The sequence below is a fragment of the Erithacus rubecula genome, assembly GCF_903797595.1.
Source record: "Erithacus rubecula genome assembly, chromosome: 3".
NCBI classification, from domain to species: domain Eukaryota; kingdom Metazoa; phylum Chordata; class Aves; order Passeriformes; family Muscicapidae; genus Erithacus; species Erithacus rubecula.
In genome coordinates this window covers 123,536,182-123,680,360 of record NC_136689.1, presented here as the reverse complement: position 1 = coordinate 123,680,360, position 144,179 = coordinate 123,536,182, and the positions used below count along the sequence as shown (strand labels likewise).

General features: G+C 38.4%; 3 protein-coding genes and 1 long non-coding RNA gene across 6 annotated transcripts; 2 read left to right on the top strand and 2 right to left on the bottom strand.

The window, feature by feature from the left end:
• Positions 1-35,757: 35,757 nt before the first annotated feature.
• Positions 35,758-79,893, bottom strand: LOC306799834. The gene is made up of 4 exons (XR_013773696.1): positions 79,762-79,893; positions 50,507-50,609; positions 37,726-37,797; positions 35,758-36,004 (listed from the first exon to the last, which is right to left on the bottom strand). It is a non-coding gene; the product is annotated as an uncharacterized lncRNA (long non-coding RNA).
• Positions 79,645-110,339, top strand: CALB1 (calbindin 1). 2 transcript variants are annotated; one of them, XM_079301364.1, is made up of 11 exons: positions 79,645-79,825; positions 80,114-80,190; positions 84,675-84,749; positions 89,379-89,462; positions 89,551-89,607; positions 92,552-92,629; positions 94,859-94,914; positions 95,017-95,056; positions 95,143-95,196; positions 95,329-95,400; positions 109,199-110,339. In XM_079301364.1, the coding sequence occupies exons 1-11, from the start codon at positions 79,744-79,746 to the stop codon at positions 109,232-109,234; spliced, it is 711 nt and encodes a 236-aa protein (XP_079157490.1). In that variant the 5' UTR covers positions 79,645-79,743; the 3' UTR covers positions 109,235-110,339. The 2 variants fall into 2 exon arrangements, with proteins under 2 accessions (XP_079157490.1, XP_079157489.1); XM_079301363.1 differs by lacking the exon at positions 109,199-110,339 and adding an exon at positions 95,822-97,819.
• DECR1 (2,4-dienoyl-CoA reductase 1) lies at positions 101,777-117,758 on the bottom strand. The gene is made up of 10 exons (XM_079301362.1): positions 117,629-117,758; positions 114,291-114,493; positions 113,329-113,386; positions 113,075-113,161; positions 110,532-110,679; positions 107,402-107,501; positions 106,114-106,186; positions 104,047-104,193; positions 103,684-103,746; positions 101,777-103,593 (listed from the first exon to the last, which is right to left on the bottom strand). Exons 1-10 carry the CDS (start codon positions 117,692-117,694, stop codon positions 103,534-103,536), a joined length of 1,005 nt encoding a protein of 334 aa, XP_079157488.1. The 5' UTR covers positions 117,695-117,758; the 3' UTR covers positions 101,777-103,533.
• Positions 117,759-119,072: 1,314 nt separating this feature from the next.
• On the top strand, positions 119,073-137,682 carry NBN (nibrin). Of its 2 annotated transcripts, none has more exons than XM_079302974.1 (16): positions 119,073-119,260; positions 120,707-120,840; positions 122,435-122,580; positions 123,465-123,624; positions 124,041-124,144; positions 125,970-126,087; positions 126,338-126,528; positions 127,577-127,677; positions 129,131-129,266; positions 129,675-129,938; positions 130,181-130,640; positions 131,669-131,740; positions 132,939-133,094; positions 134,059-134,172; positions 135,150-135,199; positions 137,391-137,682. In XM_079302974.1, exons 1-16 carry the CDS (start codon positions 119,230-119,232, stop codon positions 137,419-137,421), a joined length of 2,268 nt encoding a protein of 755 aa, XP_079159100.1. In that variant the 5' UTR covers positions 119,073-119,229; the 3' UTR covers positions 137,422-137,682. The 2 variants fall into 2 exon arrangements, with proteins under 2 accessions (XP_079159100.1, XP_079159099.1); XM_079302973.1 differs by having other exon boundaries at positions 119,128-119,260; positions 131,669-131,758; positions 137,391-137,591.
• Positions 137,683-144,179: the final 6,497 nt, after the last annotated feature.

Sequence of the window (144,179 nt, the reverse complement as noted above, 5' to 3'; positions counted from 1 at the left end):
AGAGAGCAATAGACCAAAGAAGAGAGTACAGTCAAACTGTGGCCAGCTGAATAGACTCTGTCTGAATGGCAATTTACAGACATCTTAGCACTGACTTCAAATGTGCTTCAGAAAGTACTTTTCATAAGGAGGAGATGCAATTAAATTAAATTCCTCTTCAACAATAGTTTACAGCTACCTATTATAAGCTTGTGAAAAGTGTCAGTGGAGACACTGAACACATCTCTTGCCAATTTAAGCTTCTCCTAAAAATTAAAATTTTTGTACATTTGCACAGTATTATTCTGTTTCTGTCTAGCAGCACTTTCTATTCTATTCTAGAGGAGCTGTGTTCTATTATTCACGGGTAATTTTAATTACTGTATCTGTAATTTCAGCCACATCCTAATTTACCACATTGATTATCCATTAAGATCCTGTGAACTGTAAACTGTTATTTCCATCTCTTCCTCAGCAATCATGGCAGTTATTCACTCAGTCTTCCCACTGCAGAGTTTTCTATTCAGAGAAGAAGTTGGTTGATTATTTATTTTTGTAGTAATAGTGTCCAAAACAGTTAATATTCAATTGACTGCATATTTTCCTCACTAGAACAGTGACGGTTTTAAGCCGCACAATGTAAGACTGAAAGTCTGTACAGAGAGAAAGAAACTCAGTGTCTGTGCTCATCCTCCTGCTTGCAAAAACATGCTGGTTTTGATTGCACAGAAAGCCACACTCAGAGTCATGTTCCTTTCACAGCCATTTAAAATCTGGGAAGAGTGGTCTGTGTCAGTCCTCAGCAACCACAGTCACTCCTAAGGAAACGGTAGAAAAGCTGTCAAGTCTGGTAGTTAAAACAGCTTGTTATTGATGGCAGGGTGAGAAGACCATGCCTGTGAGAGACATGAGCTGCTGTGGGTTTATTCTGCATTCCTACCTGCCCAAAGCTTGCTGCTCTCATCTCCTGCTCCCAGCCCACACTCTTGAAGGAAGCAGATGATCCCAAGCAGGAGGGATATGAGGCTGTTGCAGAACCCCACAGGTTAAACAGGCTCCCCAAAAGCAGGGCAGCATGGATTTTAGTCACTTGCTTAGGAACAGACCACTCCTGACTGCCCATTTTGCCAAAGACTTGGTTCTAGGAGATATTTCCTCCCCTCACACCCAAGCTCTTAAAAAATCTGACTCCCTCTTTCCCTGCAGAATGCACACACATCTTCCAAGACTCTATTGCACCCTCTTCATTCATCCTTGGGAAATGGACTTGTCTTTCTCATACCTTCTGTTTTCTACCTTTCCTTTTCAGGAAAAAAAGTTGCAGTCGCCAAAATTACAGTTTCCTCACCTATTCCTCTAACCCTGTAATCCTAATATCCTGCTTCAATTTTCTCTTATAGCAGAGTATGTTCTCCACTTCTAAGACTCCTTTGTTACCTTTTCCTTAAGCTCAGCATTACTTTCTGTATTGGTCTTTCCCAGCTCTGGGTTTGTTTCAAACAACCCTAATTGTGAGAACATCTTTCCATATACTATCCACCTGGTTTCATTCTTCCATGTGTTCATCCTCAGGATCTTCCCACAGCTCACTGCATCCTCAGTGTCTTTAGACTGGATAAATCAGTATGAGGACCCAGTCTAGTTCTGGCACAGATTTTTTTATCTCACTTAGGTGAGTCATGTATTTGCAGGGTTTTCACTCATCATTTGAAATATGAGGAAAATGTCTTGTTGTTGATGTTTTTTTGTTTGGTTTGGTTTGGTTTTTTTGCTTTCCCTTGCCATCTATTTGTTATAATAGAGTCAGCCCAACAATTTCAGAGCCAGGGCAAGGACTTGTGATGAGCTTATGGAACTAATGGCAGATTTTATTCAAAATGCCCACATGAGTGCAGAGGGTAGTGTTTCTCCCTGTTCCTACCTTTGCTTAGAGGCAGGTGCAGAACTGCATTTGAAGCAAAGGCCAGCCTGTATCCCCATGTAGATGTGACCTGAGCCATGCACATGAGCTGAAACATACCCGTGGGCTGACCCTGCATTAGAACAGGGGCTGGCTGTGCCTCTGTTCCCCTATTCTCCCCCTTAGCCCACCAACAGGTTTCTGTGAAGGATCCTGCCAAGTTGAGTCCTGGTACTCCTCTGACACAGAAAATGAAAGTTATCTATGTTTTTCTATTGGGACAAGTAATTAAAAATTTCTATAGTAGGTGCACTAATAAGTGAGTCAGTTTTGTCTGTCTAATAATCCTGCTTTTCCCTTTCCTTTTGAATGGATTTAGGAAGTTTTAGTCAATTTCTTATCCTATATTCTTCTAGGGACATCAAAACATAATGGCATTATTTCTACTTTCTAAAATAGAAATAATGTCATATAGCTGTAGAGATCTGACAAAAATAAAGCAAAGGAAATTATTGTGAAGCACAGGAAGGCCAACTAAAACTTTTTCAATTTACCTGCTGTGAAAAGATTATCTTCCTGGTATTATTTTTGGAGCTACAGAACCAGGTATTAAGATTTTTTAATTGCCAAAAACTTACTACCCTTTAGTATTTATTATGACTGAATGACTATGTCAGGCATTTACCAACTGCATTTGGGACACAAACAAGTATTGGAGGTTTGGATAGTGAAGCTGATTTCAAATGTTTGCAGAGGTACCATCTGTGGCTATCAAAATCCTCTGCAATACCATATGTGAGACCAATTCAGATACACTATAAAACCACCCTGGGAGAAAGGGCATAAATTGTTGGAAGCAAACATTTTTCTCAAGATAATGAAAGGCAACATGGCACTGAATGGAAAGTATAAACATTTGATTTCTCTAGGAAAATGAAGGAGGAGCTATTCTTTTCTGGACTGGGTGATCACCAGTGTCTCCAGCTTTCTGTGTATCAACAGGAAGCCATTTATTATGAAAAGTCCAAGGTCTGTAATGCCAACCCCCATCACGCAATTACTTATCAGATGGTTTTTTATCAGATTATCAGACGGGTTTCTGTGTGTCCCCATGATGCATTTCACACCCATGGAGGTCCTCCACAAGCATCCCAAAAACTAGAGCATGAGAGTGCCAAGGAGCTTGACTGACTGACATGAGAGAAGTGACCCAGGCATCCTCTTCACCTTGCTGCAAGAAATACCTGGATTGGGAAACAATTATTTCCTGTAGATGATCAGGTCTTTTTGTTGTTCAGCTGTGAATACAGGTTTTTAGTAAATAGCCAATATGATCATTCTTCTTCCAACTTGATTAGATGAAGTTTAAAGCTATTGTCATCCTGACACTGTTCACTCCTTCCTTCTTTATTAAGAAAGGACTGATGTCCCACTGTTATTTAAGAAGCCACAGAGGCACCCACTGGGCTGGTAGCCCTTGGCACACTGGGCTATTTGGAGACTCTCTGTAGGGCTCTGCCAGTAAAATGTTTCCATTTTAGATTACTATATATAGTCTGCTAAACTGTGCAGAAATGTCAGATGCCAGCATGTGCACATGCCTCCTGATACAGACTCATATGTAAGATATTGAAAAAGTCCTTTAGTTAAAATGTCAACACGTCTGATGTGGAGGAATATAAGGGATTTACTTTTTCCTTTTCTTTCAGTAAAAATTGAAAAAAGATTTGGAAAAAGTAGAAATTAGTATTGTGGGACAGTATCAATGAAAAACACATTTTGTAAGCATTTATAAAAGGTTTGAACCAAGGGGCAATTTAGATTGGAAAAGGAAAAAATTGAATAAAAATTTCAAAATTGCGAGCTTTTTTTTCAGAAAACTGATTGTTTTGCAACATCTAAATAATCTATGACGTCTTCAGACAATGGGGTGTCTGAAGGTAATGAACTTGTGAACACACATAAATCAAAAGGCAGTCTCTCATTCCAAAACAAGTTTGATAAAGACAAAGCTTTTGTTTCCTTGCTTTACATTGGGAACTGTTTAGAGCTCTTCAACAAGAATATGGTGTGGGGTAAGCAATGACCATGAAGTAGCAGGCATTTTGCCCTGAAAATAGCACCCTAGCATAAAATGAAGATTCATTCTTTGTGGGAGGTGTGAAATTCGTGAGTGGGAAGGCTGAGCAAGGGCTGCTAAGGTGATTGCCCCAAAGCCACGCCTGAAGCTACAAGGGAGTCTGGAGCTTTTGTGTTTATTTGAAGGGAGTGACAGCATCTTTTAGCAGTGGGAAGAAGGGTGTGCTTGGGGCTAATCCTGATGTCATTGCCAGGAAAGATGACCATCCTCCCCTGCAGCAGGAACAGATACCCACCCAGCTTCCTTATCCCAGATAATACTCAAAAGATTTTTGGGATGAAAAGGATTTCCTCCTTGGACCTTTCCTTTGTGGAAAAGTTGTAGTGTTTCTCAGGATAAGAGGGAGTGCACATAACAGGAAACCCTGCAGAATTTTTTTAGCCCCAGACACTGTGAAAAATAACAATCCAGTTCAATAAGCTTTTTATCTTTTTGAGTGATAACTTATTCTCACTGATTATATATAAATCCTTACAGGACTTTATTTAATATATTCTCTGGATTTTTTTATCATAACATTATGTATTGCTTGTCATCAGAATAATTTAAATGAAAGCAATGGTAGGTCTTAAAAATATGATTCTAGAGTACAACAAAGGTACTCCTTGCCCTGATGCACTGCTTACTCACACTTGCATAGAAAGCTTAGCTAGAAATTAAGTAATGCAAGTGCTTATTAACTGGGGTGCTGACCAGCAGTGCAAAAGCCTCAACCTTTCCAGGTCACCAACATCCTCAGTTTAGGGGACTGTCACTATAAATTCCTCAATTGTGTCAGGTCCACTGAGTGAGTGAGGAGATGAGATTTTGCTATATTAACTACTTTGGACAAGGACTTACATTACAGCTACACTTTGCCTAAATTTGGCACAACTGAAGAAACTCTGAAAGGCTAGGGAGAAAGAACTTTCTCTTTCACACGAGAGTCCTGGAAGTCTCTAGGCACCTCTGAATTCATCCAGACTCATCTCAGTACTTCCCACATGTTTTAAAAACTCCTTGGAAGCTTGAAGATCTATGAAATTTTCTTCTTCAGTGAAAGTCAAAGGTTGTTCAGAGAGATGATTATATTTAGTCCAGTAAAAATTATTTAAGCATACTTAAAATTTTCTGGTACAGTTATTTAAAAATTCACAAGAGCAAGCTCAATACATCCTTTACCAGGCTTCCAAATGGCTAGACTACTTAGCCAGAAGAAACCAAGTTTTTGTTTTCACTCTTTGAGGCAACTGAATTCAAAAGGTGTACATGATCACAGCCACTGCAGGAAGAGGCACCTTCTGTAACTCCCTTGAAGCTGAACCATGACATTGCTGGGAAACTCTGAGAAACAAAGTGTGGCTGTATCACCTAGGGAGGAAGTATTTATCCAGGTAGATTCAGTCCAAAGATCTTCTCCTCCTGGGTTTTTCCTGTGTATATTGTACTAGATAATCACTGGATTCAATGACAATAGCAGAATATGAAACATTTTGCATCATTATCTGACACTGTTTTTCTGAAATTTCATTGTCTTTTTCAGCAGTTTCCACTGCAAGGTAGGCCACATGAAATGAAATTACATATTTTAAGAGGGGTTAATATTTCTTTCCATCACGTTACATTGGTTTCTATCCTCTTCTTCTAGTGTATTTGACTTTTCAGTCCCTGTCCCAACATCTCAAAGGGAGCCCATAGGGATATGCATGATTCTTGATAGCCCTGGTCAGGATATACAAGAAAACTTTACAATCTGATGTGAAAATGGGAGAACTTAGTGATTTTTTCATGTACAAGTAAATCTTATACTAAATTGTGTGATGCTTAATTCAAAAGATGAATACCCAAGGCTTCTAGTTTGGGGGAAGGCAGAACTAATGGTCACTTTCATATTTGGAAATTAAAAAAAAAAAGGGGGAAGATTTCAAAATGAAAACCACTGGTCTCTGTGAACATGTTCATGAAGATTAAGAATCATACCTGGAAGCAAACAATAAAGATATAACAATATTTCCAGTTCAGGTGTAGACATTCATGGAGATTAAATTGTGATTCTAGTGAAATCCCCATTCTAGTTCCCCTTACTAAATGAAGTTCTGAGAAGCTAATTCTGTCTGTGTGGTGTATTGTGAAGACATGACCCCTAATTAAGCAGCTGCAGTAATAAGACACACTGAGTTACACAAGTGGTCAGATGTGGTCTTTTAACAGACGCCATAGGAGGTAGAAGGCTGAAAAGAAGGTCAGCCATGAGCATCCCAGTCCAATTAGCAGGATGAGAACTGAAATGTTATTATTAATCATATTGTCATCTTAAGACTGAAAACAAATAATTGAGCAAGGCTCACTCATGGTGCTTATCTAATCTGAGCAGCACTGTCCCAAGACGTGCCAAGAGCTTCTCAGCATTTTCTATTCAAACATGAGGATGACTCAGACACCAAAACACCACAAATAAGAATAGGGGATCTACTGGGGATCATAAGAGAGTTAGGCCAATGTCCAATATTAAAAAACCTGACTGATACCTGAAGTGTATCAATGAAATGTAAGGGACACTTTTCTAACAGTATATACACTGAGAAAAGATTTATGGGAACATTAAAAGTTAAAGATATATTGATGTAATTCTAGCCAAAAGGTTGAGAGAAGTCAAAAGGCTTTTACTAACAGCTTTTGTAAGCATCATAGAGGCTTAAAAATAAACAAGAAGACGGCAATCTGGATGCTGGTATTTAAAGACAGCAGTTTGATAAATTGTCAAGCATTAAAGGCTTGGCCAAACCAGATATTGATAAAAGGAAGTAATCACTGGAATAAATATTAAAAGAAAATTATCTGAATGTGTAGTGGATGATATTAGAAACAATAAACATCATAATCAGATATTGAACAGCTGGTGGCCTAAGTCTGTTACAAAATTGAAGGCTATGCAAAGATAGGAGAGGAAGTAGGCAGATTTTAATTACCCATTTGATATAGAATCCAATGAATACCTGAAAATACATCAAAAACCAATTGGATAAAACAATTGCTAAATAATCTGAAGGATGAATAATGTTATGATAAATACCAACTGACTAGCAGGGGAAACATGCTTTGTTTAAGACTGCTATCAACAACTTGACCCCTTCTTTTGAGAAGAGCTTGTGATGAAAAGCCTCTATTTCAGCATTACTCCAAAATCAGATGACATGGACTAAAGGCAATTCTGTGCCACATGAAAGTAATCTGAAATGTAAGTTGCAATGTGAATGGATTAGTGTTCAGTGCAGATTGATGAGAGCAAGTCTGTGCTCATTCATGAAGAGCAAAGGTGTTCATTCACTGAGTCAGACAGCACATCATTCACTGACACAGCAGTCTGCACTGACTAAGATCCAGATTATGCATAACAGAGAAGTGATGGTTAAGAAGATCAGCAGAGGCAGAGAATAATGGAAATAGCAGACCAGGTGACTGGCAAAATTATTACACTGGAAGCAAGTCAAAGGTGCATGAAATGGATTAAGAACTGTCTCAGAGACCCATAAAAATGCTGCTGTGAACAGAATTTAGGTATGCTGCACAATGTGAACACTTCTGCTTAAAGGTATATGCAGTCTATAACAAAGTTCCTAAGGGAACAAGCCTGAAGGTGTCCTTAAAAATTTAATGTCTGGTTGGGGTTCCTTCACTGTGGCTTTAGAGAGAAATGTCCCCACAGGACTCCCTGCTTTGGTTGCCCCCATTTTACTGCTTCATGTTTTTATGATCTTATACAAACTTAGCTGCTCTGTCCTTTGACATAATTTCTAGGTCCAATGTTTTAATGTACGTCACTTGAAAACTTAATGTATGTCTCTGGCATGTCTTTCATGATGCCATGATGTCTTGTCCTAGCTAACAATGCTGCCAGTAACCTCTGATTTTCTTTTCCCCATCTTTTTTCTTATTTTCTTTAGGATCCCTACAGACACTGCCACACACCTTCCTGGAGTTTCACGTGTACCACTAAGAAATTGCCATAGCTTCACTCTCCTGTTTAGTGTGTACCCAGAGCTCTTTGTCCATTGCTCTCAGTCTCTTAGTTCAATAACTTCTTCTCTCTAGCTGCACTGGCAGAGGCAACCCCAGGCTGCTAACAGCTGCTCCCCTTGACCATCATCCCAGTCTGATGCCTTGACCAAAATCTTCTTCTGCAGAAGAACACTGTTGTGGCTCTGCAGCTCCATTTACTGATCCTCATACATCAGCAATAACTTTACAAAAAGTCATAGTGTGGTCTTGTCAGGTCTTCCTCCCATGGTATCCATTAACAGAGCAGATCAACTTCATTTTCCTCCTCATCTCTGCTGTAAGTTCTTCTTTGAGTTGATTATTTCAAAGAAAACAAAATGCAGCAAGAGCAAAGATTTCTGCTGTTTTTTCTGTCAAATACTCAAACTATTCCCAAATACTTCCCTGTATCTACCAGTCATGTAAAAATTACCCATTGTGTAATTTTTAAATTGCAGTCTCTTTTGGGGATGTGTATTTGTGCAGCACTTCTCACATGGAGTTCTCCCCACTGAACTTGCTTCTAAATTCCACGAGGAAAAACCCACTCAGTGGGAACTGAACCATCAGGACAACAGATACCAGTCTGCATTTCTGGAGCAACCACACACACCACAATACAAAATAGGATGAAATTTGTCAGTCTGTCAGTCTAGGGTTTTGTTCTACCTTCTTCACCATAAAAATAAAAAGTGCACATTGCCAAAAGCCCCTGAAGACATACACTGTATGGCAACCATGAGTGAGATGCAGGACAGACTAAATATGTCCTAAATATGAATATGTCCTAAAATATGAATTGAACATGTTCCTTTTTACTGTGTGAGAAATAATTCTGATGGCTGCTGTCAAAGTTGCACATTTATCATAAGACTTAATTTTTTCCTTTCAATAATTGACCACCAGGGTGCTCTCTAATTAAATTTCCCCTTCCTACAACTTTATGTAAAAGGTATCCATTAACCATTTTCTCAGGAGTGTTCCCACTGGATCAGGTTTGCATTTGCTCTGCATTTTCATCTTTAGCAGAAAACAAATACAAGTGCTTCAAAACCAGGATAGAACTCTTTATCATTTGTGTATCTGAAGTTTACAGTCCAATTTTGAAAGGGATAATTGTAAATCTAAAGAGGTAATACTCATTGATGCTACTAGAATGTACCTTCCCTGGCACTCAATTTTAAAAGGTTGCCCTAGTGCATGTCTATTTTAAACACAGACATGCAAATAAATCATCCCTTTTTTCCCCTAATACCTGAACAACAAAAGCTGATTTTCTGACATGCAAACCTACAGCAGCTGTCTGATCTTTTAATCTGTTACATATGCTTCGTCTGGTGCTCTCCCTGTAGGAGAACACAAAACTGCTGTAGACATCATAGTACTTCTTGATCTGCAAATTCAAGACCTGTGCCCTTTGATACTCCCAAAGTGCACAGGGGCTCTTAGTCAAAGCTGCTTAGCAAGTAAGGGATTTAGAAAATATACCATGCACACTTCTCTGGCCACTGAGCTGTAGGATTTTGGAAGCAGCTCGCTCTTTCTCTGCTTATCATTTTAATCAATTAAAAGGGTTGTCCACCCTGTGCTAATCTCCCTTCAACTAGATCAAAAGACTCCAGCTGATTATTGTTGCAGATTAACAGGATATCAGACAAATGTTAATTTAGATGTTACAAAGTCAGTGACAGTAATCACTGAACATCTCTAAGGTCAGCTGAGCAGAGATGAATATGATTAAGAAAGGAAAAGGAAGAAAATTTGAAGTATGGCTATTTTTGTCTTCTCTAAATCCCAGACATACTCGAAAGACTGTTACTGTAGCTCTGCTCAAGGAACAAAGATGGGAAAGAAGTCTTTGCATTCTATTTGTTCAGACCCTGACAACACAAAAATTACAATCCAAACACTATTTTCTTCTCTTTTCCTATCACATACAATCTAGGAGTCAAAAAATACCTCTGATACTAGTAGGTGAAAAGTTAGTTTACAGGATAGAGCAGCAACAAGTCTAGGTGGTCTTTTAGACTCCATGATAACCTAGTTAGAGAAGATCTTATTTGTATAAATTTAGAATCTTTATTTTAGGGAAAAAAGCACCCAGCATTGTTCCACAGAGAGTGGCAATAAAAGACCAGCCTGTCATGCCAAACCTCATAGTAGCTTGAGGTGCTCAGATGTTCCTCTGAGCAATGGTAGATCATGGGTACAAAGGAAAACTTGAATCCAAATCTGATTTTGATGATATTTTATGAGCAATTATGTCAAATTGCCCTTCACCCTGTTTCCATTCCTACCTGCCCAGCTTTAGCTCTGCCTGATCATGGTATTGGTGGACATCACTTAAACATGAGCTCCACATGTGAGTCTTGACTTTACCAACAGTAAAGAAGACTGTGGAGATGGTTTCACTTTTGTGCAATGTTAGTGACACGACCAACACTGACTGGTGTCCACTTGTGTCAACTCTACATTACTGAGACCATGAATGAAAATGGAAAGTGTTTAAAAAAGAGTTACAAAGTTATTTCCCATGTGGCACCCATGCCTGAGAGAGAGATGGAGAGACTTACAGTGTTTCTTCAGGACAAAATTAATTACTTGCTTTCTGTCTGCAGATATCTATCTGGGGAATAGATCTTTGATTGTAAACAGGTCTTCAGTTCAGAAGAATAAGGCACAGTGAGATTCAGTGATGAAAAGAAAAACATAAATGAAGTCTAGAAAGAAAGTCTTTATTTTTATACCTATGATGACAACTAACAGATGGTGTGCTCTCTATCACTGAAAGGCTTAATTTAGGGTCAATATATTTCTAAAAGTTATGCCATAGTTCATTCAATAACTCATAATTAATTTGTGCACTGTTATCTTTGGCACGTATTAAGCATAGTATCAGGGTTTTTTTCACAGCAAAAATACATCTTTGCTTTAAATCTTTTATTCAAATGTAAGATCTAGAGGGTGTATGGCTGCTAGACACCTTCTACCATAATGTACTCATGTTTGCACTGGGACTTTCTAGCCCATGACCTGTGTACAATATATAAATACTGTCTGTTTTTGATAACTAAATATAATCATATTTGTCTCCTGCTGTGTGGATGTTATACAGCTCAAAGCAGAATTCTTCTAGGACAGTGTTTCATTGCTTCCAAAGCACTAAAGCAATGTAGGCTGCACAGGTACCCTTGTTCTGCTCATTGTTCACAAGAACCATGGCAGAAAGTAGTTCAGAGGACTTTATTACCAGATACACTAATATATAAATTATCTTGAGAATACTTTGAGTGATTACTTCTTTTTTACACCTCTTTTTGTAATATCCAAGGCATGTACTTTTTGTTAAATTTAGCATTTTAGCAGTACTTTTGCACATCATCAGAATATGCAAGATAGAATAATCCTCAGCCAAAGAGACCCAAAGAGACCAGGTTTTTGCATCCAACACTGGAGTGGAGTTTACATTTCAGTATTCAAAGCATCAAAGTAGGTATGGATGAGGAAACCTGAGTCCTTAGGTCACATCTTGCCTAACTTATGTCAGGCTTTGTACATATATGCTATAGTATATATGCTACATATATGCTATAGTATATACATATATATACATATATATTCTATAGTATATACACATCATTCTAGGAAGTTTATGCATAGTATGATTATTACTGATAATTTTCATCTCAATATATTCCCTATATATTTTAAATGTGTCCTTCCTGCAACTTAATGAAGTGTCTTTGAGATCTTTGTGTTATGAGACAGGAATTAAAGAATTTTCTACTGTTCTTCCTAAGGTATTCATCACACACAAAGTTGTAACATTAGGGTGTAATGTTTGATATAGGAAAAATCTCTTTGCAATTCTACTATGATCAGGTTCTTTCAATAAATTTCACATCAGTATAAAAAAAGACAATAAATGCATATACCAGCAGACATGTTTTTATCTCTATTTATCTAATGAGCTCTGGAAATTCTTTTTTCTGTACCGGCTTGCAGTGGAGACATTCCCAACAAGTACACAGTCCTGAAACAAGCAATTTGGGTAGTGGGCATGGCATTAGCTTACTGTTTGATGAGGTTTTTTGTTCCTTTAATGATGGATTTTGAGTATCAGGGTCATCTGTCTTTCTTGAAACAAGTTCTAGTTTTCCATGTGGTGACTTCAGTTTGCACAGAACCAGGGCACATATATTTGTGCCATTTCAAGGCATATCTTTGTTAACATATAGAATGTTTTTCTTGGAGGTGTGTGCACATTTGAGTGCAGATGCCTCAGTGAAGTGCCTGACAGAAATATTTGGGTCTTTTTGGGAGCAGGGATTGCAGCAGTAGATGTGGTCCTGTTCTCCTCAGATCCTGACAAACCTGTCTCAATTGCTGGGGCAGGGAGACTCTTCCCTGGCCCTGATGTGCCACAATGGCACTGTCGTGCTGAAAATGACACCAAACTCTTGCTGATCAGGCTGGAAATGAAGATACCATAGAGCAATATGAGACAGCTCTGCTGGCAGGAGGTTGTGAGGGCCAGTAGTGCCCATGCAGTGCAGCTCCTGCTCATCCTCCTCTGGGGCCACACACACTTCCCTGCCTGCTCTGTTTTCTCTGAATTTACAGCCCATGGGGATTAAGGAGGGTGATCTGGAGAGTTCAGTGCATGTCCAGGCTTATCTCTACATGGTGCCAAGATGTGCCTGGGGGAAAATAAGGCAGGATGAAATCTTTCTGAGTCCTCCAGGTTAAGAATAGCTTCAAATGCAGGATATAAAAGGCCTGGGTGGCTTCTAGGATTTTTTGTCTGAAGTTGTCAATGTCGGCTCTAATCCCATTTTTGCTATTGTGCTAAGGCCTTTAATACTTTAATTATCCAGCTATGATTTCCTCTTTCACAATCCCTGGGAGAGACTGACCTAAACTGAGAAGACTAACACTGTGGTGAGAGAGAGCAGCTTTAAGGCTTGCTAAGCTATATCAAAGCTTCACAGCATTTAAGTCTGTATTAAAACCAAATATCTTACCAAGTGAGCTGTCAAGCCCATTAAGAATGATTCAATTTCATTTTTCATTTATAGCACAACAGATTCTCCAAACTGAAATGCACACTGCTCCCACACATCTAGCTGCTAATAATGCTAATTTTTCTGCGTAAGTCAAAATTTGAAAAATTAAAAAAACAAGCTAACTAAACATCTGATTTAAATTAAGTCATAAGGTGCTATTTGAAATCTATTCTTGAGAGATACTGATCTAAGCTTTGTGTAAACCCACAAACATCTATTAATCAACACCTGTTGATAACCATACATCATCAAGTGAAACACTTACTGCCCTTCCTCTTTATTCCTTCCAAAAGAAACAGGTCAGACTACAGTCACAGCCTGCTCTGTGCATTGAGGTCATTATTCCTATTAAAATCCTGACAAATTTTCTTGGTTCAAATGATGAGCTGGAGCAGGCTTGGCACTGCCTCACTTCTGAGACTACATATCCATATATCCCTGGAGATAGGTCCCTTGTAGCAGCACACTTGAAAATGTTTTTCATTTTTCCTCTTCCTCGTTTTATCTCCTCCCTACAGGGTCTGACTCCTTCAGCAAGCCCATCAAGTGACTTGCAATGTAGCCAGGAGAAATACCACCAAAATTTTTAACAGACTCAGAAATTTCCCTTCTTTTGCGTTGCTGTTTTGCTGTAATTCCCTGTTGAATTTGTGTAACCCCTAGCAGAGGAGGGAGAGTCTCTCCACATGCATTTAGGAGGTGTAGGCACCTGGCAATGAGGATTGTGTTAAATTAAGGTTAAAGATATTCATGTTGCTGCAATTCAACAGAAGCTTCAAAAAGACACAGTAGTCATGTAACCCAGCATGAGGTCCTTTGACTCAGGTGAGGGGCTGCAAATCCTTCTTTTGATTGCTCCGGGGAAAGTGTTTTTAGTCTGAAACCAAACAGAAAAATAATTCCAAAAGCAACTTCTGTCAGAAGCCAAGATCCACAAACCATCTGCCTCTGAATTCAAACAGCCTTCTTATGCTTTTCAATGATTTTTCTCTATACCTTTTATTACCTAAGTCAGCACTTAGGTAGAAACAGCACACTACCTATAAATGTATACTACACTGGTCAGCATTTACTGTTATTTGAAAAGTATAACAGAATTACAGTTAACACGTACTGTTAACATTACAGTGAATCATTCAATACACTTTCATATTGAGAAGAGTCTCCAAAACACACAAGCAGTAGCTACAAATACTACTTACATGTGGTGGGATTTCCAATTCTGCTAAGTGATGCAAGAATTCAGGCTGGGGAGCAGGAGAGGACCTAGGGGCATAGAATAATGCAGGCAGGGACAGCTGTGATAATCTCAGTGAACTTCTGTATCACAGGCCCAGATTTCCACACACTAATGCCAAGGCAGTACTGCCTCCCAGCCAGCAAGGATTTGGAGGGAGAAAAGGTGGCAAGGTGCAGTAGGAGTGTGCTTCTCACAGCAGGAGCAGCACACTGTCCACAATCTGTGCCTGGCATGCAAGGGCCCTGCACAGGGTAGCACTAATACAGCTCACTGTTTTATCTCAGAATCTCAGTTTTTCCATTCCAGACTCCTCTATATCCTCTGTAGCTCTTCATAGCAGTACAAAGCAGGGATTTGCAAAAGTTGCCAGTCTTCTTTTCACCTGTGACATCCCAGACAATCCTCACACCCACATGAAGCTGGAAATGGTTCTGGGGCAGTGTATCATGAACTCCAAACAGTGAAGTGAAGGGGCATCTCTGGCTGCTTCTGTCTGCTGCAAGAACCAATCAAGATTTTTAGCAGTATGTACCTAACCCATCCTTAGACTGCTCAGTAACGGGCTGAATTTTAGCATGTTTAATATTCTGGGAAGAGTAATCTGGAATTGTTATGGCATAGGAAGGATTTGTGTTTCCTCAAGGCTGAGGTCATATGTGGCAATCATGACAAACTGGCAGGAACTTCTGCCCAGCACAGGCCAGAGACCTTGCTGAGTGCAGAGCAAAGAGGGTGGGCACCCACGTTCCTCTGCAAACCCCAGGGTGATGTTTGCCCCAGTAGCTTCCTGGGGAGTCACAGCATCTATGAAAGACTTCCTATCCAAGTGTGATGCATCTGAACATGTTCATGAAGCCAAGACCTACCTACATCAGCCAGCTGTTCCAGTGCTTAAACTGCCTTCCTTAAAAACATGCCCCCTAGATTCTGCTCTGAATTCTTCAATCTGTCAAGTCTGTATTTTGTTCTGCTTTCTTATTTCAGTTTGTTTCCTGGCTCTGACATAGGCTTTTCTAAATAATCTTGGTTCACTCACTCAATCTCATTTTACATTAGTTCATGTTGCAAAGGGGAGTTTACATTTCTCTTCTCTAACCTCTCTTTCATGTCAAGATCAAAGGCTCCCTAGGGCACTGATCTTTTCTGCATCTTGACACACATTCTCAAGTGAAAGAACCATTATTTCAGCTGCAGTTTCTATAGTTGTGCTATACTAGACCCTAACAAAAGTCTCTTTTTGCATTAAACATGTCAGCATCTTTGCAGCTTTCTGTTATTTATGTTGCAAATTAAGAAACAGAGTAGATAGCTGCATGAAGTCCTGATTATTGCAACAACTCTCCTTCTCCCAGCACACACCACAGCATTCACCCATCTGCCTTAAAGAAGCTTCACATCGTGAAAAATTAATATTTTACCATTGTACTCCACATCATGTCTGTGCAGGTGGTTGGATCTGGGTCTTGCAGAAGAGCATCCTTTCCAGGAGAGGCAATGGAACAACTTAAATGGCTGCAATCTCCCAATTAATCTCATCTGGGTGTTGGCTTCCTGCTTGCTGCTGTGATCTAAAGATTAGAAAGTCCATCATTTCACCTCAAAAGGTAGCAGGATCCTATCCCAAATACTGACCTCATTTTTGAGGAAGTCAGGTATAAAGAGACAGTAAGAGTATCTCTGTTGACTGCCTGTGACCTTTGCTATTACTTAGCTCCTGAATATCCCTACTAGATCTCTTATTTCATTGCTTTTCTACCTCTATGGCCAGTAACACAAACTTCGACCAAAATCCCCTTGGGCTTTGTTGATCTCTCAGATGTGTTAATTAAAGCACAGTTTTATTATAGGATTAAAAAGAATAAAAGCAGATTGCTAGTAACAAACGACAGCATCATTAATTATGCCAACTAAAGTACTACAGAGATCTTTACAGGGCTTCACGGAGGTGAGGCTGAGTGGTATTTTATGTCATTTTAGGCCATCCTAGAGAGCTGGCAAACCAGACCAGGGACAGGAGCCAGGGAGTGTTTCGCCCTGCAGCCGCTGCAGGTGCGGTCGCCTCAGCGGGGAGTGCAGCAGGCTCTGTCCCGGTGGTTTGCCCCTAGATGGCACTGCTTGGCAGCCAGCATCCAGCTCCCATCCCAAACCCTGCCACTCCCCGCAAGGCTGGGGGAGAACAAGGCAACGACATGGAGGAATTACATTTCTGCCACTCTTGGCTGAAGTGGGAAATATTCCCCTGTCTGATACTTGCAAGTAAAAGAGGAAATAAGGTTTCAATCAATGCGCTATAAAGCATCTGGACAGTGTCCTTTTTTTGTGCATGAAGCAGATATTTGTTCTGACAGGGCTTCCTGCTGTTAAAATTAATATTCTAGAGGCATAAAGATGGGAAGGTGCATTGTCATAAACTTCTGATGTATTTGATTCTCCTGCAATCATAGGGAACAAGAATTGATGTAACACATTTTTCCAAGTTACCCACCTTTCTCTTATTAACATGGTAGAGCTTGCTGTTTCCTTTTATATGCTTAAATTATTTATCAATATTATAGACCATTTTACACAGGATCAGAAATTCCTTGTGAAATCTGATAGCATAGTGATATCTCAATATTTAAGGTGTTTGGATTTGATTTTAACAGGATGGATTTCTTGAAAGACGATTGCAGTTCAAGCCCACATGAGTAGGTGAACAAGTTTTGCAGTCTAGCAATAATTCTAAACAATTCTCTATTTGGTAATTTCTGTAAGTACTTCAGGTTTATTTTTTTACTTGTGCGTTTATAGTGAAAATGTGGCAAAAGAGGAAAACAGCTTTTTTTAAGGACTAACATCAGCTATTACCCAGCTACCAGTAATGCTTGCTATAATCCTTTCCCAACCTATGCCCAAGTTTCCTTTCTAGCCCACAGAATACTTTTGTGAAAGCACATGTAGGCGCATGTAATTGCATCCTTTGCATCTTGCAGAAGATGGTCAATCATTCTTCTTCATGGTTAAAAATACTAGCAGGAGGTCAATCATACTTACTCTCTTAAAAATAATAATAACAAACACTGTGATTTTTCTCAGAAAATGCATCAGTCTGGACTGACTGGCTGTTTTAGAGGTAATGCTGAGTCAACTTGCTCTGCCAGCAATTTACCCTTCTCTATTACCTCAGCCTGCCACAGTCCACTCTAAAATACTGAGCTCAGGTCAATAATCCAGTTAGAGGAATGGTCTTTGGGGGTTTTCAAGGACTTCTAATGTCATTTTGTTTCTACCAAAAGGGTAGTAGATTGCATGCAGATTGTGGGCTAGACTTCCACCCTGTACCAGCTCTTGCCACACAATTTTTGATCACTGGACACAGGCAAAAGGGCACCCAGGCAGCCTCCTGAGCCCAGTCAATGAAACACTAAGAGTCCACAGAGGCCCATGTGTCTACACCAACCAATGTAATTATTAATGAATGAAATAAAATAGATTGTTCAAAGTGTCCTATCATCAAATTCTGAAAATCCAAATCTGCATTTAAACCATTTGGGCAGCACTTTCTGACTAATTCAGTTCAGACAGCTCAGACATAACATGATAGGAAAGAGCTTGGAAGAGGTTGTGTTGATACTCATAAATGCACAGATTCTCACATCTTCCAAAATGCTCTATTCCTTGTCTATCAGCCTACTTGGTAATCTTTCACAATTGGCAATCTTTTCCAGCCTTCATTATAGAAGACAAATATAGACTTGTAACACTTGGATATGGGCTGGAGTTCTTCCATAATCTTCTTTGGCAGTGAAAAGATTATAAGGCTTAGTAAATAAAGCAGCAGTCATTCACCTGCCAGACAGATTTCTGTCTTAGTTTAACCTTGATTTATGTGATGACTTTGGTTTTAGTATGCATTTAAGCAGATATGAATTTGTGTAACCTGAAACTGTTGTACTACATCCTGTATAAAGGGTTCTGGAGCCTGAAAATCCAGGCCAAGATTTAAAACAACACACACTCCTAAAGAAATAGATCTTCACATGTAGGACAGGATTCACACAGGCATTCAGACACAGCTGCAAAAGAAGCTATGCTATTTGTGCATATCAAACATAAATTATAAGTAACCAGGAAGTGTTTTTAAGCTCTGAGCACCACTTTGTCAGAAATTCCTTGCCCAATGTCGCACTGAGATTCTTGAGTACCTCCATGCCATGCCTCAGGGATGGCATCCCCTGCTCAGTTCTGCAGGCTCAGCCATCCCAGCCTTAGGATCACATAACCTCTCACTTACAGGGGTGTAAACACCTGTGGATTTGTTTATCAATCTTAGTCTGAGTGTCTTCTACTGAATCTGGATTGAATGATGAAGCTTTGAGGTCATGATGTTTGCCAACAGGGCTATTCATTTGCTGAATTTCTCTTGAGTCTGTGAACTGGAAGACAGGAGCCTGATGGCTGCTGTCAAGTGGGTTTCTAACCTAAGGAATGATCATCACTCAGCAAGCATTGTACCAGTGTACTCACCTTTTTTATTTTTTGGTTGACTACATTCAGTATTAAAAGGGGTTAAAAAGAGTGGACTAATTCTGATATTTCCAATTAAAGGTATTAAAATGTGCCAGAGATTGCAATTCTCACACCTGGCAATGAGTGTAGTGTGTTACAGTAACTCTTCAGGTGCTCTATTTTGATTTGGCCAAGGAATACCCCCACAGAAGAACAGAACTGCTGTTCTCCCACAGCATTGTATGAGAACAGCAACAGCACTGTGACTGTGGGGCAAGGAACTGCTTTTCTGGGACAAGGGCAGAGCTACTGTTCTCATGCTAAACACCTGTGGAGTAACCTGCTCATGTGAGAAACTTGTCAGCATTGCTTGGGGAACACAAAGAAGCCTCCCAGCCATGGCAGGGCACCCACCCTGCCTGGTGCTTCTGGAGATGGACCTCACATTCAGAAATAATGGGCTCATTTTGTCTTCAGCACAACAATTTCAACCAGTGCCACTGCATCCCTGAAGGAGAATTAACCTGAATATTATTTTGGTCAGGCTCTCCAATTTTACTTTCAAAATTAAATCTACTTGCTGAATAAGACAGAATGTGAAGTTGTTTAGTGCTGCTCAAAATCAGAGAGCTTTTTTCTTGTATGTGAGTGAATTTGGTGGACCTTTGACAGCATAATTTTGTAAGTTATGTACTTAATATTTTGGTAGCTTCAGGACATGATATATAAATTTCTGGCAATGTATATTTCACCAATTTGAATATTTTTAGAGTTTGTGTTTAATAAAACCTTGTTAGCCACAGGCCTACTGTTTGAGAGAAAAAAAAAAAATATATTTTTGAAGTCCTTTCCCTGTTCCACAGGCATCTCCAGACCTCCAAAAGTAATCCAAAGTATATCCAGCAGTGAAATGCAATAGGTCAGTAAGTGAGCACTCAGATGTACTCCATCTTACAGGGCTGAGGTGGTGCCACCCCACCAGCTGTTCTGTGCCAAGCTCCTCCTGCTGGGAGCCCACCTGCACAGCTTGCTGCCAACTGTGACACTTTCTCCCCCACAGCTGCTGCAAAATCTAATCCAAGTGTGTCTGAGGCCTCTGCAAGCAGCTTGACCTCTGGTCTGAAGCCTTAAATAAAGCTGGAATACTTCCTTTTAGGAGGAGAAAGGGAATAGAGAAGAAAATATAGTTCAGTGGAGTTTTTAAGAGATTATGATAATGCAGCAAAAAGGAACTTCCAAAGTAAGATGCTATTAAGAGGCATTGATAAGATGTCACTCATGGGTAACTTTGTGTCTAGTTATCCATCAGACTTGCAGAAGGTCCAGAATAAAGAATCTGACAGAACTATTCTTTAATGGCTGATATTTAATAGCTCATTTCTATCTGGCATCTGCAGAATGCTTATGGGGATAATAGCTATTTAATATAACTGCTGACAGTAGTCAAAAATAACATAAAGACAGGCAAAGAACCAGAGGCAGAGAAAAAAATTCACTAGTTTTGGGTTGTGTTTTAAAGGCCACAAAATTGCAGAAATATCTTTATGTTCTCTCTTAGGACTGGTCCGGGACTAATGCCAAATCCAAAGGATGCTTCAGAAAGTGCTGGTTGGCCCAGACCAAAGGCATGCTGACAGACAGGGCAAACATCAGTGGCCTCAGGGCACTTCTACTGCTGGTTAATTCATTAATATAGCTACAGTCTTTGTGCCAGTTCCCTTCTCTCATCAAAACAACATAAGGGAAGACCTGATGCTGGGTTTACCATAATACGATTAAAGAAAGCTCCTCTCAGAGACACTGCAACAGAAAAAGCTTCTGTATGAGCTTCTGCTTGCCTGAAATGACTACCTTGATTTCCAGCTCTCTTCTAATATTAGGAAACTTTTATTTGTCATGAGGCAGCAATTTCTGCCAGGAACACAGTCAGAGAGGCAGCCCTGCTTCAACTTCTCTTACAGCTTCATTTTGCTCCTCTATGGGGGGCACTAAATTGCATCAACTTTCTATGAGACCCATGATGGGAGAAATGTCCTTACATCTTCTATAGATTTCTTGGTCTCCAAAGTCTCCTTCCACATCTCCACCACCTTCTTCTCCCTACATTTACATCCCTATCTATCACAGAAAAATCTTGCTAATTTACTTACAGGCACAGAGACTACACAAATGAACACCAGCATCAGGCATAAATGAAAAAATATTATCCTCCATCACAGAAAGGTCCAGGACCAACTTCTCATTGGAACACTCAGGAAGCCGTCACAATGGGGTTTTTTATTTGTTTGTTTTTTGTTGTGTGTTTGTTTGTTTGTTTGAACTTCTCAATAAATTAATCCAGAATCTTTCATATCTTCCAGATCATCCTGAATCATCCAAGTCTTCAAATTCAAAACTTTTAGTCCCAGAAATTTGAAGTCTACAAAAATAATGTTCCTGTTTTTAAAACTAATACCTTGTGAGCTCAAGAACACTAAAACAATAAATGCATTTTCTTTTATAAGTTGTTTGAACCTTCACTGTTTAGCTTTAAAATAATGGAAATTCTTATTTAAGACTTGCAAGGTCTCTGGTAAATCAACCTCTATCAAACAGTCAAAAGTAAAGGAAGTTTATCACTATTTCTCTGAAAAGTTTTGTGACAAATCTTTGTTGTTAATGTCTCACAGTTCAAGCTGCATGAGCATCTGGGAACTACCTCTTTCAATTTCTTTTGAGTGGTCAGGGGAATGCTCAGGGCTTGGGTACATGTGGAAGAGTCACAGCTCAAACCATTTATCCCTCAAGAAACTGCTGTGAGTCTGTCTTCAAGTCTTGGAGCCTGTCAGATGCCTGATACAGTCAGCACAGAGTCTGACCCCAGCCTTCGATGTGCTTGTCAGTGAGTATTTTCAGGTATTAATTCTTAAGACCTGTGGGATTAGAAGGATAGTTTTCACATTTTCTCTAAGGAATATATAAGGGGATGGTGTTAGCAATATCCAGGGTTTCATTTGAAACTACTTTGCTTGTAAAGAGGCATTATCCTTTTGACAGTGGTACAGCTCAATGCAGAATTTTTTGCCTTCAATAAAATATTATCTGCCTATAAGCTCAACATAATTTTGTATGCATCATACATGTCAGAATTGAAGTCTCTTTTGTACAACATGTTTGTACACATATACATGTACACATGCCTGTAAATACTCACATAGCAGATCTGTTCAATAAACGTGCAAGAGTACAGACTAATGCTTTATAAAATTCCATTCATCTCCCTGAGATGAATTCCCTCTGAAAGAGGGACTTTTTTTTCTAAATATCTAAAATACTTTTCAATGCTCTCATGGCAAGAGTTGGAGAATCAGTAATTTACTGGTGACAGTTTTATAAGTCTATTTGTTCATGGCTATTTATACACTTCTGGTGAAAAGAGCTATAGGGAGCTAAGCAACCAAAAGTTACACCACTGTGCTACACTGTGGTCTTTCAGACTGCCAGGCTCAAATTCTAGTTGACATCACAAAAATAGTGCCAGCAAGGATTGCATAACCTTGTAATCTGCAGCCACAATACCTGCCTGAGCTGGCACCTGTGCAGTGGAGCTTTACCTGCTCCAGACATAATCCGGAAGCACACGCTAGGTGGGGGATTTGCAGTGCCAGGTCACTGAGGGATCTCTTGCTTTTCCTGCCCTGGAAAGTCATCAGCTTAATCAGCAACTCCACCTGCTCTTGTCATGACTGGTCCCAAAGGAAGATGTGTGGCAGTGGTGTGCAGCAATTGCAGCAAGTTGGTTGGTGCCAAAATGCTCCCCCAGAAAAACACCGAATCTTCTTTCTCAGCTGGTTTGTGAATCCCAAGTAACTATAGATTAATATGAACTTAGGTAAAATCTCATGTTTGTGGTGAAAGGCAGAGGGGACATAGTTCTCCAAAGTGGCAGGGGAAACAGGTCCTCACTGCACCTGGCAGTGTCAGAGATGTCCCAGCACTGCCCATGGCACAGCAGAAGGGTGCAAGGTTTGATTCCCTCCCATCGTTTTCACCACACAACAGGTGCCCTGGGTGGGAGGCATGACACTCTGGAACCAGAGAGTGCTGCTCTTACTTGTCCTTTATACAACTGCTCTACACAGTGCAGGAACACATTCTGAAGGATAAGGGCACCAAATCAGTACCCTCTATCAAAGGAGGTTTTGCACCTCGCAGGGAAATAGATGGCTCTCAGCCATTTCTTCAGCAGGAAGGAAGCATGAACATTGGGCAGTCACTGAAAGCAGGCTAGAGCTGGTATGGTTTTATTCCTGGATGTTTCTGAAAGACCAGGTGTTTTCTTGTTGTAGTTGTGTTAAAAGTAAACATGCTACTTTATAAAACAAAAGAAAATAATTTTTAATAGTTAAAAAAGAGCAGAAGACAATGTTCTTTGTGAAAGCATTTGGCATGACTGTACTGGTTACATTTGCAAAGCCAGTGTATTTATAGAAACCTAAGACAAAATAGAAAGTTAAGCCCAGGACAGATTCCTTGATCTGAACTTTGAAACTGAGGTCAGAAAATTGCAGTGTCAGTCATGGGGGATGTCTGAGCAGGTGACAAACAGCTGCTCTCACATAGATCCCTTCTTCAGAGGTGAGCTACTCTCAGTCCTCAAGATCTCACAGACTGCTGAGCTCTCTCATCATCTTTTAATTGAAAATGTGATAAGCTACTCCCTCTCTTTAGGAAGCACTTAAGAGATCACCTGGGTAAAGCATCTCTCTCTGGGGATCACTGAGCACTGTATGAGGCTTTCCTTGAGTGAGAGCCACACTCAGTGGTATGGCCCCTCTTCCTGCAAACAGCAAATGCCTGCAAACAAGGATAAAGGAATGAATGACCTGTGGCTTGGCAGAAGTTGACTACTCAATCACAGGATAAAAACCGAGGCCAGCGTAATGAGGCGAATAAAAATAAATCTTGGCAATAACTTCCATGTTGCAGTCTGTGCCTGAGACTTTCAGATCTATCAAGAGTTTTAATCATCATACAGAATGTTGACACTTATGAATCTGAAAAAAATTGTCCATGGCTGAGAAAAGAAGTAAACTGATTATGGTCCAGGATTGATTTTAGGCTGGGGATGTTTATGAATATATATAGAGTGGATATTCAAAAGGCCTGACAAAATTATTTTTCTTTTAAAATCCAGTGATTTTAGCAGAAGTAGTTTTACAAAGCTAACAGATATAAGTCTTGATAAGTCTTCTACAGAAACATTTTCTGAGAAAGAAAGGAAGGTTTAGTGGCAGGTGTTTCTCACTAAATGTAATATTTAAATGAGTAGGCATTAGAGCAGCAGCTATTTAAATACAATGGACTGAATATAGTCAAAATAGTGATGCACTATTAATCAAATGCTGCTATATTTCTAGAAGGAATATTCTGCACAAGTGCATGTGACCACTTGTGTGTATACATATTCTTAAATAGCTTTTCACTGGACACCTGGAATAACAGCACGTGAAGTCACCTGATGCCCAATCAGTGCTAGACCCACTGATTATCCTGCTCTCAGAAACATTGTGTAGATTTTTACCATTTTTCATTACAGAAACCCTTTTCTGAGATGTGTCCTCTACAGTTTGATTCTCTGCATACATCTTAGAACATAAGAATAGATGAGCTGGGTCTACCTGTGTTCTAAGAACTGGTTATTTACTGAGTACAAGAAGAAGACAAGCAATATTTATTTCTTTAGTTACCTTCTCTGCTCACAGACAGCGGCAGATGAGAGTCTTCCTGAGCAAGAACATGGCACCTGCATCTTTGGAGCTTTACTGGACTTTTTTTTTTCCTATTTTCATGTAATCTGTTGCCAGATTTACTTTTGTATCTGAGACATTGTAATTTTTTGCAGTTTCTACTAATATCCCCAGTTCAAAAGTACAACTTCCTAGTCCATGATTTCTATGTTTCCCTCGTGAGTTCTTATTAAAAAACAGCCTTGTATGCACTATCTTCCTTTCCTTTTTTTTGGCACCGAGTTTACCTGAGGTGCAGTTGACAAAACTTGACATGCTTGTTTTGATGTTGTTGCAGACTAACTATATTGAGTGTGCTCTGGTTTAAGCTCATCTTGCTTGAAAGGCATGCCATACCTCTGATCATTCTTGCTCATCTGTGACTGTATCTTAGAGGGGAGATAAACAAAACCCAGAATGCAATCAAGTTTGTTTGATATCATAATGACTTTCAAAAGCTAGATCTCTATGTATTGCCTGATAGTACTTAACCTTGTGCTTTCATTTTAAATTATATGGAGTACTGAGATGACATTTTCATAAAACAACCCACAATAAATCTAAGATCCATCTTTTGACTGAGTAATAGTTAATGTCAGATATTTTCTGTAAGTGCACTTCTTTGCAGCTCTCAGCAATTGTTCAGTTCAATACAATCTGCAGTTCATTGTGATCAGTTTTATTTTAAACCACTCTAAATAATTTTGTAAAGTCAGAAAACATACATATACTTATGTCTTGAGATCAATTTATGTACCTCTTTTTCTGGCTCATGTATGAAAGAATACCCATCAATAGAAGTCCCAACACAGAACTTTTGAAACCCATCATTTCTTCCTGTCCTCTTTCCTATTATCTATGTAGTTATTACTTTTGCAGATGGCTTTCCTTTTACCCCATATCAACCTACTTTCTCTAAAAACTATTTTTGAGAGGTATATAATAAAAAGCCTTTATGAAATCCAAGCCTGGTAAACAAACCACCTTAATATTGATGAGTAACAGTTTAATGAGTTCTCCAGGTACTGAAACAGTCTTGAGACCAATTATATCTTCCTGCCAAAACTATGTTAATTCTGATCTATTAAATCATATTAATAAAATATACTTTTAGTATTGTTATTTTTTACAGTTTCTACTAATCTCCCCAGTTCAAAAGTAGTCCATAATTTCTAAGGTTCCTCAGGAGTTCTTATTAAAAACTAGCCTTGTATGCACTATCTTACTCTCTTCTTGTACCGAGGCCAATTTAAGTGATAGGTTATCCACCACAACTGAAAGCATGAACATTCCAAATCTGAATTATCTAAGACCCACTGGGCAAATTCTATCAGCTCTGGCAGTGCTCTATCAATTTTGCTGACTATTCTGACTGAGATGGTTCCCTTACTCTTTCACCTGTAAGGAAGGGCTGTGGGAGTACAATCAGACTCAAGCTTTGACAAATTGACTGCTGATGGAAATATTGCACTTAGCTTTTCTGCTGCTTCTTTATCTTCCTTGAGCAATCCTCTTACATGTCAGCTATCTTTTGGTACCTGCAAGTTTTCTAAAAGATATGTCATTTCTGATACAGCTGGAAAAGTTTTGTTACTGGCATTCAAACACTCATATAGCAAATGGAACAATTGGATGTTTGTTGCATTTGTTCTGTCCTGTCTTGAAGTATTTTTATATTCAGCATGACAGAGTATGTGATTCTTCTAGTTTGGAGATTGTTTCCATATTCCTTACACCCAGAAATGTCTTTTCTCTACTATACAACCTTTTACACTTTGTTTGGGTAGAAGTATATATGTGAGCTTCTAATCCAATGTTTTTATGTAATCTCCCTGCCACCTATAATCTTTTGTTCTCTTACCAGGACTTTTTCATTTCCTTTGATGAAACTATACCATCTTCATGCAGTTCCCAATTTTGAAGCTAAGTGATACCAGAGTGTGGGGATAGGAATTTTTTTCCTGTCTTTTGGGAGCTTTCTTCAGTTCCACATGGCTTCTGGGTATAAGTATATTGAAGTCAGCATTACAAGATAGTTGTTTAATAATGTTTCAGACTAGGATGTGTGAGATGATCCCATGAGGACTACATCAAATCATGCTTCTCTGTTTATGAGTTTTCTAACCAGCTACTCCAAGAGTTAGTAACTTAAAAAAACCTATCATATCCAAAAATGTAGCTTCAGTACAATGTCCCACGAGGCACAATGGTGCAAAACGAAGTGGGGAGGAATGAGACCTGTCTTCATTATGTTTTCTGCCTTTTTTGGATTATCTAATAACTCCCTCAGCAGTTACAATCCAGATTGTCTCTGCCCTGAGTGATTATATGGCATTTTCATACTGTTGGTCTCAAGTTGCATTTGCTGGGGATCCTTTTCAATTGCCATGAATACACTGATGAAGAATGCTATGCATTGATCAAAGTCACTCATTTCCTTCCATAACCTCCTTAATGCATAACATCCCACCCCTGCTTGAACAAACCATTTTTAAATTCCTATTCTCATGTAATTCATACACTTTTAATTCAATTTTCCAAGATTACCTTTCTTCTATTGGGTTTCTGAAGTGCCTATGTAATAATAACCAAATATCCTTGCTATCTCTCTGAGTGGGTATATTGACCTGCTTTGTACTTAGGTTTGTTTATGCACTTTAAAAAGCTTAGGTCTGTTCAGTGGCCCACAGTGCTGGTTGGAGCTGGGATATGCCAGCACCAGGTCTTTGATAGTTTCTCCGTGAAGACAGTCCAGTGTCAGTGATGCTCCCCATTGCATATGCAGAAATGCCTGCTCAAGTATACAGATAATAGCTTTCCTTCTAATGAAAAGAAGTACACTTGTGTACTCAGCATATACCCATTTCCAAATGCTTACTGTCCTGTGAGACAAAGGACAGCCTACTCCCTCAGCTTCTGATCTGTGCCATTTTTCACATCTGCACCACTGTGTCTTCTAAAACAGTGTTTCAAGAAAATCAAATTTAGTCAAAACATTCAGGGGAGAAGGTGGAAGTACTGTGCCCCAACAAAACCAAACAACCAAACACAAAACACAGCTTTTGAGTTCAAGGGAGAAATTCTTCTCAATGGATTAGATACAGAATTATTGGCATAAGGGATATTAATATTGTCTTGATGGGGGTGAGATGGAAGGACAAGCAAAGGTGGGAGAAGAAATAATATAGAACTAATAAACAGTTGTAGCTATTTGAAGTGTAGAAATGTCACCCCAACATGCTGAAGGATGTGAAACTGCAGGTCTGAGAAGCAGCATGAACAATAACACCAGGGCTACTAAAAGAACAAAAGATTTCAAAAACTTTATTTTTAGAAAGGAAGAAGCCACTAAGGAAGCCACTAAAATATTTACTTCTGTCTTCTATTTTTTTTATTAGTTTCATCCACCAGAAAGCATGGCATGAGAAACACAACTTTCACATTGGAAGGTACTCAACTACCCCATGAAAACAGGATTGACCAAAGCACATAGGAAAGATTGTTTCACAGTGATCATGTGAAAGACACTGGCTGTTTGGTGGAGGGAAGAGCTTCCAGTAGGAGGCATAAAACAGAAGGATCATGAAAATACATGAAAGGTGAAGTCTCTGCTTCCTTGTAGATGGGAAGGAAATATGAGAAGGGTTCTATGCAGATGTGAAATTAAAGAGTGAATTTCAACGTATATGACAAGTCAGATGTGAACCTGATGTTGAATGAGAAGACTTTAGCAGAGATATCTCAGAAGGAAAATAATTTAGTCTGAATGGATACAAGGTGGTGTTTGGAAGGAAGCTGTGCTCAGCTGCCTGCTAGAAAAAAGTGTTCATGATGATGCACACATTTTGGCACTGGGCAAATTTTGGGCAATTTTGGGCAGTGGCTGCGACCATGGGTATGGGCATACTGAAGAAGGAGGAGAAAAAGAAGCACCTGTGTTTTCTGATGGAATACAGCCAAGAAAGGAAGAAGCTTACATCCTGATGAGTGGAGGTCAGAAGTCAGCCAAGGGAAATACAAAGGTAATGCATTGGTTTATCCTGTAAAGGATGCAAAACCTAAAAAACAGCCCAAAACTGCACCTGCAATGGATGCTATTATTTACGAGATATATAAATCTCTGTTACGTATCTCACAAAAGAAGACAAGGTATTTTTTTCCTCATTGGTAATTATATTCCAACCTGTCTTTTTTGGTTCTACATAGTACTATTTCGGTGAATATTGTATATGTAGCAAAAACCTAAAAATATGCAGTGTCTTCTTGCACATTACCAACACACTACTTTTGAGTGTATAAAACAAAGGTATTGCTTGGAAGTGTCTTAAGTAATGCATGATAATTTTTAGGTATATATTTATCTGAAGAAAAGTTAGTTTTCAAGGCAGGAAATGATTGTTTTTTAAACATCTGCTTAAAAATGCCAACATTTTCTAAATGTTGTTTCTAAAGGGTTTATAAAGATGATGAGACCTATAGGTCTAACACAGATATGCTTTCTAATATGCCTAAATTGTTGATTTTCTACAGATTTTATCCCAGAATTTAAGTAGTTTTAAGATCACAACATTCACTGGAGGGTACTGACCACTCCAGAATCCCACCACTATGACAGGATGTATCTTCCAGGAGAATCTGTGTGCCAATGTACAAAAGGGGGACTGATCCTGACAGAAAGGAACAAATGAAGGAAGGGCATTGCATCTAGACAAAGCAAGACCAGAAAAGCAAAACCCCAAACAACAGCAACCAAGAACATTAACAAATCCACTGAAAATCGATGACTAGCTGCTGCATTATGAAAGCTGAAGTTAGAGAAGCAATTGACTTGTCTCATATTCCAGCAAAAAGATTATCTGACCTATCAGCACTGAGAAAAGAAAACACAATAAAAACCCTCTCATCTTACTCATTTCCACTGGGAGCCATCTAGTTAGGGGTGACAAATAGCTAGTAGAGTTTGTGTAACATCATTGTTAGGAATTAGAAGTAGGAAAGTGCCTGCTAATGCCATAATTTTATTTTATGATATAAAGATGGAGGCTGGAAGGAAGAATGTTCTTGTCAAAAAACCCCAGCTCATATAATGCTTGCCATGGAGTCGTTGTCTGCTCTTAAGGCAGAGGGAGCCTGATACATTCCTCTACACAATTCCTGCTGCCATGCAACCATTTTCAGAAGAAGAGCTGATATTGTAAGATTTTAGCTAGCAAAGGCAGTAAAGTTTGATATAATAAAAGTCTAGTTGTAATTTTCCACTGTACTCATACCTAGTACTCACTGAATTTGAGTGTGCGTGTTCTCTTTCACCAAATAGTTTCAGTTTCTCCAGTCTGAAATCTATGTAAGGGAAAGATTTATTTCTGGATCACTATTTTGTTTGGTCTTTTTTTTACAAGCACATAATGTATGCAAATAAGAATAGAAAAACTTTGAATGTTACATCAAATAGTCTGGATATAATAAGTAAATATCACCAACATTCTGTTTTGACTTTAGAATTCAGAATGAATTATTATTTTATTAAAAAAGTACTTCTGTCTGCAAACCAGGCTCATGTGAGGTATGTCCTTAGTGAACCATGGTGGCATACATCATCAATGACAGCAGAGGAGATATGTAAGGGAAAGTTAAGTCCAGCAAGCACAATATAAAATCTTTTCCAGTGAAGGACATAATCACTGTTAGGTGAGGAGAAGAGCCATAACCTCCCTGTGAGCAAGGACTGCAGGGAAGTCTCTGGGAAGTGGGATCAGTGCCTTCCTCTACTGCAGCTACTGAAGGGTACCCTTTGACAAGTTACTTACCTTCTCTTATCTCTGCCTTCCACCACTAAAAAATAAAGATAGCAATATTTCCATACTTCAGAGAAATGTTTTCAAGTTTAGAACAGTAAAAAGCTCAGATATCCTGGTCCCTTTACAACAGGCATAAGATAGATGCTACAGCAAACAATATTTCCAATCCCGTGAGTTACGATCATTATGCCAACAATAAAACACTGACCTCTTCAACAGCAGGAGAGGCAGCACTATCGGGAAATCTCTCATTTTCCTGCTGTAACAACAACATAAATCTCTCAGATCCGAGTATGTTCAGGCTGGGTTGGAAATTGAAACGTTTCATAGCAGCTTGTAAGGTGAAACACAGGAGGTTCTCTTCAGGCATCAAGAAGCATTTGTTTGCAGTCAGGGTAACTGAGCATTGGCACAGCTGTTCAGAGAGCCTGTGGAGTCTCCATCCTCAGAGTTATTTAAAAAAAAACTTTGATGGCCCTGCTTGAGCAGGAGTGTTGGGCCAGATGACTCCTGATGCCCCTGCCAATCTCATCCACTTTGGAATTCTGTGAGATTCTGTAGCAGATGCCAGATTCAGCAAAGATAGCAGCAGATTTCCAGCACTCTTCAGTTAATGCACTTAACTAATGGAAAACTGCATGTAGTTTTCCTTCAGGCAAAAACAATTTCGGGAGATACGGTGTGGTATTGGCAGGAGAATCCTAGGAGCTCTGATAGCAGAAGTGGGATTTTAAAAGGTTGTTCTACATTTACTAAGAGGCATGTTAACTTAACTGGGATATACAGATTTAGGAGATTTTATGACTCTTCTGCAATCACTGTACTCTAAAAGCAGGTGAACATTTCATACCCTTAGGAACTGTACTACTGGTCTCATTATCATTGCAAAGCTAATCACCTTTCCCATCTATCTGAGAGAAATCTTTTCTAGGAAAATATATAATATTTTCTGTAATCTAAATTATTTAGAATACTGAGAAAAGGCTCAGATTTATTTCTCTTGAAAACTTTCTGTTATCACTGAAAGTTTCAGAATGCGTTGCCTTTTAAATGTAAATAATTGAAGAGTTATATGCCCATATGAAAAGAAATAGAGAGCTCTTTCTGCTCCTACATGTTACACTTCAATATAAATGTGGCCTCTTTGAAAGTATAGAATAAAATTATGCAAAGTCTAAATTTAATCTTTGCTTAGGGATTGTCAATAATATGATATTGACACTTAACAGTAAGCTAGGCATTAGTATAGGAAAATTAAAATCTTGCTACTCTTGAGCAAATCCCAAAGGAAAAAAAATGAAAAATGCTGACAATAAAACATCCACCTGACTAATGATTCTAAATAGAGATTAATTAAAAAAAAAAATAGAGGAACAAAAAAGAAGTCCATGATTTACCAGCAGAAGGACTATTCCTTCCTTGTGTGAGAAGTCAAAAAAGGATACAGTCCTTTCTGGGAAGGCACTCATCAGCTTGTACTAGAATTTGGGGTAACTTTACAATATTTGTTTGAGGAAATATAATGCCCATGTGGGGAGGGGATTTTTACTTATATTTTTAGTACTTTCCATTGTATGATATGCTCATGAGGACACATTACTTTTTTTTTTTTTTTTATTTTAATTTTTTGCAAAAGCCTATTGGTGGTGCAGCATGTGTATTATGCCACAACAGTGTGTCAATCCAGAGCTGAGGCTGCCAGATTGTTCATACTCTATTGCTCATACATTAGTATTTGTTCTCTCCCTGGCTTTCTTTTGGAGAGAGTTAAGTATGGGGGCAGCTCAGGCAAGTCCATCTCACTCCAGAGCACACGGGATATATAATGGGAGCCATAGCAAGGTGCAAATCCCAGCTACTTATTTTAAAGACCTATGAAATGTCTGCATTGAACAGGCTGTTTGGAACCCTTATGTTGTGAAACAATGCACAGATGACCCTGGAGAATTTGGGAAGCAATGGCAGGACACACAGTGCACCATGACTCTGCCACATCTGCTAGTGCATGATGAGCAAATGTGTCCTGTGCACTACATCCCAGGAGAGAGGAATGGGGGCCCACATGCAGGAAATGTTTCCAAATATACCTCATGAAGATGTGCTGAGCAGCTTAAAAGAGATGATTTTTTTTAATTTTCAGGTGTGTAGTAATGGATTTCTTCAGGTTGTGTGGAAGGTGTTTTGTGTCCTGCAATATAAGAAAAACTGTGGCACTGCGTCTTGGCATGGATAACCTCATCAAAAGAACTCTCTGAGGACGGGTCTGATATGAGAGATCAGGTTCACCAAAATTGTCTCTTGGCTTAGGATACTGAATCCTATTGAAAGTCAATGCACTTGAGCTCTTAAATTGATTATGTACTACTGCCCTGCTCTGCAGAGAACAGATTGCTCAATACAATCTTCTGATGCTAGTTCTGCTTACTAACATGCATTGCAACCTCACATCAAAATTAAAGAATCTATTTTTATTGTTAAAAGACATTTGAAAATAATCAGTGCCAGATAAGATGCAAGGACTACCTGGACTGTAAATGGACAGCAATATCCTAGTTTGACTTTGTGTTATTTTCATCTTAACATTTGTAGAGAACAGGTTGCTCTTACATTTGGTGACTGTCCAGGGGCAAGGCTTTCTATAAATATAACACACCTAATTCATAACCATGCAGCTAATATGTACTTGTTATCTAGGGGATTGAATTTATGCACCTAACTCTTTGTAACACTAATTGCTCTGTTGTAGGTTGCAAGGTAAATCTTCTGTGCATAGGGGAGAAAAAAGCTTTCTCACTATCTGCAAATCAGTGGAACACAAGACTAAATTCATGCAGAGATAAACTCTTTCTTGATCATATAGGGCTAAAATATAACTTCAAGGCTCAGTTTGAAGAGAGGGTAATGCAGTACAATATGCCCCAGAGGAAGCATTGTCAGACATTCTGCTTCTTGAAAATGCTTGGAAACATTTCAATGCCTGAGAGTTTCACTATACAAGAGTATACCTGCATATCAAGGGTAGACAGCCCATGTTTTAGTACCTAGCATCTTTGTTTGGTGACCTGGAAAACATGATTGAAGAGAGCCTATCTCCCCTCAGGCAGTATCTTGGAGACTATCACCCATGGGATGATAGAGACACAACATGAGACACAACAGGAGTGGTGAGTATCTTAATTTAACTTAAATTTCTTTGGTCAAAGGTTGACTTTTGCAAGACCCCTCAGAAACAGACAGAAAGCAGCCTCTCCCATTGTATCCTTCCCATGTTCTCTTGTCCCCCTCTGCATCCCCCTGCAAGGATCAGGAAGATTTCAGCTTACAGGGATTCTTATGTGTTCATTGACTTCTTAAAGAGCAGTGAAAAAACAAGTGGTCCATCACACAGCAAAATCAGAATAATGGAGGTGACAGAAATTAGAACATAACCCACATTTTACTTGGACCCTTTTGGGACCCTTAGTCACCTTTGTTTCTTTCTCATCATATCCACACACAGAGTTTTCCAGAGAGAGCAAAATGAAAATTAAATAAGAAAAGGCAAATTCTTTCTTCCTCCCTTTCTTTTTAATTCCATACTATTCTACAGTGACTCAGAACTAAAGCCAAAATCCAAATTTTTGGTTTTGATTTTAGCATACAAAGATTATAGATATTCTTGACCAATACAGTTTTTTTGCAGGAAGTTAGAGAAGATTTTGAGATGTTTCAACATCCACTGCTCCGTGTAAGGAGTTACTGCAAGTCAATTAAAAGAATCAATTAAAAATAGCTTTCCCTTGATAAAGGAGATATTTCTCTCATTAGGACACATTGCTACGTTCTATAACCTTATAGGGAAACAGCATTATCAGCTAAACTGCCCCGGTTTACTTTCTTTTGTCTAATTCTGTAACACCCACGTGCCTTACAGGGGAACCAGTTATGGTGGATGTAGTGGAGTGCTTTACCAGTATTTGCCCTGGGACCTGATGTAGATGAAAAATACAAAAAATGTATCCAAATTCAAGGGAAATGAGAAAATTATCTTTTTAGGAAAAAAAAAAAAGAAAAGGCATCTGCAGTTTTATGACAAAAATTAAAACAGTTTAATTGTGCAGAAGGAGGAAGAGAGACCTTGCAAAGCAGCAGATATGGGGAGCTACTTGTATAAAACAATATAATTACATGGGAACTTGGACAGCTACAGCTCTTGAGAGTGCTCCTTGAGCTGTATCCCTAGAGAGGTGACCTGAAGGCTTCTCAGAACAGGAGCCCTGCATTGAGAACATCTCCAAGATGCACAGATGAAATGGGGATATAGGCACACAGGCCCACAAGAACTCTTGCACTATCAGATCCACTTATCTGCTCCTGCAGGACTACCAGGTGGTACCACTCTGTCCATCAGTTTATAAAATCCATCTTATAGCTAGACCAGCTGCTGGATCCTGCTACTGGGTGTGGGATTTCTGTCCAGGAGTGCTGCACAGAGCTATGGCCAGGTGTGGTACCTGCTGCTCTGCAGAGGTTTTCCCCTGTGCCCTTGTACAACTGCTGAGGACTCTCTCCCATTGGGCTGTGGACAGAGAAGATGCCCCTGAGCACAGAGTTATAGTTTGGGCTCAGTTATCAGGTTACCTGAAGCTATAATGTATTTTTGTAACAGTAAAATCTGCTAGTGAACTGCTTTAATTTCCAGTAAAAATGCAGGTAGTTAGGAGTGGGAGGTTCAGATATTTCCTTCTAAAACTAAAATCAAATATTTATTTCATATCATTTTAGTTTAGCAGGTAATGTAGAAGCTCTCTTCACAGTAGCTTTGCTGCTGCTTCTGCAGCAGAGAAAGAATTTTGAAAGCTGCAAATTGCAGGAAGACATGCAACACTCGTAGGCTTTCTGATAGAGCTTTGACTGCTGTGGGGGCTTTATGTCTTTTTCTTACAATCTCAGAGCAAGCAATGACATTGAAATGATCCCACATGAGAAGCCCAGAGCTCAGGGAAACTGCTTTTGATGCCATGCTGCAATCACCTGTACCTGCTCCATCTGCAGTGCCTCAGTGGGCAATACTTTTCATTTCAGTGGTTTCTCAGCCAAACCCATCCTCCCTCTTAACTGCTGCATGGCACACAGAGTGATCACTGCTCATGGCAGATTGTAGGAAATGCAGAACTGAGATTTAAGTTTGCTCTGCATAGAGCATCTCAACCCTGTGCCAAAAAAAACCCCAAGACCATTCTGGTAACACTTAACACCGAGTTTATTATTGCTCAGCCTACCCAGGCAGAGCCTGCATGTGGACAGATTCTCCAAGATGGGAATGCAGAAGGAGCACTGACATTCTCTGCTGCAGCTCCTCCCAAGGTGTCCCCGTGCACTACACACACTGGGGTTACCTCTGGGAAAGGCTGTGGGGAAATATGATCATTAACCAATGAAGGGCCTGGACTAGGAGCAGACCATGGAATCCTAAATTCTGTTAGAACATTGCCATAGTCCCAGGAATTCCTGACAAAGTATCTGCACACATTCATGCCCATGGTTGGCAGAGATTTTAGATGTGTAATATAAACAAGATGCCTATTTGACCCACACGATTTTCTGTCTTGGTCTGCATGCGTGGAGACTTTGGTACAGGGCACAAGAAAAAGCAGTTATATTTCTGCCCATCAAATGACCAAGAGCAAGCAATTTCCTTTCCTCTTGTTACAGAATATTGCCATGGTTTCATGGAAGAAAATAAATATATATTTCATCTTCTGAAAAATATAATGATTTTACATTTCCCCAGTTCCTCCTTACACAGTTCTTGTCAGACAGAGGAGTACACTTATTTATTTCTCGTCTGTGTTTACAAAGTCTTGCAAATAGTCATATAAGATTTTTGACACCTAGAATTATGATTCCAGGGCCAGGATGTTCTTTGCTGCTCCAGCAGCACACAGCACCTGTAAAATCACCTTCATTACCCTGCTCTTGGGGATTTCTCTTATGTGAATCCACAGCTTGTAAATTGTTCTGGACTGTAAAGCATACAGATCCCCAAAGACCCAGTTCTAGCAGTCTCACTCAGAAGGTGTGCCATATCACTTAATTATGCTTCTCATCTATTCCAGTGCTGAATATTGGAGCAGCTTTGTATCAGAATTTAGGATTTGGAGAATATCTGCAACTAACTGAATTCTCCTTCCAGCAGCAGCAACAGATGTCTGTGTGTCAGTTCATACAGTAGTTCACCAAGAAGCTTGTAACAAATTATTTCCAGGGCAATTATTTCTGGTCAGCAGTTTGCAAACAAATTTTCAGACACAATTAAAATGTTTTATTTCCCCACAGGCATGGGGATAATAAACAAAGGGATTCCTGTACTCAATATGTCTCTCCTTTGGAAATTCTTCATCTGGTCTGAGATACCTTCTTTCAATTTTAGTATAGGCTTTTGTTTTTTGAATGTTTTAAAGAACCATTTAGTTCATGCATTCTTTAAGTTAGATGAAATTTACTATCTGAAAGGTAGGGATTATGCCAGATAGAAAATCCTTGAGTAAATAAATTCTTGCAAAGAATGGAAGTTCAGATGCTGTTTTTGTAAATAATGGAGCAAGATCCAATTTTTTGAGGTTATTTGAACTGTGAGTGAGTTCAAGGAAATTAAGACCCCTGATGCTAAGAGCCATTTAAATAGAGGCCTTTTGAAGAAATAGCTACAGTGTCTGTTGCTTGTTTCCCACAATGTTCTGGTAACAGCATATTCACTAAATGTCTTTAAATTTTAAAGACTAAGTTATTAAAATGAATAAAAACTCTACAGAATCCCAGGTGTCCACCTAAGATTCCCTGCAGCAGAAAAACACCCAAACAGAGCTGATTTTTTCATATCTTTGATGTGAGAGAAGTCATAATGAGCTCAACAGTATTAGTTTCTAAGGAGACACATGCAGAAATTAGCTCCATTTTGCTTAATAAACTGTTAAAAAAACCCTGGTTTTGATGTTAGACTTAGTCAGACAAGATTTTAAATCTTTTCTTTCATCTGCTCTCTGGGATATTCTTATTTGAACAAAATAAAACCCATCTCTCTAAATTAATGAAACTTTTCATTTTAGGATCTTAGTTTGTAAAGTGTCTATTAGATCCAGTCAACATCTGTTGAATTAAAACAGCTATTCAATTGCAATTAAAATTTTTCTAGCAGTTTTTCATTTTGGTCTATGTTATAGTCTGGTGCTGACAAGTAGATAAAGTGACTAAGATAAATTCATGCTCCTTTCATATAAAGTCTCATTTTCTGGAGCTTGTTAAAATTTTGGGTTTGAGGAGTTAATTAACAACATTTTCACAGTGAACCTTACCTTTTTAAAACAAATCTTTGTGGGTTTTGGAGTAAGTTTACCATGTAGAATCAAAATCTTTGGAAATCTAAAGAAAGAAAGAAATCAAGTGGCATTTAAGCAGCTTAAATAGTTATTTCTCCAAACCTAACAAGTGAGGGAGATACTTCATCACTCAGACATGCTTTCAAATATGGAAAACATTTCCACAGTGAAGACAATTTCCTGCACAGCAGAATTCCACTGTCCTGCAGGACCTGCAGGGCTGCAAGGTCAGGGGGGTGGTGGATTTCCTGGTGGGGGACAGGGTTGCCCATTGTTCCCATTCCCAATGGCAAGGAATGGCACACTGTTAACAGATATACTTTTAGCCCAGTCCTTTAGCCACACTGAGGGAATTGAAGAAGAGCTGACAGTGAGATGACACTGTTGGCACACTCTGCATCCTTCCAGAAATTTCTGCAGCATTTTTAATTACCATGAGTTCAAGCAAATAAGGCAGCAATTGTAAGGGCTAGCTGTACCTTGGTTAGAGTGACTGGATATAGAGTTGAAAATGCTCATTTCCCTAGTCTGTTCCATTGTTAATGCCTGTTTAGTCATCAGGATATGTTGATTATTTGTTAAAATATTAAATATTCATTTCTGGGGGTTCATTTAGGACATATCCACACCTACATATCTTTCCATAGATGCATGCTAACTATGTGCTTACTACTGAGCTAAGCCTTGAGGAGCTGCAGAGGAACTTATGTTCTGGTTGCAGCAGTAACTTCTGCATGGAGCTGCCCAGAGAAGTTTGTCCTAAATCTCTGGGGATGTCAATCACACCAGACAGCCTATAGTAGAGCTGTGACACTGCAAAGTGACTTTACAGACACTAAACCACATCTGGCATCACAGCTGGTAACTTGCTGTTAGGGCCTGATGCTTTACTCAGCATTCACCCCTTTCTAAATCTGGAGGGCATATTAAAAGCAGATATCTTTAATGCATCAGCCAAAGTTTCAAAGAGCAGATATCACTAATGCTCATTCAATTCCTTCTGAAATTTGTCATTCCAAGTCTAATGCCACTGTCATTACTTTTATTTTTTTTCATAAATAAATAAATAAATAAACAACCTTTAGACCCATGGAATAACAAGTGATATCTTTTCTTTTAATGACTACATTTTTCCAAGTCAGTGGAAGAAAAATTTGCTGTGTTCTAGTCTCTCTGGCTCATTAATTCCAGAAATCTGATAATGGTTTTAATGTAAGAGAAAAATGTTAGGTTTTAAATGTGGACAAAATAAAACATGCACAGGAATAAATTAACCTGTTACATCCCCCAAATGATTACTTGAGCTGACCTGGAATTTGCATTGACAAGTGCCTTACAAACAAGTGAACAATCTCTTGGTTGAAAGGTGATACTCCTTAAGTGCAATGAAAGTTGAGACCCGCCAAACTTTTTATCTTCAGAATTTACTCTGAAGAAACTTCAATCCCAAGGAGAGGGGATTAAGGAGAGCCATGGAAGGTTACAGGAAGTTTCTCAGAAAAGAAGAACAAAACTACTCTGGCCATTATATACGGAGCTTGACAGTTTGAATTGCAGAAGTCAAGAGCCAATGAGCACAAACTGAAACACAAGAGGCTCCTTCTGAGCATCAGAAAACACTTTTTCACTGGAAAAGTGACTGAGCACTGGCACAGGTTTCCCAGAGAGACTGTTCAGACTTCACCCGGGAAAATATTCTGAGGTTGTATGTACATGGCTCAGGGCAAGTGGCTTTAGGTGGTCATTAGGGTTCTATGTGGTTTGAGCAGGGGTTTGAACCAGATGACCTCCACGGGTCCCTTCCAACCTCAACCATTCTGTGGTTCTGAGAGATCAGAACAACTAGAAATGAGCTAATGTAATGATTACTAGGTAACTCTACCTAACAGGTATGCATTTGCAATGCACATGAGGAGCTGGTCCTACTGACCTTCAAGTATAACCTCAGCCAGAAAATAATTATAGGTCAGCAGAAGAACCTCAAAATTGCAAAGTTACAAGTTCTGAAGAGAAAGGAGAATTTAAGATAAACTTAAACAACTGGAAACAGATTTGTTAAATCCTCAGGAAAAACCCTGGAAGGTCATTAGACAATTAAGGTTTTTATCCAAACACAGTTCTTACTAAGGACTTCAGAAGCAAATTTATTTCCACTGTTCAAACTTGGTAAAACCTTCAGCTCTGCATGGAGAGCACAGCTGTCCAAAACCAGTTCTGTTATAACCTGTCATAATGAGCAAGAAAAAGAAGCCATGAATGAAAATATGCATTTGAGAGAAGAGTAATTCTCTGAAAGTCTGAGCAAGGCTCAACCAAATCAGGCAATCTGTTAACCTACTCTTCATCCTTGGCAAGGTCTAAGCATACTTCACAGGGCAATGTGTTCCTGCAGGATATATGGGCAGCAGCAGAACATTTTCCACTCCTAGGGAAAGGAAAAAAGCTGCTGCATTTATGTGTTTTCTCCAGGATAGTGCTGAGAACTTCAGAAAACATTTTGCCATAAATATTCCAGAAGAAAAAAAGAAGGAAGTTGAAGGGGTGTTTTTTGTTGGCTTTTTTTTCCCAGGTGGAAGTATACTAAATACTTCATCAGACTGAAGGCACAGTTTGGCAGTGGGAGGAGGAAGTATTCTGCAAATCTAGTCTGAAAAAGAGTTCATGTTTGGAGAGGTCTGTGTAGTGGAGGCTAGCTGAGGAGCTGGACTTCCAGAGGCACCAGAGAACCAGCTGAAATCACATGCTGGGTTTGTAAGAGCCTAAGGAACAGGGAGGAAGACAGCAGCTTCTGAGCTTGCCAGCTGGAGTCTTAGGCAGATAGGTAGGGTACACATCTGTGTTTCTGAATGCTTATCTTCATCACATACTTTGTCCTGAAAGATTTCCAGTTGCTCCAAAATGTACCAGGGAATGAGCAATCTCTGAGACATCCTGGTCCACAGGATTGCAGTGAGCATCTCTGTGCCTCTCTTTCCTTAAAGGCAGCAAGCAGATCTAGCTTTAAAGACTGGATGCACCCCTTCCTCCTGTGCAATTGGATCCTTAGCCTATCTGAGGCACCCATCACTGCAATGTAATCCCTTGTGATATGTAAACCCTTACATGGTGAAACAGGACTCATTATTGGAGTATCCTAGTCCACCAGGCACATTCTCTGCATTCATAGGGGTGGGAATTCCAGGTTCACCCTCAGAAAAAACACCCTGCTCTGAAGCAGGACACTGATGTGATGACAAAGCACACGGTAACTGTGGAAAGGCAACATGATGCCATGACATGTGATGCCTCTATCCTCTATCTGCAAGAACAGGAATACCATCACTTGCAGACATATCAGATTTTTCATCAGTTAGAAGAGCAAGGTCTGAAACATACTGCTAGTTCTATGTCCATACAGACCAGCTTTTGGAACTGAGACGTGCACATCCTTGATATGGGCTAAATCAAGTTTGCTGCTGGTCTAGCAACCAGACAGTACCTCTCTCTGCTCCTTTCAGAAATGTATCACCCACTTTTGGGGAATCTGAATTTAAAAGAAACAAGCCTATGCTGCCCATCATGCAACTGCCCCACACAGGCTGGGTTTGAAGGAACAGCACTTCTGGAGATAACACCTGTCATGATTCAGAGGTCAGTGTGTGTGCTAGTGGATGATTCAGAGGTCAGTGTGTGCTAGTGACCATCCCCAATCATCAGTATACCCCTTTCATCTTGATTAGGTGTGCAGATGCTCCTTAATCCACAGACAATCAAATTCCTCTGACTCCCCATACAACAATGAATATTGCAGCACCTCAGGGAAACCCTGCTGGCTGCAGAAGTTACATAAAACTTGCTAAAACACTGACTAAGAAACCTGTCCTCCTTTCTCTTACCAATCAAGTGGTGATGTCTTCCACTCATTAAAAGTGATCCATGGGTAACTGCTTCCTCTACCTTTTCTGGATATTTGGCTTATAATCCTTGAACTTCTTAGTGTGGGCATGGGCAGAGAGAGCTACATGGACAGGAGATGGCAGTCTGTATCCTAAACAAAGATTCTGCCCTTTCTCTATCTTGGCATTGGTTCAGAAACCAATGCTTGGTTTGGACTTAGCATAGCAGGAAGCCACAAATAAAAAGGACGAGGCACAGTTTCTTTGGTATCCACTCAAACTTTGTAGAAGAGGAAAAGCTAGACCTCAAATCATGTCCAGGATGGTCTCCAAGAATCCCAGGAGTGTTGGAGGCTTCAGGGGATAGATAGAGCAGAGCTACCTTCAAATCTGACTCTTTCTAGTTACCTAAAATGGAAGGCTAAACCAACCTGCATCAGACACAACCTGTGCAGGGTCACATACCCATCCTAGCTGGGAAGTTTAACTGAGGCTCTGCCTGGAGTGCTTTCTGTCTTACTGTGACTCTGGTCAAGAATAGCAATGTATTGTAATAGTACTTTTCACCTGTCTTCAGAAATATTCAACATCCACTTATGGGATGTGCTGACCAAGATTACTAGAAGTGGTTACTGAAACTCTGCATGTGTTTTTGAGGAATTATTCTAGAGTGACTGAAGAAACTTTATTTCCTCAGAAAAAGAGGAACAACAAAAGTTTGAAGTTTTATTTTGTTTAGTACATGGAAACTATAATTACAAAACTAAACTTTAAAATTGTTGAAGACTCTCCATAAAGGCAAACAAAAGAACAAAGAACAAACAAATTTCTGTTTGACAATGTAAATTATCTTAAGCATTTCGGTCAATAGAAAAAGGGAAGAAGCCCTTTCATCCAGGTTGCTGAAAGAAGCTAACTCATAAAAACAGAGATTTCCTCCTACTACTGGATTATTTTCTGCTAAAAGAAGCATACAGGAAAGGATAGGATGACAAAAACCTGCTTTATCACTTTACAAAAAACAAAAACCAAGCAACAAACCATTTGCCATGCTTTGGAAAGTGGGATGGGTGAGCAGTTAGCAAAGGACAAAGGGAACTTCTGACTTACATCCCAGTCAGCATGTAGCAGACCTTCCTAGAGGCTTCTCTTCTCAGTTTACTATGGCAAAGGAATGAGTTGTTCAGCAGCTTCTAAATACCCTGGCAAAGCATGCAAGTGTAGTGACCAAAGGTGGAGAGAACTGTGAGATATTTATGAGACAGTTGTGTATGAATCTCTATTTTACTAGCACATGATATCCCAAATTAGATATCCTAGAGATAGCCAAGCACTAAATTAGAAAGGGGATCAATTTTGTACAATACACCTTGTCCGAGTTGTATGCCAGTAGGCAGTCTCTGGAAAGATGCCTTCTTTCTTACAGAGAATTGGTATGAGATATACTCTTTTAAAAATTGCTTCAGCTTTTCAGAAAATGGTGGTGTTATCAAGCAACATTCTGAAGAATCAAAAATGTTGTCTTTCACATGGGATATAGTCCAAAGGTGGAACTCTGACACAGGTTGTTGGGGAGAACAGAATAGCAGTGTATTTGGCAAGACAAGAGATTGCTGGATAATTTATATACTGTAATATAGGTGCAGCTTTCTATTCCAGAGATCTCTAAACAGCCTTTTTATTTCTTTTTCTTTTTTTATTTTTTCTTTTTTCAACACAATGAAGCAATTATGATACGGAAAGAGAGTAAATTAAGGAGCAGTATCCAGGAAGATATGCAAAGAGAAGCAACAGCCAATCATGTCTGGTTTCCACATACAGTCATACAAGATTTGTATTACTGGATGGTGCTGAAGACACAGCTGTCTGCACAGTCTTTTCATTCATTCTTCACTTTGTATATTTTTATTGTGACAAATATTATGATTATCTGGATACTTGTGTGAATATAATATACACTTATCTTGATTGTTTCATAAGTGTTCAGCCACCAATGGCTCAGCTCACTTCCAACCAGAGGTAAGAGCAAGGAGGAGCACATCAGAGACATCACTGCTTAGGCAATGTTGATAGCCAGATGTGAAGACCACATTTCCACTATTAAAGGCCTCTATCTACAAAGTAAGCAAGCTTGCCCTTCATTTGAATCTCTTGAGATTTACATGGCTGCATAAAGTTTAGAATAGGTGGGAGGGCATTTTAAGTACTTACTACCAGAGTCACGAGGTTTCCTAACAAAATTCCACGATTAAGCTTATCAAAGTTCCACAGCTACCTAGTTAGCCTTTGATACGACTTGACTCAAGAAATGAGAAGATTCTTCAAACCATTCAAGGCCTTCATTTACCCCCAGGAGGAAAAAAAAAAAGCCCCAAAGAAGGTGAAATTGCATACAGGCCAGTCAGCAGGTTTGGTATTTGTGTTTGTACTTTCTTAATTGAAGCTAACAGCTCTGCCTGCAAGAAGTCAGCTGACAGAGATCCAGTTCTGCACAATTTACAGTTTGTGGACGTACAGATTAGAGCTGACTGCAGAGTATGCACAAGCATTATTTCTGTGAAGCCATTTGCCTGACAGCTGCCTTCTCAAGAGGAACAAGATACAAGCTCGTTCCGGTTTACAATTGATGGAGGAAACAAGAAATCCTTTCTGGTGTTTGGGTGGAAGCCAGGCATGAATGAATGAAAATGTAGATGTACATTTTTCTTACACTGACAAAGGATGTATGCCTCTTTCTCTGCTTTAGTGAAGGGAACAGCCTGTTCGTCAGCTCTTTCAAAATCAAAACAGATTTTTGAAGGAAGCTCACCATTCATTGATTCAAGAAGTGCACTAGAATCCTATCAGCTGTACAAGACTTGAGGAATCTTCCCTCAAAAATCTCCTGAAAATTTAAGAAAAGGACTTGGGAAACATATGAACCATTCCCCTAATGAATGATTGTTTGAATTACAGTGAAATAAAAGTTAGTGAGCAAATAAATAAAGCCATTCCCACCATTCCAAAACTCCCATTTTGCTAATTATGAATGTTTCAACTTCTGTACTAAATTTAGGAGCTCTACATGAAATCTTGGCTCTATTGAAATTAATGGGAGTTTCTGTCATTTCGAGGAGGTTCTAAATTTAGCTAAATGAATTTTCTCCTCAGTAGTTCAGTGCCTTCTCATGGTTTTGCTGACACTAGCCAGTTCTACATGTCCTTGCACTAAACACTAACAGCCAGTGGTTTGTTTGTTTTTTTCACAATAAATGCTTGTTTCAGACAGTATTTAATTATGGGTCCCCACACTCTATTTTGTTTCCGTATATCTGAGGGAGGCCTTCACAGTTTGACAGCTCTAAATGTGTTCCTAAAAAACTGACTGAATATATTCAGTGTTGAATACATAAAGATCTCAGGCATAAAAGAATTTAGAGCCTTACAAGGCAGTGATCTGTAAATTATAAAACTGTTCAGTTTTGACTGTTCTACAGTAAGATAATCTGTCTACTGCTAGTCTGAGTATTCTTTCAAAGTTTCCTACTCAATTTTCATGTATATTAGACCCCTCTATTCTTGTGAAATGGGAGATCTTCAGAGATGGAAGAAGTGTGGTAACTGGCTTATTTTGCATTTCCTTCTGAATTAGGCTTGATGAAAATTGTAAGTTATGTCACAAGCTGCTATGTGTAAAAAAATCCTTCCCCGATCCTTAGAATTTCCACCGGTGAAGTTGGGGCTAAAATGGGTAACAGAAAGCAAAGACCTGGGGATGTCCCCAAGTAACCTGCACAAAAATAGCCAAGTAAGAGACAGAAGTAATGACCAAACTGTAATATTTAATTATTCAAAGGTAAAGAACCAGACATGGTGGGGACAACCTCAAGTGAATTGTGTTCATCTTTATAATACAGAATTTTTCTAACAGGAAAAAATGATTCACAATGTCAACACATTAATACCAGGACAGAAAGCATTGATGAAGCACATGTCCATAACAATTTATGAGAAAAGGAAAATGGAAGAGGGATTTCCTGGGTTCTTTTTTTTTTAAACTGTAAAGAATCATGAAGTTTCTCTGGATCCTACAAAGAATAATTGTGCAGAATATCTCAAATCATCTCTAAATGAGGTAGTAAAAGACTTTAAGACCTTTAGGAGGCAAATCAATTAGAGCCACAAAAGCATCTGTAATGCTGCTGGGATTCAATCTCGTACCTTTTTAATCTGGCTTCAGATCTAGGATTTCCATTCTTACCCTGCCTGTCTCTGAAACAGCTGTGAGCCTTTCCAATAGTATTATCTCTCTCCAAAACACTGCAGGTAGAAAAGGTAATATCAACTTCTTTCCTTTACAGAGAGTATATTAAGGATGAGGCACTTAGGAACCAGAATTTAGTGATATTTCTGAATTTGCGTGTTAATGGTTGCCCCAGGAAAACTTGGAAAATGAGTTGAAATTTTGCAGATCTGTCTTCCTGGGCAGCCAGAAGACGCCACTGGACTCCAGCACCCCAACAGGTCCCATACTCCTGTGCACTCAGGCAGGCTTCAAGGCAGCTCCCAGTGTGAGTGTGTGGCAGGCAGATCCCTGCTCTGGGTACCGTGGACAGAGCCACTGGCTTCAGTGGGACTTGTCTGGGCAGGAGCTTTTGAATTCATTGCCTGTGAGAATCACATAGATCTGCAATATGTCTCAAATTCTGGTATTGTCTGCAGGTTTCTTGTCCAAATACAAGGTGGAGGAGCACAGAGCCTGGTGGTGATCAGACCTGGGTTTTGGCAGCATTATCCTAACTGGCATTTGGAGAGGAGTGAGTAATAATATAATCTGTACGTCTTTTACAGATGGGCAGCAAAGGTGAAGGTGGTGCCTACAGTAGTTGATATGACAAGATTGGTAAATACAAAACACAGAGGCAAAGTTAAGGAGTTAGAATTAATCTAAGATTGATGCTTATTGATCCAAGCCTGCTGCTGTCCAGGACTGTAATCCCTGGACCTCCTGCACATTTCATTAAGAGATTCGGTTGTCAAAACACATTGGTCTGACCTGAGTGTCTCACTGTCCTCTCTTGAAAGATTTCATAAGAGTCAGGCTCTGTCAGCTTGAAAAATTAAATTAATTGTTCCTCCTCCATAACTTGAAGCTGTCTAAATGAGTAAGCTGAATAAAGCCCAGTTTTCTAGCTAGCAAATTTACCCAAAAAAGATTTTATCTGTCTTTGTAGTCAAATTTCATCCTTCTCCTTGCCGACTCACTCATCACACAAGGAGAAAATCTTGAGATCCTACTTTATCCAAAATATCTTTATCACATCATAGCAGGGCAAACCTGAGGGCTACAGTGAAGGCTAAAGGCATTCAAGTACTAGGAGTCTCAAGAGAAGCTGTGAGAACCCAAGGAGACATTCATATTTTTATACATTGAGTCTATTGCAAATTCAGTTTATTGACATATCAACTGATGCAGTACACAATAGGGATTTTCCTGCTGCAAGTTTTATTTAGAACTGGCAGATTCCAGCAAAGCCGAATTTTGGTTTAATTCTGTTCATAAGGATGTAACATTGAAAATTCATTGAGATGCTCAGTTGAGCTCTGTGTTCAGTAATAGTTTCATTTCACAGTGGAGTTTGGTGGTAGCAACACCAAACCTCACCCAGATAAGAACTTTTAAAGATATGATGTGTGGGTTTGCATTCAAACCTTAGGGCATGGCCTATCACTCATTAGAAAATACTGGATATGGTTCAAAAACTCACTGTGGTGGATGTGTTAGACCAGATAATACAGAGCTAGCTGAACTTTTTAGGTGAACAATTTATTCACTCAAATGCACAGAGCTTTTATGGCTTAAATTAATAAAGAAATTTTTTTATAAATCATATATACTTAAAAAACCTGAATTTAGAAAGGACATTTAGAAAGGCCTGTTTGTCAATGAACCCTCCCAATACAGACTCAGTATGTCATTCTGAAGCCAACTTAAAGCTCAGAAACTAATTAAAAATTAACTTTTTCTAAAGTTAAAGATTTAAAAGTTTATTTCAATATGTCAGAAAATATAAAATGGACACTGAATATCTCACTTAAACCACTCTACTGAAATTTTATTCTTTGTTGTAAACATAAAAAATCCATCTGAAATTATAGCTGTTTACAAAATTGAAATCTATTTCTAAGCCTAGTCTAGAAAAGTTATGAAAACTCCTGGTGGGAAACAGCTTCACCAGAACAGACAGAGCTTTAACTGCTGGAGTATGCTATAAAATACCCCACAAGATCCTGCAACACAGGGGCAGCCACAAGGGCAGGCACTGAAGAGGCACACAACCACAAACACCCTGAAAGAAACTTTTAAACTTGTGTTTGGCCTTTCCTGTATATTTTATCCTTGATTTTATATTTCATTACATTTAGTCCTGTTGTGGGCTTAGGCAGGGATTGTCGTGAACATCACTGAAAAGAATGAGTTGTAAGAACCTCTGCCCCAAAATGTGCTGAGAAATATTCATAATCTTGTAAGGCTGGAGTATAACCAGATCTACATTCTTTCTCACTGAAGCTTTAAGTGGAGCTGGGAAACAAGGTTTCAGCCAAGCACTGAGGTGTGGTTGTTTATAGCATGTCAGTGGTAAATACAGAACCCCAAACCAAACTTACTGCATAAAAACAAACATCCATGACATGAAAAACAGTTGTTAAGGACTTGTATTAAGTGGGGATTGAAAAATCAGCTGGAGCTTTATGCAAAGAAAAAGGATTATTCTGCATATCCTGTTGAATTTCTTTAACAGGATCAAAGTTGGAGACACTTTTCCATAAATTGCACAGACTTTGGTTAAAGTGTTGTGAATGTTCAATATACATCTTGATCAGCCCCAAGCTCTGCAGGTTGAAATAAAGCAAAAGACAGAGAACAAAAGCAGTGAACAGAAAAATCACTATTTCTATTGTGCCTGTTTATTGTTTGGAGCAAGCATTTGAAACATTAATCTTACTCCTTTTAGCTACAAATGACTCACTTTTTGCCAGAGAACAGCAGTTTTGAGCCATTTTAAACAGTTGATGTCATCTTTATCTTGATAAATCAGGAAGCATGAAAAGAGACAAAAATCAAGCTCTCCAGAGAGTGACATTAGGCAAAGAATGACACCCACTAATCTGTCATACTCCACAGTCATACACAAATGTGGGCAATAAGAGTGTTTGTGAATAGGGTGAAAAAAGATGGATTTTAGGATGCTTTAAGGGAAATGCTTTCATTCCTGACTTCTATTAATGTCACATATATTGAGATTGCAAAGACAAAACAACAGACTTGGACCCTGGGAAAACGTGATTAACAGTGAATTGGATTAATAAATTCCTAGGAAAAGAGACCTTTTCTCTATGCAATTTAGGCTGACCCAACATTCAGTGTAATCTCACTTAGATGTAGCTTCCTGGCCTGGCAGATTTATTCAGAATCCACAGTTGGCCATCTTTATGGAGATGGCCAAAAGGCTGAAGCTGTTAACTTAAACTTACACTGAAGGACAAGGTGACTTTCAGCAAACACACACTACACTGAGGTGGATGCAGGGCACTACTTGTCCTCTGGCAAGAGACACATGAAGCCAAGCACAGCAGCAGCAAGGACCTGAACCATCATATCTCAATGGCTGGCAAGAGGGAGGCTGCATTTCAGGGTATCATAGACGATGTGACATGCAGCTTGGTAGCTTGGTGACAGTCTGGGCTGTCAGACACAACACAGTTTCCTTGTTTTGACCATCCTGATCACTGCCATGACTGCCTAGGAAGCCCCATGACTGCATAGGGAGCCCTATTGCTGCATGGCCATGGTAAGCTCACCAATTCATGCTAAACATTTATATTACATAGCTGTAGAGGGCAGCCTGAATCCAGCTCCCATTTCTCTTCATGGCTTAGAGAAACCAGGTCTGGCAGTGTGAAATATCAGGCGTGCTGCCCTTGAAGACAAGACACAGCATAAACACCTAAATCTTCAGTACATCTGAGCATAGACCCTAATTTTCCTCGTCTGGAAAGCCCTGAGCTAACCACAGATCTAATAAATAAGCAGATCACTGTTGCTAAGATAATCTGGTCTTTAGCTCTTTCTGACCTAGGTCTTTCTATTGAAGCTGTCAACAAAAGAAGTAATTAAAATATCAGACATTTTTGTGCTGAGAAATTCTCTGTCAGGAAGGAAATAAGGAGCATTTAACACAGCTCTATGGACAACAACTAGAAGATAGAAAGGTGTGATTGCAGCCAATCTGCATCAGACTTGATTCACTTACTTTAAAAGAAAAGCATTCGATGTCCTAATTACAAGACTCAGACTGCATGGCAACCAGGTCCATTTTACACAAGCATGTTTGTTTGGAGCCTTGCAAAAGTGCAAAGAAGGGTGAAAGATTTGAAGGTCAAGATAAAAGTAGAGGTCAGTCACAAAAAAATACAAGATGGACATTGGATAAAATAAACAAAATTAAAATATACAATATCTAACCATAATAATTTTAATTTCTCTATAATTGAATAAACCTTATTTATTGATCAAAAGTGAAAAAATTTCTTTAAAATTGAAGAAAAATTAAAGGAAAGGAAAAGGCTTTTCTTCCTAAATGAGAAAAAGAGGAAATCCTGATTATGTCCTGTTCTCTTATCTTCCAGGAAAATACTGGATTTATCATAATGTATGATATCTGCTCTTGTTAATAAGAAGGTTTCATGCTGGGCATACCAGCATGTCAGGTCAACAAGGGCAGGAGGCAATTTGATTTGCAAACTCTCCCTCTACTAAACTAGGACTTAAAGCAAGTGGGCTTTGTTCTCCAGGTTCAAGAGCAGAGCCTTTGTCTCCTATAAGCTTCAGCTTACCTTAAATCTTAGTTCAACTCTGCAGCAATTTTGTGAGATCCCACATGGACCTGGAAAACTATACATGTAATCTCAGGATTCAGGCTGGAACACTTGAAGTAATCTAAATGTGAATGACAGAGGAAATAATTTGCTTCAATCATCACCCAAAAGTTTTCACCGTACCCTAGACAAATTTCTTCATCCGTTTTGGCAAGTAAGTAGGTTAGAAAGTAAGACCCACAGATTTAGTATCTGAAAAAGTTCCCTGAAGAAGTTTGCATTATTTTAATAAAGAACAGGAGCTCAAGAAAATTGCCCCCTTTGCATTCCTGCTTTGGGGATAAAAATACTAGAAAGCACACACGGAGATCAGAATCAAAGATTCTCATAATAAAAAAGAAAAAAAAAAAAAAAGATTAGCAAAAAGAAGAAGAACTGGACTATTTTACTAGGAAAAGAAACAATATAGCTTTGGCCACTGACCAAAATGCCACCTTCTGTTGAACTACCTTGCATATGTAATGCTTCTCCTCTGCTCTTTTCATATCCCACAACTCTGATGATGGTGCTAACCTAAACTTTGGATATCATGCTATGCCTGCAGTCTCTGAAACTACTCTTTTAATACTGCAGCTGTTTTTTACCCCTGAAAAGAGATATCAGGGCGGGGAGAGAAAATGCAAACACATCAGTTTCCTGTACACAAACCTTGAAAACTTTTTTAGCAGTGCAGCATGAAACTTTGTGTTAGAAGGTGAGATGGAAATCAGTCTTAGCTGTGAAGATTAAAAGCAATCAGGGAGTTATCTCTTCCAACAGCTGTTGGACTCCTAAAATCTTACATCAAGAAGGGGCATAAATATCTTGGTACTCAGCTTCCCTATCTCATTGTGCTGATTTACTTTCAGGATGCAACAATTATTTTACACTGGGTGAATGTGTGCAGATTGTGGAAGTATTTCACTCACAAATCCCTTAATAAGACATTGCATTCCCCAGCATATTGCCTTACCCTGCATCCCGTCCTGATTGCACGTGCTTCAGCCTGACAACAAAGCTGAAACCAAAAAAGGGAGCTTAACTTGTATTTTTCTCATTGATATTGTGCTTAAAAGAGTCATCCCTTTTAGTGTGAAACTTCTGCTGAAAAGACTACTAATGAGTGGGTAAGAAACAGAGATCCAGTTATTGGTTGAATGCATAAATTCACATTCTCTGTTCTAGACACATTTTATTTGTTGATTCATTTTCTAATTTGTTATTCCAAAGTGGTCTCAGTCACCTTATGATTTTTTTCTTAATAAGAATTTAGGGAGTCGTATCATTTGCACTCTGTGTATGATTCTATATAAGATTCTAAACATTCTAAGCAAGGGTCTACCTGTGTTCCTTAATGCCTTGCACATGTTGTGCTGCCCAGGATCAAGGTCTACCTGTGCTAACACCAGTGTGGAAAACTCCTGATGAGGAGGGCAGCCTCCCATGCACTCCTGGGTCCCTGTGGGTCACGCAGATGACACAGCTGATGAGCTAATCACAAGCCAGTTTACTTGCTGTTTCAGCAAATCCAGATGTCCCTACACTTTCAACTCCTTTCTGGCCTCCTACTCACCCTCTCTAGTATCACCTTCCATCTTTTGCCTCAAGGAATTCTTCCAACTTTCTCTTATGTCTGGGATCATAGTGCCCATTTCTCATCTATACATACCCTCTGGACAGCTTAGTTTTAACACTCACACAGTGCTCCACAAAACTGTTCCCAGTGACAAACTCAGCACTTCAGCCTCTCTTCTCAAAACCAAACCACTAGTTCTTCAGAAGCAGGAATACAATTTATTACACCGGGAGAAGAGCACATCTTATTTAAAGTTTCATCACTCATCTTCTAATAGAGACTGAAAGATGCATAGCTCTACAGACATCTATGTTTACACTAAAGTTATGCCATTTCTTTATCACTAAACAGACTGTGACCATGGTGTTAAACAGCCTCCAGGAAAAACTACGTATGGGTAATAATCACCAGCTTGCACAGGCCCTCAGATTTCATGGATATTGTATGGAAAAGTGGCAGGTAGCCTGGGCTGCAATGAGGACAGTTTAAACAGTCCAGCATGGTACATAATAAGATTTTACTGTCCAGTGACATTTCCTGACACCATTCGACAGCACAGACACTGCAGGGAGCTCTGTTAGCTGCTGGCCAGTGGAGGAACCATTCTTTAGAAGTCCATGGATAGCACGTGTGGATTCAGAGTGTCTCTGTCCCAGCTGTAAACTGGGAATTCTTCTTTTCATGGGGAAACTCTTTCTTTACTATCTTTTTCCTTCAACAGACTTTGTATGGAGAGACAATCTAGATTTAAACATCTAGACTTTAAAATCATTCAACCGTATATGTCCATCAGAACAAGAGGAATAATTGTCTTGCCCTTGCATCCCTGCTGCTGAGGAATCCTTCTCCATGGTCTAAAAAGGTATTAATGAATACATGAATGAAGAAAAATGATGGTACTTGCAAGGAAGCCAGCTGCACGTTTACTCAGTGAAGGTGTGTGCTTCCCTACTATTGTTTCCATAGAATTGGGCCAAATTAGATTCACACAATTAATATGAAAAGGTTGTGCATTTAAGATCACGAATTCTCTACCTTGCAAGTACTTGATGAAAAGTCCCATGCACTGCTCCCTCCCACCACATGCTTGTGGGGGTCTCATGCATGTAAAAATCTGTTTCTATTAACCTGCCACATGTGACATCCCACAGGCAGGCAGCAGAACATTCTGCAGAGCTAAAGATGCAAGACACTTAATCCTCTAATAGACTTTTCAAACCTTTGAGGAAATTTAACACTCATAGGGAAATGGTAGAGACGACCAGCATCTTGCACGTAACCTTTGAATATTAATATCAGAGTCAGCTCCTTTATAGGCAGATCCACCAGTTCCACCAACTCTGGTGCAAAAAGACCCCTCTCTGAGCTAAGAGGCTTGGAGCTCTGGGCTCCAGCTGAGACTGTCAGATTTGGGGCCAGCTATGGTCATGGAATTTGGAAGGTCACTCTCCATCCACACGGAAGGGAACATCTCACTATAGTTAAAATGCAACCACTATCTTGTGGCAGTTCTAAGTACTGCTAACCAGAACAGACTGTGAACCAGCTAATAAGGGACAAAGGGTTAGTTATATACCTGTTTATATGTTTAAAGGGGAAGAAAAACTTTGGTAGATTCTGCTTATCTGATCTCCACCCGCCTTCCTTGAATTTTTTACATGGTGTTTGAAACAGGAATTTGCTGTCAGTCTTCATTAGAAGGCTGCACCAGCTAGTACATGGAAGGCATATGATTTTCTATAGTAGCACACTTTCTCCTACTCCCTCTCTACAGCCAGACTGCTAATGAACTTACTGCTTATTCAGTTACAGAGCTCCTCATGAAAAGCTGGGAGGTGTTTATGGCTCCAAAGGCTCATAAATGAGAATGGTAAAATTATTCCTGCTGACTGCGCAGCAGGGCCCTGAGAATACAGCTAGCTCTAATAATACTGTCCAGACAGCTCATGCTTTCAAGTTAAAGAGCAAACTACCTAATTGAAGTAATGCATATGTCCAAGATAAAATATAATATTCCTTAAAAAGGAGTTTCCAGTAACTTTTGTCCTCAGCGAGAAGCAATTTACATGCACTCATAATTCTACTGTATTGCTTTTTTTGTTAAGCAGATTGCTGCTGTTTTAACAGCTCTTGTTCTGCTTGATTATGACATCTCTACTATCCCAATTCTACTTTTTGGAAAGGATGTGGAAACATCTTGAGCTCATTAAATGACTAACTTTTCTGAAATGGGATGCCTAATGAATCAAGATTCAGACATGAATTTCTGAATGTCACTTCCCTGACTGAGGGTTTTGCAGATCCATGGAATTAACTGTAGTTTTGCTTTAAAATTTAAGAGATCGGTTTTCATGTTGAGCAGTGTTATGGACCTAGACTGTTCATGTTTTCCTAATGGAAGACAAATACAGCAGTAGAGCACAAATGAAAACTATTCCCACTGTACCCTTGTAGACACTCAAGACCATTAATTAAAAAACATGCAGAAATGATTAATGTTCCACACCACTGCAGCTGCTGCAATGTGAAAAACATTACCATATTTTTCAAACCTTTCTGGAGCTAAACAAGATCAATTACGAGGCAGCAAAATGTATTTAGAGCTCTGAAGCACCTTACACTTGTAACACCTCAAGGTTGGTACTAAACAGGATTCAATAGGCTGCCTGGAAGTTTTTGAATCATAGATTCATAGAATATTTTGAGTTGGACAGGGCTGGCTAACCTGGCCTTGAATATTTCTAGTGACTGGGCATCTGCAACATGTCTGGGTAGCCTCTTTCAGTGGCTCACCACCCTCATTGCAAAAAAATTCTTTTTCCAGTTTAAGTAGACCCTCTTTTAGATTAAATCCATTACCCCTTGTAGTATGGGTCTTAGGTTCTACTAAAAAGTTTACCCCCATTTTTCTTAGGTGCCCTTTAAATATTTAGCAGCCACAATACGGTTTTCCTAGAGCCTTCCCTTCTCCAAGCTGAACAGTCCCAACTTTCTTACAGGAAAGGTGCTTCACACTTTGATCAGGGTCCTCCTCTGGTTCCACTCCATCAGGTCTGTCTTTCCTTGTGCTGAGGACTCCCAAGCTGGACACAGTAATCCAAGTGGGCACAAGGGCAGAGTAGAGAATCATCTCCCTTAACCTACAGCCCATCCTTATTTTGTTGCAGCCCAGGACATGACTGGCTTTCTGGGCTGTGAGTGCACATTGCTGACTCATGCCCAGATTTTCCTCCACCAGTATCCCCAAGTCCTTCTCCACAGGCCTTCTTGCCTTCATCTCCCAGTCTGTATTATATCAGAGGTTGCCCTGACCCAGGTGCACCAACTGGCCTTGTTAAACCTCATGAGTTTCTGACACGGTGTGACTTGGGTTTGCCAATTTTAATATATTTAGTTTCCTTTAGAGATAAGCTTAAGGAGCAGAGGCAAGGCAGACTTAAAACTTAAAAGCGTATAAGAAGAAATGTATTAATAGCACAAAAAGAATTCAGAATAAGATTCCTAGATTGTTTCCTCCTCCCCCTCCCTTCATTCCACATTTTTTAACAACAACATACAGTAAACACTTCAGTCACTTATCTACTTAAATAATCATTTCAGTTCACTCTAGAGAGAAAAGTCCCTTTCTTGATTTAGGCTTAGGGGGTGTTTTCACTTTCACAGTCTACATCCGCCCAGACCTACAAATCTATGAATTTCCTCCCATTTTCACAGTCCTTCCAGAGCCGTGTTATGGGTTATGATGCACACATGGGGTACTACTTTTAAAGGCAGGCTGCTGAAAAACAAAATTCTCTTCATCTCCTTCTCTATCAAATGTCTCTGTTCATATTCCAGTCCCAAAACAGAGAGCTCCATTTCACCAAGGCAAAAAGTCTTCTTCTCAAGCATCCAAACCTCCCCAAGTATATTTCGTAGTTTAAAGGAATTTTAGTGTAGTCACAGTCCCCTTGTAGCCCCACAAAAAAAGGTTTTCAGCTACTCATCAGTTGCATCTTTTCAATCTCTTTCCATCAGGAACTTTATCTTCATTCCGCTGCCTTCTGTAGATTCCATGTTTTATTTCTTCTCATTCTGGGGAGCTCAGGAGATTGAGAATCTTATCCAGGCATTAAAACAGTTAAAATTGCATCCAGATCGTGAAGAAGCCACGCGGGCAGCTGGAGGCCTCTTCTCTCAGAACGGGGAGGAGGAAGGGAGAGACTTTGGTGGCTCCCTCATGCCCCCCTCAGCCACACCACGTGGAGAGGGGAGTCAAGCTGAGCTGAGCTGAGCCGAGCTGAGCTGAGCTGAGCCGAGCTGAGCCGAGCCGAGCCGAGCCGAGCCGAGCTGAGCTGAGCTGAGCCGAGCCGAGCTGAGCCGAGCTGAGCCTAGCCGAGCCGAGCTGAGCCGAGCTGAGCCGAGCCGAGCCGAGCCGAGCTGAGCCGAGCTGAGCCTAGCCGAGCCGAGCTGAGCTGAGCTGAGCTGAGCTGAGCCGAGCCGAGCCGAGCTGAGCCGAGCTGAGCCAAGCTGAGCTGAGCTGAGCTGAGATGAGCCGAGCTGAACCAAGCTGAACCGAGCTGAGCTGAGCGAGCCGAGCTGAGCCAAGCTGAGCCGAGCCAAGCCAAGCCGAGCTGAGCTGAGCTGAGCCAAGCTGAGCCGAACAGAGCCAGGTGCCACCAGGGCTAGGGCAGGACCAGGGTCCAGGACCATGCAGCCGAGCCCAAGCCCAGGGACAGAGCCAGGGCCTGGGGCCCCGGCCAGAGGCCACTTCACCTCCGGAAAGCCTGGAAGCCAAAAGAGGGCGGCCCACCCCCCACCAATGTGATTTATGAAAATGAAACAACTCTCTCATGACCACCTGGGATGCCAACCACCAGATCAACCTCTGACTGGTCCCTGCATCCCACAGGGGAAGCTCCCAGAGGGGGGACAGCCCTTCCACACCCCACCCTTCCACATGCAACCAGCACAGTTTCCCATGAGCTCTCTTCTCTAGCTTGTCCAAATCCCTCTGCATGGTGTTCTGTCTTTCTGGTGTGTTGACTGCAGCACTCAGCTTGGTCTCTGCAAGACAGGGTTCACCCTTATAGGAGAACTGAATGCAAACCAGAGCAAGATGATTGCTTTTGTGAATATATCTTGATAGATTTTTTTTAAGTACCAGAGCAGGTTTTGCTGAGATATTTTAGATGCTTGGTGTCTTCTGCAAACTTGCCAAGGGTGCACATGATCCCACAGTTCCAGTGTTCCCAGTAAAGACCCCTGAGGGATGTCCCTTCTCACCAGTGTCCATCTGACCATTGAGACATTGACCACTATCAGCTAGTGACCATCTAACCAGTTCCTAATCCAACAAACAGTGCAATTTCCAAATCCATCTTTCTCCAATTTAAATGAAAAGGATATTGTGGGGACCACATCAAATGCCTTACAAAAGTCCAGATAGGACTGAGGTGATCCTCTAAATCCAGCAAATAGCAATGCAAAAATAACACATACCTCAAAAAGATTTCCCGGACACTGAGTCTTTCCCTTCTTTATTTCAGGCAGGGTGCCACATGAATTCTTTACTGCCCTACTGAGACCTTCACCTGCTCTATTGCACCACAGTCAGCTGTTCAGGTACCATCTCATAGAGCCACCATTTCTCCCGTGCAATACAGTAAGTACTAAGCTAAAGTTCGTAGGGATAGGAAGATATTTTCCCAGCAGCTACAAAATTACAAAGGCATTGTGTTGCTTTTGCTACTCAAAGAATTCACCAGGCTAACAAAGAAATCTAGTGCATTAATTTCTCCTCAAAATAAAAGTAGCAAACTGCAGGAAGAAATAAGTGTATTAATGAGCAGCAGAAAAAATCCAAGGGAGACGGTAGCACTGTTGAAGAAGAGGATTACATTTCCACCTGAATAAGATGGTGAATTCAGTGGGTGCCTGCTTGTTGGAGAACAGCAGAGGACCTCTGTTCTGGATCTGTTGGGATCACCTGGGGTAACCTTGGCCAGTGAGGAGCTAAAAGAGCTCTTCCACCTGACTTCTGCAAAGTGCCCTATAGCTGGTGTGCAGTCAAAATACGTGGGCTCCAAACAGTGCCACTAGACAATGAAAAATTTGCTCTCTATTCAAATTTGTTTGAGGATCTGCTCAGTCAGATGTGTCAAAAGTCTTCTGAGGTTTTTGATAATTAACATTATGCATAGAAAAACACCTGGAAATGTCTGCAGACACGCAGTCCAAGTGGGGTCTTTCACAGAGTTCCCAGCAAGCCAGGGTCTGCTTAGGGCTGGGGCTTGAGGGGCTGCCCACAGGTGTGGCAGGGCAGGGCTGGGCTGCCCTCAACCATCCCCGAGCCCCAACCAGGGAGCAGGGCAGCTGGGGAGCCCCAGACATCAGGCACCTCCCGGGGCAAGGGCACAGGCTTATATGTCTTCCAGCAACATTTAGGAGGCCACCACAAGATCAAAGGGGTTTGTGGGCTCTGCCTTCACTTCCTTTTTCCTCTATTCCTTTCCTTTCATTTCAGGCCAATCCCAGACTGCTGCTCTGCAGGCTGGCAAATCACTCTGAGGAAATACTGCAGGAAACCCTTCAGATGAGAGAAGGTGGGATGGAAAGCATAACTCAGTGGATTCTACTATCAACTCTTGCTTTTGTAGCCTCTTCATGCAGCTGAATTGCCACAGAGCAGCTGCTCACAGCTGGATTGCAAAAGCTCCCTGAGGACCCGAGACAGGCAGAGAGACCTTCACGGAGCTGCTCTCTGCACAGCTAAGCTGAGGAGGGGGTGGGGTTGATATCTAAAGTGGAATGATAAGAGATACTCATTGGTGAAGAGGAAGGATGCTAAAAGGCTTATTTACAACATCATTTCCTCTTGACTTGCAGATGCTTTCAATATTTATGCATGTGTGATATGCTTCTCTATTTCCCTACAATTATGTCCATTTTCTGCACCCTAATAAACAGATTTCCTACAATTAGAGAGAACTAGCAGGAGGATGATCTGGCAGCACAGGGTACTGCTCTGTGATTTGGGACTAAACCTTGCTCAGTCACTTGTGAAGAGCAGTCCTAGATATACCGAACCTGACCTTTTTTGCTGCTATTAGTTACCTGGCAGAGTTTACAATTGCCCTGGTATGTTTGCCCTGACAAAGTTTGGTTCTAGATACCCCTGTGAGCTCTGGTAATCGAGTATCAAGACACTAATTAATTCTACTCTGAAACTGCCCCAATCTTTTTCCTCTGCTCTTAGACCAGCAGCAGTAAAACTAAGATTTGTTACAGAGATAATAGGAATTTTAGCAAGCTATCTTACTGAATCCTTTCAGGAAAGATAAAGTAGCAGAGCACGACTGAATGGCCCAATTAACCTCAGCATAATATCTTCAATTGGCAATACAAAAAAGCAAATGCTAGAAGTTCCTCATCTAATATCATTCAATCCTCTGTCATGATTACTTATATTTTAGAAATGACCAGAGCTGCGATGAAGTTTACACACCAATTTATGGAGGGTTTTTTTTCTGTCAAAATACTGGTGGCAGAAAAAAATGCAATTTAAAACTAGCCCTTGGTCTAGGAGAAATTCAACTTTTAGATATAAATAGCAGCAACACCTGCCTAACCTAAATGCTCATTTTACTTTAAACTAGTTTAATTTAAGCAATAGAAGTTACACTTACTTTTAATGGGCAGCAGCTGTTCATTAAATTTATAATGACATTTGGGTACCCTGGTGATAGACATTCAGAAATATCATATACATAGAGACAGAAATTCATTAGTAGCACTACCGAGATGGCTTGGAAGGGAAATTAACTGGAAAAGAGACACTTGTTTCACCTCCATCTGCAGTTTGAAAACCTAGACTGTTATCTAAGGCATATAAATGCGTCACAGAGTAGCATTAGCCAAAGCACACCCTATAAAAATCTGAAGAATTTTTGCTGTGAAGACACACACTTAGGGTATTTCTAAAAAATTATCCCAGTACTACTACCACTGAAGTATTCACTTTCATTTATATACAGAGATATACAAATCTAATATAGAGATTTATGTATTACCACCAAGGCAGTGGTGAGTGCATTAGAGTTTTGGCGTGTGATGGTATTTGCCTGTCAGGAAACTGCTCATTCCTAATGGACTCTGGCTCTGTCCTGATGCCAGGTGGATTATTTTTGACACTTTCAGTAGGAAAAAAGGTTGACCCACACATTATGAACTAACACAGTAATTACAGAACTCTAGTAATCAAACAGCTTTAGTCTTCTATGAATGCTGTCTCTTTGTCCATTGATTACACCTTTAAATCTATCTTGGGTCTCTTCATGTCAACTCCATATCTCCTCACTGAAAGTAGTACTGCTACCATCAACCTGTACCATCTTACCTATACATATAAGGTGCATGCTTTACAGCCCAGAAAACTCAGCAGGAAATCAGTACTAAAAATATTATTCCTACTTTCATTAATAAGGCACCCAAGGTTAAATAAAGCTGTATGTAGGGACTCCATGGCATTTCAAATAGTCTGCAGCGAGACCTTTGCAACCTTTTTTACTTCAGTGGGATTGCCAAATGTTATCCTTTGCATTTCATTAAGCAAGCCTGTTGATTATACAGAGGAATGGACTAGAACATGACTGGATTAGAAGAAAACTTGTAAAGTGACACAGAAGATCGAAAGCACCTTTATTAGTTTGGTTCTGCAAGAATTGATGATACAAACTCCATCTCTGTTATTTAATCAGTAGAAACATATTCATAGAGGGAAAGAGTCTGAGAACCAACATCCACACAGCACCTCTCACAGGGTTTTGTTTTGCACTTTTCTCCAGAGCAGCTCTAGTCCAGTCCCACAGACCTGTTTGTGGTTGCAATGCATTAGCTACATTACCAGAGAACATTTTCCCCTTTAGTTTCATGCAAAAGAAATCCAGTTCATGTTTCAAAAACTGTTCTGTGACAGGAACCAAAGCATGGTAATCATGAGCAGAGATATTTGTTTCAAAAAACTCTTCTGATCCAAAATAGTACTTTAAAGTAAATTAAAAGCATATAAAACAGGAGGTTTTACATATATAGGAGACAGGTCATACTGGAGCTGCTCTGAGGACTGCTGTGATAATTCAGAAGCATTATACCCTCACATAGTTCTCTATGTGCATTGTTCATTTTTTTTCTGTTAAGTAAGTTCTCCAGTGGCAGGAAACTCATTAGCAAATTCTTTGCTGCAAGTAATGCATATGTAAGTTGAAGAAAAGCACATTATCAGAAGAACGTTTTGATTAATTTGCTGTTCATTACAGCCTCTGTGGCTGTAGAGTAAGTTCTCTTTTGAACACAACTATAACAGTTTTACACAGCTGCTTCTTTTTTTTGAGAATCTAGTGTTCTGAGAACATTTAATCACTTCTAAGAAATGTGTGGTATTTGTTTATTTCAGGTCCCCATTTAAACTCTGAAGCACACAGTTGCAGAATGACTGGCAATCTGAGGTCCCAGAGGGCTTCTTCCAAGAAAGCTACAATTGCAGAGCCATAAAAAGTCTTCCTGGTGTTAAAAGGTGACCAGGTTTGTGTGTCCTGTCAACCATGAATCAGAGATAGAGAATATATATCAGCTTTAAACAGAAAAATTACAGTAATTACTTTTTCCAGCAGGTCAACTTGGACGCTTACTATGATGTACCTTAATCTGGATCATTCTTGCTTTACTTTCAATGTCATTGCAAATCAAAAACTTTGACCCTATTTCCTTAAATGATATGCACCTTTTCATGACCTTTGTCAGAATACTTAGCTTGTGTGACTGCTAAACTGGATATATCTTACTTTTTATCATATTAGCAATTAGTGTTTGTGTGAGGAAAAAATAAAAATTGAGTAGGTTTTTTTTTTCCCTGGGAAAAAAATAGTTTAAATTACAACTTTATTTCTGTACTGCATCTGTGCACTTCTCCATTTTAAGGGGTATTGTGATGATGAAGACATCATCAGTGTTTTGACAACATCTACTAGCTACAGGTGCTATATCACTCCCAGTAAAAATAGCTGCCCTAGTAACAGCAATGTGCCAAGATGGTATTTGGTAGTTATATTTGGCCAACATAACCTGCTACTAGATAGGGTGCTCTTCACTGCAGTGATAGTGTGGTAATAGAAAGGCCTCTTTCATTCACTTATTGTTTCTAGGGGTAAAACAAAACAGTCCTCACACACTGTGTATATTTCTAGGTTTCTAAAGATCCTTATGATACTTGGGATGAGAACACTGCTACAAATATAGGTAGGCATACTCTCATTTTCTCCACAGTTTTTCATCTGCCTAATTTCCTCAGTGGGTTTGCCTAGAATATTACTTTTCCAGCACTTGGTTTCAACTAAGCCTGGTCTGCTCAAAAACCTGTTCACAAGTTTCACTCAGCCACTGAGAAAAGATTGGCTGGAGTGACTTACCAGTTAATAATTGATTAAAAGAAAATGGCTCTTCCTCCCAGACATCTTCTCACTTTACCAGCTTGTAACATCAGATGAGTGGGAGTTGCAATGGTCTGCTCTCACTGCTTCCATTCCTGTTCCTGCTGGAGCAAAGAGGGCAGAGTACTGACCAACAGAGGCATCAGAAACACAGCATGGCATTAACAACTCTTGATCATTAAGGAGAACAAAGGGCCATATTTCAGGCTAACAGCACAACATCTGCCAAAAATCTGCACAGAGCAGTTATAAACACAAATGGGTACTTTGTGAGTACACTTCAACCAAATAACTTGAGTGAGCAGGTAGTTTTCCAAATTCCTTCCTAGCCTTAATCCCAAGGCAGAATGCTGTGCACAAATCAAGTAGTTTAATAGCATTACCCTATGGAAATGTGTCCCCAGAGTCCAATGTTCCCTCTTCTTTCTCTAGTACCCCCAAAATGACTCCTGTAAAAGCCAGAACTTGTTGCAGGAATAAAAAGAGCTTGAGGAATTTTGTTCTTACATTTTCACCATATGAGGGAAGAAATTCGAAAGCATGATGCTCAAAGAAAGTCAATAGGAACTTCATGGACCTCTGTGGAACATTCTTTCCTGCCCTGATGTTAAACTGAGTTAAATATTTGTTTCATTTCTTTCTCTATAGACAGAGAAGATTTGAACACCTTCAGTTTTGAACTATTGTTAGGAATATTAACAAAGGGCTAGATAAACAAGGGATCTTAAGACAGCTGTTCTCTAGCCCTCTGATGTATGGCCCTGGGAGGGAGCCTGCTTGGCTTACACAGGCTGGAAATAGAGCAGAATTTCTAGACAGGCAAAACTGACAAACCAGAGGAAGCCACCTAAGTCAGCAAAGCAGAAAAACCACAAAGAGTTGTCTTAAAATCCTCCCTTTTTGCAACTGTTAGCTCAAAATCTTCCCTCCCCCAAGAAAGCAGTGAGGTGCTGAGGGAGAGGTGGCCTTTCAGGAATAGCCATGCCAGGCAATCTTCTCCTGACTGTAGTGTTACATTGGGTGCTGGTTAATGCTGAACTGGTGCCACAATGCCTGTGAATCTTGCTGGTTTATTTTCTAAACTGATCATGGCACAGCCCTTTCATTCAAACCTTTGATGGGGATCTGCTTCCCCTGTTGGAGTCTACAGCTGTCTGAGATGCAGAGATCTGCATGTGGCTCCTGCTTTTGTTCTAACAGGGTTGAACTCTGGGCATGTGAGGACCCTGTCCATGTGTCTATCCCCACGAGTCTTTGTTGCCTGCAAAAAAGGCATCTCCTCCTTGCCATAAAAACCATTCATTTTTGCATGGAAGAAGGGGAGCAAACATTTTATCTATCTAGTGGTTGAAGAAGTTTATATGAGAAATAAGACACCTAAGAGTAACTATGGGGCTTATATCAAGTAATTTTCAATAAAAGATTACCACAGAAAATCTGAGGAGTTTGTTTTTATAACTATTCAGGAACTAAAATAGGTTGCATAAAATGTTTCACCTTTATTATTTACTGCAAATAATCCCATTTTGCCTCAACAAGGCCATGCTAGGGCAGCACTTCACACTGGCTGCAATAGCTTACCCAGCTTCTGTGCTCCCAGTTGGAGCCACAGGAATGGTTCAGATTTCTCTGCATGGCACTGAACTGTGTGGTATTGAACTGTCCATTACTTCTGCATAGAGGGAACTTGCTCAGAAAAGTTTTGTTTCCCACTTGGGCCATCTCACTGACTCTATTAGAGTCCTGCCAGCTGACATCCCCTGTCCTTGCAATGCTTCAGCAGAAGTGGGACCTAACTTCAGAGTATTTTTCTTCTGAGCAAATGTTACGGGAATAATCATGAACCTTTTTGACTCTGCAGCCTGCAGTTAGGAAAGTAAGTTCATTACCTTAAATACATATAATAATTTCCAGAAGAATGTAGTGAATTCTTCCAGAAGTCTCAAGAATTATTAGGGACTGTACAGTTTTGGAAATAAACCTTTCAAATAAGGCCTTTTATGGCCTTCCATATTACAGAGCTAGCTTAGAATGTCATGGAAAAGCAAGAGGGACTTTAACAAAACACCTTTGTCAGCCCTTCCAGTTTTCCCACTACATTTCTTTAATCCATTCAGAAGAGACTGACCTTTTTTCTTTTGTATTGATCTTCTATTCTTACCATATTGCACAACTGAAAATCTGACATCCTTAGCTTCTCAGGTATTCATTTTCACCATACTGCTCTAAGAAAGAAAATTCATGAATGGGAAATTGAAGCACTAGAGATCCAAAGAGCTCCCAGAGCCATTCAGGGAGTCGATTCAGGGAGCACTGAGTCCAGACCTCCTAAGTCTAACAGCCGGACCTCAGCTATTCAATCATCCTTCCTTTCAATTGCACCATTTACCTGTCCAGAGATCACTTTCACATGATAAGTCTTTTTAATTTAAAAAATACTTATATTTTCAGTGCATGTTCATAACAAGAAAACCAGAATATTTTTACTGAATTATGTTAATTCTCTATCATTTATTGATGAATACCATACCTGTCTCTCCATATTCAATAAAACAGGTATGTATTAATTTAAATTAATGCAAATAAGGACCATTGATTCCTCTGACCCCTTTAATTCATTAGCCAGGCTGATTAGTTTTTTAGATAAAGTTGAAGGGAAAAATTATACCCAAGGTGAATTTTGAAACAACTGTGTCAAACTGAAACTGATCCTGGAGTGATCCTTATCTGCAAACTACAGGATATTTGTTCCACTGAACGTCAGAAGGATAAAATCTGTCTAAAGTCTCATGTTAGCAGTGGACAGTCACTAAAGAGCCCTGCATCTGAGAACAGGCTTTACTTTATTGACCATAAAAGTAAACAGTGTGTCTTATCATGCTCCTTCTTATGCAGCAAAATACTCCGAGATGGCAAATTTCTAAGTTTTCCATACCGTAAGTATACAACTTTTAATGGGCTAGCACTTTATTGTAAGACAGTCCTCAGCACAGACCTTGTAAAACCCAGCCATTGCACCAGTAAATGTTCTGGCCGTGTATTCTGACCTTTGCCTCCAGACTCGGGAGCTGGGAGCTGGGGGAAGGCAGGGACGAAGATTCCTACAAACCAAGTGGAAATTTCCAAAGTGCTCAGTCTGGTAGGGGCCGCCCAGGCCCCAAGGGCATTATTTACAGCCCCTAAATGCTGGCTGTATGATGTGATAATGGAGCATTTTAAAGCATTTCTCCTCAGAATACTCCTTGTACAGTGTAAAGAACACTTAAGACTGGGGCAGCCACAGAACTGAGCTTTTCAAACAAACCTGAAAAGTTTGTCAGGGATTGTTGTAATACAAGGCAAGCCAGGCAGTGATTTCAGAAAAAAAGGAAACTTCCACACCGCAATCTTCAGCTATGAACTTGAGCAAAGTGTTCAGTAGGGTCTGGGAGCTGGGATTGCACCCTGCTACTTTGCTTTTAAGGATTTGAACTCATGGTGCATTACAGTTTTCAGGGAAGGAAAGCTCTCACTTTTAGGTTATCACATATTCTTGTGGGCAAGGAAAAAAATCCCACTTGCTATTTTTCGTGTTGGAGCCTCTCATTTTACATAGGATGATTAAATATTAATTGGCCAGAATATAAGCATTACTCTCTAGATGTTCCTTTGGGCAAAGGGATGTCCCTGTTTCTATCCTGCCTTCTGTTAGTGCCTGCACAGAGACAGGAAAGCAGGTGGCTCTCCTCTTTTAGCTCTTTTAGGAGAGTGCTGGGAAGGCACTCCTTCTCTTTGGACAAAGGAACATGCAGCTACACAATTCAGTGTCCAACAACGGCAAGGACAGGATGGGAGAGAACCCCAGCCTGAGGTACCCTACCATGTGCTGACTGACAGGCAGAAAGGAGAAGGCAAAACTGCTCTTTACAGCTTAGGAGATGCAGGAAGAGAAAGAGGAGAGGTACAAATCCTGGAACAAGATAGATACCTCACCAGGTCCACAACAATTGGAATTCACTGAAATCCAGAGCAACTGTAGTTCTGGGAATGATTCTCCTCTCCTGAGCTCAACATACCTCTCATCAAACGAAGAGGGATTTGAGGGAAACAGAAATAAAGAAAGTGACATCTAGCTGCACTAGCAGGTGTCACGAAGCCTGGGACAAGCAGCACCAGGGCTTAAGGCCTGGCATGCTGCAGAAGATATGACAACCTCTGAAGAGAGACTTGAGGCAGAGGACCCTGTGCCCCAGCTTGATGGTTGCCTTCTAGTCATCCACTGGCACATCAGTAAAAGTACAGCTTGCATTCCTTGGTTATTTAGCTCCGAATCTTGCAGGAAAATGGGAAAATATTCCTTGAAAAATGTACCTGTGCTCTTTATATGCTTATTTTCAAATGCGAGTCATAGACTCAAATGCCTTCTAGATTTTTAGGTTATGCAGAAGAAATTAAAGACAAGAGATTGCAGTGGATAAAAAGAATTTGTAACATCTATGTCACACATAGCCATCACCATGCAAGCCCTGGTAGCAGGGTTATGAGCAAGCAGAACCAGCATGGAAGGAGTTCTGTGTCCTTCATCAGATGCAGGTCACTAGCAAGAAGTTCACTTACACAGTACAAATTTAATTCAAATCTGTATTAAACCAGCTGGAATTTTTATGTTTGTAATGAACTCTATGTCATTTATCTTAGAAGACTGATTAATCCTTTTTTGCATTTCATATTACCCAAATGAACTAGATATGAAATAGTGTCTTGGATGGTTTTAAGAGGTACCTTTAGAAACATAGGGACAAATCTGCAAACCACTGACTTCAATACAAATGCATTTCAGGCTTCACTCCAATTCCTCTGGAGAAAACAGGATTCATTTCTTTGGGGTCAGACTCTTGCTCTGCAGGCAACATTTGTACTAGTGCCTTGTGAAACAAAGTATTTCTAAGCTTTGCCTACATACAAATGAAGAAAAGTGTGATGCATCAATTTTGGAGGCATATTTACCACAGGTGCAAAAATCTTGAATACTGACCCTACAGTCTTGAAGCTGTAAAACATCAAGAAAATATAAATAACAGCAACTAATATAGAAGTGATTCCCACTTATTTCTTTTTTCTGGATTCCCTTCCCTTATTAGATTAATATCTCTATTCTGCAGAAATTAGTTTTCCCTTCCAGAACCACTTTTTTAAGCACAGGTGGGAACAAGAAATTGCCCAACTCATTTACAAGCAGGTTAGTCACTAATCCAACAGCAAATGTGGAGTATCATGTAGAAAAAAAAATTAGGTTTCAATTCATTAACACAAATATATAGCTACAGAGACCTGTGGTGCTGCTCATCACTTGAATAAGGAGGTACTTAAGTGGCTTTTATGCCCTCTGACCTGGGTGTTCACTCTCTTCCATGTCCTGCCCTGGTCATTACAGATGGTGAAGGATTTGTCTAATTACTGAGACTAATTTACTCACCTACCAAGCCACCTTGGTCCACAGAGGTGCCATGGCAGTTGTCAAACTAATTTTTCTTGGTACCAAGGGTCTTCCCAAGCTGGGGATCATCTGGAGACCAGTTAATCTGATATTAAGGCTGCTTTGTGTGGAGGATACAAAGCTGATCTGGGGAGGTGTTTGGACAAGAGTATCTGGGACTCCTTCCAGTAGTGTGAGATTTCTTGGGCATGGTGACCTGGTAACAAGGTGCCTTACTGAGCCAAGACTGCAGGAGCTGATAAAACAAGCATACTTCCTGCTAAAGCTTAAAGGACCTCTCTCCTTACCTTCTCCTAAGCATAACCCTGAGGGGGAAAAAAAATTTAAAATGAGCAGCTAATTTCCTCGTTTTCTAACATCACAGAAACTGACACATATTCAAGTTTGTTGTCTTTTTTCTCCTGCAAACTAACAAAATAAAAAAGTCTCCAGAACATTCTAAATTCTACACAAAAGCACAAACGTTTGCTTAGAAAAGAATTCAGGTCCAAAGGGAGGTAGGAAAAAAAAACAAAAAAAAACCCAAAAAACCCCCATAAAAAACCAACCAAAAAAACCAAACCAGTAATGCTGATAATGGAGACTGAAGCCAAGGTACATCTTTCAGACTAGGACTCCCTGACAACTAACAGCATTTGCATGAGCAGTGATTGAAGTCATATTTTTATTAACACCACATACTTAAAGGCATTAGAAAGACTTCAATATCACTAAGGAGACCTACTAAAACAATTGCACCAAACTCCCTTTTATGGTTCCAGATACTTTTATTTGCCAATGCTAAATACTTACCAGTGATCACTCTATAGCTGCTTTGCCTCTGCTTTAAAGAAAGTGACTGTATAAAAACCATATATGCTACTAAGAGAAGGAATGAGAAATTTTACCTGGTAAGGACAACACCTAACAAAAATAGAAACCTATATTTAGGTTCTGTTACTTCATGCCTGGTTAGTCTGGAGAGCATGTCCGGGAGAGCAACTGGTGTTAACCAGTCTGAGAGTGTGATGCCTGCAGCAACACAAACTTGTTAATCTTAAGTTTAAAATAGATCTTCACAAGCAATTCAAGTTAACTATATCTGATCCAACTAGTTTTATCTCAGACTAGTCACTTAATCTCCTCTCTTTTGGTGTTGGGAAAATTTGATTTAATGTCATGATCGTTATAAAGCCTGCACTGAAGATACAGGAAATTTGTGAACTTTTCAAACTTATAGCTTCAGCTCAGTGGAGTTAAATGAAACATCAGACATCTAAATATGAAGACCATTTAGCACAGTTATGCATGTTTCAGTGCCCTTGCAGTTGTAATCATAAATTAGCTATGGTCCTAATTAAAAAAAAAATTTATTCCACTTAGGAAATTCACTTTCTTCCATCTTGAACTACTGTACACACCATAAAAGGTCCTAAAACTGATAAGGATTTTCTTCATGAAAAAGCCTTCAGGAAATGATGGTGAGTATCTGCTGCTTCTAGTGCCTTAATAGATCTGTGTGCATTTGAGTTTTGGAAAGTCATACAGTGTGTTCACAGGTGCCTAGATATAGACTTTGGAGACAGATAGAAATCTCTAAACTTGCCAAACTTTCCTTCTCCTAGGAAAAAGATCCACTTGTAAAACCCAGGCTGCAGAGTGTTATACATTCACTTGTTTTCTAGCATTTTTAAACAACTCTGGTTCCAAGAACAGAAAATCACATTGGGCATCCACTTAGCTCAGTGCAAAGATCCTGCTTGAACTTGGGCTGCTCCATGGAGCTCACCTCTGGTGGGATTTCCTGGGCCATGTCTTCAACATGCAAATTCCAGATACTTTCTGGTTGCCAAGAGTTTAGGAGCACTCTGTTGCTGTTTGCTTGTGCTTTACTGTCTTTTATCAATATAGAGAGACAGGAGATCATGAACTGCAATTCCCCAAAAAGAAATGACCCTGAAGAAAGCTTCCGCCAACTCTGTTGCATAAAGAATGCAGCCTGCCCACTGTGAAATCAAAGCCTCCTCCCACTTTCTTGAATTGTATCTGCTTTGTACATTAGTTTTAAGAACAAATGACCTTGAAGCTGTGTGTGTAGCAAAAGGAAAGAATATGAGTCCTGTGTAAGAAACTGGAGAAGTATTATGGCTTTTATATCAACAAGCCAGACGTGCATTGTGAGCTAATAAAAGTCCTGCCCTGGCATCCAGGGAAGATGCAGCTTGCAGTATTTACAAATACATCTTCAGGCTACTTGAAACATTAATTATAAAGATTAAAGATTAATCCTGCTCTAGGAACTTGGCTTGTCAATGGAAAATGTATGGTGAAAGAGATTGTTCTAAGACTTTAGAAACAGTGATGAAAAGGGTAACTGAAGTTAGCAAACTTTTCTCAAAGATATGAGCTTCAGAATCTGAAGAGCAGCCATGTGAAACACTCCTAATTCCTCCACTTACCTGTACACTAGAGAATATCACAGAGAACAGGAAAAGTGCCACCCCATAAGGCATGTAGGATATTCATGAAATAAAGGGAACCACAAAGTTTGGCAAATCAGAATGGCATGGGAATCAGAATAATCCTGCTCTAAAGTATATGAGGTACCCAGAGTGCAAGATTTTTTGGTCAATCAAGCATATGCTCCATTACGTAAACACAGGACTTGAATGGACTCACCACCAGAACAAATATTTACTTTCTGGTGTGTCTGTCCTTTAGTCATTGAAGTGACTTCAAGAGAAGCAACTGGAGCTGTCTGCATCAGAACATCATCTTCGAACATATGGCTGGATAGAGTCACCATATAGGTGGAGGGAGAAGAATAATCCTTTCTTGGGTCTTCCTTCAGGTCTAACTCAGGCTCTGTCAGGCTGCAGCAATGCTGTTGTTAAAGCTCACAAATTCCATTATTTCTCAGTTGGTTTATTCATTTTTTTGGGAGGCTTTCTGGGATATTTTTCTCTGTCCATTCTGGACATAGATTCATATGTTTCAGGCTGTTCCACACTCATTTATCTGTCACTTTTGCCTTTTCCATGCCTATCCATGGCACAGAGGCTAGAAGCACTTCCTTACCTTCCTCCAGACTGTGGAAAGAGTAGGGACGTGGTGAGAAGGCAGAGGGGCAGACATTTCAAAGTAGTCATTCTGAAACTGAATGACTGATACAGCCAGTGAGACATTGCTGAAAAGTTTTGGGTAACCTCTAGCTATTATTCTAATTCCCAGTAAATCTGGGATAGGTTCACTGCAGACAAAATGGCATCTGAGAGCCAGCCCAAGCACTGGGATATGTAGGATTCTCATGCTTCATTTGAAGAGCCCTATTATAGCTAATGGTGGAACACAGAGAAAACCTGTGTAAAAATCCTGCTGGTGGGACTGTGGAAGACAAGAGGCTTTCTGGAAGTGTCTCTATGATTCTCACACAAACTAACATGGGACTAGAAACCTAGACCTGAGGTCAGTCTTGTGTTGCAATTGGTGAGACAAAGACAAAATCACCTGAGCAGGTAAGTTTGTGCCCTGAATGTACAGAGACCAATTGAAGTATGAATGACACATTTTTCCTGTATGATTGAATGCAAAATGTCTTTGTTTTTCTTAGTTCAGAGCTATTTAAACATAGGATGAACTTTTCCTGATTTACATTGCTTCCACTTGGTCAAATTGGCAACCCTGCTGGTGGCAACAGCTAGTCCTTAGTTGAGAGGAAAAAGCAAGTTCCCCAAAATCTTTCCATGGAAGACACTAAATGCGTTCACTGGTGAGAAATTATGCAGCAGGTTGGTCTGCACAGCCCTTACACTTCTGCTGGCTCCCACAGCAGCAGTGCTGCACGAGGCACAGTGGGAATGGCCACGCAATCCAGGTCGATCTCAATCAAAAAGTAACAAAGAACTCAGTGAGTTTGGAAAGAGGACTGTGAGGCTAAAGTTGTAAACTGATAACAGGTTGGACACACTGCACTGTTGTGTTGTGAAAGCCTAACGTTAAGCTTCTGTTTGCTTTAACTTGCTAACATTTTCCATTCTCTGGCTGTTGTAAATGTCATTTCTTTCCACAATCATGAGGTGAGGCCCTGATCTTTTCTCAGAAAAGATTTCAGCTTTTATATCAAACCTACTAATCATAATTTTGCTGCAGACTTTGGACAATTTTGATAAGTGGTTATGTTATGAATTGTTGGAAGGAATGCTTCTCATCTTGAACTTCAATGCAGGCATGTAGAATGGATCGAATTTTGAAATAAAACAAAATAAATACTTTTTAATGTATCATTTACAAGGTTCCAAGAAGCTGCTGTGATTATCAGATGCTGCAATCATTTCCAGGAGCTACTTAGAAGAAGCTGTCAATTTCTTCTGAAGTAATTTGCCTAAGAGATTTAAAAAGAGATGCCTTAGTAAATTTCTCTTTTCTAATTTTGACCTCATCTACAAAGTAAATTATTTAAATTTCTAAAGAACTTCTTTTTTTAATAGACCAGGGAGATTGAAAACAGTCTTCTAAAGTCTGCTTGCAAGTGAAATACTCTATATTCTAGATAAAATCACACATATTTTAATCTGTGGATAAGAAAGAAGATAAAATGGTGGAAATATGAAGCATAGAAAAAAGTTAAATTAGAACAATGCAAAAATCTATGCTAAAAGAGCTCATATAATCTGGGAGATAAACAGCATATAGAAGAGTTATTCTCATTTTTATATGAAGGACTACCAGGCACTGATCTTCAGTGAGAGCTGTGCATAAGAATGGACTTTAAAGCTGAATTATAGTTTTGTATTTGCATGGGAAAAAACAGTTACATGCCTGCTTCTGTAGACTTCTAGTAACAGTAATAATTGATCACACATATTTTTGTCCATACCAAAAACTCACAATGCTGTGCAGCAGCATGCAGTGACTGAAATTTTTATTACAATGGCACTTACGTCATTTTTGCTGAGCTAGTTTTGAGTTCAGCACAGTTGGAAGATGAACCTGTTCACCTTATAATATTGTTTGCTTTATTTATTGTTTTTTCCATATTACCCTTTGAGACTCTCACCGTGTAATTTTATGGCTTTCAAGTTGTGTGGGTTGACCTATAGCTGTAATAAAAGAATTTGGAATGAGATAACACAAGTTTTTCCATTACTTACAAAAGGTTGAAGCTACTTATTAAACAACTTCATATTCTGTAACTTTGCTAGAATGAATACTTTTTCAAGCAACTGTTCTATTGTGGTAGATGCTTGTAGCACACAGATTGTATGAGATAGGCCTGTGCTGTGAAGCCAAACAAGAAAAGACTATGGTTTATGTTTTTAATTCTTTATGAAGAAATTTCCTAGTTACATTTCCTAGTTACAAATTAACAGTATGTGATCATCCTACATAGCTACACTGGGACGCAGGTTGTGTTTCCCATGATTCATGCTCAAAGAGCATTGAGTTCAGTTCAGATGATACAAAGAAAACAGAGAGGAAGATTTATCTCTCATTCTGTCCCCTGGGAATTGACCCACCAAACCACTCAACATGGATCCCATCACATCTAGTGTTTCCCTAAGGTCCATGCCTTCTGCCACACAATCAGCTTTTCCTCCAAGCAGAACAGTGCCCTGTGGATGTGCCTGGACTGCAGGGCAGGTGTGCCCCAGGGTGCTCCCCACAGCCCTGCTCCCCCACTCACCAGGACAGCAGGACCTGTGGGAGTGCTATTTTTCCTTTCAGCTGTCAGCTCAAGTTTCTTTGCAAAAAAAAGAAGTCAGTGTTCAGGAAGTGAGGACTCTGGGAACAGGGACCACTGACACACACCCAGCTTTCCTCCCACTGCAGAGCTAATGCTTGGGCAAAGCATGTATACTGCCTTGTAAACTAGCCAGTCTGAATTCTCCAGGACGTAAAGTGAAAATGTCCTAAATGCTCAAGAGGAGCTCTAAAATCCTCCAAAGAGGCAAGCAAACCTTCTATATTAGGATCCTAAATTTCCAGTTGTCTTCCAGTAAAATGTCTCACAGGGCAGATATCTGAAAACTTTAGTAACTACCACCACTATTAGTAGCACTAACATCCTGGGTAAGTACTTGCTAGACAATTAAACTCTGCTGAATTTGTTTGGAATTGCATGCAAATGTACATAATCCAAACAGTGGGATGAGAGAAAAATCCAAACAAAAAGAAAATAAAAATCCAGTCTGTCATATAGCAGCATAAACCACAAAAAATCTCACTGAAACTCACTGAAAATCAAAGATGGACACTGGATCAGGCTCTCACAGATAGCACTGGGCAGCTCATCCCCAGTCAGACTGTGCCATGGAGAAAACTCAAGTCTGAAGGTCTCCTTGTGGCAGGAGGAGCTTTGGCTGTAGCAATAACTGCACAACACTTCACAGGCAGCCAGGGTAAAAGTATTATGGGATTGTGGCCGGTGGGCAAGAGGAGCTGTTTTTCCTGGCATGAGTGAGGTCATCCCAAGCTGCTTTCTACTGGTATGAGTTAGGTCATCCCTTAAATGTCATAGTTAGTCAGGTACTTAGCAGCAAAATACAAGACAATACAAAGTTAGGCATAGCTTGGGAAAACTGAGGCTAAGTACATGAATGCTGCACGATTTCACTTGTTTTCTGCTTGGCTATAGTTAGTCTATAGTAAGGAACAGATCATCAAACAGATCCCATCTACATCAGGTGCTATTTCTGGTGGCACTGATTCACTGACAAGCCAGTACAACCTTTCATGCATGAACGTGGTACTGTATTTCTTCAAGCAGAAAAGCTGTTTCCCCATGTCTGGAGCCACAGGTTATCATGCTCCCAGCTCTTGGGAATGGCTGGGTTGGAGTTAGGTCAGTACCACCTGTGAGGTCTATGCTGGACATTCGTTTCGTTTTTGAAGCTGCAAAGTAAGAATTAAATGTTCTGATGTCTCTGAGGATTTTACAGGGTAGGAAGACATGACAAAGCATGGTTGCATAGACTATAGGCCTTCTAACAAAACTGTTGCTGAGCATTGCCTTGTCATATGTTTCTTCTTGGAAAGCTAGAGATGAGACTGTAAAGATATAAAGTGGATTAGAAAGGGATGAGCTAGGCCCTAGCTTCATCTATCAGAAGGTTAAGTCTTGGATTATGCTGCAATCTGAACTCACAAGTGACTCATCAATTTGCAGTTTCTATTAAAATATATTTTAAGTCCTCAAAATTACTTAGGACAATTCTGTCTTGTGTATGAAAAATATATTTCTGTCTCTATATAATACTGTCTGCAAAAACCAGCAAAGGCTCGTGTATTCCACTTTTTACATAATATATTTCCTGTGCCAGTAGTGGTTTACCATAATGACTATATAATCCAAGGGCAGCTTAACATAGAAAGTGCATTTCAATGCTGCATTTTCTTTTTCATTTTTAAAGGATACAAATATTGATTGAAATGTAGATAAAGAAAAAGTAAGCAATAAACTATTCTGTAGTATCAGTCAAAAAGACACATTCCCCCACCCACAGGCAGCCATTCTAGAGCTTAACACCACTTCTGCAAATTCTGCTGCAGCCCAGACCAGGTACCAACACTGTTCCAGCTTCTCTGCCTGGTTTATGTGTCAGGCTTGGGGATCTTATACGAGTACCTGGATCAAAGATTTAAAAGAAAAAGTCTTCCAAGGTTTGAGTTCCAAGGATCCCTTTATAAAGCACTAGCCCTTATCTATCATCTGGTTTGTACATCTGCCACCATTAAGACTGACAATAGAAGGATATATTATGCTATACTGTGCTGTGCTATGCTATGCTATACTCTGTATAGGTACAGGTGTCTTCCCTTTTTCAAAATTAACATAATCTTCATACCTTTTCTCTTATAAAAGACTTACAGTTATGATTTTTTTCAGATATGTATTTTAATTTAAGAGTGTAGAATAGCAAGGTACACCTTCTCTGCATCATGAAAAGATTGTAATTAAAATCTCTGAAATCACTTGCTTCAAAATGGTTTTTATTCTTGTGTTTCCATATGGAAAAGCTGGCAACTTCAGATAAAGACCAGGGTTTCTTTCCACGTCTTTCAGAAATGATTCTGCTGCTAATAGTCACTAAGGATCTAACAGGAAAGAAGAAATTCATAAGGCAAATCCAGCTACAACTCACTATCACACAAGAGAGTGATCTTTAAAAGAGAGGTGACTAAACAGTCCCTAATCTTGATATAACTTCTGATGATGGACTGAGAATAGCTAAGTGAGCAACTTCAGTGGTCCTTGTAGAGCTTTTGTGTCATTCATGTTGGACATGTTCATTTGAAAGTTCTTACATTTGTATCTCTTTTGATCTCTGCTCAAAAAAATCAAGTTTGTGATGTTTCACATGATGCTTAAATTTTTATGTTTTCTGACTGAGAATTACTTGCCCTGTTATTTATTTGGGGGATATTCTAAGCTATAATTGGCATACTTGATTTCCACACATCTTGAGAAAGCCTTGGGCTACTATCATTAGGTGCTTTCCTGAGAATGAAGAGAGAAGTCTGGTGGTCAGTGTTAAGAAGCCTCAGAAAAGCCACATAAGAAAAAAAATATAATGAAAAGCATTTGAACAACAAATGTTTTCAAAGAAAACCATCATCACTCAGATACTGGGACAAATTCTCAGCTGGCTTCAGTGTAGCTTTTCTGATTTCTGCCAGATATGGATCTGGCTCATGTAGCTCTTGTAAAAATGAACGATGAGGCTTGGGCTTCTCAGTAAAGTAATTCATTAATCAATATGTATATCTGCTTATCACCATATATATAATTTCTGAAAATGAGAAGAATTTTGTCCTTGCACAAAGCCCTCTAGAATCACAGGGAAAATTTGCATGGACTTCATTGGGTTATGGATCACATCCTGTATATATCTACATTTTTAAATGTTTTCCAGTGCTTCCTCTTTCAATGGAAATTAATAGCTTCTTGAATCGAAATGACCAGTTTCCGATTTAGTTTTGCATAAGCAGAGTCCAGTGGGATTAAATATGAATGCTGGCTTGGTTATTCATTAATCATAAAAATATGGTGTGCAGTTAGTTATGTAAGTGATTATTTTTGCACGGAAATGTCTGCTACTTTTATGCCTGTGCAGAAGGATCACGTCAAGTGCAGAGGAGAACTTATAAACCCATTCACCTTGATATGCTGTTTTATAAAGAACACGCAAAGATGCATAAATGCTCTGGAGCCAACACTGATTTTGTAGACGTTAGCATAATGAGAGGTCAACGTGTCCAAGCATCTGCATTTAATTGTACAGTTACGGGGAGAAGCAGCAAAAGTTCATGTGAGACTCTTTTAAATCCTCCTGGCCACACATGACCTATGTAAAATATTTTATTCTGAGAACTTTTGAAAATGTAAACATTGCAGCTCCTGTTCGTTTAAAAGTCTGAACAGTCAGATGAACAAGGTTGAGCTGGCCCCAAACAATGCAAAATTCTTCGTTCCCATTCAGCTACAGTCTTTTGGGTCAGGGAAAAGGGACGAGAACAAGATGTGATGTGCCATTGGAAAATGGTAAGCAGCAAGGGGCAAATCAACATCAGATGCAAGTCAGAGGTCTGTTGAAACAGGTTCAGTACTTGGTTTCTTTTCCTGCAGGCTTGCTGGAAGCTGAAATTCTGCACTGGACAGGGAAATTCAATACGCTTGGCATATAAGAAGTTGCCTCACTGGCACAGACATCTTCTATCTAAAAATGAAGGAAATGCTAGTTCCAGCTTTGTCTCCTTCCAGTGTCCTTGCGTCACTGGCACCCCATTGTCTTTTCCAAGTACAAAGAATAATCCCAGGCTTGATTCACTGTGCTTCCATTTGTTGAGGCCAGAGCTCTGCCATGTCCTCGCTCCTTGTAAAAATAAGCCTCATGAATTCTCTCTTTTCTGGTCATTGTTGCTGCTTTATGGAAATGTATTAGGTTCACATTTTTTAGTTTTGAGAAAAGATATAGGCAGATTACAAAAGTTTCATGATATGGCTCCTACTGAAGTCTCTTTCTTTGAGAAAGCCATGCCTTAAAAGTGGTTCGTAGATGGGAAATTGCCCCAGTCACGTTTTTTTATTTCATTTTTACACGGTGAAACACAGAGCCTGATTGTAAGGAAATATTAAAATTTCTTCAGCCCTTTTGCAAATATAGTGGGTATTTGTGATGGCAAAACTAGTCGAAACATTTTTCACTAATACAAATATTTTGAATTGAAGAGATTAATAATCAGTTTCTTGTGTCTTTTCTCTTTGCTGTTGCTTTGTCCAGTAGCTAAAAAACACAGGCAACCTGGTGCATCTCTTGAAGAGCTCACAGCCAAACAGCAGTGCCAGAAGGAGAGAGGGCTGCACATAACAGGTGGAGAAACAGGAGAATGGAAAGATGGAAGGAATCAAGTACAAGGTCTCATGATTACTTAATCACTATGTCTACATCTTGTTCCATAATGCATACAAGATTTCAGCCACCTAATCTACTAAAATCCCTCTCACGACATGTCAAACTTTAACTAAACATCCCCCTCTCATCCTCATGGGTTATCCATCCCCTTTGGCACTTTGCTGTCTTCTGCATTATCCTGTTATTTTGTTATGCTCATGCTGTTCATGACTCTTAACATTCTATTGCCCTACTGTTAGCCATGCTGATCACTTAAAACATGGAGGTTTCTGGGTTTCCCAACTGTCTGCATCTCTCATCTTTACTGTACTACCTATTCCATTTGGGAGTGTCCTGTCAGCCAGTGATCTTGACCATCAAACCATTGTAACTCAGTGTGGTATCTGAAGGATACTGCTGGAAGGAGAAAGGCAGTTTCAGTGCTTCAGACTACCCAGGTACCCTAATGACTAAAATTAGTCATCCCAAAAGGGACTTGGTCGTTATTACCAGCACAGCACCATGTTTCGCCACTGCAAGAGGAAGATTTTTGTAAGCTGCTCTGTCCCCTTCCTCCAACTCACTGCTGATATGACAGCAAGTCTCCAAAGCTGGTCTACCAACAAAAAGAGCAGACCGTGATAGTGTCCCTCATGCCTCTGCACTGTGTTCTCCATATGGATATCTCAATATCCCATAGTATCTCAGAACGAATATCAGGTAAAAGGTTGCGGTTCTTCAGAGATCAGCTCCGTGCAAAGCTGTCTGCAGGTCTGGACTGGGGACGGAACAGCGAAAAACGGGTTCCTTGCACCCCACATTGTGCCCCAAATGTTTTTTTCCTTGTACCGGGACACCCCGCGGTGCTGCGAGCCACGCTGTAAATCCCAGGACCCTGTTCCAGATGGAACCCCACGGCTGAACTGGGCGGCCGTGCTCACCCTCGGTCCCCGCGCCTCACGGCACGGCGAGGGATGCGCAGGGACTCCCGAGCGGGTCTGCAGCGCTGCTCTCGGCGCTCGGGGCTCCCCGCTCGGCCCTCACACCGTCCCACGTCCAGCGGGGCCGGTTCCCGAGGGCCGCGCCGCCGGGCTGCCGGGCCCCGGTGCCGCCGTCGGGAGACCCCGGCCCCCCCGCGCCGGGCCCGCGGAGAGGGAGGGCAGCGCCGGGGGGAGTGGCCCGGCCGGGGCGGCCTCATAAATAGCCCTCGGCGGGGCGGCGGCGGGAGGAGCCGTCGGAGCCGCCGCTGCCGATCCGCGCCGGCCGCGGGCAGAGCCGAGTCAGGACCGCGGACAGCGCCCCCCCCACCGCGCCGCCCCGCGCCCACCATGACGGCGGAGACGCACCTGCAGGGCGTGGAGATCTCGGCCGCCCAGTTCTTCGAGATCTGGCACCACTACGACTCCGACGGTGACTCCTTTCCCTCCGGGGCGGCGGGGGCGCGGGGGTCGAGGGGGGCGAGCCCGCGGGAGGCTGGGGGCACGGCACGGCTGCCCGGTGCCCGGTGCCCGGAGCCCGCCCGGTGCCGCCCGCAGCCTCGGGCGCAGCCCCGGAGCCCTCAGGGCCGGGCCGGGCGAGGGGCGCGGGGAGCCGCCCGCCGGGAGGGAGAGCCGGCTCGGAGCGCCGCTGCCGGCGCTGGAGAACGGAGAGAGAGTTCGGAGGGAGCGCTGACGGCAGCCGTAACTCTTTCTGTTGTAGGCAATGGGTTCATGGACGGGAAGGAGCTACAAAACTTCATCCAGGAGCTGCAGCAGGCACGGAAGAAGGCAGGCTTGGTAGGTTAATGTTTCGCCCCACTTTTCCGTCTTCTTCGGGAAAGAAGAGTTTTCTTGAGCAAACTCCATTGTCCCGGTTCCTTCCGTTCTCTCCTGCCGTCACACGGTTCATGCACCTGCCGCACCGGGCAGAGGGAAATAGCTTGGTTAGAAATGAGCAGGTTGCACATCAGATCAATCGTCTGCTTTGGAAAGGTGAAACCAGGGTCCAGCTCACTGATGAGGCTCCCACTCGTGCCTTGCCAGGCTACAAGCTGATACTTCTGACAGTGCTTACAAAGAAAAGTCAGGAATCGTATGGATGCTTTTTGTCTTGGATGGGATCGTCTCCCATTGCAATTAATCTTGTCTGATCCAGATATGTACTCATTAAAACTGGCGGGGAGAAGGAGGGAGAGAAAACAAAACAAAAAAAAAAAAAAAAAAAAAAAAAAAGGAGAAAGAAAAGAGTAAGAGAAAAATAGGAAGAGAAAACCCCAGAACTTCAGGGTACTTGGACTCTTTTAATTTCACACCTAATGGGCAGCATGGGCTGAAATGCGTTTCTGCCCCTTGGTGGTCACTAAATAGATCTGCAGATGACTCCTGAACACTTATTGCTCTTCACCGGCAGTAAGAGTACCAAATCCTGTCTGTTTAAATGGCTCAGAGACAAGGAAGTTTTTGACAGTGTTGTCAAAACACTTCTAAGTGTGAGTTATCAAAACATTAATTATTAATTTCCTATAAACTATACCCATGCAGGGAGCAAAAGAAAAGGGAGAAAGAAATAAATTAAAGATTCCATGTAAAAATACAGCCACTTTTAGCATCAAAGTCCAATATATAACTTAATGGAATCAGTCTAAATGAATGTATGCTAAAAGACTTCTGAAGAAACAGGAAAAAAAAAGTATAATTTAAGTGGATGATATGTGCATGGAGGAAATAGATTAATACTTCATAGTAAGAATGCCTCCAAAATGAGAAATAGTTTTTCAATAATTGAGTTTGCTTTTAAAGTTCCTATATATTTTAGACTTAAATACAGAAAAAATTTAATATGAATAATTGTTCTTTTGGAAAATTGTCATATAAATTGTATGATTACAAACTTTGCACATATGAAAATCTGTCTCCCAGCAATGCCTCTAGTGTTACTGCTGTCTAGGTAGCCGTTAATTCTTATTAGAGACATTGGTGTAGGCTCATTCTCCTGAGCATTAGCTAAACTAAAATTAAAAATAAAATAAAGCAAAATTGAAGTTAAAGAAACCTCAGAACAAAACAGAAAATTGGGAAAGGAATGTGGATTTTTCAAGAGGAAAAATACCTTTTTTTTTTATTCACAGAAAAGATTAAACAACTTCAATACATTTCAAGTACTGCAATAGAAATAATACGCTCTGTGCTAAAGTGCAGGGAACTTAACTTTGCTCAGTAGAAAGAAGATATTAAAGACTCTTTATATTTAGTATGAATGGCATTTTTAGTAGAAATGCTAATATGTTATTGAGCAGTTAAAAAGTTAATTAGAAGCTCAAGGTAAAAAATATTTATGATTTTAAGGTCAGCATCTTTTCTTTCTCGAAGCCAGTGCGCATCTCTTAAAAGCATGGCTTACTCAAAGTAACATAGAAACCCTTGCAGGATTTTTCTTATCTGCTACAAATGTTATAATACATGTGGGGTTTTTAAAATAACTCCTGCTGATATCTGACAGTGTATTCTAAAAATGCCCAGATGTTTAAATTTTTCTGTCCCATTTCTCTGATTCAAACCTAGCTTTGGAGTGTTCTGCTGAAAAGAGCAATCTACAGTGGCAAAACCAAATTCAGCACCTGGTCTGTAGGCTGTGGAGTACAGCTATATGTCATCTTAGGTTTCAAATCTAACCTGATTCTTGCATTTGAAGGCTCATTTGCAAAACAAGCATCTCATTATTTCATTTCTTGTCTCATGGGATACTAATTCAGTATCTTTGAATATCTATTCTTTTGCCAGAAGGGACACATTGAGAAACTAGTGTAGGTTATATGTCATTTCCTTGTCTGTCCTTCTTTTAACACCCCAAAGCTTCTTTGTCATCATTAACTTCTGGATTTCAGGTCACTCTTCAGCTCACTATTTTTGAAATATTCAATTATGCATTCTTCATAGCTGGATTTTACATCAGTCATGCCATATGCATTAAAGAATTACATTGATGCTGTCATTGAATAGGATGGTTTAATATTTCCCAATATTCTTCCCAGCTGCAGAACTGTTCTAATTATGTTCTGATGCTAATCCTTGTATTAATCCACTCAGTAAGCCTGTACTTTCACAGCTGCCTTTTCTCAGACAGAGGTAGCATGCAGCTTGATTCAGGCTAGCATGCCAGAAAGGGGGAGAATGTCTGCTCAGAAGTTTTATTGCAGGGGTTTGGTAACATTAGGCCTTTTTGCTTCATGCATTATGGTAGATACTGAATTGATCTGCTATAACTTCAGCCATATTAGAAGAACTCTTTTTTAAAGATAAAAGCTACAAAAGTATATAAACATAGCCTCTGTTTATTGTGACCCATATTTAAGCAATACATTCTCTATTTGGGTGTGCCAATTGCTGAAAGAAACTCTGGGGTATGAGTGACCAATGCAGAGGTTGAGAGTGTCAATAGGTGGATCTTGTCTGAGCTATTCCACAGCCATTTCTGACTTTCCCTGCCTGTACAGATATTGACAATATTTCTCCACAGAAATATGAGATTTTTGAGCACAATTATGTGAATGTTTCTGTAGTGCCAACTAGCCTTACATTTTCAAATAATATTAGAAAAGCTAATTTTTCCATTTGTTGGAAAAGTGTCTTTTCTGAGGTGCCTGATTGAGATGTGAAGGGTTAGCTGGTTCTTCATTTCAAAAACTGAGCACTGCATCTCTATGAGGTTTAGGACTAGACTTGGTTAAATTTAAGCAAGTTTTTTTGACTAAAAATATTTAGTTGAAGAACATAACTCTTCAAGCAGGTGAAGTGAACACCAAAAAAACTCACCATAATTTCTGAATAATGAACTATAGAATAAGTTTCCTGTTTTGTTTAACCTGTAATCAACTGTGCCCCCTTTAATGGCTGAGCACTGTCCGGCACTGCGGAGCTGCTATTAGAAAGATTAGTAAAATATTTAACCAGGACTAATTAAAATCCAAGTGTCTAATTCTCCATTCCATCTGCTAAGCAAACTTGTCCCCACTTTGGGATCATTAGATGAAAGGTGACTTTGAAGTCCATTATATTAATAACCACATCTCTAATTAAAGCCACAGCAAATTACTAACCTGCTATGGATGACTTTGACAGAAATAGGATACTAGGCCGTGACTGTATCAGCTACAAGGAACTGACATTTTAGTTAGCTTTGGTAGGTGAAATTTGGGACAAGCTACAACAGACTTTGTACAGCTGAGAGTCTCTGTGTCTCCAGTAAGAAAATCATTTAGATCCTATATAATCAGATCTATTATAACAACTAAACCTTTAATTTCAAAAGTCTGACATAACTTCATCTATAACTGTAGAATCATCCATTGTTTCAATATAACTGTAACCTTATTCTTGCTGAATGGTTTAATTAGCTTCTACCTCTAAGAAATACAATGAAAATTAAAAGTTTGATCAGTATTGAAGGTTGATGACATATCAAAGAAAGGCAGGTCAAGTTGAGGTGTGAAATCAAATATTTAGATATTTACCCCAAGGCATTTTTTGCCATAGCCTAGAATGAGAACAGTCTTTAGGAAACAGATGTATAGCAGGGGTCATAATATATATGGACAACAATGATGCCTTTATTCTGTCAGATTTAAGGTGCTGCTTAAAATTTTCTCCCGCCTAAATATCCCTTTCTACATTTAAGCAGTGACATTTTGATTCTGTTTCCATGATAACCAAATACTAAACAGTGAAAAATATGATACTGTGATGAGATCTTTTAAGACTAAAATAGCATCCATTGTTCAGGAAAAATCCACTCAAAGATGTGGAAAGACTATTTTGGTGTTCAGATGTATTATACTGAAATTTTTTTCCTTATTTTGAAAGATTCTGCACTGCCTTCAGGTTACTAATTTAAAAATGAAAACTGAGAAAACGGAGTAATAATTGCCTATGAACTTCACTGTCACCATCCTAAACAAAGGGACTGTTAGACACATCTTCTAACACATCTGTCTTGATAATTTTTGTCATTCTGTAAATTATAATAGCATTCTAAGTATTTAGATACTTTAGATACTTATTCATTCACACTGGCTATAATTCCCTAGGAAGTAAAATTTATCAGAATGATGTTATTTATGACAAAAAACAATGCTCATTTTCATTTAAAGTTAATGAGTGTAGCTGCAATGTATGAGTACTTCATTAAATGTGGTATATTATTTGGCAAACAATAGATTATTCAAGTATGTTTACATTTGTTTCTTGTATTTTAAAGTAATGATTCTATCATTGTAACTTTGTAGGATTTAACACCTGAAATGAAAGCTTTTGTGGACCAATATGGGAAGTCTACTGATGGAAAAATAGGTATAGTTGAGGTAAGAGAGTTGCTTTGTAACTTTAATAGAATAAAATCCATTTAGCACAGAACAATGCGAGCATGATATGCCATTACTTTTGGGTTTTAGATACACAGAATATTTCTTGCCCTTAAAATATCTTTTTTTTTTCTTTTCACTAATGAAACTTTTTCATTAACATAATTACATAAGTAATGTATTCCTTACCACATTACAGACATTTCAAAAGTCATGTAACGTTTCTCTCTTTATTCCATACAAATAAGCATCACCAGCAATTTAAGTTTTCTACAAAGCAGATAAAAGTTCTATTTTAGAAATTTAAATAAAAAAGGTAATTTGATGAAAAGTAATGTGATGTAGTGCTACCTGTGATTTTGAACTCATGCTCTGTCACCATTCTTAATAGTGATGATAACATCTGAATGAACTTTATTGGGCAGTCACTGTATGTAGTCTATTCTAAAAAACCCCAAATACGGTAAGCCAGCATGTTAATCATGAATAAAAAACAATTTCTTAGGATTTCCCTTCTTGAACTCTTAACAGAACTGCAGGCAGAAAATTCTCACATTCCCTACTCCCATTTTCTGAAGAGGCTGAAGATAACCATCTTCTCCTCTACAGCTGCTCAACAATTGTATAACTTAGACAACTTGCTAAGGAGAGGGGGACCATTGTGTTTTCTCTGAATTTCACTCTTCAGAACTGCAAATAAAAAAGGGCAGTTTGTGGAGTTATAGGGTTACAGTTTGAGAAGCCACTTCTCTGAGCTCACATCAATGACTCATTTATGACACTCTGAGTGCAGAGAGACTGCAGTTTTATTATTAAATGATATTATACTTTTTTCTGGATAATAAGAAATCTGACCTAGAGAGCTAATTAAGAAACAGCTGGAAACAAGCCAGGCCTGCAAAATTTCTACAGTGACCAGCTTTGGGTCAGTATCTAATTTTAAAACAGAGGACTGAATAGAATCTGTAGAAATCAACAGAAAGTGTCACTGCTGATACAATAGATAATTTCAAGATACCTTTTCTCCTCTGTCATGTTTCTCAAGAATTTTATATACTTATTTAAAAGCATATGTAATTGTGACTAAACTACTACAGAAATATGAACAATTTGTTTCACTTGCATCCACAACTGATTTTTTAAAGTGCATCTTTTAACAACACTTAGCATTGATCAAATAGCTTTGCATCTAGAAAGAAGTAGTGTTTATTTGGTAAAACATTTTTTTTGTTTGTTTTGGACTAACAAATGCTAATTTATTTGTTATTGAAGAATTTTATTTAAATTAGTCTTTTTGAATATTGTATAGCAAGTACTGATGCAAGAAAAATGTGTGAACAGTGCCTGAAAAAGACTGTACTACTTCACTTAGGAAAAGATAACTGGAAGTTTTACCTTTCAAATTCTATTTCTGATTCTGATATTGACTTAGTGAGGGAAGATGAGCAAATCCAAGAGGGTCTGATTTGGCTCACCACCCCCAGTGAGGTGCCAAGCATGCTCAGCATCCACGGAAGCAACTGAATAGTGATAGTATGGAGTTCAGTGACTGAAGGGACTTTCTCCCTTAATATAGAAGTTTCCAAACCCAATAGCTATATTTTGTTTCCCTTACATCAGCATGAAGCTTGATTTGGAAACTGCTGATGGGACTCGTGAAATGTGTGGTACGTGCAGAGCAGTATGATATTAAAGTTGGTATTTGGACTTGATTCTCCTTCCTTATATTAAAAAAAAAATTATCCAATATTTCTAGATTGTTCCCATTTACATAGTACATCAAATAGTTTTTCTGAAAATTGTGTGAGTGCTGTTTGAGAAGACTTATGTAAAGCCATTCAGACTCCCAACCCTCAAAATGAACACCCAGCCTTTGACAAAGAATGTGCCAGCCAATAATGAGTTTTCAGGAAAGGTCTGTTGACTGAGATAAAGAGGAGGCCTGAGTGGCTTCACAGAGGAAGAAGTGGATTTTCAGCTCAGATTAAGTGTTGATTCTGTCTTTGCAAGCACACTGCAGTTAGTTCTCTGGCTATTATCCAGTGTCCTCCAGCTCTAGGCAGAGCCTGACCTGCCCACTTTCTTGCCATTGTGTAAGAGACCTTTAATTCACCTTTTGTACTCATTGAGACCAATGCTTTTACTAAAATGTGGCTGTGAAACCCAAGGTTTCAAAATTCATAACTGCAGCAATTTCACATTCAAATTATTTGAAGATTACTGCTGCCATAAAATTGACTACTTACTAGCCTAAAATATTCTTTGTACTCCCATGCTCTATTATGGGATTTTAAAAAGCAAATTCACTCTATCAGGTGAAATGAATTTTAAATAGCATTAAATATCAATGGAATTTACTTAGAGAACAATGTCTAGAAAACAGTTCTGATATTGTTTTAGGTACTGAGAGTATTTTCCTGCTAGGTAACCTATAAAGATGCACCTCAGCCTGCAGCTGACCAGAGAGGAGTCAAATCAGTCTCAGGCTTTGTGGTTGTCCTCTATTATTTGTTGTCCAGAGATAACCAACCTTCTCCATAAAAGCAGCAAAGCTCAAGGCTCACTAAACTACTATTGCTGGCATACCCAGACTTGCAGTGGTCTGCACTTTTACTCAAATATGCTCACAAAGCCCCCCTATGCTTATCCCCGCTAAGAAGTCATCACTTAAAATAGCACCAGGTTTCCATCTTTCTTCTTGGTAGTGGTATAAAACTGGGACTGGGAAGTTGAACCAGTTTCCACACAATCTACTCATCCCTTTAATACTGCAGCGTTTTCCACAAAAAGCAATTTCATGCTTTCCCCTGAGATTTACAAAGGGTGAGAGGTATAGCTTAAAATAAGGTAATTTTCTTCCAGAGGTAATATATTCTCTGCCTCAAATACAGTTTGGTACTGCTAATAAGCTGTTAATGATCCTTTGGACAGTTACTATTTTATGGTGCCCTTGCAAAATTCACAGGAGTTAGCTATGTCATTGAACGACATCTTATTTATATTTTCCACACAAGCAAATCCTTTCCCATTGTTATAATCAGTCACTTCTCCCAAACTATCTTCATTATTCTAAATAGTTCTTCCATTCCACATTTGCTTTTAAATAGGAGTGCACTCTAACAATCAAAGCTTTTCTATCATGACAGAAATAAAGGTATTTTTCATAAATCAGGACTAAGTTACACACATTTAGCTGTTGCATACAGATAAATATATACTTATGCATACATGTATATGCTATTTATAATGGAGTAGGTTTTGAAAGCTGCTGAAAAAAACACATTTCTTGGGTTGATTTTGATTTCATGTTCAGCCACTTAGGAAAAGCACTCAGAAGGGTTTGATGGGCCTGACAGCCTGTCATCAGTTGCACCACTTCTGTAAGGAGAGTGCTCTGATGTGTGTTTTCAGCTGTACCAACACCAAAAGAATTTAACTGATTCCTTGTATATGTGATTTTAGAGAAAGAAGAGATATGTTTCTATAACTTTGTTGTGGCTGTGGAGTGAGAGCTGAAGTCACTTATGGCTCTGCTGGTTCCCAATTAAAAAGCCTCAGCAATTAGGCAATAGCCCTGAAATAGGCAGAACAAAAGACTTGAGGGTATGAAACGAAGGCAGAAAAATAAAAATTTGAATCTAAATTTTAAGATGGGACTCCAGAAAGTCTGCAGATGTCATTTTACATAAAAGAATGCAGCTAAGAAATCTGTCTTTCTCCATTTTCTCCATAGTAAGCACAGCTGGTCTATTCTTCAAGTAAAAAGTTTTTTTTAAAAATCCAAACATATTTAATACATTTTGAGGACAGAAAAAAAAATGAGCTTTTGTTAAAAACAAATCATGATTTTACATTAAATTATACAGAATGCTTTCCATCTTCTACATTTGTCACTTGCCAAAATTGAGTTATAGTAAATGAACATTTTCAATAATCAGTTCAATAATGTCTGATTTTAAAAAAGCCTTTTGTAGAAAAGAGGCATTGGAAGAACTGTCCCTGGTTTTGCAGGGCTAAAAGCCCTCTTGATTTCTTTCTGGTATTTATAGCTCTTTATGAACACATCTCTGTGAATGACAAATGAGAACTGCCATCCCTTACCCTCCCTATTTTTTTTTTATTTTTTTTTTTTTTCTCCTGGCTTTTCCTTATATTTAACCTTTGCATTACAATTGTGTTCTTCATGTCAGTGTTCCTTTCTTTCTTGTTCTTCCTTGGTATCTGAATAGTCTGTACTTCTCAGTTTCCTAATTCATGGTCCTTCACACTTATCCTGTGTGAATCCTTGTTTTATGCTTTCCCTTCATGCTGATTCAATGGATTTTAATACAGATCCTAATTCTGCATGGGTGATCTCTTCCCCCTTTCTCCAGCTACCATTTTGTTAAAGTGCTACCTCGCTCCCTTCTCTCAGACCTCAAGTTCTGTTTGACCTTGGTGACTATGACAAAGCTGGTATCTTCCAAACTCTTCAGCTAGCAGGATGAAGCTTCCAAGTGGGCCACAGTACAGCAGCAGCAGTATAAGCACAAAGAATTTCCTACACTTTTAAAAATCTTCGTGCTCTTTTACAGGCTCAGCTGGCCTAATGAAGAGCCAAAATTTAATCTTTCTTAAATTTTGTTACAGCTTGCTCAGGTATTGCCAACGGAAGAGAATTTCCTGTTGTTCTTCAGATGCCAGCAGCTAAAGTCAAGTGAAGATTTCATGCAGGTACAGTATGAAAAGTTGCCTGTTGTAAAACCATGGAAGACCCGTTTGCCATAAACATATCATTAAAGCATTCACATTCTGATTGCAGACATGGAGGAAATATGACAGCGACCACAGTGGCTTCATTGATTCTGAGGAACTTAAGGTAAACCAATATCTATGAGCATGCACAACATGAGAATAGGTGTTGAATTACAGCCTGTGCTGTTATCTCTTTCTCCAGATACCCACCTGTGCATGTTTTTGCATTTCAAACTTGGCAAAAAATGCAATACAATTAGCTGATGTTGTTATCGCCAGTAAATTACTTAAAGTGAAACTCTAATCTGATCAATGTTTTTTTAAACCACGTTTTTATTCAATTAGTGTTGGTATCAAATTACTTCGGGTACCAGGTAGTTTTAGAAGTAAGAAAGATTAAGAAAGCAAGATGAGTCTCTGACAGCCATGTTGATTATTTTTTTGGCCTCTTAGGGGAAAGAGCTGCTTTTTTGCGTTTTTTTCTTGAGAGCATCACTCGTATTAATCACCATGCTGCTGGACAGTTGATGCTGTCTCAATTACCATGTAACCCCAGAACTTCCTAACTGTAATACTGTTAGACTAACAAAAATGGAACTGTGCTGCTTCTTCTTGGTTAACCTTGTAGGATTTTGGTATCAGCTTTAATGTGCATAAATAAGAGCAGAATCTAGGTTATCACATTAGCCATCTCAGCCTTGCACAGTTGAAACGAGAGTGATTTTATTTCACTAGTCATACAACCAACATCAATTTGTGGATGCTGAGTTAGTGTCACATAATCACAGGGTGGTTTTTAGGAACTTCTGGAGGTCATCTGGTCCAACCCCTGTTTTCAGGCAAGACCACTGAAAGCCAGTTGCCCAGGACCTTGTTCAGATGGCCTTTGCATGTCTCCTAGAATGAAGACTCTACAGCCTCCATGAGCAACCTGTGCTAGTGCTGTCTCATCCTTGCAGTGAAAATGTGTTTCCTGATGCTCAGAGGGAACATTTTGTGTTTCACTTTGTGACCATTGCCTCTAGTCCTGTCAGTAGCCTAGCTCCATCCTCTTTGCACCCTCCCTTGAAGTATTTATATACTTTTATGTTCCCCTGAAGCTCCTCTTCTCCAAGCTTAAGTGTCCCAGTTCTCTCTGCCTTTCTTCATAGAGCAGAGATGCTCATATAGAACAGCTTTCTGAGTAGAAAGGTGCCATTTTCCACAGTTTAACTGCATTTGATTCATTATTATAGCTTTACATTCAAAGGAATCAAAGCTATTCATTGCAAGAGAAAGATCTAGAAGTGTTTATCCATCTAATTTGGACTATTTTGTCTATATGTGGCATAAAGAAGAGTGATGCAAGTTTTAAATAAAGCACCAGGAGATCAAACTGCTAAAAATCTTTATTGTTCTTCTGCTCAGAAAGGGAACCCATGACAGAAAATTCACATCTTTTTTTCTTTTCCCTTTCTCTTTTGAATTTGATATCTGTGTGACACTTGCTGAGGATCTAAGCTTAGTGTAACCCTCAGACAGGCAAGCCCATTCTTCTGCTGACTGCTTTCACCAGGTTGGTGTATTTAAAGTTGGTAGGATCAGGAGAAGGTAGCACTTGAGAATTCTCCAGCTGTTAGATGATGCCTGCTGACTGCTATATTTTAAAATAGATTTTAAAAGGCAGGGCTGATTGAGGGCCAGCTGAAGAATGAATGATTTTAACTGAATCTCTCATGGTTCATCTCTCTTGTGCTGTGAGGTTTCGTTTGCCTCAGAGAAGGAGGCCATTTTAACACTGAAAATAAGACCTAAATGTCCAGTTTTATTTTTAGATCAGTATTTCTTGGCAAGACCAAACATTTTTAAGTATTTGCTATGGGAGGAGTACACCCACTTGCAACTTTGTAAGTGAAATTTAAGCTGGAAATCAGGAAAACTTTCTAACAATAGTAATGGCAGGAGAATGTGTTGTCTAAGGGGGAGGCAGACTCTTCATCACTGCCTGTATTTAGGAAGGATTTGGCAATAGCTCAGAGAGTACTTCAGAAAGTTTACATAGATAGAATCCTTTTCTTGAGACATGCACTGAATAGCCTTTTAATTTCCCTTCGAGTTCTATTTTCCATTGAAGCACAGAAGATTAAACATGTTTCAGTAACATCCATTCACAACATTTCAGTTGTGTTCTTCTTTATACAAGCTACTAGGAAGGGCCTCCAGCATGGAGGGGGCCAGGCTAAAAGAACTATAGTGGGTGCTAGTCGTACAACTATTGACATGTTTGCATTCAGGTCCAGCAATACAAGTTTATTTTTTTATAAGCTCTCACATTTTCTATCTTGAAATGTGGCCAAAAATTCCATGAAGATAGTGACACTCCAACTAATTACAGGAATTAGGTCCTTCATCAGGTCTTGTAATGTCCTTGCTTAACAATTTGGTATCTGCCTTTTTTTGGTGTCACAGATCTGGAAATTTAAAACACTGAATGGGTGGAAACCATCTTATTTTTTGAAGTAAAAATGTCTGGTGTTTCACATTATGTGACACCAAATTCTCATTCAAAAATGCAATGAAATTGGCTGCACACGTTTAAAATACAAGGTAGAAAGAAGCAATGTTCACTTCTAGCATCAGGTATTGCCATAGGCAAGGACAAAGCTCAATTAATCATTGATCCTTTCTGTAGAATTGTTCCAATGCTGCAAGAAGTGATTAGGCATACAAACTTTCAAGGAGACCCAAGGTTAATTGGTTTATTTTACTGATAGTGCTTATTAAGAAGCAGTATACTTGAAAGCCAAACCTTTTTTCCAAATTCACCATACAACAAATGGCATATGATGCAGGAAGTTTTATTAGTTACTTTTTCCAAACAGAATGCAGTATACTTGAACTTACCAAAAGAAATATATATTTTTAGCGGTTAATAACTAGTTTTTCCTACTTATTGGGAAATTCAGTAATAAATATTTCCACTAAAGTGGAAATAAAAGGATTTTCCATTACTTTAATCTGAAGTTAGCAAGTCAAACATTTTTATACTGTAGATAAAAATTCACCTATTACTCTATTTATTTTAACAGAGCTTCTTGAAAGATTTGTTACAGAAAGCAAATAAGCAGATTGAAGACTCAAAGCTAACAGAATACACAGAAATAATGGTAAGTTTATTTATAGGAATAATAGTTTAAAGTTTTCAGTACTGCTCAAAAAGAAAAGTCCAGGAATTTTTAACCTTCTTGGTATTTATATAATATCATACAATGCCATTGTATTTTCCCTGTTTTGCTCCCTTGTGCTGCTAGTTGTAAAACCAAAGTCTCCACATTTCATAGGAGCAAAATTGTTCTTGTCATAATTGTATTTCTATGTTTAGATCAAAATAATTTGCTGTTACTTTCTATGGTTTGCCTTCTTACAGTGCTGTGATGTCTGTCTCTTGTCTTAAAAGCCATGGTGGCTTCCTTAGATTTACAAACTCACACTTTCCTTCTCCCCTTGCTTCAAGAAAGATAAATTGATGTTTTAGATCAAATAGCAAAACTGTTGCTTCCCTGGCCTTAAATCAGCCAATCCTTGAAACAATCCATCCATTCTATTGCTATGATACTCCATGGTAAGGACCAGTACTGGCTTCTGCATGGGCTTTTCAAGAAAAAAAAGAGAATTCTGGTCTCCCGGAAATGCATACCAGTATATTTTTTGGTTTACCAGCTTATTTTTGTCCTAAAATATTTTTAATAATCAAAAATATGCTAGGTAGATGCACTAGCCCTCAACTGGCTTAAGATTTCTGAACTGAACTTGTGTTTCTCCTGGAGAAAGTTTGCTGGTTCATCGTACCATTTACATAGAATTGTCACTGTTCATCCACTGCTGAAGATAACATTGCCATTCAGGGAGCTTGTGGACCTCCATCCTAAAGTGTGCTGTAACTTCTGGCCTCTGCAGAGACACACAATGACAAAGAATTTAGTTTTAAGAGGAAAAAAATCAGCCCAGATCACCCATCATCTCCTCAGATAACAGAAGGATAATAAAAAATGCACCATCCTAGCAGCTGCTGGCAGGCAGAGCCAGCCACTAACAACTCATCAAAATACAAAACAAGTTCACTTCACAGCTTCCACTGCTCACCTCCCTCAAATGCAAATCTGTTTTCCTGGGAAATGCACACAAGACAGATGCTTTTATACAAAGGAAAGAAGTGTTAAAAGGAACCATGATGTTGTGTAGAAATAAATGTTGGTAGAATTGGTCACTTTTTTCCTGGTATCCTTTGTCAGCTGCTGTGTATTAGCAAAGTGAAATTAGGTCTTTTTTCATTACATTACATTAATTCCATCGTTAAAAGCATACACATTTATGCATATATGTCAGTACAGAATGTTGCTGTTCCTCTTATCTATAAATTACATCTAAAATTACTGTGATTGCAGGTGATGTGATGGAGTGTGGGTGGTGGTGCTTTCAAAACAATGCTTTGTAGTCTGCTGCTTTTGAGACTCTTTTATACAGCAAGTGCAATACAATGTTTAAAAGTAGAAAAATTGAACTATACAGACATAAACACTGGAAGAGAAAGTCTTATGTAGGAGCAATATCATTATCTACTTCTAACAGCTATTAGAAGCTGTTCATATCTTTCAAGGTTCAGGAACTCATCCATTCATGGCCTCAAAGGAGAACACTTTAATAGTAAAGTTATTAAAAATTATTAGAAAAACTAATCACTAATTTTTAAAATGATATTAACATAGTTATTACAATAATTTAATTATGCTTCTTTGGAGACATTTATTTTCCCATTTTCATACCATCAGGAAAACAGGATCATCTGCAACATCTATTCACTTTTTTTTTTTTTTTTAAATATATCATAGTAACAAAACATTGTCTTTACTTAAATACTTAGACCTAGTCAATTGAATGAAATGTCTATTGTTTTCTGTCTTGGAAATTGAATGCCTTGGATTCTATTGCACTTTAACCAACAGTTTTTTCACCTTTATGAATAGAGAATAATGATTATCTTATCCAATCATGACATGAAGTCAAAAGTAAAATATTATTACATCAACACTTCTGTTATTTATAAGTAATTTAATGCACATTTCTCATACAAGACATTCACTCATCAGCGTAGGCAGGTTAAAACCTACCTACCACAGGTTAATCAGAATTGCTCATCTGGTTTATTGTCAAGATTTTGCAGTAGAATTAATTACTATAAAATACTTAGTACTTAAAATAAATCTATTACACAGGAAATGTGACCTGGGGACATCATTTCAGGACAAAGTTAATTGGATTTGAGTTTATCAAATAAGTGTTTTCTTCATTAGGTTGATTAATTTTGCTTAACAGTGTAAATGTATGTATTCTTTCAGCTCAGGATGTTTGATGCAAACAATGATGGAAAGTTGGAGCTGACTGAACTGGCCAGGTATGTCTTCTGTTTCTTTTCACAACGAATATCATATGCCAAGTGCTGTAACGGGAACAATTAAATATTTTGACCTTTGTTATTTTTTTTTTTTCTCCAAAGACTACTGCCTGTACAGGAAAATTTTCTTATTAAATTTCAGGTATGAATATTCACATTCTTCAGGTAACCTGTTACCATCACACATAACTGTGTCATTAATGGGTTTGTTTTCCTTTTGGCATTTAGGGTGTCAAAATGTGTGCAAAAGAATTCAATAATGCCTTTGAGATGTATGACCAAGTAAGTCTTAAAAATATGCTTTTATTAATGGCATAGTTTATTGGCACTTATTTTCTGAATTTGTGGAGAACTAGCCATAGCCTCTGGAATTAAAAATAAATGTTTAAACTTATCTTTAATGGTATTTTTCAGGATGGCAATGGCTATATAGATGAAAATGAACTTGATGCCCTACTGAAGGATCTCTGTGAAAAGAACAAAAAGGTAATCCTAGAGGGCTTCTTTCCCCTTAGAGATTAGATTTAATTTGGATTTTAAGGACACCTTAATCCACCCTAATAAGATAAATATAGAGCTTCTAAGTCATAATTCCTGAAGTCACAGTACAACTAAAAATTGTGGTGGAAATAATAGCAGTGTAAATCCTGAACTAGGGGAGTTGTGATTACACAGTGACACTGTCAAGAGCTTGCTTGCTTCTGAGACACCAGTTAGCAGCAAGCAAACATATGGCTATCATATATGTTATAAATATCACATACAAATATATAAAAACATTTTAGTGTGTTACTGTCAGACAGGCTGAGAATACCTGGGATTTTTTCTCATTTCCTGCCATTGGAAGTAAACTTGTTCATGCTGATAACTAAACAGGATTATAAAGCATTATCTGTTCTTTAAATAGGAATTAGACATTACCAACCTTGCAACATACAAGAAAAGCATCATGGCCTTGTCTGATGGAGGAAAGCTTTACCGAGCAGAATTGGCTCTTATTCTCTGTGCTGAGGAAAACTAGAGCTCTTCTATCATGTCCACTTAACTAGTGATGTACTCTACACAATAACTGTGCACTATAAGGGAGTAGGCTGTATTTTTAAATTGCATATAGAAAATTAGCCAGGATGTGTGGCACATTCCTTTCAGTTTGTTTCTATACTGTTTGTAATGTACAGTTTTTGTAACAATAAGATTGATAAAGAGAATGTCAATGTTTGGGCCAGTCTGTATATTCAAAAAGAAACTAAATATGTCAGGGTTGGTTTTGGTTGGGTTTTTTGCTCTCATAAACACAGCTGGAGAAAAATTAAACCTGCTGACATTGCTGTGGTCATCATATCCTTTGACACTTGCAACATTTCTTGTTAAACTACATAAAAAAAGATCTACACATTTATCTTTCCCGTAACAAATAAATGTGGGGTTTTTAAATATAAAACATGAATAAATATGATCTAGGTCTGAAATAGGAAAGAGATGTTGGCATATCTGATTTCAAAAATTTAATAAGGCAGTAAGAAATATTTCCAGTTGTTAAACCACCCACTTCCAGGTCTGTACTCCCTGCAGTCTTACAATTACTCTTCTCATTACGAATTCATAGCATATAGACAAAGCATTTATCTGGAATAGATCTCCATGCAGTAGTTGATAAAAATATAGTGTTCTCAATCTAGCTGTTTTACTGAATTTAAACATAGGCACTTCAGAAATAAATGCCTTTAATCTGTCTTGAAATCCTGGCTAAATGACAGGTAGTATAGTAATACACAGATTAACATATGATATTATAAGTGTACCTTTCATGACTATTGCTGTGTCAGAGAATATGACAATCCATTTTCTAAACTATTTTCACATTTTGCAGGTTATAATTATTCTAGTAAATTGCTGTTTTTACATCATATTCTGTGTAATCAATAATTAAATTTAATATCCTAAGATTATTGGTGTCTAGTTTGTGTATCTCCTGGATTCTTGTATCTGTACCGTGTAAAGAACAAACTGACTATTTTAAAAAATGTGCCTCCTAGGATCTTACACTAAATTACTACTCTATCTCACTAACATTAAAATTTGACATTAAATAAAGAACAAAAATATTACAGATTTTATAAAAATTTAGTTATTTAGTTTACATGGTGGGCTGTCCTTTTTATTATATTAGAGATGTATTTTTTAAATGGGAACTATACTATGAAGCAGCCCTATCTTCTGGCATCCTTGGGGTTTTTTGGCCTGGCTCCCTTTTTACTTTACACCAATTTTATGCTAGACAACTTCATGAATGTCCAGGCCACTGCTCCCAGTAAGTACTGGAGAAGGAAGGAAATTGGGCTGTTTCTTAAAGCCAATAAACTTATGCTGCCTCCATGTACAACTTTTTCAGAGGCACTTCCAGGTTATCAGATTAGCTATACACAACTTCTCAGATGCATTTCTGTGTCTTATTTAACAAATGGAAGCAAATGCATTTTATTTGAAATGTGTCTCAAACAATGAGGCTCAATCCTTCAAGATTGCAGTCAATGAACTCCCACTGAAATGAATCCTTGAATTCCTCATGTGTACTCAAGCAAATAAATACCATTTCAGAAATGGCCTAATGGCCTTGTGCTCTTTCCAGGCTGAGCCTCAGAAAGTTAAGGGGTAGGTACATGGTGCTGGATGGGGTCTTGCTGGGAAAAAAAACCACACACATAACAAAACTAAAATAAGGTTAAGCCAGCTCATTCTCACTGTTTTACTTCCACTCCATGCACAGTGATTTAACGTTTTACCTGCTTGTCTCCTCTTTTCTCTATGCAATGTGAAATACAATTGTGTATATTAAGTGAAGGAACAGTGAATCTGCCTATCAGTACAATAAATGATTGATATTGTTCATACTGTCCATGAGAAACCCTGGATTTTTGACTTATTTTAACATTTTAAAAGCGTAAAGAAAAAAACCCAAACCTTGTGTGTAAAAATATGTTTGCTACATCATTACAGTGAAAGGTTTTAAAGTGTTTCAACAGAGTCACTGCAGAAACTGAAATATGTCTTTCTGAACATGAGTAAAGTCACAGATGGGTTCTGAAGCCACCCTCGTGTTACTGCTGCTGCCCACCAACTGGCTCTGCTGCAGGGCACAACACAAAAAGCAGCTCTCAGTTACCCACAGGCAGGATGGTTCCTGCAGTTATTTCTCTTAAATAAAATTTGGATTTGGATTAAAAGAAAGCAATTTAAAACCCCAGTTCTGGCAAAGATGCCTACTGTCAGTGCAAGGCAAATTGTGACAAGTAGGGATAGTCAAAAGTGCTGTAAAACCTCCAGTTTTAAATTCTAAATGACTCCTGGACAGACATTTTTAAATGTCAGGGCTGGGGCAGAACAAGGCATAATAATAAGAGAGATGATGATAGGGAAGACTTCTTCTTTCTTCTGGTAGACATTTAGTGACTAAAGGAAAGCAAAATTGTAGCATGCAAAAAGATTAACTACATGAGGTAGAGCAGGCATGCCATATTCCTGCTAAACAGAAATTGAGACAAAGATACTTGGTATCCCCTCTACTGAAGCTATTAATCATTTTGCTGCCTATAAATGCATTATTTATTAAACACCCAAATAAGCACTCAAGCTAACAAATACCAAAACTCACTCTCCTACAAATCACAAATATGCTGTATAATATTTTAGCCCATTCTAGTTTAAATGTGTACAGATTAAAACTTAACATAGCACCAGATATTCAAATCAAAGGTGGTGATATTCTAGAAATTTTAAAGCACAAACCAGCAAACTGAAAGAATAATAACAATAGTAACTATGAGGCCCTCCATAAAGCCTTGGCATTATAAATGCAGTGTTTGCTGACAGAAGTAAACCTTAACAGTACCAGGTCAGGCAGAGTGAGTGCCTGCTTCCACCTGGGCCCACACACTGTCCATCAGGGCACCTCAGGGGCCACTAACACTCCCCAGCTAACCATTATGCAGAATATCATGTGAATTTCCACCAACAACTAAATCAAGATTGAACACAGCCCTTGAAATAAATAATTTGGCTTTCTTTTGTTCACTGCTGCACTGTTCTATCATCAACAGCTTATGCACAGTATCATAGAAATGATCTAATCCTCCCTGTTTAGAACTTAGTTATCCACTTTTGAAAAGATTATCCACACAAGCTGATGAAATTTCTAAACACCATATTCCATGGGCAAATGTCAAATACAGACCAGGGTGTTGACAGTCATCAGCACTTTTATGCAAAATGAACCTTGTCAATTAATAAAATACATATACACTGCTGCTAAAGTCCCCTCAAACCTTGATTAAGGCTTTGGTTTTTTACATAGGGTTTGCTTTTTCTGATTTTTACTAAACCTTCATCATAATCATGATTATAGCCACTGGTTATGGAGGGCAACTGAAAGCCACTTCTACTTGCTGTGTCTTTGAAAAGATCCAGAATGCATACTTGAGCACCTGGATATACATGGCCTGATTTTCTGAAGTGTTGTGTACCTCCTATTCCCTCTGAAATCAACTGAAGTTGTTCTACAGTAACTAAAAAGCAGGTCAGTGCACTCAAATCCCAAGGACTATTTTATTGCATATTAAATGATCACATTAAAGACTGTGGGATTACCTTTGTTCAAGTGGCATTACTTATTTAGCAGTTACAACATAAGATGCTCCTTGGAGTTAGAAAATGATACAAACTTTCTTGCAATTCAGTATCTTTAGTTACATGTTATCAAGATGGGAAAAAAGGAAAATATAAATGAGCAGTTCACACTCCCATGAACTTGGAAGCCAGTAGAGACAGCTAGGAACTCTCAGTTCCCTCAAAGAGTATCATCCTCTGTTTGTAAAGCAAATCCTCAACTTGGGAAATACAAGCAATATTCTCAACAGTAATTAAAATATTCAAGAGGAGAGATTCCCAAAACTAGGAGAACTAAAGACTGACAGCAGTTCGGGTGAAGAGGTAATACAATAGATTTCTCTCATTTGCAATCTTAAATAATTTTCATAACTTGTTGATAAGCCCCTACTATAGCACAATACCACTTTTGCAGCACTGAATTATTCTAAAAAATTGTAACAGGTTCAAAGACAGTAAATCACCAGCAGGAAAAAAAGGGTAATTTCAAGATTTAATGAAGCAGACAAGATACACTTTTCAGTTGAAAACAGAAAATTAATTCCCTTTGTGGGTGTCTCCAAGTTGAGTTCATGGAAATGGCAACACCTTTCACTGATGGATCATGCAAAAGTAATTTTCAAAAGGCATTTGTGATTCATGAAAATTAAACTGCCTCTACAACCCTACTGACTCCTGTTGCAATCTCCAGTGTACACCATCACCTTTTCTGACCCATTCCTTCACCTTCCTGTCCCTCCTTCATAAAATTATTATACCACAAAGCAATACTTATTTTCATCCTTCTCTTTGCATCGTGGCTCCTGGCAATCTCAGATGGGGTGAGGACTGTAATAACCTCAGGGTAGATATGCCAGCCTAAGACAGCATGGACACTGTTTCTCCTGCCAGTTTAGCTATGTTTGGAATAAAGTAGCTGTGATGACTGTGCTCTATGTCAGTCTGTGAGTAATACAGAGCTGTGGGGCATGCTTATGGATTGGACACCTCTTAGGTTTTAGAGATATTTTATGCCTTTTTCAGGACAGGCTAGTCCTCATCAGCATTTAGGAAGAGCTGCTTTTGGAGTTTCCAAATCAGACACTGGGTTAGGTAGTAGATATAAAGCTTCTTTCTCTTATTCTTGTTCTGAGTTCAGGTATCATGTGTTGCCACTTCAGTAAGAATGACATGGCATTTAGGCAAAACATAAACTTGAGATGTTTAGGATTCATGTGTTCATAGAAATGTTCCTTTCCTGTCCCAACAAAGTCTAACTTTTACTGAAGGAAACGTGTTCCAGTCAGACACATTCTGCTGCAGCAGTGGACAATAAGATTAGGTTGTTTTTTCATTTAACTAAGTCTATATATTAGCAAATATTTTGTAAGTTAAGCAACATAACCCTTAAAGCATTATATGCCATTTCTAAAACCTGCATCGATATATTGTATACACCTTGCCAGGACAAAATGCTCAGCATCTAAAAGCAACTAAGTTGTGTAGTTTGAAATTAGTATCATTGGCATAAGCAAGATAAAAGAAACACTATTCTTATTATAGAAGCTCATTAAAACTTAAAATGTGATTTCTGGTTCCATAGCTTTAAAAATTGTTTTTTTGCCACTTTACAATTAATAATTCATTTAGCTATGAACAGCTAACAGGTAAAAGATGATACTTCAGAAGCAGGACCTATTTCTGCAAATGACAAACATTCTGTTAGTAAATAAATCCCCAGTATCTCTTTACAGGACAGGATTTAAGAGGCCTCTCTTCAATATTTCGTCTACATCAGATGAAGCAAAATCTGCTATACTATGTTACTACATGTTACTATGAACTATGTTACTATATTCCTATACATGAAAGGCAGAAGTGCTTCCTAGTCCCTGAAGCCAAGGATAAACTAATCCCAATTTCATGTTAAGACTTGGAATATGCCTCTTTAATTTGTCCTTCCCACCCATACCCCACACAGGACCTATTCTGTGAGCTAAAAGGAACTTGGCAGTCTTCTTGCTTCAGATGACCAGCTCTGGGGGAATACTGCAAAGTACACCTGTCCTGCTATTCACAGGCTACAGAAATGTCTTCAGGTCACAAGAAGTCTATGGCAATTTCACATATTGAGCATGGTTACCTCCAGTCTCAGCCCAGTACTTCAACCACACAACACGCTTAGCTATAGTAAGACACAGAAATCCACGGATGCAAGAGAGTAATAAGAACATATTTTTATTGACAGCCTGTCACCAGAGGATAACCTACTAGACACTCCAGAGAAATACTTGGTGTTACATCTCACAAACATACATTTGAATTTTTTTCTGAAGCACTTTTTTCAAATGTTAAAGTCTTATATACAAGTGTGTCCCATACAAGGAGGCAATATATTTATATGCAAAGGATGACAAGCAGAAAACAGTGTATATGGGCCTAACTTCTCAATGATATCACTTTTTGGGGAAAAGATCTCTCAAGTCAGAATCTGATCTTGACAACACACCTATAAAACCCAAGTTACCATAAAAAAACTTTATATTATGCTCAAGAACACCCTAAAGGCTGCTATGATAAACTCAGTTGATTTATTTTACCATCAGTGGCTAGTGGTCACTCACAGGAGAAAGGCACATGGGAGCCTGCACTAATACAGTCCAAACTTTCAGCAGAACACAGCTTGCTTCAGATTTGTAGTAAGGTAATCAAGTGACTTCAAAACCAGATGTTGGCATATGTTAAGCATGTCCTGGATTGTGTGGGAAAACACACAATGCCACCAGCACCTGAAGGAAGACATCCTTAAATTGATTCTATTGTCCTGACTCTTAAATCACCGTGTATCAGTCTCAAAGCACATAAAACTATGTACATGCTTGTATGTCTGGTTCAACGCAAAAAAAACAAAAAAAAAAAAAAAAAGGAAAAAGAAAAAAAAACCCCATTAATTTCAGGTTGTAAAGGCCAGAGGTTGGTAATTTCTTTGAAGAATTCCAGCCATTGTCTGAGGCATGAAGGACAAAATTACCAACTCTCTATTTGGATAAAAGAGGTAGAGCAATGTTTTTATCACCTGTTTATCTGGGATAAACTGACTAGATTCAGAGGTAATGCCATCTAAATATTTCATTAGTACCAGCCTGTGAATGCAAACGAAACCTAACGATTTTTTGTAAATTTCAACAAATGAGTTTGCAACACTTTCAGTCCCAATTTACCAACATTCCTTTAACAGTCTTAAATAAACCACTTTTTATGGAGAGCTGCCATAGCCACACACGTGTAATAAGAAATGATTTGTGGTTTCTCATTTTCAAGAACATTAACTTCATCATGACAAAGAACAAACTCCTTGGAAAGGCCCTGCAGGTCCGTAAATGCCATTTTTAAAGTTCAGAATAAGATAATTAACTGAAAATGTCACAAAAGATAAGACCAAGATGTGTTATGCATTTCAAGATTTCCTAAGCAACCCCAGGAGTTACATCCTTTCTCAGTGTATGTAGTGCTGATAATAACATGAAACTGTATTTGCAAGTTTAGAACTTCTTATTGAACTGTGAAGATTAGGATTTAATATTATGTTTCTATCTTCACATTAATGATTACATTCAGTTATGATAGCACTGAAATGCTATTGGTATTACAATACTAAGAGATACTTTTATATATCTGAGAAAAAAATATCCTCAGAAAGATAAAAAAAAAGGTTCATTGTAGACCATGGCATGGTCATGTAAGACAGTCCAAAGAACAAAAAAATATTAGTCACCAACTGTTGTTCACTATTGGCAACAGAATAGATTTTAGATACAAAAAACATATGAACTATATTCAAAATATAACACTTTCAAAATATTTTATTGAAATTAGCATAAAAAAATTCTGAAGGCTATTTCTCAATTGGTTATTTCTAAATATTGATGAAAAAGTAGTGGTTCATTTCCAAGAATCTCCACCATAAAGTTATGTACTTTAGGAGCCTTTTGTTTTTCTAATCATTGCTTCCATCATATCCCACTGCTCTTTGGTAACCTAACAAAAGAAAAGAGATTTTATTGGAATTTCATATAATAATTGCACTTCAAAGTATCAATGTAAAATAGCAAACAAGGAAATTAATACCCTCTTCAAATCATTGAATTCTCCTGCCATGGAAACAAATTCTCCACCATCCATTCTGATAACCTAGAAAAAGCACCAACAGTGTATTTAGTAATTGTGTGATTTCTGTAGTATTCCTTTGTTATTAACTGTGAAAATAAATTTTACTGATGTGGGTGAAAGAAGCCCATACCCCAAAAAAATTAAAAGTTCTTTTTAAATGTGCTAACAACCATGCACTTCCCTTAAAAGATGATTAATATTTGTATATAATTTTTAATTAAGTTAGACACAATTTCTGAAACCAGGGCTTTAAAAAAAAATATCAGCAATACTCACACCATCATCAGGTCAATTGTACAAACAAGATCAACCAAAACTCACTGCTCCATTAACCCAGCTTGCATAGTCACTGCAGAAATAGGCAGCAAGATTTGCAATTTCTTCTACAGTTCCCAGACGACCACAGGGAATCCTCTCAATAATCTTCTTCTCAAATGTACCTGTTGGGTCAAGGCGACTAAAAGCACCCTGAGAATTAAAAGAAACATTACAAAAATTTTATAACTACATCAGAAAATAAAATCCAACAGAGATTTGACTCCACATACACAATATGGAAGTTAATATTTGTGAATAAGCTTTCTACACCCTCATTGTCAGTAGATAAAAAAGAAGGAAGTAGAAAAGGAAAAATAATTTATCCCTATTGCACTGATATGTATCTACTGATGATAAGCTGTAATTTAACTTTTGGGATAGTCACCCACAATCTATGTGAAAAACAAAAGGGGTCCATCATCTTTCTTTCCTCAAACACCCTTGATAACCATTTAAGGAAATAAGCAAGACTCAAAATTGCTGCAAGGACAGAGAAGAGGAACAAGGAAAGAAGAGGAACAGGAAAGCAACCAAAAATAAATTATATATGACAGAGTAAATAAAATGGGAAAGAAAAATATATCAAGTTCAGTTAAAGTGCAGCAACTGCGACAGCTAAAGGAAGTCAGAAGATTTAGTACTTGAATAGCTTAAAATGGCATGGAAAATTAAAGGTTTTTTTTCTTCTCTGCTCCTCCACAAGGAAATAATCTCCTCACTCAAAATCAGAAATGTATCAGTAACATTTACATTAAATTACTGAATTCATGATTTAAAGCACATTGTAATTCATGTAATCATGACATCTAAGTATTTTATTGCCATGTTTTTAATTGCCAGTTTGTAAGCCTAACAGTGTTGTGCTTATATGTCGTGTTCTTTTCCCATCATTACTTATAATAGTATATTTTTAAGACCATGGATATTGCCCCTAAAGGCAGAAAACCTTGATTTTGCAATATGCTATCTGCCTTTTTATGCTTTCAGGAAATTTTAAGTTGGAACTATGCAGCAAATGTAGCATTTTATCAGTATCGCAAGCAGGTTATACACTATTCAGAAAAGGAACATTAACTGGAGGCAGCATTATTGACATTTAGATCTCTTAATTTGCAAAATGTTTTTCTTCTGTTCTTACTTAAAAATACACAAGATACAAGGTCTGGAGAACTTTTGGTCTGATCCTCTAATACTACTTCAACATTCTTATAATCCTGCTAATTCTGCCACTTATTATTTTTTATAGTGAAAAGAATTAAAACTAAGTTTTCCAGTGTAGAATATAAAACTGACAAGAGAGAAAAAGGAAAAAATAGTAAATAAACATACAAAAAAGTAAAAAGGAAAAGATTCTACACCCCTCTTCCCAAAACAAAAGCAAAAACAACTGAATTATTTTACAGGAAGAAGAAATACCATTATTAGTTGTTAGTGCTCATAATCATAATAATTTGATTCAATGGGAAATGGATGCTCCTTTCTCTTCTTGCAGGACTGCTTTCTTTATTCTTCTTGTTCCAGCTGCTTTGGATTACTTCCTTCAAACCCTCCAGTCCTGCTTCTCACTCACTTCAAAGCTTCTCATTTCCTTGCCAACTTAGTATTTCTAGTTTTGAGATTTTCAACAAAACTAGTGAGATTCTGTTCTCATATACCTAAAAGAGATTCTAAGATTTTGGAATGGATCAGATGTTTTGTTTAAATATTAGGGGTTCAGGCAGAAACAGTAACTTTACTCCAACAAGTGTAAGAATTCACTCCACTTGACAAACTAGATACACAGAAATATGAATCAGAATTAAGTATTTTGATATATCAGTTCTTTGAAACACTAAAAAAAGGTTCAGTTTTTATGAAGAGTAGTAGAGGGAACAGTGGCAGGTCTCAAAAGTTCAAGAAATCCTATTTTACTAAAAGACTAAGAGGGAAGTCTGTTCAATATTCCAGTACAGCCTTGACTACCAAGGAAATCATATTAGAATTTACAGCTACAGGAAAGTTAGACTGTTGTAAAGTTAAGGCTGTACTACAAAGCATATTCAAGGCTTGATTTCACTTCATGCCATGTACCTTTGTTTTTATTGGACCTGGTTGAATCACATTGAATCTCATGCCATATCTACCCCATTCAGCCGCAAGAGACCTAAAAATTCATTAACAGAATGCATCAATATTTTAAACACGATATTTTAATCCTATTCAGAAGAAAAAAAAATCAAATGTGTTAATTTCAGAACATTCCTGAAACAGACAATTTCTACTTAAGGGGTTTTTGTTGTGCTTAATAAAATAATTTCAGAGAAGCAAAAAAATAATCTCATTCACCAAGAGAGGAATATTTATTTACTAGAGGTGAAGCAGTGTGAAGAAGCAATTCTCTTCCCCACCAAATCACAGATGATGTTGGGACCTGAGTTCCTTAATGAAGTTAGGCCATCATCCTTCTGTGGCAATTTAGACTATCCCACAAGTACACATTTCTAACATTTGCAACATAGCTCTCACATTATATGTTTTGAAATTACACAAAACAAAGTATATATCCTAAAGCAGGACCACTAAAATAGTTTTGCTTTATGACATTTTCTGTGCATGACGAGTACTTTGGATCTACTTTGATGAATGAATTACCTAAGTCATAAAGTCTCTGAAAAGTCCACATTTCTGTAGAACAGAAATCAGGACCGTTACTCAGTCCCTCATTTTTTTCCAGATTCTAGATTATAGTGAATTCTAGTTACTAAAAGGCTGACATCTATTCAATTCTTTCTGCTGAAGTGCAGAGAAAGATCTATATGCTATGAAGTACTAGCCTGAATTTAAAAATGAGAGAAAGCCCTTCGTTTGCTCACCATGGATCCGTCAACATGATGCTGTTCTGAACTAAGTAAACTACAGATCTCAATTTTAAATAGTGATAGAAAACAAATTTGTTGATGAATCTAAACAGAGCTGAAGCCACAGTATAGCAGGCATGTATTTTCCTCAGACAAAAGAATGTGGAAGGTGCTATAGATCTCAAACAGTTCCCCTAATAGCTGTCTTTAGGTGCTGGTTCATCTATAAGAATGCAAGAGAACCTGATTATAAAAATTCTGTGAAACAAATTTTGGAATTTGCAATTGCCAAAATAAGTACTTCTACTTATCCTTATCTTGGTCTTGTGAAAAAAAAACAAGTAGCAATTAATACTTCTCTCTGTAAGAAGCTGTTAGTATACTATTTTCTTGCTAGGATACTTGAACTCTTGTGGTACAGTGAAATAGGGGGACTGCACTAATGAGGTCCATTTTCATAGACCTATTACCCCATCTTAAGGATGTGAAAACTAAAGCACACATTTTGCTGTATTACTCACTTGCACATTGCTTCTACACCAGCTTTGGCAGAGGCACTCGGCAACACAAATCCTGAACCACTCTCTGCATAAATTGTTGTAATAGCCAGAAATGCTGCTCCTACAAGATGCAAAAACATTTTAAAACAACCCACACCACACAAACCAAACAACCCTGAAGATCAAACTCACAAGTTTAGGTAAAAGCTAGATAAATGATACAGAAGTTTTCAACTCAAGTGCTAGGGATACCTTTTCACTCTGGGCAATGAAAAGACATTTTAAAAATATAGTCTTTAAAAGCTTCTTATCAAGCTTTTTTATTTCAGTTCCCTCTTTTCCATGAGTGTTAAAGAGTTGTTCCAGGCAAGTGCAAATAGATATTGATTAGGCTCTGAAGGTCTAAGCCCTCAGACTTCTATTGCTAATGAACTTAATGCATAAATTTGTCTAACTGGAGTTAAGGCCTAAGATATTACAGTGTTTTTTCAGAAGCTGCCCTTGTCTAGTTGTCACTAACCAGACATTTTGCTCTAAATTCATCAATTACTGAGTGGGGGAAAATACAAAAAAGAACCCAAAAACACAAACAAGGAAAAAAATCAGCATTAACAGTTACATTTGGCAGAATTTCAAGTTAACAGCTGAGGACTTGATTTAAGTTTATGCATAAAAATAAAGGTTTTTAAGAATTTTTCAGAAGCTTTTTCTGCAGCAGAGCCAATTCCAGAGTAAACCTGCATAACTTTTCCTATTATTATCATCATCACAATAAAATCTATTATAAAAGAACTACTTTCTTTTATATGCTGTATTTTATAATAGCAAAAAATATTCTGGAATGTAAACTGCAACTGCTTATTTAATCTTTCTTGTATAGAATCCTGCAAATTATGTCTGATCAATGACTGGCATGAGCTAACTCTAGCTGGGAAATGAAGGACAAGGGATGACAGTTCACTGCTTACGTCACAATAACTAAAATAACTGTTCTACTTATTATATTTTTAAAATAATTTCATTAGAATAGCTGCCCAAGGGATATTTCTAAAACAATATACACTACTGATAGATTGTATGTAAGTAGAGACTCAGGTAAAAAATTACAGTAGCATTACACAAGAGAAACTAAAGAGAACCATAAACAAGCACAAACTGAAATGCCAAGGTATCCAGAAACCATGGGTCCTGTTTATAAAAAAGGAGTCTTCACTTAGAGACTTTGAAAGGAAAAATCTACCCAGGCAAAAACCATAGAATAACTTTGGAGTTATCTAGAGATCATTGTTAATTATACATTTTGTAGAATTAAACCACTGTTTGTTTTTTTTAATTCAGGCAAGTTAGGTCAGCCTAACACAGAAACTGACAAATTTACAGCTCTGATATTTAAAGAACACTTCAGCTCATACACAACTTTTATTTCTAAAGCCTATATTCATAAAATGGACAATAATTGATCAATTAACTCCTCTCACTTTGTAAAAATGAGTAACACACTAGCAGATTACAAATTCCTTTCAAATACCAGCACAAACTTGTAGTCTAAAAGCAGAGAACTTTTATTTACTACATTAGACTTAATGTAGGTCACACTGCAGATCTAAAAGACGTCCCAGTGTTCTAGAAACTGTCAGATTTTTAGTATCCTCAGAGACTGCTCTATAATATTTGCATTAGGAAGCATCAATTTAGAAACTGAAGTCTCTGCTCAAACTAAAAAAAACCAAGCAAGTGAAATAAAATGGAGGTGAGAAGACAAACAGGTACACAACTTACTTGCATAAACATGCCTTAAAACAAAAATCTTATTTACAGATGGACTCCCCTAGGAAGAAGATATGCAAGCAATAGTAAAAGAAATTCACGTTTTGGAAGATTAGAAGTCAAAGAAAGAGAGGCAACATGAAGGTGTCTGGATTTTACTAAATTTGAGAATGGAAGTAAGGAAAGTAGCTTTTCATTCAAGAACAGCAAACACAAAAGCATGTTTGAATTCATATCTCAAACTACTCTACAGGCACACCACATGCATCTGGAGGACTATAAGGCAATCTTTTTCAATGGTCTGCCATAGAGAAAGTCAAAGCTGGAGATGGGTTTCTCACATGAGAATATCAGCACTAGAATAGTGGAAATTAATTTTTCATGTGCTGCTGGAATATATAGGGGACATACTTGTGTACTAACAAAAACTGTTACAGACCCACTGAAACAATATTAACTTCACATTGTTATAATCAAATAGCATGAGCTCATGCAGTACTTTTTGGAGAGTATTTTGAAGAAATTCAGCTAATTCAGAGGTTAACAAATACAGTGTAAATACAAAAGTAGTATTTCAACATAGTGGCTGTACCTAGAAAACAAAACTCAGAAGTGAGGGCACATGTTAAACCATAATTATATCACACTGCTTTTAAATGAATGACATTATATGATTCTGACCTCATAAAATAAAATCAATTTTTTCAATTTATAACTGGAATGTAACATGAAAGCAGTTCTTTGTAAAATAATCTATGATATAACATAGAAGGGCATACATCACCTTTCCTTTCAAGAAAATAATCTGGTTAAATAAATCCTTGACAAAATAGTATATAAAGAAACTGCTATATATTTAAGGTAAAGCTATAATATTGAATTAAACTTCTAGGTAGTCCAGAATTAAGAATTAAACCTAGGAATATAAAATCTAATACGGATTTCAATTTCAAAATTAATATTCAAATTATCTTAAAGGTAATATTCTCTAGTACTATTAGTCAAATAGCACAGCTGTAAATTTTATTTTACTCTAGGAGGAAAATTCAAAGGGATATCCTGACTTCTTGTTCATTTACAGAAATATCTCATGTTCAGTTGAATGAAATTAAAATACATAGAGAAAATTCAGAAGAAATAATAGCTTTTTTTTCTTTTAACCACAAAGCTTAATTTTTTTAAATTTTAAAAATGGTTTACAACTGGAAGTAATTGTTAGCTAGATCTACTGTGTGTTACTTAAGAACAGTTTTCACTGAAAAAGTGCCTTTCTAGCAGAATGCTAAAAATTGTATTTATCTTCTCACATGAACTCTCAAAACTGGCTATAATAATAGTAAGGCAAGGAAAGCAAGTAATAATATGCCACAAATGCTTAAGATACCTTTTTGTGCTTTAATGAGCTCCTTTCCAACTTCCAGAGTTACAAAAGCAGTACCATTAAGTACAATATCAGTTATTGTTTTCCAGGCATTAGCAGAAAGTCGTTCAGAAGGGGAAATAAAATTTCCAGCTGCATTGTTTATCACAACCTGAAACACATGAAGGAAGAGAGTTAAGTAAAAATAACTTTTTCTGAGGCAAAAGTAAAGAGTTTACATGGAGTTTTTTTAGCTTTTACAGGGACAAAAGTAAAAATATCCTCATCAAATGAGGTGGGGGGCAGGGGAAGAGGGATAATAATCTGTAAGAAATTTTAACATTGCAGCATACATAAAATAACAGAAAAATAAAAGTATGAAGTATCAGCAACAGAAAGTGAGCTATATTTCCAAACTACTGTACTGAGGAACTGTAAAATGTAGAGGCTGACTTAAGCCACTATTTTCCATAGTGTCTCAAGTGCATCCTAACACTCATGTTTACCCCCACCAAATTACAGCACTGCATCTATTTAATATAATGGATGCATGAGAGTAGAAGCAGAAGGTGGCAACCTGATAACTACAGTCTGCATTAAGTGAGTGCTGCATAACAGGAATTCAAATCAGTCACAATGAGAATATTATGATACAGTGTACTGCAAACAACTGCAACAAAACTTTGTAAAGTAGAGGTACATCCTTCACTTCCTATGAAAATCACCAGGTAGAGGATACTTTCATTTCAGGGGACTAGCATCACAGAAGCAGTATTTAAACCAAAAATTATGTAGCCAGATCTAGCATATTTAATAAGATAATGTGCTGAAGCAATAAAATGATGTACCATTAATGGAATGGCACCTTGATTTATGTAGGTTTGCACATAAGACAAATTCTTTGTCCTGAAGAACTTCTGGGCTAAATTCTAATGAAGATATTAGAATTTTCAATAACAAAACAGAGCACAGTACATATTATATGAATGTAAAACTAACAATATACAACAGCCATAAATTATACGTGTGGACAGCAAATTAAATTTAAAGGCCTCCCTGAAATTTGAAGGAAAAAAATCCCAACACCTTGAGATACTGAGGTTACTCGAATCACTGAATAAATACAGGAAAAACACAAGAATAAAACTAGTAAATTAAGAACTGTACAACATGATCTTTGAAGTATGTAGGACTGCCAAAATAAGCACTGACAAAAGAATGACTGCTTTCTAATTGGGAGTAACACTGTTGGGAATGGAATGAACAAAACAAAGCTGGAAGGACTTTCAAGTTACTGCCATTAACTTCTGTCTTTGAGATCTCACCTCACACACAGTATGGCAGTGAGTAATAACCAGGATTCCTAAAATGATACCTCATGTCTGCAACTAAGAGAAAAACTGGACCAAAAGAACTGAATATTCAATTTACTCTGCAGTCTACCTTAAACACATAAAATATGTGCAATTAAAGAGAAGGTAAATGCTTGTAAAGAACAAGTCATGGGAAGCACTTATTCAGAAAATTATTGGTGCTCTAAAAATGTACTATACAGGAAGAAATCCCCTCCCTCTCTACACACATGTAAAAATTGAAGGTCATGATTTTGACTTTGGCCAAAAACTGTGTTAACTAATTGTCAAAATAATATCTGGAGAATCTTGTCTACACATCAGGACACTGAGTTGCCTCATTCCTAGCACTGTCATAGCATACAGCTATACAGCACACAATTTCTCTACTTCTTAGGATATTCAAAATTCAGTAGGTTCTCTATTACATCTATAGGAAGATCCTCATGAGTGCAAATTGCCAACAACACACATACAACAGTTTTAAATTTACAGTTACCAGTTTTAAATCTGACTATCCTTTACAATGATGTTACATCACCACACTTTCTATCAGCTAGCAGAATCCAAGGTGTATCTCACAATCAAATCAGAATTTGGTGATTATCATCCTTCAGACTCCACCAAATCACCCTCCTCATAATCTGATCAAAGTGCTCTGTTGCTTTGTGCCAAACTATTAAAAAAATAGATGCTTGGCTTGACTGAAGATTTTTTCTTCATTTTATGAGAACTTAATCTTCAAATTAGAATCTTCTTTGTGTATATTAATAAGCTAAGCAAGGATCAAAGAAGACATTTATGGTTACTTCCATTCCTAATTTGTGAGGCTTTGTGTTAAGAGGTAATTCAGTGAACACAAGTAAATCACCTTTTCAGGAGGATTTAAGGGCAATATTCCATTCCCTTAATTGAAAGAATCCCTCCAGAATTGCACCATTATTTGAAACAAGATAATAGTCCTCAGAGTAAGAGTAAAAATGCTTTGTCTACTTGGCCACTAAATATTTTAAGAACCACAGGAATAGAGTAACTGGTGACTATAGGAATAGAGTAACTATGAGTGTTAGATTTAGCTTGAAGTACTGCCACTATTCTGTCTAGTGTCTTTTTAGATTCCATTAACTCTCTACCTTAATAACTTTCTTCATACCCACTATGCAAAGTATTTCCAGTAATGAAGAATGAGTTCTTTCCTTTTCCTAGAAGACTTACATCAGGATGTCCTGCCACTTGGATTGTTTCAGCAACAGCATTCTTAACTGAAGCTGGATCTCTCACATCACACTGGACGGCGTGAACCTAAAGAATAGTGGAAAGGCAGTTATAAGAATTAAAAACTCTATCATTCATAAATTATACAAGTCCACAGAAGCATACAAATGCAAAAAAAAACCAAACCAAAACAAAACAAAGAATAAAATCTCGAGCATAATATGTAACATATTCATAATTCTGCAAAGATTTACCTTATTCCCTGTTTTAGAAGAAATTTCGTCTGCTGTTCCTTTCAAAACATCCAGCTTCCTAAAAATACGTATTAATGTACCTTATGTCAGTTAAATACAATTACAATTCAGATTACTAAATTCTTTCTTTTCTGAGAAAATATTAACTACAACTTAAAATATGTGTGTGTGCACATGCATGTTGCTGATTTTCATAAATTAAATCCATGATTAAAACTATGCTTAACCATGAACTTTCTGAAAGAAAACTTGAAGTAATTTATGGTTAGTCGTACTTTAAAACGATTCAGAAGTGACAATGGTAGGAGACTCTAAAGCTAAACAACATGATGAGCCAGAGAAAAAGCACATGACCATAACAAGCTTAGTTTTAGCTACTACTCTACTAGTATTAATGAGACATACATATTCACATTTGAAACTAAATTAATTACTATTAGGATGAATGTCACAACACTTCTGTTTACTTTGATTTGAAATGAGATTGTTTTTCTAGACTCTATTGCAGAACTTATAAGAGCTGTAGAAAATCATCATTAAAGGATAATCAGGGCTCTTGTTGCAAGTCAGAAGAGGAATGGATTTAATTCTTTATTGTAATTTAAATCTGTATCAAGAACACCTGTAATAACATTTATTACTGTTCAATACTACCCACTGCAAAATTTTGCTCTCCATTTTACTTGAATTTATGCCTAATATTTGAGGTTGTTTATTTTGCAGACATATTTCATGAAAATGTGCTCAGTTTATTTCTTCCTACTGATTTTTATATCATTAACCATTTGCAAATAAATCTGCAAGTTTTTAGAATTCACAATGACATTATTAATTTAAAAGTGTACTGCAACACTTAACATTTAGAATAAACTGAATAATTTTTTCTGGTTTGCAAAGAAGAAAACATCTATTCAGCAGTCAGTACTAAATAAAAGTTCTAAAACATCTTCATTAATATTTACCTGCTTGCTATAACACACTTGGCACCTAAACTAGACAAAGCTGTTGTCATCCCTTTGCCAAGCCCAGTACCTCCACCAGTTATAAAGGCCACTTTCCCTTGGAAGGTATTTGGTGGCAACATCACTTTTTGAAGAGGTGAGAAGAATGCAGCTTGTGGTGCACTGATGTCTTGAAGCAACACATTTGGCCCACGGCTGAAAAACTGAAAGATAAAAAACCCAGAAAAGTTAGGTATTTCTCCTTTCTGTTGCACAAGATCAGATTTTCCTATGGCAATGGAGTAACAATCATTACTTCCTTATCATAAGTAAATGTATATGAATATAAGAATGACTAAATTGCATTACAGCAATACTCATGGCCCTTTACTTAAATGCTATCACTAGACTAGGAAAGCTCCTGAGCTATTATCATATACTCTACTGCAACTAGAGAACTACTGAAAAAATACTTTAGTCATGCTTCTTGCTACTTCATGCATTTTTTGTATCACTTTTACTAAAGCACCTGGAAAAACCATTAACAGCTAATTACAGAGGGACTTGGGCTTCAGATTGATAAATGAGCTGTGATTTTTGCATAAACAAATCCACCTGATTTTAGGTTACATATGTATGTATTTACAAATTTAAAATCTTCAGTAACAGATTCATTATTTTGATCCTTGAGAACAGGACAGAATCAAACTTCACAAGACCTGCCCTAATGGCCACTGGAGTAGCTAAGGAAACCAACACCATCTCTCAGACAAAATTGGGCAGGGTTAGGTTATCAGCATCACACTCTGTCCCAGCAGAAATGCCATCTACAGTACATTAGCCTTGGAAGTATTGGTCCCTGCAAAAAGACACATGGTTGGAACATGTTTAAAAACAGACATTAAAAAACAAGAAAGTTCAGTATTACATCTAGAAAACTATGCTAGTAAGAAAATATGCCACTAATGTAATGAGCAATTTGTGATGTCACCAAGAAAGATGCAGCTAAAATAGCCAACAGGGTATTTCTAGCATCCTGATATGCTAAATTAACTCAAGCCCCAATCTAACTATTGAATTAAATGCCCTGGGACAGCAGCATTACAGTAATAATTCAGAAATTCCCTTATTTAAAATATAAAAGTTATCCTAACCTGAAGCTGCAAATGCTTACAAGTATGACAGAACTAGATTTACTTTATTTTTAGAAGACTGCAAGGTATACTTATTTTCTCTGGTTTTACCTTGTATTTGAGCCTTTAATGTGTTTATTTAAATAACAATAAGAATATATTATTATTTAATAAATAAATAATAATAAAAAACTCTTATACAATTTTGTGAAAGAAGACAAAATTTATTTTGAATGGTTATTCTTTTATGACCCTGTTCATAAAACCTGCTATTGTTCAATAGACTGACATGAAGAAGAAAGGTCATTTTAAAACAGCAAAAATATTACAACTTGTTGTTCTGTTTCCTAATTCACATTTTGAACACTAAAATTAAGAGTCAATATATTTAGTGGTAGATGATTACTCTGTCCTTCCTAGTGACAATGCATTGGGGGTTTCACAGAGCTTGAAGCTGGCCTGCTACATATGCATGAGTAACGCAGGTGAAGACAGAGAGAACAATTATGTAATTACACAGACAATTTAATGCAACTTAAAGCATGGTGCTAGTAGCACCAGAGTTACAGGCTCAATCCCTGTATGGACTCAATCCTTGTCAGTCCATCCCAACTCAGAATGTTCTGTGAAAAACAAAAATTTAGTGGAATTGAAGAGTTGGAACCATTATATAGGACAAAATTCAGAAAGCAAAGCTTGAACTAAAGCTAGAACTATCACATTTGTAAAACACTACTGTTTTTTTAATTCTCCCAGTGAAAATAAAATTTGCATGCTTTACATAGTACCAGAATACTATTTAAGCCTCCAGGGAAGTGAAATGTAAAGGTTCTCTTTTGGGACTTTCTTAGTAGTCCCCTACTCATCTCTCTTCAGGAAAAAAGCTCCCTCTGGAGAATTCTAGCTCACAGCAGAGACTGCAGACCAAGAAGGCATTTGGATTCCCCCTTCCTTCAGGATATATGAAAACTCCTATGAGTGCTGAGACTCCCTGATCAGGTGCTCTGTTAGTGACAGACACAGCACAGACTTCTTGCTTCCTCAAAAGAAAAGCTGCAATTAGCTTTCATTCTGTTCTAAGGGGGAGGTTAGGACATGCCATAGCAGAGGAAAGCTGAAGGCTGCACCAAGACTAATAAAGTATGGTAATGATAACCAGCCAGTGAAGTTGGATAATTGAGCAATCTTTTAGTCAGACTGCTATCATCTCCTTACTGCCTTGCACAAGACGCTTCTATGACAACATCCATGCAATTTAACCATTCTACTGCTTAAGGCTGAGGTATTAAATTAAATCTCAGGGGTAAACAGAGATATCAAGAAGGCGGTAATTAGCTTAAAAAAAAAAAAAAAAAAAAGCCATCAAACAACAAACAGAAAATCTCTGACAAATCAAAACCAGTCCTCACCCGGGGGTAGAAGTGAATTGTGAGATTACTGCACAAAGGTGTCTCAGAAACACGCAAGTGGTCACTGGAAAAAGCACCGTGCTCACGGAGAACTCATGAGAAATGGCCTCCAGCAATATCCACAGTCACAGAATCACAGAATGGTTTGGACTGTAAAGGACCTGAGAGAGCATCTTGTCCCAGCTCCCTGCCATGGGCAGGGACACATTCCACTACCAGAGGCTGCCCAGAGATCCATCCAACCTGGCCTTGAACACCTCCACAGGTGGGGCATCCACAGCTTTTCTGGGCAGCCTGTCCAAATCTAAAGCACCCTCTTTCAATCTGAATCCATTCCGCCCCGCCCAGTCACTACATGCCCTTGAAAAAGCTGCCCTCCAGAGCTCTCGCAGGCTCCCCTCAGGTACTGGAAGGCTGCCATAAGGTTAACTGGGTCACAAGTCACGCCACGCCACCGCTTGGGCAGCAACATTCCTGCCCTTACCAAGAGGCCCTGCACAGCTGTGCCATCGGGGCCAAAGAGCAACACCACCACCCAAACGGGCGGCGGGGCAGCGGCCCGTACGCCGCGGAGCTCAGCCCGAACCCCTGCGAGGGCTCTGCGGCGGACAGGGCCGGGAGCTGAGGCGAACCGAGGGGCGCCCCTTCCTGGCTGCTTCCCCAGCCCCGGAGCCGGAACCGCAGAACCCCGCCGCACTCCCCCTCTGAGGGGACACCAGCGGCCGGGCAGAGCCGGGACGGCGCGGCAGGAGGTGGCGAAACACTCCCGCGGGGCCGCCCGTCCGCCCTCACCCCGACGGCACCGGGAGCGCCTTACCCGCCCGGCGCCGGAGACACAGGGGACGCGTACCCCGCGCCGCCACAGCCGCGCCGCCGCCGCCATCTTCCCCCGCCGCTCTGCGCCTGCTCCGCGGGGAGGAGCGGGGAGCGCCGGGCGGGAGCGGGGCGGGAGCGGGGCGGGCACCGGCAGCAGCGGGAATCGGGGAACCGGCGAGGACACCCCTGCCTCAAGTGTTGCTAAACACCGAAAATGTAAAATTTAAGAAAGGGAGTTCTTTGATGTTTGATCTTTGTATACTTTCAAGTCTAATCAGCAAGAAAGGAGCAAACAAGCTCTAAGCGATACAATTTATTTGTCGCTGCAATTGTCTTGTTAAGGCTTAGGGCTTGACATGTTCACTTTTCCATGATCTCAGACGTAGAGGGTGATGAGGAAAAAGGATGTATCACTGACAGTGACCACAAAGAATGCAGAATTTAGGGGATACAAAGGCATTTGGTAGAATCTCCAAGATAAGGGGGAAAAAATAACAAAGGCAACTCATCGACTTCGCTCAAGTCAGCTCAGCTGGGTGAAAAGTATTTCTGATGGGGAAGATTGTCCACTGACCCAAAAGAAGGACTGAGCATATGGACTAACCAGCATGAGAAACGAGAGAATCATTAACCAATAGAAGATAGAATTCTAATTAATAAGAGAACTAGGTAACGGGCAGCCAATGAACATGAATGTCCTTCTTCATCAGGAAGAGTAAGGGGTTGGGAGAGTAGCATAGCAGCTGCAAGATCCTACAGATTTAATAAAGCTTCAGGTTTTGAGGGGAGGCCACTACACTTGATGAAGCTATGCAGTTACAAAACTTGGAATGAAAAACAACAAATCTGTAAGTGGGTCTGTACTATCAACTTTTGAATTGAGAATTCCAGGTGAACTCATTACACACCTCTGTGGGAGCTTGGAGGATACAGGATTTCTCTTCATTGCCCTGTATAAACAAACAACAACAAAGAAAGGACCCCAAGAAATAAACCACCAAAAGAAAAGAAGTTGGAAAAACAGAGTGTATAAAGCCCAAGAGAAGCTTTTAAATTGCTAGATACTAGAGAATTTAGGAAGCTTCACGGAACAATGCTAATAAGAGGAAGCAAACTACAAACTATGCATTGGAAAATCCAAACAGCTACCTGTGAAATAATAATTGTATTTCTATGGTGAAAGCGAACAAGATGATATCACTGAACGTATTGGTTTTGCACGGCTTGGTTTTTGGTAGCGGCGGGGGCACAGAGGTGGCTCCTGGGGCCGGAGATGCCAGCGCCGATCCACGCTGACACGGAGCGAAGGGGAGCGCCGTGAGACGAAGGGCACAGGCGTCAGCCACGGGAAAACGCTCAGTCTAGTCTAGTCTAGTCTAGTCTAGTCTAGTCTAGTCTAGTCTAGTCTAGTCTAGTCCAGCCCGCCCGGCCCCGCCCCGCGCACGCGCGCCGGTCCAACGCTGCAGAAGTTGCGCGCGGCCAGTGGGCGGCGCCCTCGCGCCCCTCCCTTATCCCGTCGCGGCGCGCGGGATCGCGGTGGCGGATCCTGGGATTTTCTCTCTCCGGCTCGGCCTCGTCCCGGCTCGCCGGGCGGAGCTCAGGATGTGGAAGCTGGTGCCCGCCTCGGGAAAAGGTGAGGGAGCGCCGGACGCCGCCGCCGCTCCGGCGGGCAGGGCCCGGGCGGCGCTGCGCGTCCCCGGGCGTGGCGGCTGCAGGGGCCGCTCCGGCCGGGCTCGCCTGTCCCCGCTGCCCCGCGCCCCGAGGCCGCCTCGCTCCGGGCCTTCCTCCAGGCGTAGCCCCGTGTGTCCCTGGAGCACACAGCGCCTGTTAAATCTAGTAGGGCTTCTTTCCGATCCTGTGCGGGATGGGTGCTGCAGGTTAGAGCCCTGCTTTGAAATACCTGGGGAATTGAACTGAGGCAGCAACCTCAGAAATGGTGTCTAACTACTTTGTTGATGTGTCAAGGACCAAGTGTTGTTCTTCATGGTGTTTCTTGCACGCAGAGTTTTGAAATTAAATCGCCTCTATACTGTTTTTCGTTTTCTTGTCTCCAGGAGCTTAATCAATAGGCATCATATAATACATGCGTTTCTTTCTAAGTGCTTGTAAGGAACAGACCTAACACAGCTGCGTCTGCTCTCTGTTTCCTGGTTCACTCTGAGGAAATTTTTGATTTATTTCCTGCTGGATACAGCACCTAAAACTGCTGAAATGAACTGACTTACTGCCTGGAGAGCTCCTCAGTGAATCAAAGCACTCTTTATTCTATTCAGAATGATCATTTCTGCACAGTTCATATTTGGAAAGTTATTTGCCAGGGTTGATAATTGGAATTTGTCTCTACTTACTCATATTCACCAAGAAACATTTTTGGTTCTGTTGACCAGTGGTAGCACACCTCTGGGAGAGAGTGAAGCCATTCACTGGGAAGCCACCATGGGCTCCAGGTGACAGGTACAAAGCATAAGCTAAAGCATAAGCACTGGTCAGAGGCTGAACTTACTAAGTATCAATTTGATGTACGTTATAATCTTACATTCATTAGGAGGACATTTTCCTTTGAACCTCTTAATCAGTTATGAATAAATAATATAACTTTAAAAAATTACGTGCCCTTACGAAAGTATCTTACATTGTGGGGTTTCTTTTCTTCTAAATGTTGCACTTTATCTTCAAGAAAGTATTGGTAAAAATATATTATCCTTGAAAAAAGTGTGCTGCCACTTTTAAAACTGCTTTGTCATAAAATGTATCCTTTATAATGGACTGAGCAGGGGAGCAAGAAAAACAGAAAGATGTTTCATCTGTAGACTAAATGCATAATTCTAATCAGAATCACAGAATTCAGAGTCACAGAATATCCTGAGTTGGAAGGGACACACAAGGATCATCAAGGCCAGTTCTTAAGTGAATGGCACACGTGGGGATAAAGCACATGACCTTGGCATGATTAGCACCGTGCTCTGACCATAAATCATGCATGGAAAAGCTGAGATTTAGATGTACCACAAACTCTCCTTAGTGCTTCAGGTATTTTGGTGTTTTTTTCTAAGCTGGTATTTTTCATGTCTGTTTCCAGGAGAGCCATATCGGCTTTTGAGTGGTGTAGAGTATGTTGTTGGACGCAAGAACTGCACAATTTTAATTCAGGATGATCAGTCTATCAGCCGAAGTCATGCTGTTCTGACTGTAAGTCAGTCTGAAACAAGCTCTGTAAGTAGCCACCTTTTGCTGCATTATCAATGCACTGTGGGATAATTCAGGCTGCCATGGCCATGCATACTCTCATTTTGCTCTCACCAGTTTTATGCTTGGAGTAGAACCATTGATGACCTATCCTTTTTTTTTTTTTTAATCTTAAAATTTTATTTTAGTAGTCCAAGCTTCCTTTTATCCCAGAGTGAAGATTCACTAGGAATTTGTATTAAAGTAATCACAGCAGGAAAATTATGCAATGGAATTTCATTACGCAGACAAATTTTAGGTTTTGGGAAGCGATTCAGTTGTTTTACTGCAGACTTAGTTTCAGTTTCATTTCACATCATTAATTCTGTATTGCTTAGGGCATGGAAAAGAAAAATGTACCAAGGAGAATCAGCAATTTACTGTCACTATGTATTGTGACATTTATGGATGTTTTGAAGCCAGACAGCAGAAATTGCTTTATGTAGCCTTATGTAGTGTTTAAAATAAAATATGCAAAATATATTTGTCCTTTTAATACTGTAAATATTGAGTGTGTCCAGCGGAGAGATGTAAAGATGATGTAGGGACTGGAGCACCTTAGTTGTGAGGAAAGACTGAGGGATCTGGGCCTATTCAGCCTCAAGAAGAGATAACTGAAAAGGCACCTCATCAGTGTCTGTCAGTAGCTGGGAAGGTGTCAAGAGGATGGAGCCAGCTCTTCTTGGTGGTGCCAACAACAGGACAAAAGACAGTGACAGAAACTGGAGCACAGAAAGTTCCACCTGAACATGAGTAAGGACTTTACTGTGAGAGTGACTCAGCACTGGAACAGAGTACCCAGAGAGGTTGAGGAGTCTCTGTCTCTGGAGATACTCCAAAGGAGCCTGGAGACAATCCTGAGTAGTGTGCTGTAAGGAAACCTGCTTCAACATGCAGGTTGGATTAGATCACCTCCAGTGGTCCCTTCCAATCTTATCCTTTCTGTGAAATAGCATATGAGTGCATGGCAGAATTTCATAAAAACAAGTGTTTTCAGTGTTCTCATTGGCTTGTGAACCACTTTGGAAATCTGACAGTATCTAACAAGAGATGCTGTTGTCTCCATGTCTGCAGTTTGGGGAAGACTAGCATTCCTCATGGAAAGAATGCAAGAAAGTGCCCTCAGGTGACCTCAGGCTTTTACTTACTATTCAGCCCAATTCCCAGGATACAACTGAGTAATAGTTTAAAAAAATAGGTAAAATAGGTATAAAAAAATTCTAAAAAAAAAAAATCTTAGAACCTTGCTAAATTGCACTAGCTCAGGCTTTGGGCTAATAAATGACTGCCATGCACAGTCTCCAGAAAGACAAAGTGTAATTTCCAAAAAGATGAAGTGTAAGAAGTACAAAAGTTCTAAAGCTAAAAATATGTGTATTTTCTCTCATTCTTTTACAATGAAAAACAGAAGGTAAATAGTTACATATAGCAAGCCTCATTGTCCAAAGTCTTTATTTAAGATGGTATTTTGTGGGCTCCTTCATATTTATCCATTGCTTTGCTCCACAGTGATAAAAACTTGTTTCTGATGAAGCTATCTCATTCTGATGTACTATAGTGGCTCATGTATGTTTATTTTCAGAGTCAGTCTCTCTCAGTACCTGTATTAACAGTAAGAGATACATCTAAGTATGGTACCTTTGTTAATGGATCAAAACTCAATGGTACTTCAGTGTCTTTGCAGTCTGGTGACAGAATCAACTTTGGAGTCTTTGAGAGCAAGTTTAGGTAAGTGTTTTGATTATAAAATACCAAGTAGAAAATTAATTTTTTAGAAGAGAATTTTAGCACATCATACAGCCTTGCAAGTGATACAGCAATGATGATTTTTTAGAAAGCAAAGGGGGCGAGTATTATTTTGCCTGTGTTCCACACCTGCTTCTGAAATAGTTTTCCATTATATATATATTTATATATATTTTTACATAATTTATTTTGACAGTAGGAGATTGAACTTGTAGATGAGAAAGCATTGGCATTTTAGAAGATGATATATCATGTAGAGTGAGTATTTTCAGGCTCTCTTAGGCAAAGAACAAAATCCTACACTAAATGAGGACAAGGGAGAAAGGTTTACAGTTTGTCAGAGCCCTTGTTAGCTGTTCATAATGTAATGAGAAAAGAACTGACATTGCAGGAGCATGTAAACCCAACTTGATATTTTTTTCCAAATTTGATATGGTAGCCAGTGCTATCTATTTATAGGAAGCACTAATGGAAATGAAGTAGCAGATAACTAGACAAACTAGACAAAGTCTAATGACCATTAAAATCAATGTTAAAGTAACCAAAAGTCTTTTGATATTCCCAGACCTTGCAGTATTCTTGAAGCACCAATTCTATGTGATGTCTGTAAAAGAGCCACAAGTCCATAGAAATGTTTCAGACATTGGGTCAGATAGTTGTTAATTTTTCAGAATCAAAATTAGTATTTTGTTTCTTCAGGAAATTTTAAAGCTGGAAGATTTTATTCTGATCTAGATTAAAGTATAGGTCTTTTATTTTTTTCCTTCAGATTTCTGTGAGATACAAATGTAATATTTAAGTCAGTTCTGTTCGTCATAATGATTGTCTGAATTAACTTAAGGAATTCTTTTTCTTGTTCTTTGCAGAGTGGAATATGAACCTTTGGTTGTCTGTTCCTCATGTTTAGATGTAGCTCAGAAAAATGCTTTAAATCAAGCCATCCAGCAGCTTGGAGGCCTTGTAGTGAATGAATGGACACAAGAGTGTACCCACCTTGTAATGATATCAGTAAAAGTTACTGTTAAGGTATGTTGAGCTTTTCCTTGTTGATAGCATTGCTTTGCAGTTTTTCCCCACAAATGTTAATTAAATTCTAGATCTGTTCAAGATTTTTCTCTACAAAAGTGTAGTCAACTCTTCATCTTCCAAGTTTAGAAGATGTGTATGTCAATAGGAGGTTAAGGGAAAGAAAACAAAAAAAGCCAGTTTTGAACACCTAGTGATTTTTATCAGTTGCCTGCTACATTTTAATAAATTTAATCAAGACACCAATTAAAAGCTAGATTGTTAGAAGCAAAGAAGTCCTAGAAGCACAAATCAGTATTACTTTATTTGTTTGGTATTTTCCACATCTTAGATACTAAAAAACTAATGTCATTTGAACCATATGCTAATTGGACCTTTTCTATGCAGTAAATTTGTATTATCTGGGTTTTTTTCAGACTATATGTGCTTTGATTTGTGCTCGCCCAATTATAAAACCAGAGTTTTTTTCTGAATTAATCAAAGCTATTCAGTCCAGGCAACAGTTGCCAAATCATGAAAGGTAAGTTGCCAAATCATCATGTTTACTGTGTTGCAGAATGAGCTTTATGGGAGTTAGATTATCTGATAACTACACATTTATCTGATAATTTTTGACATAATATGCAATTCTAATAATAAGGAATTTTATTTGTGGAGGAATCCTTAATATGATTAACATTTTGATATTCCAGCAATTTTATTGTTCACATCCCTAGAGTTATAAAATGAGCTCTGGCATTTGCTTGTTAGTGAGATCTCTGAAAAGGAGAGATCTTGTTTCCTTGGTATTTAAATCTTGCTTCAAACACTTCTGGGAATTGATACATAAAAATAAAGATATTACACTTCTGTAAAAGAAATAGTATCAAGTTTATTTTGTTACATGATGTATCTACTTAGTGTGCCGTTAATTTCTGAGTTTGCTGTAAACTTTGGTCAGAACAGAGTTAGCCTGACCATTGAATTCTCTGAAATTGAAGAGGTTTTTAGTTATCTATTGAGAGATGAAGTGTGACTAATGTGCATTTGCCTTCACTAAATGAGAATGAAATATTCATTGTTTTAATGGTTAAATTAACTTCAAAAGGGAATTCTTAATTTGGAATCATTGAATACTGCAGAATAGCTTTTCTGGTTATTTTCTCAATGAAAGAAAAATATAAGATAATCATAATATTGTATGTGACAATTTCATCAGAGCCCATACTGCTCCTCACTTTACCTTGGAAAGGGAGACATTTGTGTTTTCTATGGGGGTTGTGGTTGTTTTTTTATTGTCTGAACACATGGTTTATAGAGGTGAGAAATTCCCACTGTGTATACATTATATGTGCATAAATATGCATATATGTTAGGAAATGGCAGTTTATATTTTTTTTAGTAGATGTGGTAGTAGCAATTGGTAGAATAGTTTGAAGTCTGATCCTCAGTAGATACTAAACAAACTTTTGGTGCACACATGGAAATAGAAACAAAATGAAAGGATTCACAATAAGCTGTGCTTGATATGTGGTAAAATATATTTCATAGAACATGACACTACTTTGTTAGAAAGATACAGATGCCAGTCTGGAGCAATTGGTAGGAAATCCTTAGTTTCTAGATGCAGCTTTACATTAGCAGGGTTTATGTAACATGTCAAATCAGTCATCTGTGAGTGGCTTAAAATTCATTTGTTCTTTGGTTTCAGAAGAAAGGGGGAATCTGAATGAATTGTAAATTTCCCTTCTACTTAAACTTTTGCATTGTTTTCTGAGGATGTAAGAAAACTAAACAAACTATTTACTATTCTGAAATACTTTCCTGGGAGATTTTTTTTCTTTTGTAGTACAAGTCATACAAGCCATCAAAAGCTAGTGATTGGTTGTGCAACTTGAAAATTGTTTGGTCGAGTATTACCTGGTGGTAAGGCTGCTGTTCCTGTCTCTTATAAGAACAAATAAACAGTGTCTTTGTCTTGCAACCAGGATGTGTATCCATTTAATACAGAACTGGCAGTATAATTGGCTTTCAAGTGCCCCCTACAAATTAAGCAGATGGATATGCTTGCATTTCCGAGATATTTTTGCTAACTTCTAAGATGCTGAGAGAACCTGAACTGGCTGAAAGGTAGTGACACTAGCAGTATACACAGTATATAGCTTTCAAAGAGAGTTCTGCATCAAACTAAATAAAACAGGAAGTCTTGGTCTTAATATTTGTTCTTGAAAATTGTTTATGTAAGTAGTTCTGGCAAAGAACTTCAGGATTTTAACTTCAGAACTTTATTCTGAAGCAGAAAGGACTGTGAGTCAGTACTGATAAGTGAATCTGAATTTTATAACTTTCATTTTTGGTTCTTGCAGCTTCTATCCTCCAGTTGATGAGCCTTCCATTGGCACTGAAAACCTGGATTTATCTGAGCATCATGAAAGGAAAAAAATATTCAGTGGAAAAACTTTTGTATTTCTAACTGCCAAGCAGGTAATCAGGCTTGCAAAAGTATTGCAGGGGTAGGTAGCTAAGCACAGATTTGTTCACTCTGAAATCACACCCATTCTGGGTTCATCAGAAAGTAAAGAATTCTCTGTATTTATCCTACAGTATAGTGGCCTAAACAAGATAATATAGAGGAAGAGCAGAATGTATTACATCTGCAGTAGTGCATCTGTATTCTGATGTCTCTAAACTGACTGCATTCTAAGGTTTCTTTTCATTTGCATTCTCTCTTTAGCACAAGAAACTGGGTCCAGCAGTTACTCTTGGAGGTGGGGAAGTAAAGTTGGTGACAGAAGGAAGAAAAGAAATGCCCTTACTATTTTCTCCTGGAGTTTGTGTAGTTGATGTGGGTTTGACAAACTCTCAGCTCTCAGGATCTGACTCTGTGGCAAACAGGACTGATTCCATTCTGACTGTCTTGGAAAGGTGCAGCATTGTTCTCTTGTACAGCGGTAGGATAATTTCAGAATTTCTACAGAGACTTGGTCATGGCATTTGCATACATATTTAAGCAGGAAGCTGCTTATAAAAAAGCCCAATTTTTTTCATTGTTCTAGGTGTTTAGCAGAGTAACTAAAACTTCTTGAGGTGGGAAAGAAAGGACTTGGCAGTTCTGTGAGGATTTGATAGAATTTCTAGAATTTTCTTTTTGTTATTTTTTGGTAGAATTCAATTCTACAAAAATGCATTATGAAGCTGCTTTACAGGCAGCAAGTAGTTCCTCTTCTGCTATTTTAAAGAAGTTAAAATTGATATATTGTAAGAATGCAATTTATAAATAGATAATTTAGGATAGTTTATTAATTATATGTATTTCATAAAAAAGAGCTGAGATGGCACCTTGAGGTCATGTGATTTATTGTTGTGCAATTATTTGTGTACAGTGTTTTTGAAGAACAGATTCTATTAAATGCAGATTAGTTTTTGGTTTGGTGGTAGGTTTTGTTTGAGAGGGCAGACTGTGTTATAACATTATAGATGTTAAGATCATAATTATGCCATTTTATTAAAACGATAAAACAAAATCTCAATCCATAACATGTAAACCTAGTTCCTCTAAATTTTCCTGCTAGGTAGACAAGACAGTGTTCAATCTCTCCTAATGGCTGTAGATGGGGGGTGTGGGGTGTATGACTTCAAGAAATGGTCAGATCTTCCAAGTCTCTTTTTCACTCATTTTTGGATCAGAGGTAGATTAAATTCCCAAAAATCAGGAAAGGAGAGCTATATGGGCCAGATTACTGGAGCTGGACAGTGGCCACAGCAGCAGGAAGCATGGGAGTTCATCCATATAGGACATAGTTATAATGAAGGGTAATTGTGCTGATTTACTCTGTTTGGAAAAACATAGTGTTTTTTCTGGAGGAGGAATGGAATATTTTGTACTTTGACATACCTGTGCCTATTTGCCTAGCTGTCTTTGATTCTGTACTGAAAAACCTTTTTTTTTTTTATTTTATTTGTATATTAACAGCAAGAATCTTAGGGCTATTCCAGAGGCAGAGATTGGATTAGCAGTTATCTTCATGTCTACAGAAAAATACTGCAACCCTCAAAAGCAACCTGCCTCCAAAGGTAATTGAGAGAAGGGCAACAATGAGTTAAACAGCCTCAAAGAGGCAGTATTTCTTTTTGTGTAGAAGCATCAGTTGTGATGTTCAAGTTGTTGTGTTTTGCAAGACCACTAAAAAGAGTGACATTCTATGAAAAATTACTCCAAAGAGGTAATTGGTTTTTAATGGCCTTGCAGTAAATTGCAATGAGAATTATTTGACACTGAAATGCAAATAAAAAGTAGATCTAAAACTAGCGTAAAAGGCAGACATGTAGAACAGTGACCTTGAAAGGAAAGGTACTTTAAAAACATCTGAAGCTCATTTTCAGTGAGCACTGAATTCATATGTATGTGGTAGTTTGAATTCCATGCTATTCTGTCTGTGTGTAAAAGCCTGGGGTAATTGGGAAGTAAAAGATGAATGTCAGAAATCAAGAGAATAAGAATGGAAATAGTTTGTTAAGGCTTGCTTTTTTTTCTTTTTTTTTCTTTTTTGCCCTTTGTGCTTTAAGAAAATGCAGTTACCTCCCCCACAGTTCAAAACTAAAAATCTTTCCATAAGTTAAGGCAATGAGACATAATTGCCACATTTGCTGAAGTAATAGTTTAGGAGTGGACATTCCAAGTCTTGACTTGAAGCTTGTATTTGCTAATGCAGTAATAATAAAAATCTTTGAGAGACAGAAAGAGGTTTTGTTTTTCGAATTATCTTTTCAAGCCTTTTCATAGCAACAAAATATAGAATTACATTAAATTTTCAGAATATTTCATAGATTGTTTTGTTATACAAAATGTTGTATTGAGTAGAAAATCCTACCATTATTTTTAAAATCAAAGAAAAAAACCCATAAGCTGCCTTTAAATGCAGGAACATTACTTACTTGAAAAATGTATTTTTAATAGAGAAAGACATATATGCAGTACTGGCAGAGATGCTGATTCTTGTTTCCAGTCTAAATAATTCAACTGGATGAAAGTGTAGTGGTCTGAAATTGTGTAAACAGACTGTATATCAGAGATTAAAGGGAGCAGTGTTTACAATTGAAAAAAACTTGTTTCCCAGATACAATGATCACATTAGAGGTCGTCGTAAAGGAGTAAATACAAGGAATTTTGTGCTCTGATATGTTTTGCATGATCTACATGTTGCATTATATATATTTTATACCACATGGTTTTTTAAAGTACATTGTGTAAATGCTGGTATATGTTTTCCCATTGTGCTTCATTTTTATTTTAGCAGAATTCCAGTACTTAATCCATAGAATATATAACTAAACCTGAATTCCAGAATATGGTCCTTTCTGTCTGTTTTTTTTAGAATTAATAAATCTGCTTATTTTTTAATTAAAACTACTTCCAGATGATTTTACAAAGAAATTATGTGATCAAGTAGTAATGTATGATAACACATGCAAAGAAACACAGATTTAATATTAACCTCTTAATTTTTCTCTCATGATGTTCTTGCAGCTGTACCTGAAAGTTCTCCTGCATCAGCTGCACCAGGCCGAGCCATTTCCCAGAGTTTGGCTGTGGATGAAACCATAATGCCAACAGCTGCAGATAGCAACACCTTATGCATAGCTGATACAGAAGAGCAGACTTGGTAAAGTATTCATGGAAATTTCTAAGCTAATACTTGCAAATAAAGCAGGCCTTTGTGGCAGAGGAGCTGTTAGAAATGCTATTCATGAAATTGCTGTCACTTGTCAGTAGTGAGGTGATTTCTGCTTTTGAGTACTAGATTACAGAAGGCATCCCTTAGGACTTAGATAACTTCCAGATGCAAATGTGGTTACTGCTTATCTGTCTTGACTATCTGAACTATTACAGATTTTCAAGCCATTTCACAATTATAGAAATATATTGATCATAGCAGATTTTACTTTTATTTTGGCACATTGTTTATAAGTTTATTCAAAGTACAGGTATAGTTTTTTAAAAAAGAGTATCTCTGATTTGGTATATCTCTAATCCTGTGAGTCATTTAGTATTTCTTTCCTCTCTGATCTAGTATGGAGATAGAGAATACTTCCCAAGTGCATAGACAAAAGAAAATGACTTTCCAGGGTACAACTGCTGTGAAGAAAAACAGTGGTACAAGTGGCAGTGTAAATGCAGGAACATCAATACCTAGAGGGAACAGAACATCTGAGTTGAGTCAAAGAAGTCAGCCTGTCTCACCATCTAAAAGCTCAGAAGCTGGAAAACCTTGTGCGAGTGCTTCACGTCACCAGCCAAACTCAATTACAAATTACTTCCAGGTTTCTAGAAAAAGGTGTGTTGAAATGTTCTTGGCATTGCATCCCTTACTGGTATGTTCATGCTCTTTCTGGAAAATTTTAACTCAAGCAATGTACTTTTAATTTGACACATACTTAAAAAGGTAATTTTTAGATTGAATTCCTAGAATGGAAGAATTTTCATAAATTTCATAATGCAGTCTGTAAAACACCAGAATCTAATCATATTCAAAAATGCTTTTGTAATTTCTTTTTTTATAATTTATTTCTGACTAAGGGAAAGAGCTGAAGAAGGAGAAACATCTGTACCCAAAGTAGCAAAATTGGAGGGAAGGTCATCACCGTTTCCCAAGTGCACTGAATCCACAACTTCCTCAATCTGCAACAGTGAAGCAAAGCAACATCAAAAGGAAAATAACATCCTGGCCCCAAACCCAAATTTTGCAGAAGACATGAGTATAAAGCTAAGGAGGGAAAATGTCAAACTAGCTAGTGATAGAACAGACACCAAGACCACTTCTAGTGAAAGTCATGCACCAAAAAAGAGAAAGGAATTAGATGATTTATCTGAAGATACAGAAGCACTAGAAATCGTGTTTGGAAGTGGAGACATAGACTGGGGAGATCAAATGGCAGATCATGACCAGGAAGCTCAAAGAAATAAACGAAGAAAATGCTTGGAAGCCGAAGGAAGCAGGATTCAAGAAGTAAATGTAAATCAGCAAGAGGAGAATAAAGTAAGTTTTATATTCTTCTCAGGTGCCTTATCTTTGCAATATTATTAGAAGGATGCACTTAGCTCATTTAAGGAGGAGGCTACCTGCATACAGAAAGTGGCTTTGTAAAATTTGTTTAAATCTTGTACATCACTTTTTAGTTCAGAATGTTTCATCTTTTACATGGGAACATTTGTAGTCTTACACCTACCTAAATGTTTTTTCATTCTTCTTGGCATTTTTTTCTTTGTGAATTGAAAGTTGCTTGTATTCTGAACTTTTCCCATCTTGTTAAACTTTATATATTGTAAGTAGAATAGGAGGATTTCCTTAGTGTCAAATTTCCTTAGTCTCAAAAACAAAACCAGAAAAATAATAATGAAAACACAAGCTGTGTTTTGGTTTTGCTATTGTTTTTGTTGGTTTTGGTTTAAAATTTCTTATACATAAATTTTAATAATCTTTCACATGATATCAAAAGACTGACTTAAAAGATATGGCACACTACTGTGCAACAGTAGTTTTTTCTACAGAAAAGTTCAACTAGAAGTTTCTTTAGAAAATTAATTACATAAAAATAATTGAGTACTATCTTAGAATAAATACTATAATTAACACAACAACAAGCAATATGAGAAGTTTTTCTTGGACCAGGGAGAATACTTTCTTGTCCTGGTAATGAAATATCCTTTCTGCACACAATGTACATTTCAAATATGAAATTGAAAATGCTATGTTTTATATCCAAAAGGTTTTGCAGTTTTGCAGAACCTGTCAAGACTTTGAACATTGTACAGATGGACAATATAATAAAGAAACAAAACCCGATATGGACAAATAATAGTAATTTTTTTAATAGACACCTCCAACAATTATTAGTGTGTATAAAATGATAAAAAATTTGAAGTACAGGGGAGTTTCTTTTCTGTCTAAAAATTTATGTTGATTTGAATATGTTTATTCTACCATAAAGAGCAGAAAACAATTTTATGTAATTAAATTTCCATTCCATTTCAGTTTTATATTTTAAATAATTTTTAATCAAATAGAAAGAAGAGGAACTTGAATCACTTCTAACTTCAGAAATGAAAAATAATGTCAAGCAAGAGTCACAAGTCTTGGTAAGGAGCCAGCTGATTGTAAGTTTGAACAGTGAACTTCAAGAAGCTATACAAAAACACATCAGAATTTTATTCTTAAGAACATAGCATTTTTGGATCCTATTTCAGAGTAAAGGATGTTTGGAAGATTGTACTCCTTAAATTAATCATATGCAAATTAGTGCAGTCCAACTTGTAGACTGTGCGGGTGAAAAAAGAGCATTCATAGTTCATCTGTGCTTCTGTAATGGCATCTGGGTGGATACCTAAAGGTGACCAAAACTGCATGTAACTGTATTAAGTCTTCAACATAGTTAATACTTGTACTGATGTTTTTCTTGGATTGCTACTTAAAGACCTGCCAGAGATGTAATCTTGTCTGCTGTAAGATCACAACTAGAATGGAAGAGATGGAGCATTGGGAAAATAGATGTAATATATAGTGATTAACAGTAGATAGCATGCTAATTTTTTGTAGGTGAGATGAAGGAAGGAGAATTGCTTGGGGGGGCATTGAGACAGGAAAAGGAGACTAGGCTAAAGGAAACTAAAATTAAAAAATTCTGAGGAGATAGAGTGTAGCCTGTCAGCAAGGGGCAGAATAATACGTTTTTACTCACCTATAAAAAAGAACCCAAGAAGAGGGAATGCTGAGCAGGTATACCAAAGTGCAAGGTCAGCTCAGATTAAAGGACTTTTAGTTACATTTTCTATAAAACAGCTGTACTGCATCTGGGCTGGAGCTGTCCTTGAACAGCTGTCCTTTAGTATTACTTATGAACTTGTCCTGCACCCAGACATCCTCTGGAATCCACATAGATGCAGCAAAGTGTGCATGCAGACTTGCTGGCATATGAGGGTTTTCATGGAAAAGAAACATTTGATACATTGATCAAATTCAGCTTACAGCCCTAGAGCTGGGCAGGTATTTGTAGGCTAGAATTAAGCTGAAGATGTTTGACTTTGTCTACCATGGAGTATTTAAATAGATATTTAAACACAAGTGAAACAAATGTACTCTATTTATGGTATACAAGGAGGCTGAGAAGTTCATTCATCCTCTTGGATTCTAGCACTGCTGCTGCTTCCCCTCACTGTTTTGTAATCCTAACTTCTGCTTAGCTCTGCTCACCATAATTCCCCTACAGTTTGTCCTGTTAGATATGCTGTCTGTCAGTTCACACACTTGAATGCTTCTTCCTTTTTCATCCCACATAAGAACCACAGCAAATTGGAAGATGACTGCAGCAATCTTCCTAGCAGGCTTTTGATGACAGAGTTTAGATCACTGGTTGTCAGCCATCCAAGACAGAACAATCGTCTTCCTGGAAATACCAGCTATGGGGGAAAGAAAAATTTCAAAATGTTCAAAAAGGTTAGTGTGTATTTTAAATGGTCACAAGATGGCACTATTTAAAAATACTAAAAAGTGTTGCCTTTAGATTGTAGAAATATGCTACTAAAGATTTGATAATAACTAAAGAAAGAATTTAAATACCATATTGTACTGTAAACAGATATTTTGTTGATTGACTGAGGAAGTACCAGGTTGACAAAGGCTTATCTCTGGCTAGATTACTTAGATATTTGTGCTCTCTATTCTAAGCTGTAGCTTGGAATAAGTTGTTACCATAACTTCTGGTTGTACCTCCAAAAGCTAACAACTCCACTTCTCCAAAGACCTATATATACAGCACAGACTGATTCAGAATCCTCCATTTTAGTTAATAAATTTTGGATTTCTAGATAGAACTAAATCTATATCATACAAAAGTAAGATGATTTTTGCTTGAGTCCTGAAGACAATTTCAAAATACTTCTTAGTGTTTAGTGTAAAAGAACCACTTCAGCTTATATTAAAAATAAAATAAAAATGAAAATCATATGGTATAAGATGACTAGAAAGGCATTTCAATAAAATACTGTTTATAGAATGTGATCACATAATACTACAGCATGGGAGTATGCTCTCATTTTTAGATAATGTTTTAATTTTCTGCTAATATTTTCTTTTCCACCATTTTGTAAAAGATGCTTATGCAGTCTGATAATAAAATATAAACTGATTTTTATTGATATTTCAAACTCCACTTAATGCACTATTAAATTTATTTAGCATATTTAACTTACCAGATGTATTTTTGTTAGTTTTTTTGGTAACAGGATGTAAATGGTTTTTTAACTTCAGTCACTTTTAAATATGATCTTTGAATGTGGTTCAGAGAAAGACTGCCTGACTTTCTTCTGTGATATCTGAATAGACTTTCTGAATTTGTTAAAATAGGTCTTTTGCTTGCACTCTGCTTGCCTTATAGTTGTAAGAATTTGTTGTCCAACAGGTAGCTTACCCTGGGGCAGGACAACTTCCATGCATTATTGGAGGATCAGATTTGATTGCTTACAATGCTAAAAAGAATTCAGAGCTAGAAGACTGGTTAAGGCAAGAACTGGAGGTAAGAAATTATTTTTTAAGCATGATCAAATAAAAACTTGACTAATGTAATTGATCATTACTGGAATATTTCAGGATTTTTTTTTTTTTAATAAAACCTCAGCCAGTTAGTTGTTCACACATGCTCATGTACAGCATGTACAGTAGTAAAGTTACTGAATGTCAGATGTCAGTGGAAATAATTCACCTTTTTCTGGGAGTTTAAATTCATTTTGCGTGCATGAATCCTATAATTAGAAATATTTATAGAAAGCAAAAATCAGTAACCTTAATATTTTGATGAGTAAAATAAGTACTATGTAGCTTGTGAGTTGTAAAAATGTGACAGGGAGCTATAAAGAATTTTGGTATGGCTGTGCTCAAATAGTTGTACAGTACAGTTAATATTCTGCTCTTGAACTGAACAGAAAATGCATGAGTAAAACTGGTGGAATATACTGAAGAGATGTAGTGAGAATAAATTTAATATTTTTTTTCTTCTGTGCAAATCACTAGATGTAAAAGTCTTTAGAAAAACACTTATCATGGCAGGTCTCTAGCACTTTTTCTCAATAATTTCCTTAAAAATACATGCTGATATGTCATATTGTTTCCACCAGCTAATTGAGATCCAGTTGCATCAACACTCCTTATCTCATTTTTTAATCCCCAAATATAGATAATGCTAATTAAAATGCCCTTTATACACAAATAACCAGATAAAAAACCCCCATATTTCTATAATGGTGCTTAAAACAAAAAAAAAACCACATTTCTAACCAAAACTGACACCTTTCAGAATCTATTCAATTTATTAGTTGGTAGCAGTAGCCAAATTTCTGTAGTGAAATAACTTGTCTAATGTGAATGTGCACTAAATGGAGTACATAGAGAAAACTTACTACTTTGGGAAAAACTGTGTTAGTGCAGGAATATTGTTTTTCTAGATGGTTCATTAGAATTATCCTTAACAATCCAATGTTAAATAAACTTTCTCAGGAACAAGACAGACGTACAAGAGAAGAATCACTTGCTGATGATCTCTTTAGGTAAGGGTTTTATGTTTGTACTTAGAAAAATATGAATTTTTCTGCATCACATCTTTTTTTGAGCAGATTTTGATTTTAGAAAACACTGTCTTGACTATTCTTTTCAAAATTTCATGTACTCACATGTATAGAATGTAATCAAAAATTTTTCTGGGGAAAAAAATTGCTATTCAGGCTTCATTTAACATGGAGGTGAGGCAGAGAAGATAATGTGAAAAGATGTTCAGGTGTCTGTCAGCATTTCTGTAGCCAGTCACAGACAGGGGTGAAGCTGCTGTTGTTCTGATGCAAGGTTTCCATCATGTATCATCTCCTAACTGCTTTATCTCCCCACTCCTCCCCTCCCCATTGAATCCATATCCAGTCCATAGAATTTGCTGTCCAGAAGACATTTAAGTGTTAGAACAAATGTGTTACAATGCAATAGCAATAATATCAAATAACTGTTCTGAGACAATGTAGGTGTAATGGGTTAACTGCACCACCTAATCAGTGGCTTGTCTTAATTTTCTTCTGTCTTCACTCAGAGTCAGGATAAAAACATGAAGGAGATGAATTTTCTCATGGTCAGACTTGGTTGTTTATTAAATGTTATCTAAAGTACAGAGAGTTCTGCAACACTTCTTGCTGCCAGCTAGAAGTGAGCAAAATGGAAATGAATCTAGCTAGTTGCAAGGTCTTTTAAAGCTAAACAGTCCAATAAGGAAATAACACCTATATTATTTAGACTTTTGACCTGATAACCAAACACCTGTGACCTGCAATGCAACACTATCCAACCAAAAACTACTGGAAATCATGAAGAAGGTAGAAGACAGAGCTCCATCATGTCCCATACCTATTACTATATTCTACAAACCCCAAATTCAAAACCCTTCACCATGTGAAATTACACACTTCTAACTACACATGCATGACTTTAACTCCATCACTCAAATTTGGAAGCTTTCTCCAAGGTCTCCAGTCAAAAGCAGTGCTCTCCTGGGGGTCAGTGTCAGAAAGCACCGAAAGTTCAAGACTCCCAGGCTTCTGGGTTCCATCATATAGGCACCTCATTTTGTTTAGCAGAAACTTCATTACTTTCTCCATTTTTTAATGTGAAGAAACAAGGGACCAGTGTTTGACTTTTCATCTCTCATGAATTTGACTAACACCAAAAGTTGTGCATTTAGGTAGAAAAATGTGTATGGTGAAGAAGGATTTTTTCTGAATCACTATCAAACAAACATTTTACTACATATCAATACATGCTAGAGACATTCAGAAAATCTTGCTGCATTAACAACTTGCTCTGTTTATTAACAGTTAATAATGAAGCATTTCTTTCAAAGGGTGTACATTTTATTTTTGAAGTCTGAGTTGTATAGCAACAACAGTGACTTCTAATACCTTTCTAGCTATGTGGTGATGTAATTTGGCTCACAAGTTGTCATATTTTCCTGTCTAAGCAAAAAGTCTTGATGAATGAAAGCAGAATTAGTGAAAGTAAAACTGCCTGATCATTCAGTTGTCTGTGAGTTATTCATGCATGAGTACAAAACACATCAGAATTTCAAAGAAATGACAGGTTTTTGGGAGACAAAGAACAAATGGAGAAGGCCAAGGGATAGAAGTGTCAAGTAGAGTCAAACTAAGCATATTGCAGTAGATCAGGTAACTAGTATATCCAGAGAGTTGCACTAAATTTCTAACAGTCAATCAGAAGCTGTGTGAATGGCAATGTAGGGCAAGTATCTGCTTTATGGAGGAGTAGGAAGCAGCAGAAAGGTTTTGTCTGTGTGAGTTGTGGCCAAATGTGCATCAGTGTAAACATACAGGACCCTTTTTCCCCTCCCTCTTCTATTGTTGTTTTGGTGTCATTTTCCAGTAAAGAGCTTAGTGTTGGGACATTAAGGGCTTGGAGAAGCTAGTTTGTGCAATAGATTTCAAGGTTGTAAGTAGTTAGGAAATCTGGAAATTTCATTAAAGGTTATCTTGAGTTTGTACACAGGTTCTATCTTGTGCATCCTTCAGTCAAATAGTAGTAACTGTAGTTAATTATAGGAGTGTAGTCAGGGAAAGGATTGAACACTGGCCATTCCCTTGTTATGGATATATAATAAATCTGTTTGCATCACATTGTATATCTATATGAACTGTGAATATCATTGTTTTACTTAGTAGTGACAAATTTGATTTTTTTTTATTGCAGATATGATCCTAATGTGAAAAGAAGAAGATAAATTATGACCTGGAGTTAGTGTTTCTCTGGCAAAACCTGCTTTCTCTTCCTTAGGTTTCCTGGTTACAGTGTGTAGGATGTTCCTATATATGACCATTTGCCTATCTCTTACTGTAAGACATTTTTTTGTAAGTCTTGCTTTTATTAAAGAAAAAAGAAAAGTTCCTTTCACTGCTTGGTACTTATAGATTGCACCATTGTCAAGACCTTCCCATTATTCACTTCAGAGTAACGCTCAGTAAAATACTATAGATACTTAGGATTTTATTTTAGGCTATTTTTAATGCTTGGTTATTATTACTATTTTGGGGGAAAAAGGAAGCTAGCATCAGGCTATTTTTTCTTTTTTCAGAAAGACTTTGTTAATTAGGTATTTTCGAGGGTATTATCTTATTTTGAGGCTGAGATGCAACTAGCATTTGATCATGATATGATCATGATGTGATTCATAATGAACCACTTCTCTGGTATGGAACATATGCTATTGTTGCTGTTACAGAATATCTTGGAACTGAAAAAAACAGCTTCTTTTTCCCTTGCTTAAACATATTTTCATTTACACCTTTAAATCAGTGTGGCTGAATGTTCATTTGTTAAAACCTACTTCCAAGCTAGAAAAAGTCTTTAAGAGTTATTGAGCTCCAATTTGGAGTTTCAAATTATGACTCGTTTCTTTCTGCCCTTACTTTTTTGCAATCAATGGCCTTCAAAATAGTTTAATTAACAGGGAAAGCTATGAAACAATTACCTGTTTGTGGATTAGGAGGGCTCATCTTAATGATCTGAGAACTTGCAGTTTGTAAGATTCCCCTGCAAGTACAGTGAGAGAAACTTTCCAGACTTCCTGCTCAGCTGTGTGAAGCCATCACATACAGATAAAGATGGACAGTAGCTCTATTACATCCTATTTCAAGAGGGAGATTCTCCTTCCTCATGTGAGGTAGTAATCTAGTTGATGTAATTGAATTGACACAAACAAAATTACTTCCTCTGCCAAGAGCTCTGAGCATACAAGGAAGTTAAGATGCACTGTTTGAAGCTGCTGTGTTGTGTGTCACATCTAAAGAATAGCATTGCAAGATCTGTGTATGTCAAGATAGCAGATGTGCTGAAGTCATCATGGTTGCAACATGCAGAAAATGTTTGGCCTTCCAAAGCCAGTGTTTTCTCGGGTCTGTCTTGGCATCTTCTTGCTGGTCAGCAATGTCCAGAGTGATACACAAAGTATATGCAGCCCAATATTTCTGAGCTCCACAAAAGCTGTGAGAGTGTTTGTGTAAGGGCACATCAAATCTTATCCACCAAATACCTCTAAAAAGACTGTTCTTAAACAGTTGAAGTTCTTTCTGGAGATGTACTGACTTTTCCACCCTCAGCTGAGTTTTTCTACCATGAGAGTTTCCAGGTTTTCTGGCTGAAGACCTGCTGGTTCAACAGAGCTCTTGAAGACTGCTGAGGTTTTTGATTGTTACTAAATTCAAGCAAATAGGTTGGATAGCAGAGTATCAATGGACAAGATTCTTCAGAAAGGTTGTATTTACAGTTGTAAAAACTAGAGAATTTCTGAGGTGAAAGGACAAAACACACAATAGGGGCCTTCTACAAGCAAGTAGACTAAAGTCCTTTGCTGCTCAGACTGCAATCTGCTACGGGTTCAAACAACCCTGGTGGCATAGCTGAGGGCACTGTTCATGTTTTATACTTTAGGGCTCTTCAAATCCAGTTTCCAAGACAGCTGAATTTACCAGCTTTGTTTTTTGTTTTTTGGGGTTTTTTTTAATAATTTAGTATTTAAGAGTTCTGTGTCCCTTTCAGCTCAGAATATTCTAGGATTCCACCCTGAGGGTGCCTAGTAGGTGACACAATTTGGTTTGTAATCCAGTTTCAGCTGCTGTCCAGTTGAAAGTCTGCACATTAATGTACCTTAGCTCCTGCTATTTCAGTTTTAAGTTAGGCTTACATTAAAAAGCTTAGACATACAAACCCCTTAACCATGATTGAATTGTAACACCAAACTCATGTAACAAGTCCTATTAATTATTCTGAAGTCTTCTTCCATTTTAAGTTGTTTTTGCCATCATTTTCACCTCAAGACATTAGAAGAAACATGCTTGTTGGCTTACTGGTTTGGCCTTGTATTACTGAAGTTTCTGAGGTAGATGATAAAGGACATGATTACATAAATCCAGATTTCCAGTAAATTACATCACTATCTGCCTTATCCCTGGAGCTAGTGCATTAACTTCACCTGGTATTTCCTTTATGGTATAGAACATACTGTTGTAGGCTAACCCCATTAGGCAGCTAAGCCCCATGCAGCCACTCACACATTCTCCTCCAGCAGGATGGGAGAGTCATAGAATCAGAAAAGATGAAAAGCTTATGGATTGAGGTATTTTTGTAGGTAAAGCAAATGCTGTGAGCACAAGCAAGGTCAATCAGCTTTGCATTCTACAGTTCAGAAGTTTTGCTGTGTGCTCTATTTTCACTGTGCAGCTTGTGTTTTCTGATTTCAACCACTTAATTTCTTGGAGAGCTGGTGTGCTGCCAATTTTCTTTAGAAAGTTAAAAAAATCAGTAAATCAGATATCTAAGGTTTCTTTTATCTGCCACACACATAGTATGCAAAATTATGCTCTTCACCTTAAAAATACATCTAAGCAGAATCTTCAGGTCTTTTTTCTTGCATTTTTTTATGTGTAACAGTTTGAGAATTTGTTTGGGCTGCTTTTTTGATAACATTTATTGCCTTTGTTCACACTGCTTATAGGAAGGAGATGCACACAATATATAAACTAAATGCAATTTTTATTAGCAAGGCTCTTAACATACAGTCTTGCATTCAGCAGCTTAGCTGATGAAAACAGTTTAAAGCAGATTGAATTACTCTAGGTACTACTAAAACCATGCATAGCTGCTGTATCCCTGCATGAAAACACTTAATTTTCAGTTTAACTTCAGTTTTATCTGACTCCCCATTTTCTACGTCAGATAGAGAAGCCACAGGTTTTTCTTTTGGAGAAGACTACCAAGATAATCTCACTGTTGAAGTGTGATTTCTATTTCTGTCCATTCACATCTATGAGTCTTTTTTCTCCTACCCTTACTTCCCCATTTCTCCCAGAATGGTGGCGGTTGTGCGTCAGGGCTGGCCTCTTCTTTGTCACTGCACCAGTTCCTATGTGTGGAAAGGGTGTTTGCAGTCAGCTTGAGTTCCTCCCTCCAACCACCTCCCCATCAACTTCCTCTGAAATGCCAAGTTCCCTTCCTTGCCTTCATTCCTGATGTGATGGCTTTATTCCACGTTAATTCCTAACTGAGACAGTAGCTGAAGCTTCTACTGTAGACCTACCTCTAACCCACTCACTTGCCTTGCTCCACTCCATGTTATACAAATGATTTCTCACTTCGTAGTTTTCCTGTCTCTTCCTCTCCTGTTAAACTGGAGGGAGTCTTCTTGCACCCTCTTTTCTTGCTCTTTTCCATTTTTTGAGTCAATTCTCAGTCACATTTGGCCCCATCTGGTTTGAGTTACAAATTCACAAACTGATTTTTGCTTGATTTTCAAATTCTAGTTGTGTTCAGATTGTTCTGGTATCTTCTTAAAATTCAAGCCAAATGTGCTAAAAAATGAACCCTTTTCCTTACTATTATTGCTCCCTCTTCCTCTTGCAATCTTTGATCACCATCACCACGTTCCTGAGAGATAATTACAAACATGCTACACACTATCAGATATCCCTGACTAGCGACTCTCTACCACTTGCTTTAGTTCTGCCCATACTGTTCTGCTGCAGCTTTTACTACTGGAATCTCTGTCAGCCCTTGGTTTCAGCACCAGATCCAAAACACCTTCTCACTCACCCTGACCACTGCATGTCTCTGAATGCCTTTTCCTCCACAGTTTGATCTTTGAGTTCCCTACTTCTCAAAATCAAAATAACTGACTTCTAGGTCACACTATTTTAATTTTTTTTTGCCTTCAGTCTATAATCAGTTTTCACACAATAAGATAAAACAAGCCTGGCATGCAAACCTCAGGAATATTTATTGTCTAATCAAAAGAGAGCTTTTGCTCACAAGTTGCTTACAGAAAATGTTCTGTATGTGTTTACATTGCTCATCTTAAAGAAAAAAAAAGTATGATGCAAGCATACTCCAGCAAAAGATGAGAATAGGCACTGCCACACACAACGAAATTATATTTACACAGTATCTCCAAGTCCAGGTGCATTGTGTGTGAACAAACATACAGGCAGATTAATATAGTCCTTTATGTAATTTCAAACTGGAATTCCAGCATACAGCCAGCATACCAGGTCTAACAGAAAAATGGGCAAGGTCTGAGTACTGACTCAGTAAATTGTGCTAGGGAGATGTAAGGTAGCAGGATGAGTTCTTGAACAATCACTCACTGTTCACATAGCAGCTGGTCCTAGCATCCAAACTGATGGACAATATTTGTCTATCTAGTTTAAAAACAACCTAAAAATGCCAGGATTCTATAGTATTTTGTGAATACATAGCCAACCTGTTGTTAATTTCCTTTATGCTGGCATTTAAATCTACAGAAGGTGTCAAGGGGACATACAGACAGTTGTAGGCTGGTAGTTACACCTTGCCAGGGATCTCAAAATAAACAGATGGAGGAAGAAATTGCAAATTAGAGTTAGTCAATCCCAATAACAAGTTGTTTCCTGGTTTTGATGATTGCTAATTACACCTAGATTTTAAGAGTTGGCTTATAATTGAGATTTTCTGGATTATGATTCCAACTTTATGCAACTACAAATTTATCAGTTAGAAAATTACCTAACATGCAGATAATATAAATATATAATATAAACTCAAGTTCAAGATGTGCTTGAGCTGAAGTGTTCTAGCATCCACAAAGACAAAACCATCTCCAAAACAGCTCTTAGATTCATTACAGCTAAGACATAATACTAGAAATGCTTTTCCTCATGCCTATCATCCTTGCTCCTTACACCAAATTCATCCTTGACCACACAATTCTCCGTGTAATTCAAGCTTCAAAAATAAATTAAACTGAAACTCCCAGTGTACCATTTTCCCAAAAATACACTCTGTTTCAGAAACAGAGCTATTTATAATTCCTCACTTCAGGTTTGTACCCCTAGTGTTACCAAAGCCTTTCTTTTTCTGTCCAAGATACTTCAATTCCCATTCTTTCTGCTTAGTAAAATCTAGTGTTACAGTTATTTCAAACAAAACAAAACTTTTCTTTCAGGTTGGGCAAGGCAAAATGGGGAAAATATTTGTACAAAAACCTTTTACATCCATTGAATGCTCCCAATCTTGCTCTCACCTAAAATAAGAATCCAAAAATTATGACAGAACATTGTTATGCAGTATCTAAATTAAGATGTAACATTATGAACCTTTTGGCATTTTTGGTTCCCTAAAGTACTCAAAATTGAATTATATCTATATGGACAACAGTAAAATCAGCTGCCTTTAAGGCATATGTGTGCTACCTCTTCCTGTTTAGAAATGGCTGGGAGCACTGAACAGCCCAGATCCTGCTATTACATGAAGATACCTGCTTGCTTTTCAGAGGTAGAAAATATGATAGCAGAGTAAAAAAGCCTTATGTCTTGGCACACCACGTTGCTGATCTGGTCCTACAGCTTAGTCAGCACAGACGATTTCTCATATGTGTTGCATTCTATGTGCTTGAGTTAATTCCAGTTACAAATACCCAGCAGGGTGTTGGATGAGCAGCTCCCATAGAGAGCTCTTGTCACAGACCCAGACCTCCACTCAGGAGGATGGAACATCCCCAGCCTATTGATGCTGTGCAGAGGCACTTCAGCACCTCTGTGTCTGCACTTCATACAGCACACATTCTTCACAGCTTTCCTCCCATCATTCCTCACTGGCCATCACTTGTCAGCAGCAAAGACTCCCTACAGGTTTGCAAATTTTACTCCCTTTCATTCTCTTTTAAGAGCATTTGGCTTAAAAATGGTCTTTTCTTACAGCTGGGTATGCAGGTCAGGCCTGTCTCAAAGTTAAGGTTTTAGTTTGACTTCCTCCAGCTTTGAGTAAATATTCTGGATTTCTGGCTCGAGCTTTCTTTTCAGTTCTTGAGCTGTGAAAGAAGCTACAGCCACCTCCTTCAACAAAATTAGTATTTTTCATTATACAAACATCACTCTATGAAATTATTAAAAACAAGTTGCCTACATCCAAGGGTTAGAAGTAAAATATAAGAATACCCCACCCATTCCCTAAGTGCTGAGGACTAGGGACCTGCAGCTATGGGATACACATTGATATCCCATTCTCAGTTTATAACCACTGTTTCTTTCATACTTTTTTCATGCAGTCACTGGCAAGCCCAGGCTTCCTAGTCCACGACAAAGCATCTTCCTAAGAGAGAGAAGAATCCAGTGTTGTCATCACTCTCTCAGGAATCCTTGCAGAAAGGATTCCTGTGCTTACTCACTTGGGTGAAACTTAGGCTTACTCCTTTGTGGAAAGTTTTAAGCACAATTCAGTCTGAAGAGGCACTGATTGTTAGGAAAATCTAGAAGGAGAAATCTTACTCCCAATTCAGAATCTGGATACTACTTGAAACACTCTTAGCAATAATTTAACTAGGAGACACATTCACAGCATTAAGAACCAAATCCAAATTTTAAAGCTGTTTTTCCACTAGCCTATTAAAAAATACACAGTATGGGTTAACACAGCTTTACAAATTCTATAAATCCAAATTAACTTACTTCAGCT

Bases quoted from the DNA above. Each gene is read 5' to 3' on its own strand.
- NBN (XM_079302973.1), top strand. From the start codon at position 119,230: ATGTGGAAGCTGGTGCCCGCCTCGGGAAAAG. The intron at 120,841-122,434 runs GTAAGTAGCCAC...GTTTATTTTCAG, and splicing joins GTCAGTCTGAAACAAGCTCT to AGTCAGTCTCTCTCAGTACC. The intron at 123,625-124,040 runs GTATGTTGAGCT...GGTTTTTTTCAG, and splicing joins CAGTAAAAGTTACTGTTAAG to ACTATATGTGCTTTGATTTG.
- DECR1 (XM_079301362.1), bottom strand. From the start codon at position 117,694: ATGGCGGCGGCGGCGCGGCTGTGGCGGCGCGGGGTACGCGTCCCCTGT. The intron at 114,494-117,628 runs GTAAGGCGCTCC...TTTATCTTTCAG, and splicing joins GTGTCTCCGGCGCCGGGCGG to TTTTTCAGCCGTGGGCCAAA. The intron at 103,594-103,683 runs GTATTAATTTCC...TTCTTTTGTTAG, and splicing joins AATTCAATGATTTGAAGAGG to GTTACCAAAGAGCAGTGGGA.
- CALB1 (XM_079301363.1), top strand. From the start codon at position 79,744: ATGACGGCGGAGACGCACCTGCAGGGCGTGGAGATCTCGGCCGCCCAG. The intron at 89,463-89,550 runs GTACAGTATGAA...TTCTGATTGCAG, and splicing joins CAAGTGAAGATTTCATGCAG to ACATGGAGGAAATATGACAG. The intron at 92,630-94,858 runs GTAAGTTTATTT...GTATTCTTTCAG, and splicing joins CAGAATACACAGAAATAATG to CTCAGGATGTTTGATGCAAA.